Source organism: Condylostylus longicornis, unplaced genomic scaffold, assembly GCF_029603195.1.
Source record: "Condylostylus longicornis isolate FDR11 unplaced genomic scaffold, ASM2960319v2 ptg000027l, whole genome shotgun sequence".
NCBI lineage: Eukaryota > Metazoa > Arthropoda > Insecta > Diptera > Dolichopodidae > Condylostylus > Condylostylus longicornis.
The window spans coordinates 4043609-4165504 of NW_026577996.1; the positions used below are offsets into that span (position 1 = coordinate 4043609).

Genomic DNA, 121896 nt, shown 5'->3' on the forward strand with positions numbered 1-121896 from the left:
ATATACTTAAAATTTCCGATTCTACATTATATGTTAATATTATAGGATTATTTATTTTAAATAATCGAAAATAGTAATCAGTTGATTATTTATTTAAAGTTTCATGTTTTTCTAAAACAAAAAATCTAATTTAACAAAACACTTACTTTTGAAACAAAATTCTAAATATAATTTCACGTCGGTCAAATCTTATAACAATCTTAATATGTTTTATTTATATTTTTTTAATATTATTTGTTTTTAACATAATAAAATATTTTTACAATGTAGATAATTTAAATATTTTACAATGCAAAAATTGATATATCTCAATATTTATCTAAATAAAATGCAAGTAAAAATAAAATTATTACCAATTTGAAAATTTTTTCTTAATAATATTATAATGTAAACTTAAAAACATTAACATTTATATAACCATATAAAGCAAATTTTGTTTATTTAATTATGTATAATACATATAATATAAAAATATAGAATCATTTCTTCAGTATCAGATATTTTAATTTATTAATTGTTTAATAATTTGTTATAAAAATATATAACAAAAAAGGCATTGACTATTATGAACCGGTAAATGTAATGTTGGTTTTATTAAGGAATTTTGTTGAAAATATTTAAATATTTTCTTATTTCCATTATTATTACTATTATATATTTTATTGCTATAATAATTTTTTTTTTTAGTTTACTATTATTATTATTATTCGAATTTTTAAATTAAAACTTTTAATTATACATTAATTTTGTCATTCAGTTTTAAATACTCTGAATTTGAAAAATTGAAATATAAAATATCGTATAATATTTAAAGTCAATAAATAAGTATTAGAAATTAATCAATTAAATAATCTTAAATTAATTAAGAAAAAAAAATATGTAATATAAAACAAAAAGAAAAAAACTGTTATCTAACATTAAATATAAAATTTATAAAATAGTACTGAGAAACACAAAACAAATTTAATTTTGATTCTGTTTTCTTTTTCTTTTTTTTTTTTATAATTATTTAAACATAGTAATGTAAATAATGAATTAATTGTAATAAACAACAAAAAATACGCTTATAACATAAAAAAAATTAATTATTTATAAAGTAAATGAGTAAATAAATAAAAAAAAAAAAACAACTTATCAATCAGCTAATAGACAAAATAATAACTTTCATTTGTTCATTTTTCTTTTCCTCTTACTTTTTTTAAATTTCATACATATTATGTAGTTATTATGAAAGTATACATTTGTAAATTTGTAGTTAGATTTTAAAACCAAACAAAAATTAATTTTTAAGGGAAAAAAAAACATAGAACAAAAGCAAACAAAATGTAATAAATATATTATTGGAATATTCCATAATATATTCAAATGTATATTGTTGGAATAAACCATAAATAAAGTATAGATTTTTCTTTTTTCGTTACCATTTAATAGGTGCTTTTAAAATATTCTTTAATTTGTGTTTGGGTTATAATTATTGTCTTCCTCATGAAATTTCGGTGATTCTCGATAGTTGTACTTACAGTTCTAACTTAATTCTTGAAAATAATTTTTTGTATCATTAGTACTCGTACATCTACTGGAACTAATTAGTTTACTTTTTCAAATTTTTAATATTTCACATTTTTCTACGTGAAATTTAAAATATTTTGCAGTATTAGAAACACTTTAAAAATGCTTTGGAACTATAAACATGCTACGATTTTTGAGCGTGTTTCTTTTGTAGTAAAGATTTATCGAACATGCTACGATTTTTGAAGATCTTGAACATTTTTTTATTTATTTATGCTTCATATTAAGATCTAAATTGAACTGAGTTTTCGAAAATAACCTTCTTTTATGTTTCAATAGTGTACATATTAAATACATATAGCATATTTTTATAAAATATGAAAATTTTAAAAATTGCTAGAAAAAAACCTGAAATATCTGCAAAACAAATATTCAAGTTTTGATTAGCTGACTTTTATATATTTGACCATTAATCTTAAACTATTTTGATATATGAAAAATTCTTCGAATCACTGCACAGCAGTTAAAACTGGAAACAGAAAAGATAATACGACTATTACTGTTTTCCCTATTTAGATACGATAACATAGCAATTGAAATTTATTAACAAATTTGATCGTCAACTATTCTATTTCTGCTATGAATAAATTTACAATAATTAGCAATATAGAAAAAAAAATTCATTTGATAAGATAAAACAATGAATCAAGCTACATTATTTAAATTTTTATCATAACGATAGGATTTAAAAAGTAAAAAGCAATTTATAAAAAGTTCGCATATAACGAATAATATGTTTCAAAGCGCAACAATAAAGTTCTTTCCCTGAGAAATCATAAAATTTATTCCTCTACGATAAATAGTTCGAAAAACAAAACGATAAAATAAATAATTAAATATCAAAACTCACAATTATTTTTTGATTTTAAAAAATTAACCTGATGTTTCGTTAAATATTATGTAAATCTGATGAAACTCAATAGTACAACATTCGATTCTAAAAAATTTTTATCCGATCTTTAATATGGCGGTTTTATACTGCATTTGTAATTTGTTAAAAAATCTTAAAATTAATATAAAAATTTAATAAAATGAATTCAAGAAAATTTAAAAAGTACCAAAAGTAGATTTAAAATTATTAAAGCCTGGTTTAATCAAAGTGGCAACATCGGCAATGCCTTTTTTTTGACATTGTGCGAGCATTTACATTTGCAAGTTATTGATCAGAAAGTTCCAAAACGTACAAATATTTTATACTATGCAACCTGTGTAAGGTACAGTTTACACATACGACAAAATCTAAGATCGTAAAGTCTAATCAGCCTGAAATCATATCAGATTTTACATTAAAAGTTAACAACTTGCTACGAAAATTATGACCAAAATAAAAATTAGCTGATTTCTGTTTAAAAATTTAATTCGCGCCACGAATTCAATCAGTAAATTTAGCGTATATGTAACTTAAATAGCAAATATGTAAATAACATATTGAAAAATTGAAAAAAAAAACAAAACTAAATTGTTTTAATTTGAAAATTAATTGACTAAACGTCTACGTTATTATAGCCAGTAATTTATAATAAATTACTGTAAATTGAATGACAAATTATTAATACTACACAAACTTGCGTGCTAATAACTTGCTAGGCCAATTTTTTATTTGTCAATGTTTTTCGTATCTAAGTAATTTGTTTAAAATTGATATAATCGAAATGAAAATTCGTTTTGATATACAATGAGGCTGTCATCATTACATTTATTGTTGGTGTCATCCTTAAAAAAAAAGAACTGTCAAAAATAGTTGTCATTATACATTATAATTTTATAAAATCGGTGTCATTTAAAGAAAAATGAATGATACAGCTGTTTATCATTTGACAAAAAGTCGACTAGGCACTTTCAATTATTTTGCTTTTCATTTACTTTTTTGTGATACTATAAGAGAATACATGTGTCAAAATCAATACGGTTTTTCAAAAAATTATATGATGTTTTTTGAAGAGAAAAAACATGCTCTCGAGACGAAGCTTATTATTTTTTACTAAAATAATTCAGCTAAAATTTAATACGGTCTCACTATTATTTTTGAATAAAAATTGTCAAGTTGCACTAATTTCGAAAACATAACTTATCTAATTTTCTTAATTAAACATGTAGGTATATATTTTGACTTCACCGTTGAACAAAAAGTTAAATTATTTTTAACTCGAAAAATTTGATGAATTTTGCAGCAGTAAAATTAAAACTAAAATTGGTTGATAATTTTCGGAAATTAAGTGGATGTTAACTTTTATGAAACAAAGTTCTATTAATTAGATATGTAGACTAAAACTAATCAAATTTCCTATTTACTCGAATTTCACTATAACGGAATTATTATTCAGTGCAATAGAATGAAATAATTTTTTGAAATATAAGTACATATCTCCTTTTGAAAGCTTACTGTTATTTATTACCGTTAAAATCTATTAAAAGACAGAAGTTTTAGCTGTGATCTCTAAACAATCGTTCCAAAAATATGAAAATAGTATAAGTTCTCTAAAAACAACATCATAATTTAAAAGTTTTCATGAGAACTTATATAATTAAATTATAATTGTGTAAAATAATCAAATAGATAAGAAGAAAGATGTCGCTAAAATTTAATCAGATTTTGTTTTTCACATTTGTCAGTTTATTAAAAACAATCGAAATTAAATAATATTAATCGATTTCTTGCCATCTCTATCTAACAGTTGTTGATTGTTGTGGAAGGTACAGAAGTAAAGTACAATAGTAATGAAAGTAAATTTCAAAAAACTTTTTAAGACTTTTTAATTAAAAATCTTAGGATTAATTTAAAAAAGAAATTAAATTTTCTGTTCACAGTACTATAAAATTTCAATTAAAAAAAAGTTAAATTAAGTGGAGAACTCTCAATTTTACTAACCCAGAAAAAGTTTTTTTTTTTTATTTAATATACGCTTTCTATTGTAAAACAAGGTGTAGAGCATGCGAAGAAAAACCAATATTTTGGATAAAACCATGATGTGATATTGCAAAAGAATATGTAGTTATTTTCATATAAGCATCTGTGTCAGAATGATTATCTAGACGTAAAATATATCAAAGAAGCTTTGTGGTGTTAAAAAACTGCTTAATATTTTTTATTTTATTATTTTAACCGGATGATTGTGATGACACAAGTTTAATATGTAAGTCCAAAAAAAAAAAACTTTTCTGCCATTGTTTATGTTACAAAAATTTTCCATTTCATTTAAAACTTAAAAATAAAAAAACATCAATTTATCAATACAAAAAGTAAACAAAAATAAACTTTCCAAAAAAACATAATATATCAGGTAGGTAACTAGTACCTGGTTGTGGAAAATTTGTATTTATAAAAAATTTACCTATTCTGTAATTAATTATAATTACTATTTAATGTTATTATCAATAAATTTTAGGGTGGTGGGAGTTAAAATTTGAGTTGAAAAAATTTATATAAAGCCACTTACATAGTTTATTTTGATCAACTTTAGTCAGACAAATTAATCTTCATTTTCATATTCCGATTCAAATCAATTATACTTGATGATAAACAAACAAAATTTTCAATAAAATGTCAATTAGTGAATGAAAATGCATCTATTAGGAGTGATTGGTTTGTCAGACATTTTTAATTCATATGATTTTGCTAATTAAGTATAACTTTAAAGAGGGGTTTTACAGTATGTAGATTTTCTAAGCCTCATAAACAAAAGTTTATTAAGATATATATTTGTTTAACATATAAATACATAAAAGATTTGGAGATGAAAAACACAAATGTAGGAAATTGGATACCTAACATTTCATTATTGAAGGAAGATTTGTGACTGAAGACTCTCAAATTAAAAGCTATATATCTACCTAATACCTAATTAGACTTGACTAAATAAAAAAAAATATAATATTAAAATAAAATTTCATTCATGATATATAATTTATGATGAAGCAAATTGCCTAGACTAAATGTGATAAGTTAGACCCCTAAGAAGGCTGGAATGTGCCATGAAAAAATATAATAGTACAAGTTTTGCTAGGCATGTATGCAATGTATTTTTTAAAGAAGCCCATTCTTTTTTATGATGAAACATCAGTGATGCTAACGATTTTGAGATTATTCTGATGTAATCGCATAAAGAAGCAAATCAAATTGTAAATAGATATATAAAGTGTATCAAAAATAAAGGTTTCCCATTTACTTAAAATACTAAATAAAATTTATTATTTTTGGAGAAGTTGACATTTATTGTAAATTTTATCAAAATTGAATTTTTGCTTGATTAATGCTTGTTAGTTCCAAATTATAAAATTGTCTAAGAAACTTTTTAGAACGCTATAGTTGGGTCAAAACTATAGAACTATTTATATGTTGATCAGATGTTGATGACTTCAGTATCTAGATAAAGGCTTCAAAATCGCATATATTTTCTTCAAAAGCTATAATCTTTTGCGCACAAACATACATTTGTTTATACATTACACAGTTTTTACATAGTTTTTTATCTTCCTGTAATTATTTACTATTTCAGACCTATGCAAACTGAATAATATCGGAAATTTTTAAACATTTTTTGATTAATCTAGCTTAGCTTAACTTATACAGAACTTAATGGCGCGCTTGCATTTGCGCCTGAAGGAGTTAAATTAATAACAACTTGTTTTTGATTATTTATTTGTATTATATAACTTACAATTTGGTAAGCTTTCTCATTTCTCAAGATTTGCATTAAGACTGTTAATTGCTTAAATGAGTGAAGTCGATGATACTAATTATTTGAAGAGTAATTGGAACGAAATATTTCGCAAATATGTGCTATATATTTTTTTAACTTTTTGTTAAAAGTTTTATTCTGCATAGACAAATTCTGCATATTGATTCACATCATTATTTATTTTTTTTAAATCCTTATATTTTATTTAATATATAAAATGTATCACTTTCCAAATTTTATTTTAATACTATTATTTAAATTTTTCAGATTTAAATAACATAAGGATTAATTATAAATTTAAGGATGTTCGGAATTTGTAATTCATAAAATGCACTATACCATTGCCGAAACTATTAGACATTTATTAAACTAAGGAACTAGGTTTTCTCCAATTTAACTGAAGTCTATCTGCTCAATCTTTCGTGTTGTTTCATGTCTATATTATAGGTATTTAAATATAAGAAGAAAAAGAGAAACAAGTTATCTCAATAGAAAATAGTATTTAGATCGATTTTGTTTGATTTGGTACTCCATGTTACATTAATGAAGGTTGAAAATAAGGATTGAGAATAAAATAAGGCGACTTTGCGGAATAATAAGTTTATAACTTTAATTAAGAAAAGTTTAGAAAGAAAATTTCACTATGTCGCAAGGTGCTGAAGTCAACACAGGAAATAATGAGAATATTCAGAATGAAAATATTCACGGCGATTATCACTGGGCAATGGTAATGGACTCATCCCGTGTTTCAACATGCCTGATATCAATGTTGCTTATTGTTTATGGCAGTTTTCGCAGTTTAAATATTGAACAAGAATCAAGAGAAAGACAGGAAAAGAAAAAGCAAAATGATGACATGACGAACTTAATAACAGGAGAATCAGTTTTAAAGGAACAAAGTAAGAACAAAATTTTTTATGTATTTACACAATACACTCTTTATTAGGTAAAAAGTGTACCATAAATATTAATAAATGCCTATTTTGCAGGTCGTTTTGCAACTTTAGATGCAATGCATGCTCTGTGTTTGCCATTGGGTGCATCAGTGTCACTATTAATAATGTTTTTCTTCTTCGACTCAATGCAATTGCTCTTTGCTGTGTGCACGGCGAGTAAGTTTATATACAATAATTAAATATAAAATTTAATTTTATGTGCAGAATATATAAAAATTAACTATTAATTTTATTATGTTGCTACACTGCTGCAAAAAAAAAATTGAATTAAATTGAAATATTTACTCTTTTCAGTGATTGCAACTGTAGCTTTGGCATTTTTATTACTTCCAATGTGCCAATACATATTACGACCCTGTACAGACAGTAATCGATTTTCATTTGGAATTTGTGGCCGTTTTACTGCAGCTGAGTTATTTAGTTTCTCGTTGTCTGTGTTGATTGTTTGCATATGGGTTTTAACTGGTCATTGGCTGCTTATGGATGGTAAAACCTCATTTATACGAAATACAATATTTTCTTTTAAATAATAGAAAGTATTAAAAATTATATTAATATTAATTATGGAAATAACCGAATTCCGGATATAACAGAACTTTTTGCATGTAATGATGTATTATATTATTGATGCCTTATTTTCATATGCATACCGTTATCATAGTTATCCAAATATAAAATAATTATATACTTTAGTTAGAGTTACTATACCATAGATTAACATTATTACTTTTTTAGCAATGGGGATGGGTCTATGTGTTGCTTTCATTGCATTTGTGAGGCTGCCGTCATTAAAAGTTTCAACATTATTATTAACCGGTTTACTTATCTATGACGTATTTTGGGTATTTTTTTCATCATACATATTTAGTACAAATGTTATGGTAAAGGTTGCTACACGACCTGCTGATAATCCTGTTGGAATAGTAGCTAGAAAATTAAATTTGGATGGAATTGTTAGAGATACTCCCAAATTAAACTTACCTGGCAAATTAGTATTTCCCAGTATTCAAAAGAGTGGACACTTCTCAATGCTGGGTCTTGGTGATATTGTAATGCCAGGTTTGCTACTTTGTTTTGTTTTGCGTTATGATGCGTACAAGAAGTCACAAGGTATAACTTCGGAGGCTGGAGGATTGTCACCACCGAAAGGAATGGGTTCAAGATTAACGTATTTTCATTGTTCCATGTTGGGGTTGGTTAAAAAAAAAAACATCTAATTATACAAAAAAAAATATATTTTTCGTAATTTCTTTTATTTTAGATATTTCCTTGGTTTGCTTACGGCGACGGTGAGCTCAGAGGTTTTTAAAGCAGCACAACCTGCCTTATTATATTTAGTTCCATTTACGTTATTTCCATTATTGACGATGGCTTATTTGAAGGTAAGTATAATATATTTTTCTATTATACTTACGAAGTGTAGTGCTAAAACACTAAATCCTCAAGATGAATATACATATGTATATAGATATATATTTAAGGAAGAAACAAGACTAAATTTAAAACACCAAATTCATCCATTACTTACGTAAAGTCGAACATTAAAGAACTTATTGTTTTTTCTATTTTAATGTTTCTTTTAGATTTTGTGTATAATAAATTTCATTCATTTTCTGTTCAACCTATTATTAAAGTGAAAAACAAATGAAGTTTTCTATTCCATATTGTTTAAAATAGTTTCAAAAGCGCAGAGAAATTTTTATTTATAAAACGAAATTAAAACGCTGCGTTAACGCAACGTTAAGGTTATTTCAAAAATTGCCAAATTCATTTTTAAAAATTTTTAAATTCATATCGTGTATGTGGAATCTTTCACGTAAGTTATTTTGCTAAACGAAAAACATGCCATATTTTGTTAAATCCTGATTTACTTTACCTTCATGTTGATTATGAAAAAGCATAAGTTTAACAAATTGCTAATTTTAAGCGTAAATTATCAAATTATTTGTCAAATATCAAAAGATACGTTTTTGACAGTTTATTTATATAAAATTTTAATTTTTCTGTCAAAATACTTAATTTATTTGATAAAATAAAAGAACGAATGTAGTTACTATCAGACAACACGTAAGTTTTTCCAAAATCTTAATCAACTTTCGAAATTAGTATTTAGGATGCGTTGACATCTGAAAATTTTCAACTTGACGCAATCTAAAATTTTCTCATTCATTGACTTTGTGTCAATCATACAATGTGTTTTTCACAATTCCGATTATATTTAACATAATAATTGCTACAAATTATATATAAATTGCAAATTATTTTTTTTAGGGGGATCTGGGACGAATGTGGAGTGAACCATTTATAATACAGCCATTTCCAAAACAACTTGAAGTCTGAGTTTCAAAATCTTTTAAACTGCGTTTACTATATCAATTTTAATTTTGTAATATTTTTATTTATTAAATATATAACTATATTAAATATATGAAATATAAAATTTTAAATATATATTTAAATGTATTTGAATTTACTATTATGATATTACGTTAATTATAGAGTAGACAATTCAATATTGATAAGATAGCATGCCTAACCAGATAATGATGATACACAAATGAAAAATAGCGTGATGCTGTTTTACATATTTCGTTCCAATTCCGATAAAAACTATGATTTCTAAACATACTAATTGTTTTTTATGACGATTCCGTTTAAACACATAGTAAAAACGATCCACGATTCCATTCTTGACATGTATACTATAATTTCATATACATATTTTACATATATTCGCATAATAAACATATATCGTTAATATGTAATATCTATTTATTGCAGATCTTTTACCTAATTTATGCATCCGTTGTTATTAAAATAGTAGTTAAATATGAATTTTGTTTGTAGTAAATAAAATTTCTTGTTTTACAACAACATTCTCTTAAGATGGATTTCCACTTAATGTTCGAACAAAATTTCTAAACGATCAAAAATTTAGTTTTACGACACATGCAACACATAATATGCAAAATTCATATAGCTTGATTAGTCCATTAAATTTTCTTTTAGTTAAAGAAAATTTAAGTTTTGGCTGAAAATTGAAGTGAAAACTTAGGCGTATATATTATATGGCAAGTATTTCTGTCAAAACTTCTCGTTTAATAAAAAGATTTGGATATGTCAGCTTTTTGGAATTTATGCAAATCAATATTTTTTGAAACAAAGAAAATGAGATATAAAACCTTTACTAACTTAAAGTCCCGGTGTATAAAATTTTTTAGTGTTTCCCATACAAAGTTCGACATGTTGATAACTTAAGCTGAGTTGGAAAAATCAACAAAGTTTTATTTTACTTATAAACAAACAAAAATTTTATAATAAGCTTCGAGGCCAATTTTCAAGTAATTTGATCAAAAAAAAAATTAGACGTTTTTTGACAATGTCGAAATATGTGTTAAAATTAATACAACTTGTCAAAAAATTAAATAACAATTATTAGTGAAAAAAAATGCGCTCACAAAACAAACTTTTTACTAAATTAACTGAATTAAAATGTAACTCGGTCTTGTGAAGAGACGTAATTGTATATTTTACTTATTTTTGTATTTTTTTTTTGTTGTAATTTTAGAAAAATTGAAATTTGTATTGTTAAGTAGATTATTAGTACATCCTTTTTAATACATCCATCTATTTGAAATTGTTTTTTATAAAAGCTGGTTACGAATATTAAAGAATATTTTTTTAATTCCAAAAAGGACTTTGTAAACCTGGTTCGATATAAAATTAAACATTTTATAAACATTAAAAATCGTTCGTTCGCAATGGGAATGAAACGTATGTCAAACTAAGACACAAAATTCATCATGTAAACATATCCAATTAAGAGTATGTTGCCATAATGTACTACCAGTCAAAACACAATACTATAGAAGTAGCACTTTGAATGAATCGCACATTTGCTTTTTTACGCATAATCAATAAATCAAAAAACATCAAAGAAATTTCTTTTTTTCTTTGTACAATCCGAACTCTATGTCATATTGTCGTCTTCAATGAAGTGACAGTCTGGTGACAATATTGTTTTTATTAAGTCAAAAAAAAATTTTTTTTTATTCTAAAACGTTTGCATAACTTTAAGTGTTTATTGGTAATATTAATTAATGATACAATGTGAGCTTAAATTAAAACAACCTACGTCCAAAACTATCGTAACCTAATGTTTTAAGAATTTGGCAAAAACACTGTCTACTTCCTTGTTTGCAAAATGAACACAAAAAATTTTCTATTTTTAAATCTCCCTCATGACAGAGAAAGTCTAATAGATGAATATGAAATTGAAATGTAATACGGCAAAGTGAAATATATGTATATAAATTATAATATATTATAGTTATTTTAGCATGGGTATACATTAAATCTAAGTGTAAACATAAAAAAAAATAAAAAGCGACTAAAGTGTAAATGTTTCAACTTTTTGGTCATAAACTTATTTTGAAACAATGAGCATATTACTTTTTTAGAAGAAAAATTTCAAAGTTCAATTTGTGTGAAAAAATTTGTGTACTAAAAAAAATTGTAGATGCCAAATTTGTAAGTATATAATAATCTGTAAATCTTTGTTCTTCAACAACATAAATTATTAAGGTTTAATTAAATAATAGAACATGTAAAAGAAAAATGTGGAATAGAAAATATGTTTCATCGACCTAATTACATATTTTTACCTTTACAGTAGAAAAAAATTTTTTTACTTTTAAAAAACAATTTATGAATATTTGAAAAACAAAAAAAGAATTGACTTTATACTTTCGTAAATTATTTAAGAATTTTGTGGAAATTTAAAAAAAATACTTAGACTTTTTATTTGTGAAATCTATAAATTTTATAATTTTAATAATCAAAAGAAAACATTACACCAGAGTATGTATGTAAAAATAAAAAACACTACTTAATATAAAAAGTTGCACGAACTATATATACTTAAGTATGTAGGTATAACGCTTAAAAATAAAAATTTTATATAGCTACACATTTTAAATGACATGAATTAACATTTTGATGATGAAAAAATCTATTATACAAAAAGATTAATTAAGTGCTTTATTAATTAATGGTTTTTACATATTATGTACATACATACATATATGTATATATACCTACCTAACTACTAATATGTACATACATATGTATTTACATTATGGACAATTTCGTCTATGATTTTATACATACATATATTTATACATATGTATATATGTAGGTAGATACCTACAAACTTACATACCTACTATGCATGTATGGAATTAAGAAAAAAAAATTTTGCGTATTATTTTGTTAATTAATGCTAACATTAATTTTGTCATGATTCTTTATATTGAATTTTAAAACTCAAAACATTTAGGGTATTTCTTTATATAGTTATTCTCATTTGATTCATTTAAGAGAAAAATTTAAAAATAAAATAAAGATTTTGTGCATTGCATTATTGTAGAAATGAAGAGACATAAAAAATCACTTCAGCTAACTTTAGAGTTTTTAGTAGCTAAAATCAATTGATGTATGGAAGAATAGAAAAATATAAACATCCGAAGAATTTTTCGAAATTATCTGCTACACAATAGAATTGGAAATGTTTTAAATTAAATTAATATTCACATTTTTATAATTTACAAAATTGTGTTTTAAATTGAATTAACTTGAAATTTCTATTTTAAATTGTATTACCTATATTGTGTGAATAATTGGCTACTTTCTTACCCAAGTAGGTAATTGTATGACGTTGATTTCTTTTAAAAATTTAGCTATGGACATGTTCTTATATTTAATGCTTAATACTTAAAATTTTTCACATACATTTAGTGTCTTCAACAAATGTACCTACTTCAATTTTATTTAATATTATTAAATAAAATAACTATTATTTAATAATTCCCCATAATTGATAAGATTTTATTAACATGAATATTAAAGAATCATTTAAATTTTAGATGCTTAACTAGGTAATCCACCTACTTAATTTTCCCATATGTTTCCATATGTATGTCCATACTTTTAACATATGTGTAAGTAGGTGTTTAAATATGTTTGTGTAAACCTCTGAAATTTAAAATTGGTAGATATATGCACATATGTATGTATGTACCTATAATTTTTTTTTAATATTGTACTGCTTATACTATTATTACTCTAACTAAACATTATTTTTATCACTTCCACAATTAAGTGTTTTGGACATAAAATTTATATTCGTAGCTATACTTAAGTTGATCGGAACTACCCATTTAATTAAATCTAAGTATATTTATTTCATTATCATTAATTTTAATGAAGATTTGAATTGATGCTAACCTAATTTTGCAAATTGTTATTATTTGGTTTAAGCTTGGTGGAATATCTAGAAGACAAGCTATTAATTTTTAAGAATAACAATTAAATTTCATGAGTGCAAAAATCTTTGCTTTATTAAAGTTATAAATTTTTAATATGTATCGTATTTTTTTTTGTAGATATACTTAATTCTTTAATACACATTTTCTTCTTCGAAAAACTGTTTTCAATAGTTCTTCGTTTAGTCAAAGGTTGTCAATAGATTTCAAAATAAAAACTATATTTCCAAGAGAAAAAAATCAATAAGTTCTTAAAGTTTCTACTAATTAGTTACCTACATACTCCAGTTATTTAGGTAGGGACGTATACATATTTAGTTCACATTGCATTCTGCAGCACAATATGAATACTCGTATATTGAACCGCACCTGTACATAGTATATTATATGTATTTGTTTACATACAAAACTTAGCCAACGTAATAAATATATTTACAGTCGACCGAAAAAGTAAAATAATCTTGAGATGAAAATATTAAAATTAATAAAAATCTATTTTAATTCTTTAAGTCATCCTTTTATTGTAATAAAAGAAAAAATTTTAACTATGAGGAGGTCATAATTAACTCAAGCCCTGAAGACAATTGTAGTTAAATTTTTTAACAACTATTGTTTGACATTCTTGAAACTATTGTTTAATTTAGAAAAAGGATTTGCAATAGAAATTCTTTTTTGTTTATATGAATATTTTTGTATATTAATAAACATACATTCTTCAATAGCTGTGAATCTAAAATGAACTTCTGAAAACCTTGAAAATGTTATTAGACAAATAATTTTTAACTAACTAACCTTAATTTGTATTAGATGACTTGACTTTTATTTACACTAATTGATTGAGGTGTGTACAGAATAATATTGGAAAAATCATGTTCTACATTTTTTGCTTGCTCAATTTTTATATATATCTTGTAAATTGGTTAATCTTTAAAGATATATCTTTGTGTAATTATATTAATTCCCCTAATATTCTACCCTTATTAAGTATAAGAAATTAATTTACAATTAATTAATCAAAATTTTAGAGATTACAATGTTTAACTCACAAATTACTAAAATATACCTACATATGTACATATATTACTTTTTCCCAAAAATTAAATTTTTCCGTGATTGCTTTTATTTAAACATGAAGATTGAAAATAATAAAACTTACAATAATATTTATTTTTAATTTTTTTTTAGCATTTCGACGACTTGCTTTTATTTCCAAAAGTAGTAAAAAAAAACAGGCATAAGGTTAAAACAAAACAAACGTAAGTTACTCTGAATTTATAAAGCTGATTGAAGTACTCTTTTAACAATTTCTTTTTATTGTTTTAGTGTCTTAAAGGGAAAGCATTTTAAGAATCTCGAACTAACACATATTGTGTTATCTATTTATGAATATATATATACATATATATAATATATATATTTATATATGTTTATACTCAAATATTTTTAGTTATTTATAAATATAAATTTAAAAATAAAACATCACAATAAACTATAATTTATGATTAGATTTTTGAAATGTTACACAGAAAATTATTGTCTTAATATACAAAATATAGAAGAAGTTAGGAAAATCGTAAGCTAAGAAAATCATAAATTTAATACAATTCAAATATGTTGAAATCGTCATGGCAAAAGCTGCCAAACAACAAGAGGAGAATATAGTTCCAGCAGTATCTATATCTAAAATATCACCTTCAAGTCCTTCAACAGCATTAAATTTGTCTTCGTCCTTTTCAGAAGTTTATTATAGTGACAATGAAACAAGCAATACGAAAAATTACGATAATCGCGTTGTAGATCCGCAATCTCTTTCACCAACATTAAAGCATCATTTAAATTTTTGGCAAAATAAAAAAAGGCAGGGACGAAAGTCTAATATTGGTGCCAATGGTCGAGATAAAAGATTACTCAAGGTAAGTAATCATAAACTTCGTTGTACATTTTTCATTATAAATTGATCGAAAAAAATTCCTATTTCGCAATAAATTTAGGAAAAGGATGCAAATTTTAAGCTTTCTGAACTTTTAAATCAGTTTTGTTAATTTATATAAAAATAAGTTGTAAATCAGTTTTATTAAATATGTATATTTTTTTAGTTAAAATATGGCTTAAGACTAAACAAGCAAGTTTTCTTCAAATTAAATTTAAATGTAAGAAAAAATTATCAAAAACAAGTCGAGAGTTCAGAATACAGGAATTATTTTCTTTTAATTTTTCTTTAAATCATTATTTTACCTAAAAATAAATATTTAATTTTGATAAAATTCAATTTTGTTAACTATTACAATTTTTCTATTTATTGTAGATTGACTCGGCCATTGAAACTGATGAAGACATCGAATCTATAGCAAAGCAAATTTCTGATCATGCTGAAATTATATATCAAAATTGGAAAGCTCGTGGTTTAGCTCCAACGGAAATATTTGATTGTCAAATTTCAACAAACTCTTTACGTTTTTTACAAAGCAATTTCGAATATCCAATTTCAGAATATTTAATAAATTCACCGGATATGTCTAATAATAATTTAAATAAATTAGTTAGTAGTTTCATAAATGAAGATAAAGCGAGACAATTAACAAATAATAAAAAAGTTGATGCTGCAGCTGTTAACATAAATACTAACACTGGTTATAACACCGATATAACAGAAGGGAGTAATAATAAACGTAACTCTCTGAATATAACATCAGGCACCATTAGAGATACGCTTCGAAAATTTGAGTCAATTAATACAAGTTCAAATACCAAACCAAATTTTTTAACCACAAAGCAACTTTCTAGTCTAAACTCGAATATTTCTGTAACTTCCAATGAAAGTTATAAAGCGAATAATTTTCAAAAAATTTCCAAATCTTATAAAAATGTGCCAAACGAAACAGAACCTGAAACGAAGCCATGGGAAAAATCGAATGAATCTTTAATCAGTAGTGAATCATCAAAAACAATATCAGTACAACAATTATCAAATGGTTTACCAGGTCCACAATCAGTTAAGCCACGAACGCCTGTTAAACCGAAAAATTTACTAAAACATCTTAATCAAAATCAGGAATCGAATGAGGATGTAAAATCTTCGTCTTCTTCTTTATTGAGTGCAAGTGGACGAAAAACTTCCGTAATATCTTCATTTGGTAAACAACAATCGCCTAATCAAAATCTTGACAATGGCGGTAAGGTTGTTGAAAGCGTATCAAACTCTAACGCAATTACAAATACAATGAAATCATCCACAGTATTGGAAAATAAACAAACATCAACACAGCGACAAAATGAGACTGAATGCAAACTTTCTGAAAAGAAATCTATTGTTAGCACTAAACAACAAAATAATTATAGTTTACCAACATTGCCTACGTCATCACCACTTATTGATTCTATGAGCAGAGAAGAGCAATTAATTACAACACAGTCTCATAAAAATCCAACAGATTTATTAGTTGATGTTATACGAGAAGAAGAGCATTTATTAAATTCTTTAAAATGTGTTGCACCACAAAATAAAAGCGATAGCAATGTCAAGATAGATAAAAAAAACAAAGACTTAAAACACAAAGTTACTGCGCAACATCAGTATATTAAAAATATAAAAAATGAAAACATTGTGCAACCGTCGATTGCCAGTAAAGAGAAAAAAAATAATGTAATTGAAGAGAGAGGTAGTCAAACACTTTTAAATAATAATAACGTTAATAAAAGTGATCCAGTCGGAAATACATCGGGTATTGGATCTGTGTTCAATAAAAGTAAATCGCCAATAAATATTGAAACATCACAATTTTCAACTGCAACTACAAACAGGGTTGAGCAGTCTGAAAAGAATGATTCAGTTGATAACATATTATTACCTTCAATGAAATTAGTTTCATCATCGAATATCGTAAATAATAAAACGGACGTTATAACAAAATATTCTACAATTGCTAATTCAGCACCAAAACCATCTAGTACTAGACCAAAAATGCGTTCTAAAAATGACGCTGTTGTACAAAATAATGCAAATACACCGGAAATATCCAAAATAAATAAAAATTTTAATCCAGTTCAGCCGTTTTTGGCACGTGGTTCTGTTGCGGAACGTATTATGATGTTCGAAAAATGTCCAGATGTTATAATATCACCTTTTAGAAATGTAAATAAAGATACACAACTCAAGGTAACTGTTCTTTTCTTATTTTAATTCAATCCATTCACTCTAATTAAATTTTTAACAAGAAAACTTTATTTATCTTTACTTTTTATATTTTATGATTTCTACTTACGTATGCTTCAAAGATTAAAAACGTAAGTTTTAATTAATTATTATTTGGGTTGTATAGTTTAAAATTCTAAAGTCGTTTTAATCGTTCATGGAGAAATTTGTCGAAATATTGTAGTACAAAGTGTTTATAAGAACGAAATTTTTTATTCGTTAATCGAATTTATTATACATAATATTTATCGTGCATTTTATAAAATTGTAGTTTATTAAATTAAAAATTGTCAAATATATTAATTTTGATTTTATAAAATAAGGGGAAGTAGATGAAATATTTGCAATAATTCCGAATTATTAAATAGATTTTAAACGCTCTTTAATTCACGAGGATTATATAAAAAGGATTTTTACTACATTTATATATGTAATTTAAATTTATTTTTTTAAATATAATTAATATCTAATTTAGTTTGATTTAGAACTTGCAATCAATTTAATTTTCAAATTTTATTGATTAATAAATCAAAAGAAAGATAGTGTAAATTTTTTTGCTGGTGTTTGGAAAACATTTTTAATAAGTTTAAATGACATATAGATTTTACTCGGATTTGTACGGTCCAAGCTTCAGTATAGTTTAATATAATTTGCATAATTTAAATGAAGTGTTGAAAGATAATGTTTATGTAAGTACGTATATGTAGTTATTTTTTAGGGGATTTTAATTAAGCTGACCAGTTAAACTTGGTAATATAATTTAGGTTTCATTTAAAATACCAAAAATTTATTAAGCGCTTTAAAACAAAATTAATTTAAAAATTTGCAATGACATATTACGTATATTGACGTATTCAACTATCAATATTTTAGAATAGATTAGACTAATAGATGCATTATTTTTATTCAATTCAAATAAATTTAGTTTTTTCTTTTAATTTTTTTTAGAAATTCATTTTGGATTTAATCCAATAGTTTATTTATTTATTTATTTCACTTATATGTATGTAAATATTCTCGCTCATATGATAACACCTTGTCACATTTTGTTTTTTAATCGTAGGTATTCCTTGAAAAATAAAAAAAAAATATAAATAAAAAAAGATCACTTATGCACTTTGAAAGCTATAAATATGTATATAAAAATAATTAAACGTTGTAAGAACAGAATTAAAATTAGTTTTCTGATTTGTTCATTTGAAGTGATTTTCGTTTTCTTTATATTCCCCTAGCAATAATCGGTTCAGATATTGTATGTGGCATTTTTTTCCATTTTGTTTCCTATATAGCGAAATATTGATTTCAGATCTATTTTTAATTTCCACTTTCTAAAAACTTAGTTAAACAGACAAATTGTATGAGTGGAAAGAATGCATTTAATTTTATCGCATACCGCCAAAAAAAGAAAAAAATCATTTTTTTTTGTTTCCTAATTTTCCCTTAGTTTTTTAAAGTTTAAAATACGATATTTTTCATAAAAAATTACAATTAGACTTACCTCATCATTGATAATTGTTTTTTGATTATAAAAGCACTATATTAAAAAATGAATCATCAATGGTTATAGAATTAACATCGAAAATTTTTTATGTTTTTACATTGTATGTAATATGATTGAAGATTTCTTTCAGTTTTTAAATAGTTTATAACTTTTATTAGAAATTTTTAAATAATTTTCATAAAATTCACAGTAAATTTCCTTTAAAATGTTTATTATACTTACCGCATCATTGATCCATATCCATATTTTTTGCAAGATCTCAAAGTTTTATTTTAGGGGTTTCTTAAATTAATGTTGGAAAATTTTAAATTTATTATTTGAATAAAGTTAGTTAGGATTAGTGTTTTTTTTTATAAAATGTACGTTAATATATTGTATTTTTGACGGGCATCACGTATATAATGACCAAAGCACAAATTATTTCAAAAAGAAAATATCAAATTTTTTTGATAAAAAAAAAATGTCATTGTCATTAAAAGATCCTTTTGTAAAATTAAATAAAAAGTCATTACCAATAAACAAGAAAGTTTTTATAGAAAATATTAAATTTCATTTGGTAATGTTTGGGATTAATTTTAATTTTGCTGAAAAAAAAAATTTAACTAATAAATTCTACAGCATTGCGAAAAATTTATTTGAAATTAAATGGATTAAATTCTAATTTATGTTCATTTAAGTATCGTTCTTAATTTCAAAATTATAAAAAATAATGTACTAACATTCTACATACATATATTTTTTTCCTATCAATTACTATCAGATCTAATTTTTTTATAATAACGTATAATAATGTAAAATATATTTTGTATTAATTAATAGCCCAAGTTACATGCCGTACATGCTGTAATACCAAAGTCTGAACCACAAAGTCATACTACCTTACAAAGAGCTGTTAGAGCATCAAATGCTAAAAGTTGTTATATTCCAAGGTAAGTTCTATATTGTAGGCATGTATTTAAGGTTCTTTGTTTTGCACTTTATTTTAATTTTATTCTCAATGACATTGAAATGATCAGTAAATGATGAAACAATGTTAATGAAAACTATAAAATCATAATAAAATTTTTCATATGAAATGAAAGTGCTAGCTTCATAATAATAACTTCAGTGTCCCTTATATTTTTTTATATTTATATATTTTTTATATTTAATTTTAGATTTCATTATCCTCATGGGAAACCTTTGCCAAATATAGCACAGGAAACTATAATTCAACAAGTAAAAGCTGCTTTTGATGCATTTCCAAATAACCAGTGCGGAAAACAAGATTTTCACAAAATTTTAAAATTATGTAATGTGCCATTTTATTGGCGAATGCCATTTATATCTTGTTCTCAAATTATGTCAGGTTCTCTTATTGATGGTTATAGATTTGTGGACTTTTGGAAACAGTAAGTATAACTACAATGTTTTTCATTTTTAGATGTATTTTCGAACATCGTTTTATCGTATATTTCCTTTTTTTTTCTAAATTCTCTATAGAATGTCGGTCTATTGTCATGATTCAGAATCAAAATTTGTTTATATTTTATCTCGGGGTCAAAGATCGCGTCCATTTATTTTACCTGAAGATTTAACACCATTAGTGCAAGATGTAGTTGATACACATCCTGGCCTTGCTTTCTTGAAAGAGGCATCTGAATTTCATTCACGATACATTCACACAGTTATATCAAGGATATTTTATACTGTAAATCGCAGTTGGTCAAATCGAATTACTGTATCAGAATTACGAAGATCAAATTTATTACAGGTATTAAAATATAATTTTTATTAATTTAATTAATTTTTTTTTTTTATTTAAATCACGCAAAAATTTTTAATGTTTTAATTTATATTTCTTAAAATAATTGTGCAAACCCTTAAAAATAAAAGTTTACTTGTATGTTAAAGTGCTAAAACATTACGTGAAAATTTGAATAAATATGCAAAATAGTACATTTAGGTGAATTAACATAATCAGTAAAACATTCGCACACTACATAATATAAGAAAACACATTTTCGCACTTTTAAATTTAGATAACTAATGTACAAAATATTCTTTTAGATTCAACCATTAGAATCGCATTAAATATAAAAAAATCGATTTTCCATTAACATTAATAATTTTAAAATTCTATCTTAACATATTTGATCATAGACCATCAGGAATATCCTAAAATAATAAAACTGTTAATTTTTTCAAAGTGATCCAATAGTGTGTTCTAATAGAAAAGAAGTAATATTTAAATAGTGCTAGATTATGGTTTTAATATATATATAATCAAGATGCACATAAAACAATTGATCTGATTATGAATATCAATTGAAATTTAGACTATGTTAGATTTTTTCCGAATTTCTCTAACTGGTAATTGTATCTAAGTAGAGCACTTTTATTCTGCATTTTTTTTTTTGGTTTTGTAATTTTTTGGTTTTTTTCTTATTGTACTAACTAACCTTCTGTTAATACCTACATAAAAATTAAATATTGTGCATATATTTTAGGTTATACAGCTTTTAGAAAACGAGGAAGATATTAATCAAATTATGGCATTTTTTAGTTATGAACACTTCTATGTTATTTATTGCAAATTTTGGGAATTAGATCGCGATCACGATTTATTTATTGATCAAAATGATTTAGCTCAACACAATAATCATGCTCTCTCAACAAGAATTATTGAACGAATATTTTCAGGCTGTGTAACACGAGGAGAAAAAAATCGTACGTCGAGTAGTTGCGAACCAAAAATGTCCTACACAGATTTTGTTTGGTTTCTTTTATCTGAAGAAGACAAAAGTAATCCAACATCTATTGAATATTGGTTTCGATGTATGGATCTAGATGGGGATGGTGTAATTTCAATGTATGAATTAGAATATTTTTATGAAGAACAACAAGAACGTATGTTTTCACTTGGCATTGAAACGTTGCCTTTCGAAGACTGTTTATGTCAGGTATGTAAAACAAATATAATTAACAAAAAAAAAAAATTAAATTTATATGTATTACAAATTTAAAAATATATTATTAAAATTTTTGAGAATATTTTTATTGTATATTTATTAACACAACATTAAATTTTTTTTTCATATTGATGGTTTCTATTTAAATTTAAAATTTTAGTATTGTTCAAAACATTGTGGAAAGCTCCAAAAGTTTGATTGCATTTATGTACATTCAATTTTTATAATTTCATATTTTAGATGTTGGATATGATAAAACCGAAAAAAGCTGGTCAAATAACTTTAGGTGATTTAAAACGTTGTAAAATGACATCCGTGTTTTTTGATACTTTCTTCAATTTGGTTAAATATTTAGAATATGAACAAAGGGATCCATTTGCTAGTCAAAAAGAAAATGACGATGTAAGACTAATTTATATATACATAATATATAATAATTTTTTTTTATTTTTTTTAATTATCTATTAAAGATGACGGATTGGGACAGGTACGCTGCTCAAGAATATGAGTTGCTAGTTGCTGAAGAAAACGATGCTCAAGGGTAAAAATATTAATTTTATACAATAAAAAATTTTATTATAAGTAGAATATGTTTTTGATAAATGTTTTTAGCGAACCTGAAAAAATTTTAACATATAATGAATACCTAAAAAAAAAACAGAAAAAGTAAACCTGAAATTTGAGAGACACATAATTTGAAAAACAATTGTCTATTATCGGAAGCGAAAAATATAATATAAAATTTTCCCTAAAAGTTTTAAAAATGCAAATTTAGTTTTATAAGTAAGTTTAATTGTCACTGATTCTGTGTTATTTTCACTAAAAAAATAGTGAAAAATTTCATGAAGACATAATAATGAAAGTTAATAAAAAAAGCAACTTTGTATCTTTTTTGAAATGTACTCAACGCAAATCAATTCATGATTCTGAAATAATTCGACTTTACTTAACTACATTCATTTTAATTTTCATAAATATTTGGCTAATATTATGTAATATTTTTGTTATTTCAACATTATTATGGTTTTAAAATAGTACAAACGTTGTTTTTAAACACGATATTCTGTTAAAGTTTTTGATGAATCCGATAGATGCATTTTAAGGAAATTTGTTATTCAAACATAAAAAATGAAAAAAGTTTTAACAGATTTAAAAAATAATGATTTTTTACAAAGCTTGAAACAAAGTCTTTTGTATGTGAAAGGCAAAAACTTCCTTTCTTATTCATTAATTAAAATTAGTGGGCAGTAAAATATTCTTTATCTGGAAATCTGTACTAAATTTCTTTATTACTCTAAGTGTCTTATACTTGTTATTAAACTTAAAGTTCTTTAAGTTCTTAAAACTTAAATTTCATCATTCCAAAATCATCCGCAGTTGTGATATTAAATTTTTCTTGTTTTTCTTTTCTGTATGTTTATATAATTTGTTATTTTAAAAATTTCATTATTTCAATTAACAGTGAGTTTAAATTTGTGTCGAAAATCTGAATTATACATAACACAGTTTATTTATATGAATATGTATACACATATTATGTACGCATTGTGACTTGCACCATTTATATTATATGTAACCATAATTTATATGTATAAATGGTGCATAGTTAAAATGTAAACTGAATTGTTATATCATTCGTTCTTTCGATACAATATGTAGAAAATCAGTCTTTCATATTGTCAGAATATTATATGAAATTTTTATTGCAGGTCATATGAGGAGGATGATGACGACTCGGAATCAGCATTTGATATTGACGACATCAATTCGAGGCAACGATGAACAAAAACTCTTCAAATAAATAACAAATTGATATTAACTAAAAACTACATTTTAATATATCACATTTACTAGAATAAAATAAGGTAAAGTAAGGTAATTTCGTCAGTGCATTTAATTTCGTCATAGGTCGCACTTCCTTCACATATTTGTCAAATATTAGGAAACCCCATCTATTTTCAATAAACTTTAAACATTTTTGTTTTTAAATATACTTGAAGTGAGAAAATCCGTTTTTAAATTTTAAAAAATTAGAATAAATTAATTTTAAAAGATATTCTTAATTACTAATAAAAATACCGGGGCAAATTTTTGCTTTTTCTTAGTGTTTTCGTTAAGAAAAGTAGAAAGTTTCTTAAGGGTATATCTGTTGAAATATGTGTAATTTCTTACATATTTGCTTATATTTTGACAAATTAAACTTAAAAAAAAATTATTAATAAGAAAAAAAATTGAAAAAGTGAAATATTAAAAAATAAAAGTTAAGTGACGAAATTACCAACCAAATTTTTTGGAGTTGGAGATTATTTCGTCAGAATGACGAAATTGAGTGGTTTATTAAAACATTTTAAAATATGAATATTTACTTTTGAAACTTAAAATATTAAAAAAAATTGAATGCAGAACTTTTATTTACAGTGTTTCTAGCCAAAATATAAAATTTCGTCAGTTATATTTTATTCAGGTATCACTGGTACAATCTATTTTAATAGTTACGAAAAATGTAGATTGGCAAAGTTTTTCTACAAAAAATGATAAAAACACGAGAAAAACGGAAATTGAAATGTTAAATTTGACAAATATAACAGTTCTGTACAATATCTAAAAAAACTATTCAATTTAAAACTAATTTTTACTAAAATTTTATTTACAATCATATTTTGTGAGGCGGCGGAATGTAATACTTAAATAGGGTGCTGACGAAATTAAAATTTTACATAGTTTTTGAATTGTTCAAATTTTGTCATGCTTTTTTTTCAAAATTGTTACCGGATAGTTATTAATTATGATATACACAGTTTAAATTTGCATTATTTTTTATTTTAGTCCAATGAACTGTATTGAAACCTAGTTTTTTTTTGCCATGACGAAATTAGCAACTCCACATGACGAAATTAAAAACTCAAAGTTTTTGCTGACGAAATTACATGCCTTTTGGAGATATTTTAAAATTTAAAAAAATATAATAATTCACAAAGTAACTGTCTGAAAAACTTAAAAATAATTTTGTCAACATTCCAAAATAACAAAAAATGATACTTTTATAGCACACACATTAACTCTTCGAAATACATCGTTAAAAAACCGAAAAAGTCCCTTAACATGACGAAATTACCTTACTTTACCTTACTGAAATAGATTTTCATTGTCTTTATAATCTGACATAAAAATTTAATAAAATTTATAATAATATATTTAATTTAATAAAGCCAAAACAAAAAAGTATTTTTAACGAAAGGAGATTTTATTTAAATTTCGAAATCCGAAAAGCGTGCATCATTTTTCTCTTATCGATATTATAATATCAGTACTCAAAATTTAGAATTTTTTTTATGCGATATTCAGAATAATTTTTATAATACATAAAAAGAACATGTTTTCGAATTGATGTGTAATTGAATACACTAATTTAAAAAAGAAGAGCACAAAAATTTCTTTGTTTATCTTTTTTTGCCACTATTCTAAAAAAAAAGAAACATTAATTTTCATTTGACAATTCTTGGAACAAAGAAAGAGACATACCAGAAGTTTTTAGCTTCACTTTGTTTTTTTTTTTCAAGAAACGATATTTTAGGAAGTCCAGAAGAGATAGAAACAAAGATGAGTATTTTTAACTCATCTTTATTCATACGATTTATGGACTTGTTTATGAAAACTTTCTAATGTGATTGGTAAAAGCAATTTTTTTTCGCCAATTAATTCTATAATTTAAAAATACATAAATACATACATATTTAAAAATGTTATAATTTTTTTTTTTTTTAATTTTAACTAACCTGTGTAAAGATATTTCGTCTTTTTTAATAAAATTGATTCTCTTAAAAATTTTCTAAAAAAAATAATTAGTTATTTACATTGATTTATTTTTTAATACAAGTTACGTTAAGATTCGTTTTTTGAACTTTCAGTTGTTTTGGTCTTAACTGACATCTGAGTTTTTTGAAAAAATTTAATTTATGTATTTATTTCGCATACGTTAACGTATACGCTAACACTTCCTCCTTATTTCCTTTATTAGAACACTATTCTTAGGTGAATGGGCTCATTAAATTCAAAACCGTAAAAAAAACTACACATTTTGAATTCTCATTTTTCATATATGTATACATATATATATGTACATATTTTGTTATTTTTTTTTTAATTACTTTAAAAAAGACAAATGGGATGTAAAATTGCTCATTGGTTTGCTTTTTTTGTTTCCGCTCCTACATTGGCCTAGGTGTCAGTAGAACTTAAATCTCAGACATTCCTACACTGACATTTATGACACTGAAGTTGTCACTTTTCAAACATCAAATTACTGGCACGTGTTGTTTTCCTTTTTCTTTTCGTAGTAGGTTAAACAGAACCAAAGTTTTTTTTTTTTTGAAAAGAATTGCTAGCAAATATTTTATTCAAAATGAATTTGTATAATTTCAAAAAAATAATGATAGTTCCGCCGGCGAAAGATTTTATTGATGTAATGCTTTCAAAAACCCAGCGGAAAACACCAACAGTTGTACACAAGGGTTACAAAATTTCAAGAATACGTGCGTTTTATACTAGGAAAGTTAAATATACTCAACAAAATATGTATGATCGTTTGTCACAAATAATTCAAGATTTTCCAAAATTAGATGATGTGCACCCATTTTACGCCGATTTAATGAACGTACTTTATGATAAAGATCACTATAAATTGGCCTTAGGGCAACTAAACAACGCACGAAATTTAATAAATAGTGTAGCTAAAGACTATGTACGTTTATTGAAGTATGGTGATACACTTTATCGCTGCAAACAATTGAAAAAAGCTGCTCTTGGACGAATGGCAACTATAATAAAGCGTCAAGCATCTAATCTTACTTATTTGGAAGAAGTAAGGCAGCACTTATCCCGGTTACCAGTCATAGATCCTTATTCGAGGACAATGATTTTATGTGGGTTTCCAAATGTTGGAAAATCTAGCTTTATTAACCAAATTACCAGAGCGGACGTTGAGGTTCAGCCATATGCGTTTACAACAAAGAGCTTGTATATTGGACATACTGATTATAAGTATTTGAGATGGCAAGTTATTGACACACCAGGAATTCTCGATCACAGTTTAGAAAGCCGGAATGTTATAGAAATGCAAGCAATCACCGCACTTGCCCATTTAAGAGCTTGTATTCTATACTTCATCGATCCTTCAGAACAGTGTGGCTATTCCATAGAGGAACAAATATCCCTTTTCGAAAGCATTAAGCCCATTTTCGCCAATAAACCTATAATAATTGTTTTAAATAAAGTTGATATTGTAAGCATTGAAGACTTAGAACAAAAGAAAAGAGAAATGATAAAAAATTTGGAAAAAGATTCAATTTCATTGATGCAGTCTTCAGCTACTACTGGGCAAGGCATAATGGAAGTAAAAATGGAAGCTTGTGAAAAATTGCTATCATTCAGAATAGAACATAAGCTCAAACCCAAAAATTCAAATATTCTAAATCGACTTCATGTGGCGTTACCTAAGGAGAGAGATGATCGAGTTAGAACACCGTTTATTCCTGAAAATTTAATGCAAAAATTAGAATTAAATTCATCTAAAATGGAGACCAAACTGGAAAAACAAATTGAAGAGGAAATGGCTGACGATTACGTTTTGGACTTAAAGAAAAAATATACCACAATTCCTGCTGAGGAACGTTATGATGAAATTCCCGAGTTTTGGGATGGTCACAATATTGCGGACTACATTGATTCTGATATATTTGAAAAATTAGAGGAACTTGAAAGAGAAGAGGGTTTGCGAGAAGAGTCTGATTTTTATAATTCACCAATTCTTTCTCTTGATCAGACTTTAGAAGAAATTAGAGAAATGGCGAAAAAAATTAGGGTTAAACGGTTTCATTTGCGTGATGAGAAACGTCTAGCTAACAAAAGAAATAAATCAACCATTCCACGACACAAACAACCTAAAGTTCGTGAAAGAAAACTATCCAACTTTAAAAATATTATGCAAGATTTGGGTGTAGATGTTTCTAACTCAGAAAATACTAATTTTGCAAAAAGCGCAACAGATGTACGTAAAAGTTTAGTTAAACCTTCTACGAGTAGTGGTAGACAAGTAAAGCTAGACAAAGAGTCTGGAGCAGTATTACGATCAACTGGTTTGCCCATTAAGCGTGCTTTAGCAAGAAATGAACAAGGGGTCAAAAACGTCGTTATGAAGAAAAAATTGAAAATATTAGCTCAAAAAGCTGTCGCTAAAAAAGTACGAAAATTGGCTCTTAAAGGAGAAGCGGATCGTTTCATAGGCAATAAAATGCCGAAACATCTGTTTTCTGGTAAGAGAGGTGCTGGAAAAACGGACAGGCGATAGTTTAAATGAAAAATGAGTATGTTCATTATAATGTACTATTTAAATTCTAGAATATAAAAAAAATTTTGTTAAGATCAACACAAAATATAAGTATGTATATATAAAATTTGGTATAACTTAATGGGATTTTTTTTTAATTGTAAAGTAGATAAAGAAATTAGTAATGAAATGTATATACATACATATGTATGTACATATCTGTATAGGTAGGTTACCTATAAAAATGAGATACTAATTTCAAAAACATTGCAAAAGAAGTTACATAGCGACTACAATACATAAATGTACTCTTCGTACTTCGTTTAAATTTTTGCAAAGAATGCTTTTACGATTTTTTTAAGAAATTGGATACTGTAACAACGTTCAAGATTTCAACTTTAGATGGAATGAATGTCAAATTTGGATTTTAATTAACTCATAGAACATACATAGTTCAGTCGCGACAAAGAGAATTTTCTTATAAAACTTATATAATTTTCAAAAAAAAACTGTTGCTTAGTTATAATCGATTTTAAGTTGAGAAGATGGATTTAAGTTATTATATAGTCCCCTTTCTATTCAAATAAAAAAAGTTTATCGAAGTAAATAAGAGTATTGCGATTTGATTAGCAACACTATTTCGTTCATTTAGACAACAATTCAAACTCAATAAAAATTCAACCAATGAATTAGATGTACATAAGTATGTACGTTACTAAAAGGAATCTTTTGAAAAAATAATGAGTGACAAAAATTTTGATAACTTGTCTCTCTTTTATCAGACCTAGTAATAAAACCACAGTTGGCAGAAATACTTTTGTTATATCAAGAATCAAACTCTTACCGAAAACGTATTTATTGTTTTTTTAATTATTACTCTTTATTTTATATAGGTTTCACTGTTTTTTTATGTAGATCGTATTGTCAAAGGAAGAAGCTGACAACTCCAGTTTATTTATCTTATGGGATACAATAATTTTAGATTCGGCTATTCAAAACACGTATTCTGTCAAAATTTCGTGTCTATAAGTGAAATATTGACCAAGTTATCAAATAACCCGCAAGGGAGGTAAAAACATGTTCGATATATCGACAGGTGGTATCGAAGTGAAAAGGTTTCGTTGACATAGGGCTTTTTCGAATATTCATTTTTAACTTAGTTCTTAAATAAACTTTGTTCGTTTATTAAGAACTGTCACTGCAAAAAGAGTCTGATAACTGTTTACACATCAGACTGAAATTGTCTGACAGCCTATAAACTTTGCAAAATCAAATTATTTTGCTTTTAAAATAAAAATCAGCTAATTTCTGATTTGAACAGCTATTCAAAATTTTTACAACAAATTACTTGTTTCCATTTTACTTTAGAATAATTTGACTCTAAATCTGATGAGTAAAAGGTAATTTGTATATTTACCATCAGACAATGTTTGATTTCATGTTTATATACGACTTTCGTACATAAGTAAATTAATGATTGTTTTCTTTTATATTTTCAAATTTGAAACATATAATTAAACAACGTTTTGGATTTATTGAAATTTCATGTATTAATGAAAATTTTCACCATAAAAAATCATATAAATCACATCAGCTAGACTTATCTATTATACATCTATTCTCCCCTGCTTAGTCGTTGTAGTTGGGTTGAAAGTAGAACTAATGTTATTTTTTATCACAAAGGTGAAATTTTTTTAAAAAGCATTTATACAAAAGTTTTAAGGTTTTTTTTATACGTAATTTTTGTAGAACCTCAAAGATTTCGATTTCTATACTATTATTTTTTGTTTCACCGTTACTGTTTGATTTGATTGTATATTCACCTTGCGCATATAAGGTATTGTTTTATTGATTGCGTTGAAATTTAAAACAATTTATAAAAAATTTCAAACTTTTTGGTATCTTAACTTAACACAACCGTGTACAATGGAATTCCAAAAAATCAAAACATTGCGAAACTGAAAATTTTTATTCTGTAACGTGACAAACGATATCTCAAACCGTACCAGCACTGATATATTTTACATAATCGAAAGGACAGCAGCTCCTAACAGTTAATTATACATATCAACTTGCTACATAGTAGCGATTAATTGTTACTTGAGTGGAAACACTGACGCCAGAAATTATAAAACTCGAAAAACTGAAATTTTTTCATAAGGAATTAGAGGTTAATATTAAAAGCTATTATTAAAATAAAATTTTTATAGAAAATTATACTAAATTTAAAAAAAAAAAGAGTGTTTTGTAAGTTGCTAAAAGAAGAACAATGTTTAAAAGCAAAAAAGACATAGATCGGCACGTGCGAGGCCATTTAGCTAAGTTAAATGAAAATGAGGTAAAATTTTGAAATTGCATTTTTTAAAAAATGTTCATTGATCATGTTCGATAAAAACATGATATATATATGTACATAATATAATAAATATTTGCATATCAATATTTACTTTTAGTTTGTACCAAAATGCAATTTTTTTTCTTATTTCAGAAAAAATACCGAGGTTTTATAATTGCAAAACTTTATTTTAAAATAAATGAATATGCTATAGCTGCCAATTATGTGTCGGAATATCTTTCCGTTAACAAAAATAAAGCTCCGGCATATAATTTACTGGGGCAATGTTTAATGAAATTGAATAAAACTGATCAAGCTTTAGAATCTTTTCAAAAATCATTACAATTAGATCCCAAGCAACCAGACCTTCTAGTGGAAGTTTGCAAAATATTTTTGTCAAAAAACTCATTAGAAAATTCTGTGGCTGAATATTGGTGTAATTTGGCTGAATCTGAAAATGTTCAAGATATTTCAGTATTTACTCTTCGGTTGAAATTGTCGGAAAAAGAAAACTTAGGTGGGGATGTAATTGAAAATAGAATTTTATCACAAATTGTCAATAATCCAAATGATGTGGATTTGCGGATTCATTATGTCCAACAGCTTATTAAGCAAAGTAAAGTTGTTGAAGCCTTTAAGTATGTCCTGAATTTGGAAGTAGCCATGAATGATCAGTTTGTTCATTCCATGGAATGGTATAACAATATATCAATCCTGCTGCTAAAATTCAAAACTCTGGTTGATGTTTCCCATAATTGGGAGTTTTTCGTTTTACAAACAATTTCATTGGAGAAGCAGTTGTGTTTAAGTTTTAGAGGGAGTAGATCTCACATAAAAGAAAATTTAGCGGAAATTGAAAATGCTCTATTTGATTTTGATCAACATTTACATAAATTAGCTCAGGTAAAGCAATTTTTTTGTTGAAAAATAAAATAACACTTTTACTTTTCATAGGTGGTACAGGAGTTATGCAACAAAGAACTTGCAGCTAATTTTTTGAAACACTTTCAAGGACAGTTATGCCTCCACATCGCTTCATTTCTGTTTGAAATGGAAATTCACTCTGACGATAATTGGAAAGATACTTCGAAAAAGGTTTTTCCATTGCTCTTTTTTGCATATCATAATGAGCCCCTCAATCTACAACAGCAATGGATAGATAAATTAGAAGAAAATGATAAGAAGTTGGTAAATTTATTGCATAGTGAAGGAAACTTTAGGTGTTGTCAGGTACAAATTGTTTTTATTAAAACTTTAATTTAAATTTTCATTGTTATTCGAGTATTAATATTTGATTTTTTTAGGCTGGTCACACAATCTTGTCTTATGCAATTGCATTAACGTATACCGAATGTAAAACATCAGATAGAATCGAAGATGTGAGTGAAGATGCTGGGTTTGAAAATATAAGTTCAATTGATATTTTAAATGAAATAAAAGAATGCTGCTCAAAGAAAACCTGGCGTGTAAAAATTTATCGGGATATATTCAACGACAGTGAGAAAATTTTAAAAATATCAAAATCGTATTTTACAAGTTGTGACGAATTACTTGATCCAGTATTAGATTTCCCAACGGCTGTAAAGTTAGAAAACTATGAGGAAAAAGCTCAAAAATTTAAACCATATTCATTATCACATATGACATACCTGTGGCTTGATTCAGATTGCTCTAAGAAGAGTCTAAAAAATTTTTCAGAATGCAAAAACTTTTCAACAAATAACTTAAGTTGCTGTAGTGCTGAAACATTAAATACATTGGATATAGAAACTTTTTTATATGCTAGTGTAATACATGCGAAAAGGTCTATTGAGTTGAATATTAAGCGAGAAGGTGTATTTCAATTTAAAAATCAGCTACCAAATATATTACCATTTGCAAATATCCACGCTATTTTAAATACTGAAACCCAATCGAATTGGTGGAAGTTAGCTCATGATGCAGGCAAAGGTGTTGCAGATGGCAAATTAGCGGAAACACGTTCTTCTTTAAAATATGGAATTGAAGCTGTCCGGGGTATAAATGAACAAAAACTTGATTTAATTGTTATTTTAAAGTTGGCAAAAATTCTCTATGAACGGTCTGAGAAAACTCAAAAAATATCGGAAAAGAACTTCATTGAGTTAAGAGCATTCAACTTGTTCAAGTACTCCCTGCAGATTCTAAAAAAAAGAAGCAAAGGTAAGGTTTCAAGATATTTTTTTTAAACTTTCTTAAAATTAGTTTTTTTTTTCAGATTCATTGGAACCACAACAAATGCTTTTTTGTTACCCTTTAGGAAACTGTGTATCGAATAAAAAAATTCTTCATGCGTTAATTGAAGATGCTGTTCAATATGTAGTCAAATGGTATTTCAGAAAATCTGAATTTCAAAATTGCATAGAATTGTTGTCTGGCCTTAAAATACCACTTGCAAAGTATTATGTTTCAGAAGCATATAAAAATTTAGAAAAATTCGTGGAGTTAAGAAATCAAGAGGAGACACTTTCGGATTCTTATTTGGAAGATTGTTCTAATTCAGGAGACTGTCGCTTGTTAATCACAAATTCAGAAAGTAAACTAGTATCGCATAGAAATTATAATAAGAGCAAATTAGAAATTGAAAACTCAAGCGACACCAATGATCATGTAGATGTTGATAAAATTTTACCAGAAATAATCAATTCAGGTGTAACAAGCTTACATTCAAGCAAACAATATCAAAGAGAGGAAAAGCTTAATCCAAAAATATCTTCAATCGAAAATTTAGAAAATTTAATTAAAAGTATAAGTGAAACATTAAAAATAGTAAAAGATGAAGTTATTGATAACATAAGACCTACAGTTAACGAATTGAGAACGGACATCGCAGATTTAAAGGAAAAAATTAATATGATTGAAGAAAAACGAACATTGGAAAAGTCAGAAACGCTGGGTCCTGCTGATTTGAATGAATATTTGTTGGCAGCCGCTAGTTTACAAAGTGAAATTTATCCTCCTCAACAAACTCAGCCGTCATATCCAGTTCCAAATATTGAAAATATACATGAAACTCAGGCTACAAACCTACAACAACAAATTTTAAATACTTATAAGAATCCTTTATTTCATCCAAATTATATGCCAACAAACAATTTCCCACAATATTCATCCCCTTTACAACCCAAAACATGTCAAAATTCTTTTTACAGGGCTAATCAAATAAACCCAGCATGGACCTTAGGTAAGAGCTTTTGGAGAATTTCATATTTATATTGGAATGTTTCACTATTTTAATTTTTAATTTAAGCTAACCAACACCCTCAATATGATAGTTTAGGAACACATCCTTCAGGAAATCTTCACAATCCAGGTTTGGAAGTTCAAAAAATTAATGATTTTTTGAATTATTTAAATCAGAGCAGTGGGATCTATCCCCCCCAACCAAAATCGCCAAATGCTTTAAATGTTTCGACTATTCAGCAGCAGTCGCAGGCAGCTCAATGTGCTCCAGTTTTTAATTCTAATTTGTGGAGTGAAAATTTGTTCCATAATACGTCAATAGAAAAAGGACAACCAGAAGTTAGTGAAATTGGGAAAACATTTTCCACACCGTTTTTAAATACTTTAACTCCGACTACTTTAAATACTTCAATTGTCCCCTTATCACTTACTAACACATTCATATTTTCATCTCCCACAACTACAACTCCAACTTTAACAATCCCAACACCAATGCTAAGTTCTGCTTCATTAACGGCAAACATAAATGGTCCAATAAATAAAAGTATTACGTCACCTGTTAGCGAAACGGAAACTTCAAAAAGTACTATTCAGAATTCAAGTGAATATAAGGAAGATATTGAATATGATCCAAGGCCAGATTTTCAACCCATTATTCCGCTACCTGCTGAAATTACGGTCAGCACAGGTGAAGAGAATGAAGAAATACTCTTTAGCCATAAAGCGAAGCTATTTAGATTTATAGACAAAGAATGGAAAGAACGTGGATGTGGGGATATTAAAATTTTGAAGAATAACGACACCGGTAAAGGTAGGGTATTAATGCGTCGAGACATAACACATAAAATATGTGCTAACCACACAATAACCGGTGAGATAGATTTAGTTCAACCCTCATCAAAAAAAGATGAAAAATCTTATATTTGGGCCGCACATGATTACGCCGACGAGGAGCTTAAATTAGAAAAGTTTTGTGTCCGATTCAAGCAAGCTGAAACAGCACAGGAATTTTACAATACTTTCATTAAAGTGAGAGATGACGCGAAACAGAAAGAGAAGATTTCGTTATCTGATAATACAGCAGCAGCTAAAAGCTTTAACCTTGTAACTCAAACAAACACTGAAGGTAAATCGTTTGTTTAATAACTTTAGAATTTCATTTTTAAAAGTAAATCTCCTTACAGTTCCTTCGACCATAGATAAACAATCTCCATTCAAAGGCCTTAATTTAAGTAATCTGGCGACATCATCTACAAAGCCTTTCGAATTTTTGAATAAAACAGAAAATCCTATTTTTCCAAAAATTGGTTTAACAAACTCAAAGACCGGAGGGGTATTTGATAAAAGTTGCGAAGTTCAAAATGCAGATTCAAGTTTTGATCAATCTGCAACAGATCGTTTGGAAGATGATTACGTGCCCACAGCTGAATTTAAGCCGGTTATAGCTCTGCCAGATTTGGTGGACACGGAAACTGGTGAAGAGAATGAAGTTATTGTGTTTGAGCATAGGGCGAAGCTTTTGCGACATGACAAACAATCATCGGAGTGGAAGGAACGTGGCATTGGAAATATAAAAATTTTACAAGCGCGTGACAATCCCAATAAAGTTCGTTTAGTAATGCGACGCGAAAAAGTTCAAAAACTATGTTGCAATCAAAATATTCTTAAAGAAACTAAATTTATTTATCCTAAAAATGCTAAAACTAAGAATTCTTTAATATGGATTAACAAAGATTATTCAGAAAGGGAATTGAATACAGAAACGCTATCTTTAAGATTCAAAACTGAAGAAACTTGTAAACAATTTCTTGATACCATTCTTAAATTGCAACAAAATATGGAAGTTGAAAACCCTTCCGTTGAGACTGAAAAAACAGAAAATAATGCGACTGAAAGCAAAGCTAACGCTGTATGTACGCCAGATAATATGACTCAAAATAAAAGTAACGTGGCACTCACTGAAGGATTCGGCGACAAGTTCAAGCCGAAACTTGGTTCATGGTCGTGTAACAGCTGTTATGTACAAAATTCTACAGAAGTTTCATCTTGTGTTGCATGTAGCGCATCAAAGGAAGAAACAAAAGATGGAAGTTTAAGAGGATTTGGTGATAAATTCAAGCCGAAAGTTGGATCATGGTCGTGTAATACCTGTTGTGTACAAAATTCTGCAGATGTATCATCTTGCGTTGCATGTAGCACTCCAAAAGAGGAAATTAAAGATGGTACTTTAAAAGGATTTGGTGATAAATTCAAGCCGAAAGTTGGTTCATGGTCTTGTAAGAGTTGTTATGTACAAAACTCTGCAGATGTTTCATCTTGCGTAGCATGTAGCGCGCCGAAAGAAGAAATGAAGGATGGAATTTTGAAAGGAAATTTATTTGCACCATCCATCCAACCTTCAACATTTACATTTGGGTTTAATAATAATATTTTTAATGCTTCACAAAATACAACATCTAAATTTTCTTTTGGATTTGGATCAAATTTAGTTTCTACCAGTACCTCGAATCCATTTGATTTGAAATCTTCTGTGGCAAATTCGATTCCAACAACTCTAAATCTCACATCTGAAAATAAGATTGCATTAGATGATAAATTGGTTACAGTTAGAAATTCGGAAGAATTAGTACCAACAAGTACATGTGATGATACACTTTTGGGTAACAATTCTGATATAAACATTTTTAATTCAAATAATGTAGAAAAAGTTGATTCATCTTCTGAATCATGTAAAAATGATGAAAAAAGTTCCGATAAATCAGACAATTTTAACTTTGGAAAAAGTAAATTTAACTTTAATTTTGTTAAAACTAAAAGCCCTGGAAAAATGAAAGGACCTGTGAAATGTATTACGAAGATAGGAGATGATGCTGATGTTTCGGGTGAAGATGCCGAAGAAGACGATGCCGAAGAGGAAGAAAATAACGCCTATTTCACGCCATTAGTTCATTTGGAAAAAGTAACTTTAATTTAGATAAATGAAATCTTTATTGTAGCTTTAGTAATCATTTGTTTAAATATTTAGGTTGAAACGAAAACCGGGGAGGAAAATGAAGATGTTCTTTATTGTCATCGCGCAAAATTATATAGATTTGTCGACAAAGAATGGAAAGAACGCGGTTTGGGTGATGTAAAAATTTTGAAACATAAGCTGTCTAATAAACTAAGAGTAGTTATGCGTCGTGAGCAAATTCATAAAATTTGTCTTAATCACTTGCTGAACTCGGAAGTTGAATATAAAGCTAAAGATGACAAATCATGGTTGTTCGCTGTGAATGATTATAGCGAAGGCGAAATAGAATTTATGCAATGTTGTATAAGATTCAAAACTGAGGACGTTGCCAAAGAATTTATAGAAGAAATAAAAAATGCCGTATCAAAATATTCGGATTCACGAGAAAACGAAGGTAGTAAAATAATAAAAATTTCAAAAATAAAGTTTTACCGATTTTTTCGTTTTTCAATCTTAATTATATAACCTAGAAAACCCTAATGAATTAGTTACGCATCAAGGGGACCAAATAACTGATAGTTCTGATCAAAAAGAAAAATGTAAAGGTTGCCGCGGCTGCAGTCCAGATAGTTTCGTTTTCAAGGACTATAAAAATTTGGAATCTTCAGAACAAGAACGAGAGCCTCTACCTTTGCAAATGCCAACTCGCGAAATCGCTAAAGAGAAAAGCGCAGTTTTAAAGCAGAGCTCATTTGCAACACCGATATTACCGACAAAAAGTATTTTTAACGGCGAAAATTCAAAACCATTTAGTTTAAAAAGTATAGAAACTGGGAAGTCAATTTTTGAAAACGCAGGAAACATTTTTGAAAAAACATCTACAGTCTCTTCTTTTCCTTTTGATAATCCTTTCACGATGAGCTCGGTAGGAAATTTCAATTTTCTGACAGGTAAATTCAAAAATTTTCCTTTTTTTTAAATATGCGGCCAAATTGAATATCAATGCAAAGTTTTATAATATAATATAATCAAAAATCTTATTTTTCTATCAGCGTCTTCGATAAAAGAACCGTTGAGTGAAAACAATTCAAAGGAAATAATTCCACCTGATTCTAACACAAAACCCTTTAATGAAACGTCAGTTATTAAAAATTTTTCTTTTACTTCATTGTCAAATAAGGATAATAAATTGGAAGATAAGAACAATCCGATAAAAGATGATTTGAAAACCAAAACTGAAACTTTTATAAATAAAGAAAGCGGTACTTTTGTAACTAAAGAAAGCAGGAATCTTGTGGACTTCGCCAGTTTAGCAAAATCATCTGGGAGTCTTTTGGATTTCGCCAGTTTAGCTAAGTCCTCTGCAAATATTCCAGTAGAACCCAACGAAAATAAAATAAATGAATTTCAAGGTTTAACGCAGGTAACTTCGTTTGATAACTTTTTAAAACCTAAATTGAATAAGAGTGCTAATGATGAGCAAAAAGATGAATCAAACCGAACTGATGATGATAATAATTTCGATCCATATTACAAACCCATAATTGATTTACCAAAAGCGGTAGTTACTAGTACTGGGGAAGAGGAAGAAACAAAATTATTCGGAGAAAGAGCAACTCTTTTTAGATATGATAGCACTGACAAACAATGGAAGGAACGAGGTAAGTTTTTACTAAAATCATTTGTATTAAAAAAACAAAAGTTAGAAACAAAGGATAAAATACTCTTTTTTTACAAAATAATTTTTAAATTATTATAATACAATAGAAGTTTAATTTTCTTGCACGTTTTTTAAATACCCTGAGTGAAAATATAAATATTTATCTTTTGATTTCTTGTTATTAATTTGTATGCAATAAGGCGTTGGTGAAATTAAAATTTTACATCATCCAACAAAAGGGACCTACCGTATTATATTGAGAAGAGAACAAGTACATAAATTGGTTTTGAATCACACAATACCTAAGTATTTTGCTTTAAATGAAATGACCAACAGCGTGAAGTCGTTTTGTTGGAGTGCCATAAATTATGCTGATGAAAATCCACAATTAGAAAAATTGGCAATAAGGTTCAAAAATACTGATTTGGCAAAGAAATTTCAACAAAAAATTAATGAATGTTTGGCCCAATTGGAGACTCAAGATGATTAAGCGCAAAATTTGGTATTGAAATAATAAAAATTCGTTGTATTGAAAAAATGAAAGGTGTCACCAAAATGAAATACAATTAATTACTTTTATATTTTTAAAATAAACGTAAAGTGTTTAAAATGCGTAAATGCCTTTCTATTTTTTTATAAATAAATATAAAATATTTAAAGACGCAATGTGAGTAAGTAATAAAAGTAAGTTAAGTAAATGCATGTAAGTTATTTATTAAAAATTATTTGAAATCACAAGACGTACTCCTTGCATATATGTACATATGTATGTAAACAGCAATTAGAAAAAATATCATTTTTCCTGGTAATTTGAAGATTTTTTGACCCTGGTCTGTTATTTTTTTAAATAAATGGAATTTTATCAATAAAGGTATTGGTTTCAAGTTCTGCTTTGTATTTAAGTTGTGGTAATTGGCTTTTTTTTAACGCAGTTAATACATTTTTCGCATTTTCGTCCAAATTAGAATGTCTTGCGCGAATATGTTTATCACAGTCACCCCGTTGTCTAAAATTTTTCGTACAGTATAGACAACTATATGGTTTCTCTCCCGTATGAATTCTTTGATGATTCTGAGAAATTAAAAAAACCATACATACATAAACATAAAACTAAAAATATTACTCAAATTAAATATTTAATACTAAAAAAGTAAAAATTCGATAAATAAAATATTAATAAAGTAAAAACCTTCAAAGCATCGGCCCTGTAAAATCTTTTGCCACATTCTTCACAAGCATATCGTCGGTCACCACGATGAATCAAACGATGCTGATAATACACACTGCCAGTTAAAAATCTCTTTCCACATACTTGACACTGGTACGGTCTCTCTCCAGTGTGGCATTTCCTTATATGATCATTTAAATCAGGACGAATTGTAAAAGTTCTGTTACAATTCGGTTCCTGACATGCGAAAGGCTTAACACCTCGGTGAAAACGCAAATGTTGCCATAAATGTGAAGATTGTGTATACGATTTACCACATATATCACATAAGTACTGACGAAATTTTTGGCTAATAATTCCAAAGTTATTTCCTTGAAGAATATTAGCACCTTTTTTTTCAATTAGTTTTCTCAAATGCTTTTCCTCTCTATGAATTACTAATTGTTCAATTTTTTCAAAAATGAATCCACAATATTCACATCCAACCTGCAAAACCTTTAATCGATGATTTCGCCGCGGGAAAAAGTGCAGTGCTGTATATCTAAAAAAAATTCAAATACATACATATATAATATGCATGTTTGTATGAACATATAAATGTACGTATATTTAGAACAGTATTTTATTTTATTAAAACATTTAATTTAAAGTCTGGAACACTCACCTATGATCTGTCAATTGTTCTAAACTAGAAAATTTGTTTTCACAAACATTACAAGCATAGAAACGTTTTATTGTAAGGTTTTCTCGTACAAGTTCCCTGGCAAATACGCATTCGGCTTGCCAATGTAAAAAAATTTCTTTGGATGTTTGGACTTTAATTTCGCAAGAAATGCACTCAAAACCAGAGTTGGGATCATGATATGCTGAATGCAAAAGAAGATGGGAACAATCCGAAAAAATAAATTCACAGAACTCGCACTGGAGAACGTCATTCATTATAAGAACTTCAAAAAATTTTCCTTCTTTGAAAATATTATCTGCTTTTAAATGCTGAATAAAATATGTACGTAAGTAAAAGCATATATTCATTGAGTAAAATATTTACATAATATATTAAATAAGTATATTTGATTGTAAATTTACTTTTTGGTTTTCGATGTTGATTAAAACATTTACAAATTCCTCAGATAATTCATTGTGTGTGAAATCTTCTGAAAAATTCTCATATTCGTCCAATGTTTTATTTTCTTGGTGATCATTAAAAAGATGATCCGTAGCGTCTTTTGTCTTAAAGAATAATCTTCCGCATACTAGACATTTGATCATCACTCTCAATTGATTTGTTTTCGAACACATATTGGAGTTAGTTGAAGGTATTAAATCCATTGCATGTTTTTCTATATGCCTAGCTAAACCAGAAGCGTGGACAAATTTTCTTTCGCAAAGAGTACATTCGTGTTGAATTCGTGGTTTCTTTTCGATTGAATCAATTAAATCAATTTTAAGTTCATCCTTCAACAATTTTCTTATTTTTTCAATGTTTTCTCGTAGTAAACGTATGCATGGTGGATCATTTGGTAATTTTTCTTTATTTTGTCGACATAAACGCTCCCTTAATTTTTTATTTGAAGAATGAAAAAGTGATGAAGTTGGAAAAATTTCTGTATTTGAAAGATTTGAAGATATTAGAATTTTATCCCAATTATTGTCACATATGTGGTAATTAAATGAATTTTCTAAAAAAATTTGCGAACATTTCATGCATTTTATAAAATTTATATTTTTTGTAAAATCTTGTCTTAATAATTGTAAATTTCTGTTGTCATAATTTTCTTTATTTTCTTTTACAATAACGTAATCTAAAATTAAAATCAAATTACGGTTGTCTTTACCATTGCATGTTCATAAATTCTTATATTTTAAAAAAATATATAAGAGCGCATATTTACCTTTTTGGCCAGCGTCAGTAAATGGCATCCAAATTTCAAAATACCTTTGCGGTTCTTGAGTATAAAAAATGGATTTTTCATAATTAAAAATGTTTTTCATACAATTAACAGAGAAATCACAATTTTCTATAAGTTTTGGATTTTTAGGAACATCAAATTGATTAAGGAAACTAAGACTTTCTTGATTCTTAATTTCCGCTTCATGCTTAATATCTTTAAAAGTTAAATCTTTGTCTTGATTTTTTTCATCTGGAATTAAATTTGGTTCTATTTCCGTTTTTGAATCATTGGTTAAAATATTTATTCTTTTATTCTCAACTTCTTGTGATTGACTAGTATTATTTTCATTTGAATTTGGAATATTGTGGGTATTTAAATCGGAAGATTTATTAATATTATTGTTTATAATCATACAGTTAAAATCTTTTAATTGAGAAAAAACATTTTCAGTTAACCATATTTCGTCTGAATCACGAAACTCCTCAGAAGTGAAATTCATTTTAAGTTTTTTTTAACTTTTCTTAATAGCTGACAAACCGAAAATGTGCTTAATTTTTTAAAAACGAAATTTTTCTTTTCTCGGTTACCTTGGTAACCATTTAAACATTAAAGTCATTGTGAACTTAAATTTCTAGTATTTGTAATGGCGATTAACAGCTTATAAATTATGATTAAATCTTTTAATTAAAAAAAGATTGGAAATTTCATATACATACAGATATACATATGTAATAAACTAATACTTATAAGATATTAGAAACTAAATTAAACCTATTGAGGAATATTATGAAAGGAAATTATGTAGTTTTCACAATTTTGTTATATTTTATTATATCTATTATAATAAATAAGATATTTTGTTATATTTATAATTAGTAGTTCTTACATAAGCTATGTAAAAAATTACAATAACTTTATTTACAATATTGCTTTGAATTTTAATCTGCCTTCCTATAACATTATAGATAGTATGTTCTTGTAGTCTTATTGTAGGCACGCATCATTGGTTTTTTTCCGATATTATTTTGTATTTCATTAAATCACTAGAATTAAGCGATATGTTTAAGTATGTATAATTGCTTAAAATTTTTAATATTTTACTACCTAGTCCAAGCGAAAATATTTATGTATGCGATTGCTGAAAATATACATATACACACATTATATTTGATTTTTGTTATAATCTAAGATTTATATCTTACCTCTGGACAATGTGTATGCATATTTTACTTCAAATAAAGCAATCAAATTATATGACATGTATAAATTAATTATTAATTAAGTTTAATTACCGCAATATAATAATTTTTGTCTGCAAATATTTATACGTAATAAAAAATCAATTCCTTTGTAAGCTCATTTTTATGGAAAGTGTTATGATAGCCTTTCGTTCTTTTAGTTTTTCGATAACCAAATTTTTTTCTATGGTGTTTATCGAAAGACGTATTTCTTTTCATTATTCGATGTTGATTATATTCTTGAGTTGAATTTCTACAAATTTTAACTTCTAACTTATTAACAAGTCTTCTTTGTTTGTCATTTTTCCTGTTTTTTAGTTTACAATCAGACACAAAAGAATATGGCAACTTGTAAATGTAAAAATAAAATATTTGTTTCTTTCTTAAAATTTTATTGAAACATTTAATTTTCAATAATTTCTGTTTATTATTTTTAATATTCTTTAAAATTTCATTAAAAGGAGAGCAAGTTAAAAATTCAGAATAAATTTTATACAAATTAATCAAATATTTGTAATTCATTGCATTCTCATTGAAACAAATAGAGTGTTGCTCATTACATTTGAAACATATTATTGTTTTAAAATCACTTACATAATTTAAAGAATTATTTAATATAAATTTAATATTTTTCCTTAAAAATTCAATATTGTATTTTTTGTTTGTTGATTTTGATATAACAAAATTTAAAAATAACATATAAACACATATAATAAGTATTTTAAATTTGGAATTTTTTTTCATGATATTAATATAAATAAATTATTTAAAATTTAAAAAGTCTTATACATTTAATAATTAATTTTATAATTTGTGTACTTAAGAGTACTATTTTAATCGATCTACTAAAAAATTTTCACTTCGTTGATTTGTTTTTATATAAAATTTGTAATTGAAAATTAACGCTAGCCTATTTAATCTATCTGCATTTTTTTAATTTGAAATTTAACTAAATGAAAATCGAAAATTGTTTTATGGTTATGAATTCCATAGCTTAGTGCTAATAGGTAATTTCCAAAATTTTAATGTACTAATACATAAAGTACTTGATATTTTTATATCAAAATTAATTAAATTTAAAGTCGAAAAATTAACACCTTATACTTGATGCTATGACTTAAATTGTTAAAATATTAATTTCGAATAGTTGATTTTAAATTTATTATACTATTCTAAGGTATATTTGTGCTGATTCTTACATATGTCAATAACATTAATTCAAACTAAATATCATAGATTATTTTATTTTGAAATTACCTCAGGTCCAAAATGCAGTATTAATGTAGTACAATTTAAAATCTTAACTGCTATATGAGAATCAAACAAAAAATTAGAGAAAATCGAAATGGGAGTTACAGTTTTAGAAATTTTATCATTCACAATTTTTCATTATAATTAAGCAAATTTGTTCTGCATGTTTTTTTTTATTATTTGTCAAAACAAATGATAAAAGAAAATATTTTCTTTTTCTCATTTTCTTTCACTTTTCTTAAAAAAGCAAGAAACAAAATTACATTCATGATTTATTTAAAGACACCTTTAATGCTTTTTTTCATAAAACATTTATTATATTGATTTTTTAAATATTTAATAAAAAAATCAAGTTTTAAGAATATAGCAGGAAGAGTGCATAATTAAGCAGTGACACAACAGGCGTGCCATACATTGACGGTTTTTTTAAATTTGAAGTTTAAATTGAATACTAAATTCAAATGAAAAATAATAATGTTCATGTACTTTACGTATTTACATTTATGGTTCACCCAAATAAATAATATATGTATGTGTACATAATTTGTGCAGAACAATTATTGTACATTTCAAGTTTCAAAAGTCTGGAAAAATTTTACAGTAGAAATAAGTAAAAAAATTTTTTTGGTTGAATTCATTTAAATTAAAAATATAAAAAGTTAATATGTATGTATGTATGTGAATAAGTGAAGTAATGGACGCGAATTGTAAATTTAAACTAATATGTATGTAAATAAAGGAAGGAAATTAACTAACATATAAAAAATGGTTACGGAATAATCAAATCGGCAATCAAAGAATGAAAGAAGAAAGTGGTCGAAAAATTTGCAAACCGCATAAACTAATTTTTTATAACTTTCGGAAATAAATCCAAATACTTCAAATCTTTAGTATTTACAAAATACAGTGGAAATTTGTTATTGTAAATATTCAAAGAATTTTCAAAAAAAAATAACTTTATAGTTATTATTGGCTTGCATTACTTATAATTATTGGTACAATTGGTAAATTTTAACTTTATAGAAATCCAAATATGATTTGTATTCATATACACACCCGGTTACAAGCAAAACTTAAGACTACTGAATAAAAATTATGTTTGTATGAAAATCACAAAATATATTTCTTTTCACATAACATTATATTTATATTTGTATACACATACATATATACTTTTGTACATTTTTGGAAATAATTTCAAAGTATTTTTTTTTTCACTAATAATATTAAGATTTTTTTATTTTACTTAATTTAAATAAAACTCATCATAACTTAAGGTATCAAAGACCTGTGTTAAAATATTTGTTACAACATCTGCTAAAGCTGTATTAACATTTGGAGCGAGTTCTTCCCATACATCAGACCAATTTTCATTCAAAAATCTATTCATATTTTCACCTAACAATTTATCACCGTTAAATAAGTTATCCAATCGTGTCTCAATCCTTAAAATTGAAACAAAAAAAAAATTAATAAATATTTTATTTTCCAAAAAAAAAAATTAATTTAAATATTAAAGATATATGTATGTATGTATGCATAAGAATTTAATACTACACTGTCAATGTCAAATTATACCTAAAACAAAAAAAAAAAGAGAAGTAAAATTAAATATTTTACATAAAACTTACTTAGCAGGTTGTAAAAGAAGTTTTACTTTGACCTTATCCAAATATTTTTTTCCATTCTTAACATTTACTGTTGGTTTAAATTTAACTGATACTTTAACATTTAAACCAACAATATTTGCATCACCTTCACCTTGTATTGGTAATATTAATATTCTACCATTTGCAACATATTTTGCTTTTAATTCAAATCTTGGTATTAAACCATAAAATTCAAATTTACTTGTCGAAGGATCAGCTTCAAAACCAACTATTTTATCAACAATCGCTTTAGATAAACCACGAAATTCTACATCATTAAATATTAGATCTAAACCAAGAGAACTACCTTGATTTCTATCTGATATAACAAGTTTTTTAACATTATATGGTTCTAATACTGGTAAATTTAATTCTTTATTTCCATTTCCAGCATTATGTATAATTTCATTCATAGTTGATATTATACAAGAATCATCACCGATTTGACATTGTTTAATATTGGAAGCTATATAATTAAATAAAATAATAATAATAATATTAATAATAATTAATTTTGAATATTATAAAAATAATAATATTAAAATTTAATAAATAAAAATAATAATTTAAATATACTTACGAAAACCAGAAACATATTCAATACAAAATATTCCACAAAATACGGAAAGAAAAGTGACGTAATAATAAAAATCTTTCATTCTAACAATCAGAATCTTAAACCAAAAATATATGAAGTGTTTATTTTGCTTTCTGTGATATATTTCAGAGAGAAACCTATTTATATTCCAATAAATAAAACTCCAAAAAATATAGTTTTTGACTAGTTTCCGTTTTTAGTGGAAACTTATATAAATTTTTTTTTTCGAAAATTTTGAATTAAACTCATAAGATCATATAATGAAAAACGAGCACATATGTATGTGTTTCGTAACAAGAATATTATAAATGTTTTATCTTAAGTGGTTTTTATACTTCTGCTTAAAAAAATAAATAAATTATAAATTCAAAAATTCTATTTAAATTTCGATATCGTAATTTTTTATTTACTTTTAAATTGAAATTAAAGTATCAATAATATATTATGATGAAATTATAATTTTGACAAATACAATCACCATTAATCTTCACATTAATAGGTGGTTTAGGAAAAAATAATGAATTCAATCCATTAATCTCATTGCATTAAGAATATAATACTTTAGTTTCTTTAACGTTTATATGCGTCAGTGCACATAATGTTTTTATTTTGTATTTAATAAAAAATATGTAAATTTTTTTTAAACATTTGTAATCACTTAAATTTTTTGATATTTTGTTAGTTTTTGTTTTTTAGCATCTTTTACATTTACAGGATCGAAGAATATATTTTTCTGCTTTAATTAATTTTGGGATTGCTTTGATGAGTAAAACTGTCATCATTGAAGTGAACAACCAAAGTTACAGATGAGGATTTTTTGATATTAGAGAAAAAATAAATGCTTTCGAAATATGCTCAACCATTGAACGAACCTATATAATTTAATAAGTTTAATAAATTCAGAATCAAGTTGGTAAGCCGATATGAGGTGTGCTGGCCAAGATATTACAAATTTAAAAAAAAATATATATTTTCCCTAAATGAAAAGTGCAATTTCTGTTATATTTTTGCATATATATACATATGTTATAATGCCATAGTCCAAATATTCACAATTCTAGAGTAAAATTCTGGAACTAATAAAACAATATTAATGTCGAAGTCTTTCAACCTTATTTCGTTTAAAAAAAAATTATTAATTTCAAAAATTCAAAAAAAAAAAATTAAAATGACAATAAAAAACCTCTTTTTTTCGTTGCATACCTTTACATACATGTATATGGATATGTGTATGCATTCACAATTGACCAGGTAAGAATTTAATATTATAATAAAAAAAAAAGAAAAAAAAATCAATAAATATCTTAAAAATCTTGTTGTTCCGCTTTATTAATAATAATTAGCCGGTATTTTTTTTCTTAAAAATCATCTTCCATTTATATCTGTCTCCTGTGCTATAATACAACAATAACCACAAAGATCGATTATTATGTAAACTAATAAAAACCACTTGCAACTGCTATACATATATATATATATATATATCGTATGTATGTATGTAAATTCATACATACGTAAAAAATTTACTATTATTTGGTAAACTTCTAAAAAAAGTAAATTTATACAGGGTGATATACAAATATTTAACCAAAAGTTTAATTTTTTATGTAGTGCAAGTAGAATATTTAACTTTCATGTTCTTTTATAAATTAAATTTTGGAAGAGCAAAACAAAGTATTGCTTACAAAATTTTGATTATTGTCTATTGATGAAATTACAATTGTGCTTAAAAAACACATAGAAAGTTTTGCTTTACATTTTATGAATATTCATCAAAGTCTTGTCATTATAGTTGCTACAGAAAAATCTAGTTGACTTTGTTAACACACCTAGCTTGATATTAGTATTTACGCTTATTAAATTTTATCAATAAAGATTTAGCTACATAGTTGTTATTCTTACTTAACTTAAGATGAAAACTTTATATTCATTATTTTTTTTTTTCTAAACACCCCATTAATGTGCTACCAATTATCTTCATTTCTTCTCAATAAAATTTTAATTGATTTTTTTTATTAAGGAAAACGTAATGCAGTTATTTCTGTAAGATTACAAAAATATTCATTTATACCCTTATATATATTCATATAAGTAAATACATATAATATGTAAATATATGTATATACGGGATATAAAATAAAAATTCTTAAAACAAGTAAGATTGATTATTTTTAAACAAAAATAGCATTTTTATGTAAAACAAGTATTTTTATAGTTGGGACCAACAACACAATAAATGATAAAAAATTTTTTGTGTTATGCAAAATATTTTACAAAAATACTAAAATCTGTCAGCATCAACAAGTTATTAACAATAATGTTGCTATTATTTTCTATATTGAGTTCTTTTCGTCTCATAAGAAGTTCTTTAGACAACATGTTAATTTGTTGCGTTTACAATTCAGTTTACAGGTTATGTAACTGCAGGCGAGCATTATGTAATTTTACTGCGATTTTGAACTTATGTTTTATGTTGTTAGATCATAAGAATTTTTATTAATTTTTTCATATAATTTTAAGAATTTTTTTTAGAACAAAAATTTTCTGCTTATTTTAATTATGGATGTAACAAACGCAACAAATTTAAAACCTGATTTTTAAAATTCCATTAAGTAAAATATATGACTGCGACTTGTACCAACATGCCTAATAGCAATCTTAACAGTTATGATTTGCAATTCTTATAATTTGAAAAAGTCATAATCAATACCCATACATTTACAAAAACCCATAATTTTGTATTATTTTTTTTTCGAAGAAGAATATTGTAATTTGAACAATTAAATAATTTCAAACAACAGCCTCCCGCTCCTATTTGCTTATTTAATTTAGTTTGAATTCAATATTATTATAATATGTATGTATATAAAATAATGACATATCCGTGTATACCATCCAAAATTATGTAAATTCAAATTAAAAAAAAAAAAATTAAAATATTAAAATTATTAGCCAAAAAACAGAAAGAGGAATTAGTATATTAGGATTTTGGATATTCAAGTGAAAAATATGACCAAAGGCGTGTGACATCTAATTTATAATAATATATTCTTTTATGAAATTTAACAGGTATGCCAATAATTAAAATAAATATTAAAAATAACTTTAACCAAAAATTTACAATCAACACCATTTAAAATGGTTAACTATGCTGTATATGTACATTTAAAAGAGATCACACATGTAATATGCTACACGCATGATTTTTGTCCTGGTTTTTCTAATTGCAATTAAATAAGTGTTGTCGAGTAGTTTACCAAAACTAAATTCATAATTGGTTTCTCATATCAACTTTCAACTTTGATTAATTTTTTTATTTTTTTTTGTTTAGTAATTATAAGTCAAGCGATTATAATTCACTAGATTGTGGCTATAATGGGGAAATATTATTTATTGAAATTTTTGTCTTTTAAAATATGAATACAGAAGAATTGCGGGTGTTATAATATTTGATTATCTTAAAAAATTTAATATGAAAATTTTTTCTTCAACATTTCCTCATTAAAATATTTCAATAAGAAATTTTACCTATTCGAAACTAGATACATATACATACAATTAGAAAAAGAAAAAAAAAGCAAGTAATCAACGCAAAAAAATCACAAAAGAAAAAAAAATGCTAAAATCTGTGAGCATCAACAAGTCATTAATAAGTTTTATAGCTTTTTTTTTTGTCTAATTTACATAAAACAAATAAATAACAATATTTAAAAAATTAAATATAATAAATATATTTGTTTTTTTAATTAAATAAAAATAAAAATTATGACGATAATATTATTATAATTTGTAGCTTCCAACACGGAAAGCTTGTACAATAATAAGAAAAAAAAAATTGATAAAAAATTTTGTGGCGTCTAAACTTGAATAAATTTAATATTTTAACATTCATAAATTTTTTATTTTCTCTTTTAGAATAATTTCGTTAAATTGCATGTAAAACTTATGTAAGCATGTAAAAAACTTTTAAATACATAAATGTTATGTATTTAAAAGTTTTTTTACAATATTATTAGAATTTTCGAAATTAGCTTAACTCTGGAAAAGAATAAAATTTCGAACATTAAAAATTTTGAGAAAAATATGACATTTAATAATTGAGTAAAATTGTCACTGAAATAAGTAAAAAAGTATGACGAAAATAAAGAGTTTATGTAATGTTTAATAATAAATTGGAAAAAATTTAAATTTCAAGAAAATTCCAATAAACAAAAAAATTAAAAATAATTTAAAATGAATAGCGCACTTTAAAATATCAAACAAATAAAATAAGTTTTGTAAATTAATTACAATTATAATTATTCCAGATCTCCTCATATTCAAGAATGCCTGCTTGTAAAAAGAGCCGATGATAGAATGCAATCAAAATATAGATAAATTTTTTTTGATCATTCCTGAATCTTAATTTCGAGAAACATTTAAACGAGAGGTGTATTCTTATGTGATGTTCCCAGCACAGTATGTGATATTGACATTCATAAATAATTGATTAGGAATATTTATAGGTACATAGGTATATTTTTTAAATAAAGAAATATTTTATTTGCATAAATATATTCTTGGATATAAAATTATTTTGTGTCCTCAATTTATTCTTTTACCTTATTTTAATACAAAATTATCATTCTAATTTTAGAATTTTTCCAAAAAAAGGACAGTTCAATTTTCAATATCAACATAAAATAATTATGGAACCGCTAAATTTACTCAACTAAATCTATACGATTCGCTTAACTTCTAGATTGAACTTAAAAATCTTATAACTACATAATTATGTTATAAAATCTATGCTTTTATGAAAATTATTTGTGCAAAAAATTCTTAAGATTTAAAATAAATCTTAATATAACAATTATAAGATTGAAAATATCTGTAATTAAGTGAAGCTCAAACTATAGATTAAATTCTAATTGAATTTATTAAAAACTAATATTGTTTTTTAATACATTATTTAAAAGTATGATAGGCAAATTTTGTTTAATTTCCATAGAATCAACCTCTTTTTCCAGAATAAGCATTTTTTTTTCTTGGAAATAAAAAAAAAACTTTAAACTTGTTTACATCTTCTCAACCATTTATTTCTTTTTTTTTTTGTTATCACACATTACTCCCTCATCTATCATTAATTTTCTAAGATGTTAACAAAAAAGAAAAAAAAAAGAGCAAAGTTTTGACCTAAGCAATACAAAATTTAGTAAATAATTTTTATAATGATATGACGAGAATAAAATAATTTTTTTATATTAAAATATTTTTTGTTAAAATCATGAACAAGTTTTTTTTTATGAGTTATAAGACAGAATAAAAGCACAAATTTAAATTACACTAATTATTTTTTTAAGACAAACAATGGAGAATTGCTTACAACTGTAAGATAGTTTTTCAGAAAATTCCATACAACAATCCCTGTTTTCATTTAATGTAATTTTCTTTAACCACTTCATTAATTTGATGCCATTTTGCACTTTCTAGCTTCGTTCTTACAAATCTGCGCCAGGATTTCTGGGGCGACCGGGCTTCCTTGATTCGTGGAGCCTTGGAGTCTGACCGATCCAACCCCACTTTTCCTATTGCTTCATATTTGCGTGACGATAGATTCATTATCTGTTATTATTCAGAGTTCTTACTAATAGTTTTCGGCCAAAATATTCGGCATATACAGCATATAATTTTGAAGCTATAATTTCGATCTAGTGTCACTTACTTTAGCTAAAAATCTCATTATTAAAATAAAATCGTCTAACATGGGATAATCTAATTTTTTACATTTTTACATTTAAACTCCCCATACATTTTTACATTTGAACTCCCCTTTAGATACAGGTAATTAATTTATTGTGGCTTAAGCTTTAGTTTTTTGGAATTCTTTCAATAATATAATTTTTTTTAAAATAAACAAAACAAAAACGAGAAATTTTTATTTTAATCTCCATACTAACGAAAATATTTTGTAAGAAGTAGAATGTAAACTTGATGTCAAAATGTATACATTTTGGTAGAGGACCACGGCTTTTCCACATATGTTGTTATAATAACGACTACCAGAATAAATTACAAAATAAACAATTCGGTTAATTCAATGACTCAATTAATTTTATTTAATTCAATAAATTAATTATTTGAATTTGAATAAAAAATTAATTTAAAAAACTTTCCAAAACAAAACAAAAGTAACCAAAATTTCTACCTTTAATAAAATATCAATTTTTTATTGTCATTTGTACAAGTAATGGGGTTTAATGATAATCTAAACCTTTGATTAATTTTCAAAAAATATAATACCCTACAAAAAATAAATTAATTAAATGGTAACTAATGGTATTTTGATCGATTAAAGTACAAAAAGGAAAAAAAAAACTTGTTAGACTTCATCTAGTTTTCAAAACTTAATTTAGACTACTAGCACAAAAAAATAAAGGTTCTAAAATAATAATTATTCTTTTTAATTAATAAAGTATTATTAACTACTAATAATATAATTCGATGTATAGTAAAAGAGCTTATAACAATAATTTGCTAATAATAAATTTATTAACATTTTTTATAATTGCAAATACTTACATAAAAATCAACAAAATTAGTAATTTTAAGAATAATTTTTTTTATTTTGCTTAACTCGATGTCCCATTGGTAGTTCCCGACCAATACTTTTCTAAAATAATATCTTACAACATACAATTTAGAAATAATAAAAGAATGTTTTACAAATTATTTTTCAAAAGAGAAAAGATATTCTCACACCAAAGTAAATTTATTCCCTAAAAATGTTGTTCTCGTACCAAAGCTAGAGAATTCTTTTTTAATTTCAATAATTGGCTTAAAAGTAAGAACACCTACGAAAGCGTAGATCTAACGTCATCTTGTTTTGTTCAAGAGTGCAATATTAATTGCTAAGAAAATATTGTTAGACGTGCATTTCCTTAAGCACTAATTAATTTGCTCTAATTAATTTTAATTCACCTTATTTATTAAGAATATTTTGAATATACTTTTGATCAGGAAAGTAAGAAACTCATGTAATAAATCACACAAAAATTTTAGAAACAAATTTTAATTTCTTCCAATGACAAATTTGTAGACGGTATCTGTGTATTCATTCAATCTTTTTTCAAAAGTTGTGTTAAATTATTGACGATAAAATATTTAATTAATTTGCAAAAGATAACTATCAAATTATACATTGAAAATAATTATATTTTTCACCAGTATATTATTATAATTTACCAATAAAACCTACATATATTAATAAACCTCTTGGACTAAAGAATACAATTTAATAGTTTTAATGAATCGCTATTTATGTACATATTATTAAAAATTCACAAAATTTACGGAAATCTAATAAATCTTTTTAGAATGAGTTTTTCGTTTTGTTTTTCAGGTTCATTTTATATGTTTTGTATAATTATTTAGTTACGTATGCATATCTATTCTTTTATTTGAAGGCACTCAAAACTATATAATAAAATAAATTTTGCTTTGTTTCACAATTTAAATATTAATTTTGTGAAAGATCTTACCTCAAAAAAGGGTGAAAATAAATTTTGAGTTGATTTTTTTTTTATATAATTTATATTATCCTGCAGTATTAATTAATTATAATAAACATCCTTGCAAAATTATTTGTTAGTTATGTCTAAAAAATTCAGTATAACTTTATTCGCCTTACTGTCAATTATAGTAAGTGGTTTGGCGGAATTTCGTAAGTTAAAAAAAAAACATTTGAAAATCTAATGAAAATAATTCAAAATATTATTAATATATTTAGCTTCTGATGTCAAAAGATGTCAAGCAGAAGATGTGGCATGTATATCAAATACTATAACTGATTTGTTAAGAAATAATCCCAATGGAAAGGAAGATATTGGTTTGCCGAATATTAATCCATACAAAATTAAAAAAATCATTATATCTGATTCGAATAATGCGAACGCATTAAATTTGGATTTAATGTTCCTAGATGTTGAACTTCGTGGTTTACCAGAAGCAATAATCGAAAAATCAGTTGGATTTTCAAGTGATCCATCAAAAAGCAAATTCGAAATATATGGTGTAATACCGAAATTAGAATTAAAAAGTAAATATAAAGCAAATGGCCGTATATTAATACTACCGATACAAGGTGAAGGAGATCAAAATATAGTTGCAACCAATGTGAAAGCTTCAATTAAATTTAAGCCAACTATATTAAATAGAGATGGGAAAATTCTTTTTACTGAAAATAAGGTTAAAGTTCTTTTGGAACCACAGGGGTGAGAAATTATTTAGATACTTACATAATATATAAAGATTAATTTTTCATATTTCAATATTAAATATTTGAATTTTTAGGCTTCACATGCGTTTAGAAAACCTTTTTAACGGAAACAAAGAATTAGGTGAAAATATGAACACATTCCTTAACGAAAATTGGAAAGATGTTTGGACTGAATTAGCACCAAGTATACATGCAGCTATAGGAGATGTTTTAACAAGCATTCTTTCTAATGTTTTTAACAAAATTAGTTATGATGAATTTTATGCGCCTAATTAATTTAAAATAAACATTTTAGTAAAGAAATTCCAATGTGATAAGATGTTTATCATCTAAATTAAATTTTGATGTAATATACAATTTTTAATAGTTTTTTTAATACTTTCCATCAATTTGCTATACTTGTATCTTAACTTAATATTCTGATTTCTTGGTATTTTGTATTAGATTTCTAAAAATTTCTTGGTAATGTTATTTACTTGTATTTAAAAAAAATTAATCATAAAATGTTAAAAAAATGTGATTTTTAATTTTACTTTTATAATTTATCTTTTTAATATACACGCGTTAATACATACTTACAGTTTAATAGAGAAGCAGTCTAAATTTACCGACCAAAAAAAAATGCTATAAAATATTTGCGTTTGGTCTTTATGAAGTGATAAGCAACTCCCTCAAATTTCTTCAATTTTTACGAATGTTAAATATTTAATTCATTTTTAACTTTATCGTTACAAAGCAAATAAGATAACAAGTTTATTATTTTTATTTCTTAACATTTGCTTTTTCGTCATCATTTGCAACTTTTAGAAAAATTCCCAAGTTATATAGGAGTTAAAAATAATATAAAAGCAATTAATTGTTTCAAAGTAAAGGTTTTATTTTCTATAATTACATAATTAACGACAAAATTAAAATGAAAAGATTATATGGAAGCTAAATTTGGCTTACTAATTATACGTACCAATCATAAATTTTTAATTTAAAACAAATTTTTCAAATAAAATGATATACTTTTAAAAATTTAAGAATTAAATATATAAACTAAAGCAGTTGCAAAGTAAATTTATATTCTCCAATTAATAAACTTCGCTTGTATTAATGAAAATGCAAATTGCACATCCACACTATAGATATGTCTTTGAAATTAATATTCTCAAAAATTCGCAGGTCTTCTGTTAGCTTCTAATTTATATATACTTACATTTAAAACTGAAAATTGGATAAAATCTAGACTATTCTTTTAGAAAAATTAATGAAATCTAGATTTTCATACACTCTGGAGTTCGAAGATTATCCAATCAGGATTTTTTGATAGCTTTACTTTGGTCTTTCAATTATAAACACTTAGTTGCTTAAGGAATTTTTTATGTGATTTTAATATTATACTACTATTGATCTGGTGACCTTTACGTACAATCAAACAACAAAATGTAATAATCTTCAATTGCTTATTTTCCGCCAAGTTTTTCAGCTAATGAGCAGCTTAAACCAGTTCCATCTGGTTCTACATTCAATTCCACAATCTCGTTATTCTTAACAATCTTTAAAAAACAATAAATTCAGTTGAAATATTTATATCTATATCGAAATTTCTTACCATTGAAAATCTTTTTGATCTTAGTCCTCCAAGTGGAGGAAGATTAACAGTTAAATCAAGTGCTTTTACAAAAGATGCTAAAAAAAAGGCAAAATTAAGCATGTATATGAATAAAATATGAGAATCTCTTACCTGCTGGATCTGCCAATAGTCGCACTTTTCCTGCAGCATTATGCTCTTTTGCCCATGCGGACATTACAAACGGATCATTTACTGAGACACAGATAATTTCATCAACGCCATTTTCAGATTTTATTTTATCTGAATTGTTTACATAACCAGGCAAGTGAGTCTAAATAAAAAAAAAATTATGTCTTAAACTAAAAATTATAAGTGTATATACTCGTATGTATGTATGATAGTGATTTTATTGCGTTCCAGAAGTTTTCTAAATGGGTTCAAACTATGAGAAAGATAACCTACGATCGAGGTTATCTTTTCTCTTTATATATATTGAGCATATACAAAATATAGTAGGTTATAGTTGTATGGTAGAGTACAATAAGCCATGGTTTGCTGCGGTAGTCGGAGGAAAGGAATTCCTTTGTCCATATCTCTTTGGTAATCCAAAATCTACAGTCTACAGTGCTAGATAATATGAATGTACAAATTTTTGAGCATGGACAAGAGTTAAATCAAAAATAGTAATGTAATTTTAATGTATGCAATATGCTGCTAACAATAAACAATAAAACAGCAGTATTGCCTCAACCCAATTCGATAATTAAAACGTATAAACGGATACGTGTAGCAATTCAATACAATCGCAATTCCGATATCAAGTTTATCTCCATCAATTTATTAGCTGGGTTCGGCATTTAATTACTGCGATCCAGAGAATGACTAATTCATGTTTGACGAAAATGACTATGCTTTTAAATATTTGCATAGTGTTAACAATACAAATTTAAATATTGCACTACGTATTTTATAAGCAATTTAAGTAGATATGTATGTATATATTATGTCTACATACATTTGTATGTATTATATAGCAAATTACCGAATTTTCCTAAGACGAACTTTAGCCGGTTTATATACTTAATTTGAATACAATGTATTGCAAAAATATATATTTGTTTCTTCAGTCTAATACGCAAAAGTTTTTCATAAAATAATAAAAACACAAACCTTTGAACATCCTGGAGTAAATGCACCTGGTACACCAAAAATGACTATTTTCTTATTATTGCAAACATCATTAATGTTTATCTTATTTGCTGGTGAGTCTTCATAAAGTTCTCCTGCCGGAAGTTTATCTCCAACCTATAAAAGTTACAAATTTTTTAATGAAATTAAAAAGGTATTTGTTATATAACAAACCTTCACTTGAGCCATGACTGTGCTAGAAAAGTTCCGTATAGTTCTATGTGGAAATGATGACAATAGCTTAAAACAGCAATATTTTAATTGCATACCTATATTATTTAACAACTTAAATAAAGTTCAAACCCGAAAATACTAAATCGGAAAAAATTTACGTTGCATAAACTCTTCCCTTTGAGGAGGATTATGTTTACACCTTTATTTCAGGGTTGTCGCTATAATCTCAATAAAATCGATTTTGAATAAAATGTTGTTCTACTAAATCATTGAAATAAAAATATGTTTATGTCTCCGCTCTGTGTAAATTTGACAAAACAAACATGTACACATTAAGATTAACCCTACAGAATACTCAAATGAGTCTTAACAAAAATTATTGCACTTTTGTTGGATTTCTTCAAAGTTAAATGGCGATAATCAATATTTTCTAATGTACTGTTAACATGTACAACAAAATGTAAGATTAAAATTACAATAAAGTTTGATGACTGTTTACATGTCGGACTGAAATTACTTCAGACTTTACGTTGAAATTTAACAATATTCTATGAATATTATTACCAAAACAAAAATCAGCTGTTCACTGCTCAAAACATTCCCAAAACATTAATTGTCGACATTTTGCTATTCAGTATTTTTCCATCTTCTTAATACTGTATTCCCATGATATTTTAGCCAAATTTAGGAACATTGTTTTTTTTCCTGTTATCTCTGTTATTTTAACTTAAATGTTTATAAAATTTTTGCAGAGAAATTAAACTAACCTACTTTAAAAGTTTAATTTTGACGTTTTAAATTAAAACATAATCAGAATGCTGCGTTCTCGCGTTGTTTTACAATACAATATTTATATCTGGTTTTACTTTGCATAGTTGAAAAATTTTTGTGGTTGTTGAATTTTGAAGTGGATATTTGTATCTTGATTATGCTTCTTTATGATTCAAACCGAACAACAGAAAAAATTATTAGAATAAGCTGTGAAAATAATTATAATTTGCCATAAAATATAAATACTATGTTAATTAACTTGTTAAGTAACTATGTTAAGTAACTTTTAGAAAAATAAAAACTATTAAATTTATCTTCGGCAAATTTTTATTTTGTTTTTTAATAATTGAAAAGAAATTTACGATGAATCTTTAAAATTACATTTCTCTGTTTGTTGAAAAGAATTTTACGATGAATCTTCAAAAATTTTTTTTGGAATTTTTCTGAAAAGACTTATTTCAACTATTAAAATTGCTACCTTAAAAGCTGTGTCTGGTTTCAAGCTGGAAAAAAAATTCAAAAAGAGAAATTTTTGGCGTAATTTCTCGCAAAAAAAAAATGCCCATTTAAAAAAAAAATAAAACAGACGGAAAAGTTGAAAATATTTTTAAAAACTAATAAATATGTGATACACGTAAAATTTCAAAAGATTTATCAAAAAAGGACAAATATTTTTTGGTTATACAAAAACCCGAAATTTTGATTTTGAATTATGACATTGTGAAACTTAGAAAAAACCATTTGTTAATTCATTTTGTTTATTTTATTTTTAATTAAAAAAAATGTTAATCATTAATAAAAGCATTTTTTTGAAATATAAAACCTTCTGACATAACCAAGAAAAACTTGTTTTGACAGCTTTAAGATTTTGAAAAGTTTTTGAAACACTAAATTTTACTTTACAAAATTTGAAAAACACTTTAAGCATTGAGAAAATGAAACGTCATCATTTTCTCTTTTTTTTGTTCAAAAAGTATTGGTACAAAATTTTTATAAAGTTTTTCTAAGTTTTATAAAGTTTTTAAAAATTTTTTTATAGCAGACAGACCTTTATGTATGTATGTATCAAAAATAAATCTGAATATATATATATATATATATATTTATATATGTTAAATATATATATTTATATATTTATATATATATATATATATATTCAAATGTATTTTTGTATTATGTTCTATATTATGCGATTGTATTGTCAATTGTGCAGTTTGAATTCGTATAGCGTAAATCTTTTTTAAACAATTTTTATATACGATAAAGATATTATAATTTGAAATTAATCAAAAACCATTTAAATATCATCAAATGTAACGTCTCGAAAATTGTTCATTACAATTTTTTTTTTAAAATGTGCATTAAAAATGCTAACATGTTGATCTAAAAAATCATATTGTACTAATTCCAACCATTATTGTTATTTTTCAGTTAAACTCAGAGTAATAATAAGAAGTCATGGAGTTCGAAATTAAATTAAAAATATGATATGACCTTTGTTTGAAATTGTGATACCTAAATAAATATATGTACATATATGTAGGTGCATACATTGGTACCATAAAAATCACAATAGTAAAAAATCTTCAAGAAGGATAAAATTTACCACATCATATTCGACATATATTAAAAAATCAATTAATAATTTCACACATAATATTGTTATTATTTTTTTTTAAGAAATTACGAAATTTCAAAAAAAAAAAATTGCTGCGAACTTAGAACTCATTCAAAGCGAAAATATGTTGTTTAAAGCTTCTATGTTATGTAAGTAAACAATATATCTACACTTATATTGTTTACTTACATTAATTTACTTAAATCACCTGCATATATGTATAAATGTATATAATAAAGATGAAAATTAATATAATATATGTAAGTATTATTTATATTTAAAAATAAAGTGATTGTAAAAGAAGTTACCAGAAAAAAAATGTTGGAGGGAATTTTCTAACATATTTGGCGTATAAGATTCAAATGTAAATGTTAAGGAGATCCAGTAATTTTTCTCGTTTTTCTTATATGCATAAAGTAAGTACTATATGTATTTGTATGTTTGGCAGCAGATATCTTTCTCAATACACTTCTCTTCTGCAATATATGAAGAAGACTATAAAAGCGAAAAAATAATATAATAAATAGGTACATACTAGATTATGTATTAACTTTAGCTAAAGGTAAGATACTTTACACAACCAAAATTAAAAAAAGTAGGGGTAGAAATAGTTAAAAGCTTACAATAATTTGAAAGAGACACATAGAAATATAACCAAAATTAAATATTCTATGCATTAAAGTTTTGTGCATGATCTATTCAAAGAGCGCGATCTATGCTACATAATATATACTTATGTATGTACATCAAGTTAATTATATTAACGAGATTATAGAATTTTAATACACGTCTACTGGGGTATATGATGATTGTACATACATATACCACACAAAATAAAGAAAAAAAAAACCTGTTTTTTCATACCTTTTTAAAAACATTTTTATTAGTTGGATTATTTATAATAAAGAGTATTTATAAATAAACATGTTGTTATGCATATATATTATTGTAGCGTATTGTGAACATTTTAAGAAAAAAAAATTATTATGGAAGTAAATTTTTTTGAACCAAAGATAATGCGTTCCCACACCAGCACCATTACATTAACCGCTATTTCACGAAATCATCGTCATAATCAGTTAGTTTTTGTATTTTTTTTTTTTTTTTTGCTTTTTCTTCTTTTCAACTTTTTAGTATAGATGCAATAGGTTTGTATTGAATAAATTTAAAATTTTTCTACAATAGTATTCAGTAATGGAAAACCTTTGGAGCATATTTTGAAAACTTAATACTTAATTAAAGTTTTCAAATACTTACTTTTTATATTTACAAGAATTTTTTTGAAATGTAATTTCAAGATGCAAATTTAAAGATTTGAATAAAAATTACATGCTTTTTTTATCGTTGAATAAGTTTTTACCGTTATATCCTTTTGAAAATCGAATTATGACCTTTTGTGCCACAATATTTCTAACTTTAAAACTACGGTCTATATTGATATACAATTTAGCTTATAACTCCTTATTGTTATATTATGTTGCAATGGTATTACTGCAATCTTGAAGTCACTTTATAAAATATTTTCACTTTTATGTTATAATTGAAGTTTGTTTCACATACGTATATAAATATAATTTAAAATATATGTACATATTCATATTAATATTTTATTAATACTTTTAATTCCAAATACCGAATAATTTGACTGTAATAAAACTTTACATAAAATTCGTTTTATTTGTTTCATAAATTATCTAATAAGGTTTATCATTACTGGCTTAAAAGGTGTATAATTATGTATATAAATATGTACATACATAAAAATTTTGTAAGAAAATTCCTATAGAAAATTTTATGTATAAAAATATGCTTGAGAAAATATGTAGTTAAAAATGAAGAGTTAAATTTGGTATTATAGAAGAACAAAATGTATGAACCAATCCATCTAATTTTTGCAAAGTTTGTGTGTAAGTATATATATAGTTACTGCAGGTATATATAATGTATGTACATATATAAATATATTTACTTTTATTTTAAAATTTTTCAGATGTATCTATCTTTATCTGCTTGAACAATTTGTTAAGATAACTTTATTTTTTTTTGTAATTCTTATATATTATTGTGTTATTGATTCATACAATGCATTACATACATACATATTGGTACTTGTATCTTTAACGAACTTATAGTAGTATTAAAATTTTATGTAATTATATGAATCTAAATTGTATTCGGTATAAATCTTCTCTATAATAAATGAATAATAGTAGCATAGTTTAAAAACATAGTTTTTTAGAAATAATATATTCATATATACATATTTACATGTATGTATCTCTGTAATAGTTGTGTATGAGATAATGAAAAAGTTATCAGAAAAATTAGGTTTTTATTAAAAGTCCATTTTTATCAAGGTGAAATAAGCTCTCTATAACTTCTATTTTTTATCTTACTTTTGCAATAAGTATGTACACAAGTTTTCAATTTAATTTGAACTTTATTTAATCTCAACTTATTGTAGAATATTCCGAACAGGTCATAGGTTTTTAATTAATCATACTTGCATACCTATATGTGTTTATGATTAAAAACTACACAAATATTTTTTTTTTCATTTTTAAAGTTTTGGTACCTGCGTGCGTTTTAGTTTTATTTTATAAAAATGGAAATCTGATATACTTGGGCAAAAATTGTATGAAATAATTATCCAAATATGTAAATATATAAGAAGGACAAAAACACAATGCAAATTTAACGTCAACTTGATTTATTCAAAAATACAATTTTAAATATTGAGTAAAGTAGATTGTAAGTTAGTTTTACATTTATTTAAGTAAAATGTCTGATTGTATTCAAACTTAATATTTTTCAATTGGTAGTATTTTTCAGATGGCGTTTAATACCCAAAACCGTATTATCAGATAATAGTTCTTCTTAAAGAAGTTTAACTCTTCAAACTACTGTATTATCTTATATACTGTATCAAACTACTGTTTCGCTGTTGTATCTAATCAATACCGAATTGTAATACCGAATTGCTACAAGATTTAGCAATTATAGCTAAAGAGTTGAATGAACGCAGTATTGGCATATTCTAATTAACTGTTTAAACTTTATTTTTCTTCTGTATTTATTTCCGTTATATTCTTTTTTCAACACTTAATTATTTTTTGACCACTCTTGGCTTGATGCATGTATATGTATATGTATTTATATATATGTAATTCTTTATTGCTTCGTTATTTTCATATATCAAATTATTTTATTTTTATTTTATAGTTACGCTATGATTTGGATTGCTGAAATACTGTATTTATATACAATCGCAACCGGCCAACTCTTATAAGTTGAATTGTTAACATACTTACTATATTCATATTAATAAAATCTCTAGCCGCTGATACGAGTATATTGAACAAAAACGCAATTTTACATATATTAATTCGCAAAACGAAATATGGACGAACGAAAGTATAAACGATTTATTTTATTAAATAAGTTTTTTATTTGAATTTCTGAAAATTTGCTAAAAAGAAGAAAATGATAGGGAAAAAAAAACAAAAAAAAAAAAAGAAATAAAATACAAAAAAATAACAAAAGAAATAAAAGAAACACAATATAAGAAAAAAGGCCCAGGGTCTTCTCTACATTCTCCTTTAATTTTATTTTTGTTATTGTTTTTACTTCTTCTTCTTTTTTCTTCTTTCAATTAACTTGATTTGATGATCATATGAAAAAGCAGTAATTACAAAGTTTTATTGGAACATAAGCACAAAATCTGTCTTAGAGTTAAAGTCAGCAATTGAAAGTGAAAAAAAAATTACTGCAATATTTATATACGTATATATTAAAATATAGGAGCAAATAAAATTTATAATTTAATTTATATATGTACATTTTTGTTGGAAACGCGTGTTAAAAATATTTTTTTTTTATAAATTCTATAAGTAAAATTTTAAAATTCCCTTTGTTTTAGTAAAGGTGTCACAAAGTAAAACGAAACATAGAGAAAAAATATTAAAAAGAATCCTAGATATTTGAAATTATTAAAAATTATTTAATAGTTAATTTTGTTTTAAACAAAAGTTAAAATACATATGTGTTAATTGGTAGCTTGTTTGTTTTTTTTCTATCTTAAAGTCTTATAATATTAGAATAAATTTTTTATTTGTCTTAATAAATTAAGAAAGAACATACAAAATAAAAATGAGGATGGTGGATTTAAGAAATTTGTTAATTTTTGGTAAGTTTTCAATTTAGAATTAATAAAATCAAATAAAAAAAATTGATATTAAAAAAAATATTAAATTTATTTAAAATATTTATTAAATTCCTTAATTAAATAACAACAAAATTAAAATCACTCTAAGGTACCATATAATCCTTTTTACACCCCTGATTGCATTCAAATTTTTATTAAAAAAAAACAAAAGAATGGTGTTACCAATTCTAACTGACATATTCTGTTAAAAAGCAATTTCAAAAATTTTTATAAATATTTTATAGTGAAATACGATTACAATATTGACTTCGAATCACTTGGATTTTCTATATATGTATGTATATATTTATGAAATATGGGTGTGAGATCAGTCAAATTCCAAATCTTATTGTATATAATTTTTTTTTTTTCGAAATTAAATGCCAACTATAAATTCTAAGAATTTATTTATGTATATTTAAACAGTAGAAAATTAATTTTTTATTTATTTTACCACTCAATTATAATTTAATTGTACAGTTCTAATGAAATTTAGCATCAAATTTATGAATATTTTTTCGTTACATAATACTTCACATATAAATTGTATGAATTGCATAAAATTATGTTCCAATAACATTTTTTTTTTTCTAAAATAATCCAAAATTTTTAAAAAATAATTGTAACCGTGGTAATTTTTATATATATATATATTATGTACCTATATGCATATTTGCTGGATGTTTTCCTAAAATTAAACTTTTTTTTATTCTTCTTTTTATTCTTCTTCTTCATTTAAAAAACTATGTGAATTTATTTTATGAATTCATTGTACCTATATTAAATTCACATATATACATACTTACAAATATAATTTATAATGCTTATAATATATAATAATTATAAATATTTCAAAAATTTTTCTCATGATCACATCTATGTATAAAAATTTATTACATTGCATATATACAAACAAAATAAATAAAAGGATGGGGGGATTTTTCCAACATTAAAGGTGTATTTTTGAATTGTATATATATACATATATGTATATAAGTATATGGATATATCTATCGGTAATCATCTTATAAGATCACTGCTGTTATGCGCTATTACTAACGTTTAAACACATTTATTTTATTATTATAAATATATATAAGAAATAATGTTTTATGTAGGTAATACTTTTAAATAAAATAAGTACTTTAGTATGACGATGAGAATATAGGAAAAGAAGAAGAAAAAAAAAAACCATGTCTTATGATCTATACATAATACTCGTATTTTGTATTCTTATTTTATGTTTAATTGATTATAATAATAAATTGTGTAGTTTTAATGTGATTTGAAAATTAACACGAATGAAAATCATACAAAAAAAAACCACTCTTTTAGTTTTTCTTTTCAAAAGTAATAAATTTCAAAAATTTAATTTGATTCAAATTTATTTCATATTCATTTAATTATTTTCTATTATTATGGTAACATTTTTTTTTTACTTGTTACTTGTTCTTGTTTCTTACTATAGCAAATTAAATTTAATTTGTCAAATTTCCTTGAAATTTCTTACAGTATATGCATATATGTATGTATATGCGTATGAATGAATATGTATATGAAAATAATCATGTACAGTAATTGATTAACGTACAAATATATGTACATATAATTATGTATACATACGTTTGTCTACACAAAAAACTTCAATACCTTATTATAAAAATTTGTACACGTATACCTGCATGCATGCATAATATGTACTACATTGTACAACATCAGCATTACAGTTACTGATATTTTCTTGTAACGGGTGATATTATATAGAAGCATTTAATTTTTGAAATTTTAAGAAAAAATATTCAAATTTTTTTTTTGGAATTAAATTGTCAACCGTTGATATTTATTTTATAATTTTATTTAAGGGTTGATCACGATTATGTTTTAGGTAATCTATTATTTCTAATGGAACTTATCATTGGTGCTGTGGTATGGCACCGGTTCTTTAACCGAAGAGTCTCGAGTTCCAACACCGGTCAGATCACTATAAAAATTGTGTTCAATAGTATAGCTTAATATGCAATATCTATAAATTAAAAAATTAGGATACAAGTAATTTTCATATATTCATAATAGTAATTCAATATTAACAAAGAAAAATAAACAACAAATATTAATAACCTTTAATATAAAGAAAAAAAAACTACTATTCATTTAACAAATTTTTCATATATATCACAAATTTTCATAATTAAATTCATCAATAATTTAAAAATGTTCTTCGACACATGAGGAGCTTCAGGATGAAATCAAAAACTAAATTGTATCTATTTAATGTTGAATATTGTAACAAGCTGATAGATGGTCTGAAAAATAAAAAATTAAACACAAAAAAAAATGATGATGATCACCCATTACAACGATGATCAATGAATAAATTTATTAAAGAAATGTATTTGCACTCCTTATTCTTCTTTAAACAATTTTTATATATATTTGTATTTGACGGTTATGCATTTAAATGATATACTTTTGTTTATATATGCATATATGAGCTATTATGTCTTTTAATCAAATATTCATTTATTCATTTTTATTAAAATAAAATCGTTTTTCTTCATGTAAAAATCGATTCTTTTTCAATAAGAATATTAAATATGTACGGTACGAGTATGTATCCTGTTCAGTTATTGTCATTGAAGCTTCAAAAGTAACGGAACTAAGTGAATATACATATATATATATGCATATAACAGTTATTGATGCTTTATAAATTAATTCATAATTAAAATTGAAAGTGAAATAAATTGAGAAAAAAAATTATAACGTTTACATTGTTATCGATTTAGGTTGTTATCGATTTATTGGAATTTTTAATTATTTAAATATCGAATAAATGAAAAGGGAAAATGAGAAGTATTTTGTCTTTTTTTGCTTTTCGACACGTCAATCCAAAATAGAATGGATTTCATGATCATCGACGACACGTCAATAAAATTTTCATGATATTTCTTTTTTTTTTCTGTATTACTTATCATTTTTTTTGCGAGCTAAGCCAATAACTATTTTGGAAAATGGCCCATCTTCAATTATTTTAATTTGTAATTTTCTTTTATTTTTGTTTTTTCGTATTTCTTTTTTTTATTTTTTGGTAAATAAAACTAAAAAAAAAAGTGAAAACTCGTTTTCAAATGCTTTTTCAAACAAACATAAAATAACTCCAGGGCTTTATGAAATTAATTTATATTATATGTATACATCCATATACATATAGATAAATGTATAATTTAGGATTTTTATGTTAAGCATTGCATGCTTAGAAAAATATTGCAAGTTTTATTATGCACAAAATTATTTTTATTTTGCAACAATTACGTAATTTTTCATAGCATTAAATATATGTATATATATATAATATGTAATAATGGAATATTAGTTATAAAGGACGTATGTATATGAAGGACTATGTGAATTATTTTATTAAAAATATTTAACAGTTTCTTTTATTACTCACTATAATTCGCAAAAATGCAAGCCTCATGCTTTTAATTGTAGAAAAAAATATATATTGTGTATTATTTCTGTTACATATTATTATTATTGTACATCTTCGAATATATAATAGAGAACAAATAATTAAATAATATTTTGATCTGAAATTAGTTATGGTTTTCGCCTTCATGCTTAATAAAATAGCTACAGAAATTTGTACATATAAAAATGTTAGCGCATTCACTTTTGAAAGTAAAATCTCCAAAATTTTTGTAAAATTTGATTTAAAGGTCAGTTGAAGATTCTTTTGGTTAATATTTAAGATTTTCTATGGTACATAAGATAAAATTTTCACGGAAACCTATATTTGATATGGCATTACATACAATTAAAAAAATTGTATATATGAACACTTACTTTTAGTTTGTAACTTTTATATATATATATATAGATATGCTTATGCATTCCATTTTTGTTAAAGAGAAGTTGCTACTTAAATAAATAAAATAATAACAGGTTATTATTAATAACGTAATACAAATTATTGGGTTATAGGGTTAAATTCTTACATCAGGTTTATTATCAATAACCTGATACAAAATATCGGTTTGCGAAAGAACGGGTGAGTTTTTTAATATAACTAAAAATACATTCAGTTATATTTTAATTCCACATTTTGGATCAATGAACTTAGTACGTATATGTAGAATCTTTTGTTTATAATGACAATTCGGCGTAGACTTCAGCTTCGGAAAACAATATGGAATATTTGATTCGTGAAATTTATGGGAATTTGACAGAATTTATACATTGACTTTATTTTCGAGTTTACTTAATTGTGAAAATAAAATTTAGTATTTGTAAACTAAGAATTTCTTACAAGTGAAACAATTGTGAATTTGATTATATTTATTCAAAAAGTAAATGACCGCGACTAACTTATCAAATAAAAATTACATTTGCAATTTTCAATTTTATCATATTTCTTTTATTTTAAAAACTAAATCGTCATTTCGTATTATCGTCAATTGAATTTTGTGTATCATTAAGAGTAAAATTTCGGTTATCATGAGTAAATTGAGACCATAGAGTATGTAATATCTTCTTGAGCTTATTATGAGTAATATATAATTGCTGAATTGTAGGTCATAAACTCATAACATTATATTACTGTAATTTTGAATTCACTCTTTACTTTCCTTTAATTGTTATTCTATATAACGTCTTATCTCATCAGCCATTTATCAATAAAATCCTAAATGAAAATTCATGAATCCTAATATTCGAAAGAAAATTTGCCAATACGTCATAATAATTGTAAAATTTTCATGGGAATTTTATGCAAGTTGCGTATTTCACAATTTTATATAATATTAAAAAACTTTAAAATTCATCATTATGACATATAAATATATATTTATAAGCATATATGTATGTATGTGAATGTGCTACTGCTTTACAAAAAAAGTAACAGGAAATTGTTCATATAGTTAAATTTACGATTTTTTTTTTCACTTCATTTTATTTAAATTAAGTTATTCATAAACTTTCGTGATACTTTGTTTTTTTTTTTTTTGTAAATTGATGTGCAATAATTAAGGTTTTTATAGGTTTCTTAACTTGTTCGGAAAAAAATTTTTTTGTAACCTCATTTATTACGTAACTTGTTAATATGTCGTTGAATTAACTATAATTTTATGAAATTAATAAAAAAAAATTATCTCTACACTTTATTTAAAGGCCATATAATAAATTTGAAATAATATATTGTTTAATAATTACAATATGAAAGAAGTTTGATTTCTGATGGAAGAGTTACCAAATTTCCTTGAATATTTTAGCAATCAATAAATTTAAATTAATGTTTGTAACCACGTACAATAAATCTAGTTCTAACAATTGAAATTTATTATTAACTTCTTAATTAAATAAAAAAAAAACAATTACGTTAATAATTATTTTTTAATTCTTATGTTTTTTTTTTAAGTATTTAATGAATTCACTTTAACAAATCATTAAGAACAATAAACTGTAATTTAAAAAGAATAATGGAGAGTAAAGATTTCCGTAATTTTTTTATTTAAATAGTTTTTTGTTTAGTATTCGCCTAAAAGTGTGCAATTGTTATTAATTAATTATTATGAAAATAGTACATTTTTATATTATGTACCTAGAATGTATAATATGGTATAGAATGTAGTTTGAGGAATAGACAAATAAACAAATAATGATTGGTAAATAATGATTCGTAATGAAATAGTTTAAAAAAATCAATAACAATCAATAAATTATAACATATATTTAATTAGTTTGTAGAAGAAAATACATAATAACAAAAACAACCTCGTACTTAGCTAACCGTAGCCGATAAATTTTTATAATTCATGTGCATTAAAACTCAAACGGCTCGCCTACACTTAGTCCGTGCGCGACTCCAAAAAATGCATAATTTCCATTGAAAAACACATCTCTCACAGCACTAAATTTTCGATAAAGCAAAGTACATACATACATCTATTTAAGAAATGAACCTCAAACAACATATCACGGAATGCCACAATATTATGCATAAAATAATATGTATAAAAAAACATAGCCAGTTTAATTTAAAAAACCCTTTGGTTAGATAGTATTTTAAATTTTGTGCTAAAATTATTTTAAATAGCTTTATATATTATTAAAAGTAGGAAGAAAATTTAGATTATATAAAGATATACGAGTAATAAGAAAAAAGTATTTAATATTAAAAAAAAAATCCCAAGTGGTCCATTGTACTCGTAAGTGCATAATACAAAAATTATTCACACTATGACAAAATTTTAAACATATTAAAATATAAAAAAAGTCTTTCTTTATAAATTTTTCATTTTAATTTAAAAACATTTTTTCTTAATAAAATTACGAACATGCATATTATATAATGTCGTGCACAAAATTTGTTCCTCTATTTTCATTGTTTAATAAACACAATTTGTATATACATATGTGTACACGTACATATGTATATAAATTTAAGATTTTCAGAATCTATTTTTCAATTCATAAATCTATTGGAGTCATGTTAAAAAGTACAAATACAAATATGTAAACATACTAAAAATAAAACCTAAATTAAAAGCAAAGTTCAGCGTCAATTTGTCTTGCTTAATAATCAGAATATTATTGTTAAGAAAATTCAGCAAACGTTGGATCTGCATTTTAGTAAACGTTCATATATACTTATACTTAACAAAATGCATAAATATTATTAAATTTAAATTAAAAATTTATAAAAATTTTTAATTTTAGGTTTGCAAATTGGAGTTCTGCAGGCTCAAGCATTCTTTAAGCAAACGATTCCTAATTTATCAAAATTGCCACAAACGAATTTTAATTGTAAGAATAAAGTTTTGGGTAATTATTATGCAGATACTGAAACTCAATGTCAAATGTTTCACGTTTGTGTTCAAGTTTTAGGAGTTGGAGTAAGTATAATTTTTATATTTTTTGGTTTGATTGTATTTAATTGATAACAAATAGTAGTCTTCAAAATATTACATAAATTTAATTCAAATTTATTCAAATTCAATATTTTCTATGTTTTCAATTTAATTTTATTTGATCATCATGCCAAAAAACTCAAGTTAATTAATAATTTATTTAAATTTAGTAATGTTGCAAATTTTAAATAAATTTTTGAAATCTTAAACTTTTGTACTTTAAATTTATTTTTCACATTAAATTAGTTTTAAAAATGATATTTTCATTTTAAGGTGCAAGATTTTCGTTTTTTGTGCCCGAATGGAACAGCATTCGATCAAGAAGCACAAATTTGTACTGACTGGGGTGATGTAGACTGCCACCAGGCTTCATTTGGCAATGGAATCGCATTTGATATTTTCCGCTTAAACGTTCAAAAGGACATTTATTCGATTCGTCATAATCAAACACGTTTTAAAGAAGAAGAAGATCCACTTAAGTTACAAAATTTGAGTCAAGGTAGATTACATCACAAATAAACATAAAAAAACTTTTGAATTCAAAGTTCTATTTTTATAAAAAATTTCGTTTTTTTTTAGACAATACCGATGAAATTTTTAGGGGATCTCATTCCTCAAATTTTTTTACAAATAAAAATCGAGGATTAGAAGACTATAACATCCATAAAGAAGATAAGGAAAACTTTTATAATACCAAAAGCTCTAATTACAATTCTGCAAAACCCGCTAAAACTGAATTTAAATCAGTTAACAGAGAGCATCAAAGGAATCATGCCCCACAGAAACCTATCCCTAAAGAAATTCGAACACCTTCAGAATCCATTCGTAAAACCACAGGACACATAGCAAGTGATGTAATTAAAAGAGTTTCTAATACTAACAATATTGGACCTCAAAAGAACAATACGAGCTTACCAAACCCTCAAGTAAACAATTATGAGGCATATTCGAAACAAAATATAAAGGTCAACACCAGAAATAATAATTTAGATAAAATTAGAACGTTAACTAACCAGGAAATAGATTTTATTAACAGCGTTAATTTAGAAAAGACAGGTAGAAATTATCAGCCTCAAACTTCCACACAGTATTACCAAAAGGAGACTCAAGATTATCGAGCGGATTTGATTACAACCAAAAAACCAAACAGATTTTCCTCTAGTTCTCCTACTTATTTAGATTATTCCAATGATCCGACAACTCCAAAAGTAAGACCTTCTGAAAGCACAACTTTTACATTTAATCAAAAACAATTTCAAAACAGTTTGTCTAGAAATGCAAATGGTCCTACTACTAATAAAAACATAGATGTTTCATATGACAGAAGTCAATATGATAAAATTCAATCTAATAAACGCATAACAACAAAACAAAAGGCAGTTACATCTGGGAAATTAAAACCCCACATTCAATTAAATTATGATTCAACAACCTCAACAACATCCGCAGCAAAGAAATTAAGCACACAAATTATAAAATCTTCGGTTGATGATAAATTGAGAAAATCGAATATTCTATTGAATAATGCAGATAAACCAACTACTTTCAGACCAACTACATACAAGCATTTATATAATAATAACCCAACTACCATTTTAAAGAAGAAAAATGAAATAGAAATAACAAATTCTGTTCGGATGGATAACAAGGATTTTATGACATATACTAATGTGTTTTATTCTCGTCCAATCGTGCCTGAAGCTGACAGTAACCAAGAGGAAGAAATTTTTAAAGCCTCCAACTCATATAACATTGGTGCTTATAAAGTTAATAATTTTCCAATACAATCAACAAGAGTATTTCATACAACATCTTCAACGCTGTCGACTACAACTTTAGCCCCTTCTACTTCAAAAGTTAGATCCAAGTTGACAAATAGGGGATCACAGAAATCTTATGATGACATTCTTCCAGAATTCATTAAGCAAAAATCTTCAAATTATGAAAAAATTCCAGAAAATAATTATGAACCTATAACCCAAAAACAAAAACCACAACAACAAAACTCTGTTCAGCAAACACAAGTAAAGCAGTTTGCTGACTTCTCGGGAAAAAATAACAATCCCAAGCCGTTCGTTATAAACTCGACCGGAGCTCCCAAGCAACCCACATCAAATACATTCTTCTACGAGACCACGCATAAAACTACAACTGGTTTTATTCGACATGATTCGCAATCAGAAAACACAACAGAAAAGCCTAAATTCTTTTCAACTCCTGTTTTATCTCATACAACAGAAAAAGTAATTGGAATTTCTACTCTTTCTCCTTCAAAGAAACCAAAAACAGCTTCGAAGAAAAATAACTCTAATGAAGATACCAGTTATGACTATGCATACTATGACGATACTAAAGATTATGGTGCACTTGACGTGATCTCTGATTTTGAAAAAATAAAAAAGAGAAAGCAATGATAGAAATATAAATCGATTTCAAATTATTTTTATACCGTTAAAATATTCTTTTATTAAATTTTTAATAACATTTTAAAGCTTTTTTTACTAATTATACACATTTAACAATAGTCAGTGATTAGTCAGATAAGTATTAGTAAAAAAATTTTACAAGGAGGTTTGAACAACAAATAGTATATGTATTATACAAACATTATAATCAAATTTGAAAATTCATACCGACCCTAAACGAAATATGGGTGACTTTCTTACTTTTAAATTATGATTGTATCACATTTTATAGCTACCTTATTAACCGTAAACTTTGCAAAGATCATGAGCAAACTTTTTCTTTAAATTATGATCCCTTTTTGTTCAATTTTATTTCATAAAATAAATAATATTTCAAACTTTATACTTTGAAAAAATAAAAATTTATCTCTCGAAATTTACGTCAGAACTTATTTTGCACTACAGTTGGATGCTTTTACAGTATAAGTACTGAAGTTACACTGCAAAATTAAGTTAATATTCATAAGGTCAGTGTTACAACTCTTGGTACTGCTCTAAGTTTAAAATATAACTGTCCATACCAAGATCCACTTCTTCCAAACAGTTTTTTATGTACAGGAAATAAAATAAATTGAACTTATGTTAAGTGAAAAACTAAATATTTAAAATGAGAAAATGACTGAACAATGTATATGATTTTATTAAATAAGATGCTCAGTTTATTTTTAATTATCTTTATTTTAAAATTATTGAAGTATGAAGAGTTTTTACCTTTATTTTAAAAAAAAAATCCAATAATTAATACTGTCTAGAACGTCGCATTTGCACTGCCATTCTATTTGGTGGAGTTATAGATATGTCCATATAATCACCTATACAAAATTTTGCAGCAGCTAGAGTTTTCAGATCATCTGCCCCTTTGATTCCAGAACATGTCGTTCCAATGTCACGCATTCTATATGTTCGGTAATGTGGGTCAGGAAATACGACTGCAAAATCAAAATATGTTCCTTTTTTCCTTGTTTCTGGATTTACATCTCTAACAAGTGAAGTTAATTCCCGTAAAGTAGCATCTTGCCATGTGTATATTTGAAGTTCATTTGTAGGCACATTACCATGAGCATATTCTGATATTGATGAATGACGACCAGTTGAGCAAAAGACGCGTAAGAGTAACGGACATGTCTAAAAACAAAATAAGTATATATTTTATTTGTAAAACCATAAATTAAAATGAAAACATTCTAAAATAATGTACAAAGGTTATATACATATGTATGTATGCATGAATGGGTTCTTTCATGAAATTTATGTTAAAAAATAATTCTTGAGCCAATGTATATTCTTATGAACACTTCTTATAATATTTCTTATAATACTGGTTTTAGAGTCAAAATATAATACTTGTGAAAAGAATGCAAGGCGAAAAATAAACAAAACACAGGTATACTATGCAATTCTCAAATTCAGGGTAACTAATTATTTTATATTTAGCAATGCTTACCTTTTCTCGATCTACTAATTTTGATGAAGGTTGCTTTTCTTCAACTACCATTGATTCAACGTTAGCCATGAATTCCAAATTATGATTTTCCAAAAAAATATTTAAAATTTATGTCCCTAAATACTTTTAATTCAATCTTCTAAACAACTGTTGTTTGATAGGTTAGTTGAATTGGTAAAAAGCGAAAACAAAGATGGAACATGTATTTTCTGTTATATGGTTTGACGTTTCCTCCTTCCAGGGATGGTCAATGAATAATGGTTGATACAAATGTACTTCCTTGAAAACGAATTGACATTTGTTTTAATTTCTTATTTTCAATTAAAATTTTATTGTATGTATAAAAATTATTTAGTTCTTCATTCTTTTGTATATTTAATTATTTTTTTTATGATACTACTTCCTATAGGTGTTTAGTTCTTGCGGCCTCTGAATCGTATTTCATTATATTCGATTAAAATTTTGTCATTTACATTGAAACTGCAAGTTCGTAAATTATCAATTTAAATATATGTAAAGTTTTAAGGAGCTTTAAAAGATTTGTTTTTTTTTTTTCTTTCTTTTAATATTAATTTAAAAATTAAGAAAACGCTTTAAACAATATTTAAATAAAACTCAGAGATTTTTTATTTTTTCTGTCATCTTCATAGACTGCTCTTTTTTACGCGTTAATATTTGATATATGTGTAAGCTGTTCAATGAAACGCTTTTTAGCTTATGTAAATATATTTTGTTACTTTTATTATTTATTTTTTCTAAAAATTTATAACATTGTTTAGTTCTTAAAAAAATAAAATATATATTTGAGTAAAAAAGACTTATAATTATGTTATTTAAAATTCTTTAATGTATATAAATATAAATAACCTTTGTATAATTTATGAAATTCATTCATTAGTCAAATTAAATTAAATCTAACAATTGCTTTATATAAATAAATAATTCGTGATGATGATTAGACTTGGTGTCCTTGGGTAAATAAATTTACCTTCGATAAGGACTTTTGTTGTAAATGCCTCGTTGATTTTCTTCTGACATAATTGTGTACAAAGAATACACAACACACCAACTATATGTAAAGAGTGCTGCAAAGTAAAAAAAAGAAGTACAGAAGTCTTTTACTTAATTACTTAGATGTATATATACATATGTATGTATGTAAATTTATATATAACATACATAAATTATTTGTACTAAAAAAGCGGTACTTTTATAAAAATACTTAGAACTTTGACAGTTATTTCCCTTTCTTATTTCTATAAATTTTTCGAAAGGAAAAATTTAAAATATTAAAATATAAAATTTGATTAAATCTAATGCTACATCTTGACTAAATATAAATTCAAACAGAAAAAAATGTTTCCAATTATCAGACTTTTTTGTAAAAATATCAGATTTTTTTGTACATACGACAAAATTTAGGATTTAATCTGAGTCTGAAGGGTCTTATATGTAAACACTGTTGTACATTAGACTTTTGCCTGACGGAAAATAATAGAAATTACTATATTATAATTGAACTGAACGCTAAATTAAAGATAACAAAATCAAAAATAACTCCAATTTGAAAGTTTTGATGTGTAAACATATCTTAATGGCAGTTTTTATTTTTTTTCGATTTTCGAATTGATTCGATATTTTTAAGAAGTTTTAATCTTTGTTGAAGAAGTGTACGCATGTAAAATATTTTTTGACGATCATTTGAATAAATAATTGTGTGCATAGGACAATTTTATCGTGTCACATATATATATTTACGCAAATTAAAAATAATTTATTCAAACAAAAAATTAATATTTAATAAGCTTAATCAAAAAAAAAAAAAATAAAATTGATACTTGCACTAACCACAAGTTGAAAAGTGCTTTACTCTACACATATACATATGTATATATGTAAATATGAATGTACATATATAAAGTATCTACTTACCAACGGAAATTAAACCGATAACTAACCACAATATGCCTACAATGGTTAAACCATCAATAAAGTAGACTATAGCAGTATAAATAACAGAAACCAGCAAACCAACACATATCATAATACCTAATGCTACCCAAGGTACCATACAGAAATGATTTCTCTAAAAAAATAATATAATAAACGAAAGCTTCGAACAGAAAAGTTAATTTACATACCTTAAAAACTCCGACAATCATTAATGTTGATATAATGATTGTCATCACCAAATTTATGGCCAAAATTATTTTAACTACACTTGGTGGTAACCAATCCAGGACTATTGTCTTAAATTCAATGCGTGTTGTAAAAATTAAAACGATTGAAATGATTGAAAGTATAATAGCCAGAAAACCAGAAAGAATTGATCCAAATCTTAGAGATCCACACCAACAGAATGAATTTAATAATGGTTTTGCCATGATTCTATTTTAGGTAATTTAGAAAAAAAAATTCTTAATTTTAATAAACCACTATATTATTGTTAAATTTTTTTGTTAACTTGAAATTTTAATTTTTAAATGTTAATTCTGCGGGTTATATTAAAAATTAAACTATATATTTGCTTATGTTAAATTTGTTAACTTAGTTCTATTTTAAAGAAACCTTATAAAATCATGCGTACAATATGTGGAATGTGTGTAAACAATTAAAGTAGGCAGCTAGGTAGGTATACCTACATACCTACATATACATTAAATACATACACAATGTGTATAAGTACTTGCGTTTGTTAACCTGCGTAAACTTGTTTTATTCATATAGAACAAAAAGTACTAGATAATTTAAAACAAAAATCCCATTTTAGTAATTTTAATTTAAATGTTTTAAAATTATTTGTTGCAAATTTTTTTCTTCTAAAAAATCAATTTTAATTCGAAGGAAAATATTTACAAATTTGGCAATAACATGTATCACACTTATGTGCATACATATGTATGCACATATGTATATGTATACACAGTTTGCTCGAATCTTGTCATTTTTTCGCACTTACGTAATATCTTAAATGATTTTCAATCCGAAATTTTTTTTTTAAACAAAATCATTTTTAGTTTAGCTTAAATATGCACTATTAATTGTTTTATTAGAATATATACAAAATTCTTACTAACCAGTACAATTTTTTTTTGTAATATTAAATAGTCAAAATATTGATGCAATCAAATTTGATATTAAAAACTAAAAGACTAGAAAATTGTTTTGTTATGATGCTTCTAAGTAGTATTGTATACTAAAGTAAAAAATAGTCGAATATTCTAAAGAATATCTGAATATGATTTGATGTGTTGAGTATGCGTGTATTCCTTTGTGTGTATGCGTGTGTTTAAGTTTCGTTATTTCTCAGAACCCTATAATCTAAAATAATGTAAATAAAGTATTTCAAATTCTTTAATCTGAAGAATTTAAAAAAAAATAATGTTTATTTTATAAAATACGAATTAATTTTACAAAATAAAATATTTAAAAATACCAAATCAATTATTCATACCAACTTTCACACTAATGTAATTTTATATGTTTACGGAATAACCAAACCAACTAAATAAAAAACAATCGGAACAAAATGAATTGAAATCCAATGTAACATATCTACACACTATCTAACATATGTACATACATGGTGCAAGTAAAATGTCAAATTAATAAAAATCTTACGAGAGTGATCAACGATCATCTCCTAGAGATGTCAAAATAAAATTTTATCTTGTTTCCATTAAGCCTTCTCCATACTCTCCATATTCTACTGAATTTTATTATTGACACTGTCAGCACTGAACTAACTGATCGAAAATGTATTAAATTAAATATATGTATTAAAAAATAGTTAAATTTTATATTTTATTACGCATTTATTGGATTGCAGTATTATACTTTGATTCTGTAAAAACTGCAATTTAAGTTTATTAATAATGTTCAAGTTAAAAAAAAAATTATACATTTTTACAGAGTTTACATATTACATTTTATATTTTTTTTGTTGTTTTTTTCATTTTTTGTATTATTATAATTTTTTAAAAAAAGTCTCTTTAACATTGTATTATACTGCATGATTGTGTACTGAAAATGCTACATGCAGAGCTCTATATACCGCACTTTCATGTATACGAAGAGAGTTCGGCATTAAGAGATAAGTAATTTTATATACATAAATATATGTCCAAATTGTATCACTTTTAGTTTTTGTCTTGTTAATTTAATTTTGTGCTATATATAAACGAATGAAAATTCTAAATAGAAAATATGTGCTATATATAACGAATTTTCATTCGTTTATATATAGCACATATCTATAATTTGTTTTCTCTTCTTGTCAAATTACTGATAATTGAAAAATAAGAAATTTCTAATAAACTAAAACTTTGCTAAAACAATAATTTTTCTTTAAAGTATAAAATTATTTATATGGTGTAATTATGAAGAGTATATGTATATGACTTAATGTAAATCTAATGTAAGATCGAGTAAAGACTTCTAACAGCTCAATGTAAAAAAATAGAAGATACAATATTCGAAATAATCGTTAAGATTTTAGCAAAAAAAATGGAATTAAATAATATAGCCATGTCAGATGTAGATCACGTACTTATAATTAAATTACTAAATACATACATATTTTACAAAATAGAAAAAGCTTAGATCATAGAAAAAGGTTAAAAATGAAAGAGTTATAATAAATGCTTTTTGATGATTTGCTTTTTTTTTGGCAATTCTTACTCTTTCAATTATTTAGTTGTTAACTACGGTTTAAAGGTAAACAAAGTTACTTCTCCAAAAATCTTTTTTTATTATCTACATAATATATTTGAAATTATTAGTTAAAAGCTTATTAAACTGTGATATATGTATGTACATATATACGTATATGTATATTGAAATGTTGCAATATTATGTTCATCTTTTAATTTAATTTGGATCTATTACAATTAAAGAGTATCATATTAAAAAATGAAGGTTTTCCTAATAATTTACATAGTGGAGGTAAATTTATTTTTCGTTATTATTATTTTTGATTATTATTACCAAAAATTTGTTCGAAATTATATAATTTTATTAATCATTATAAAAAAAGAAATCAAAACAAAAATCTTTTTATAAAATTTCAATATTTAATCTGAAATTTTGGAAGCAAATTGTTTAATACGTATAGTGGAAATAAAAATAAAATAACCTGTTTTAAGCTTTACTTTATGATCCACCTTGTGATGTAATTTAAATAAAACATGTTTTTGACTAAATTTATGTACTTCATTATGCACGCGATGAATTTTAATTTTATTTAGATGACATACATACAGAAATGATAGCTACTACACAGCTTTCCTTATAGATGAATCAATAAAATATTGAAAATTTAAACGTGCAGTTAACAGAATTGATAACAGATAACAAAATTGATAGTTGGGTACTTAAATTTTGCTCATCACGATTAACACTATTTTAGAAATTCAATACATACTGTTAAGCTAGTATATAACCTTCTACCCAAGTTTTATATACTAATGGTTCGAAAAGTAGTTTAAAAAGTAAACAATTCGGTTATAGTTATCGTACAATTGTATTTACACAAGTTTCTACACAATATTCCTTTTTATGAAAATTTGCATACAATATTTTATATTTATATTATATATAACGGTACTCGATTTTATGCACCAAAGAGTGAAAGTTTTATGGTTATATGAATGTATTTTATACTATGTACATTATTTCATTCATAATAATTGGAAATTTATAATGTGCAAAAATATTGAACTGAAATTGATAACACAAGATAAATATTAAAATTTAAAATTAAAAGTGCACAAAAAATTACATTTTATTTTGCTTCCGGAAATAAATAAAGGAACTGGTTTGTTAAAAATAATTTTTTATTTTGTTATTGAATTGGGTTCCTTAATACTAAAAATGCGGTTCTTTCTATTACGAAACAAACCGTATGTAATAATTTTGCTGCATGTATGTACATATGTATAATGTTTAGATTGAGCGGATAATTTTGAAATTGTTCAAACAAAAGAGTTACCAAAAAAATTTCAATTCTGTGACCTGTGTGTTTATTTTCCATATGTACGCTAATAAAAAAAGAAAAGAAAAATTACGAATAAAAATTCAAATCACGGTTTCACCCCTTGTAATATAACTTGTGTTTACAATTACAATGAGATTATGTATATATGTATGTATATGTGAGTATATGTAGATTATATTTATTTGAAAATTTATAAGTTAATTATTGTGAATAGTTAGCGGTAAAGTCGGCAAAAAATGTACAATCCGATAATTTTGTTTATTTGTATAAATTTAAAACAAAAAAAAAATGTTTGAAAGAAAAAAAGTGAAAAGTACAATCGTTCTGAATTTTCAGAAATTTTTATTGTTTATTGTTTATTTTCGAAATTTCACACTATAAAAAGTATGTAATTTAAAAGGGTTTGGATAAAAAAAATCCTTCCAACTCAAAATTATCTTTAATCGAACAATTTCACTTAAGGGAACGGATTATACGAAAATTATAAAATTTTTTGAAAACTTTTTCTTAAGATTATCACAACAAAGCTGTTCGCATTAAATAAAATCCATAAAATTCTGAAACAGTAACATTAATACAAAAAATACGATTTCTATGAGTTATTAACTCCAAAATCTTAAAGTTCGATTTTTTCAAATGTGTAGGTTTTAATTATGCCAGCGTTGCAGCAAACAAGCAATATGTTAATCAGTAAAATAATTTGGCAATATAACAGACTGCCTAAGCTGTAACGATATAACAGATTAATTCAAAAACCCGTTTCATGAATTGCATTTTTATTTTGTTTTGCAGTGTTTATTTTCTATAAATATTGATTTTTTTATTAATATTAATATATTAAATGTTTTAGGTTTTTATGATCTATCACAGTTCAGGTAAAGCAAACGATAGTGAAGTAGAAAAGGAAAATGCATTTAATGTTACCGATGTAATATCTCAACCATCATTTCGTTTTCCACCATTTTCTCTTCGTAACGGAACAAATATTTATTCTAGACCGGGTGTTTTAGTATCAAGTTGGTTACCAGCATATTTTCCTCTTCCATTATTTTTACATGATCAACAAATTTTCAACAAAAGTATAGATGAAGATATTGTCAATAAAATTGAAGAAGGTGAAAGTGATGAAGATTTGAATAAGTTTAGAGAAATCGCAAATCAATCAATTTTAAAGGAACTTGTTGGAATCACGAGTCAAAATATTTTAAGCGAAAGTGTAGAACCTTCAGATCAACTGATTTCCGATAAGACTGTAGATTTACAAAAAAATTTTAATGAAACTAAATCCGTTATAGATCAACCAATATTTGATAAAACTAGAAATATTCCAAATCAAACAATTGAAGATAAATCAACGGTCATTACGAAATTACATTTAATTACAAAAAGTGGAAAATCGGTCGATATGAACCAATTTACAGCAAATGAATCACGCATTGACAAGTCAATAAAAATCACTAAATTATACTTGATTAATAAAACTGAAGCAATACATGAAGAAGAAAGGAATCCAAAATTCTAAATTGTTAACTAATCTCTAGTCTGATTTAAAGAAAATGAAAGTAAATATACAAATGAATGTAATAGTGATTTCTTTAATGTACGTGTCTATATTAAATTTATATGTATTCTGAAATATGTGGTTCAAAATAGTCAAAATGTTGACTCAAATATTTAATTTATTTGCTTGAAAAACTTGCTACTTCCGAAATTAAAATATAAATTAAGTTTACTATAAAATATTAAAAAAATATCACACTAATTAAGAATGTATGAGTAATGTCCTAGCAAAAATAAAACTCCTAAATTATATACATACATTTAAACAACGATATCCACAAAATAAAAAATGTAATTGAAAAACTTTTTTGATAAAAAAAATTTAAGTATTTCCCATAATTATGAACCTCGTATAAACATGATTTTTCCCTAGTTCCGCATTACATTGTGTGACCCATTTTTTTTTTTAAAGCTATTTACATTTTTTGAATTTCTGTATCCTTTATTAGCCATCTCATGACATTTTTCTTTACACTGATTTCAAATTTCTATACGCCTCTAATTTTTGCTCTAAATTATATACTTTCATTATTCGCATATTATTCAAGTCACATAACGAGTTAAAAATATTGTTTAGCGGTGTATATAATTATCTAATAAATTACCATTGTGCGTTAAAAATTAATTTACTATAAATAAGCAGTTCTTATTATGTAATACATATTGTTGTTATTTGCTCTCTAAAGAACCGTAGAAAATTATTTTATTTTCTTCACCCATGTTGCAAAATGCATCCCACCCAACGAAGATGACGAAAAAACAAAAAAAATGAATTTCAAATTTCATAATTTACCCTAAAAATAGTGTATGCAATCAAATAAAATAATTTTATTATAAATTTTACAAATAACTAAAAAAACATATTGATTATCTCTTTAAAATAAAAACTACTGATTTATATTGCCCACTATAGTCTTATAAATTAGCACATTTGAAGTGGTTCATATAAGTATACAAATTATATAAGTATATGTAAATTAAAACTTATGTAGTTTTGATCCCTGAAGCTGACATATTTAATTTAATGTTTTGAAAATTTTACGAGTTTCAATGTTAAAAAAACGTGTCAAAGTATTACCAACCGCTTTATGTATGTAATGTTTGTTTTTACTTTTAAGTTTTTAAATAAAATGTGCCACGTGACCGGACACACTTCAAGTTTGGTTTTTTTCAAAAACATTGTTAAAGGGAAGAGGTATACCACATCATCTGCACGTCTCTTAATTTGTCATGTTTCATTGTTCTTCATTTCAGTTTGTGTACATTTTTTCTTTTAATACTCCTGTATCTTAACTGTGTTTGATATTTTATGTCAAATAGTATATATAAAATAAATCTTACTGTGCTCTAGAGCATTTTAAAAAGTTGAGTGGATTTTTTTTTCAAATATATAAAACAAATTGAAAAGTGATGATAAATTCATTATAGATAATTACAGGAAAAATCAATTTTGTAGAATCAATTACATATTATGATCGAAATACACATTGAAATATTTAGATATCAGATAATATGTTTGGATTTAGGAAAATATAGAAGACCAAAAATGCATAATAAAATTGTATATATGTATTTTGGTACGTACCAACTTTATTCGTTTGAGAGACGTATATTCTCAACAGAGTTAAAATTCCAGCATGCAAGCAGGACTAAAGATACAGCACAACAAATTTAAACAGAAATGGAAATATTTACCTTTGAACAAACCTTAAATAGAAGCTGTTTTTCTTCTTTGTTCATGCCTGGTGCACTCTGTTTTGGGCTAGGCACTTTATTTCTATGACCGGCTTTTTCGATATGAATCATTGACCTTAAGTTTGATTTGTCACCAAGTTTTTCGGGGTCTATACACCTTCCTTTTGGGTTCCAATCTAATACCTGCCTGACTATCGTACTATTTGACCTCCGTAACGTTTGTCCCAACCATCTTCACTTTCTTTCTCTTTTAGCCACCTTTATAGATCCGTAATCGTCCATAGTTTATTGTTTGTTATTCTTCTGGGCCAGAATATTCCACATATTATTCCTGGCCATCTATTGATTTACTCCTATTCCTTAGTAATGTACGCTGTGTTCGCCAGCAATGATATACCCCGGTGCCTCTTTAATATATGCTGTGTCCACCAGACATTTTTAACCTATTTTACATAGGCATTGAATATTCTGATCTTGGTCGCCCTTGAAGGGGCGTATTATATATTGTTTTCAATTTCAGACATCTAGTTTTTTTGGTGTTTATTTTGAGATTATTTTGGGCAGCATACCCGCACATTTATGAGCTATGAATAGAACATATTAACCATCATATCATATATGTATGTATATATATTCTATATCTATTAGCTGAAAAAATAAAAATTAATTAGTCAATTGAATTTCAAATTCAAGCCTAAACTTATTTTAGGTTTACAGGGATCATTATTTACTTAGGTTAGGTTAGTTTGCACGGCCCCCCAAAAGGGTACACCTTGGCCACCAAAGCCCGTTGTGATGCCGCTTATTTATTAGATAATTTACTTAAACGCTAGATTATTTACTTAAAGATGCTCAAAATAAGAAAATACAACCATTCTCGTAATTCATTTTACAAAAAAAGTCCTTCGAACTTCGTATTTCAAAAATTCAAACATTTTCAATGTTCAAAGCCAATTATACATTTATAAATATCTCATGGAAACAACACATGACTAACCGCATTGTTGAAGGGTTGCATAAGATTGTGTAAATTTCTTTTAAAAAATTGAAGTTCTTCAAAAAGTTTTTCCTGGTTGATTTCGCTAGCAACCGAAACTCATTACGTCAATTAGTTCCTAAAATACGGTCAAAGATGTAAAATCGGCCTTATTTTAAAAGTGCTGTTTCCCAGTTCTGAACTGATACTCGTGAAAAATTTACTGGTTGATTATTTTAATAACCAAACTTGAAATTACATATAGAATTCCTTTTGAAAGTAGCTGTGTAATAAAATTACGTGCTAAATTCTAGTTTTGATTTTCTTTTATTTTAATACTTAAAAATAATGATAAATAATTCCAAACACCTAATAACGAACCGACAGCAATCCTTATTACCCATAGTTGACGGTAGTAATCCTCACAGTTGGTGTTTCCTCTGCTAACTTTACAACTTTTCTCTGCTAATCAAAGAATTCTGGCTTAATTTTTTTTTCTATATAGTACAAATGTACGGCATATATACATAGTTCACAAAATATTGTTTTTGTTTAAATTTTAAAGTTGCATCGGTGCATAAAAGGTAATTATAAATTTTAATGATTTGATTGAATTTTAAATAATTTGTTCTTATTCATTCCATAAAAACACTATATAATCACTATTATTATTATTCGGACCGAAGCTTCATTAAAAATTTAGGTATTTCCACGCTTTTCTTTAATATAAAATAAATTCCGATACTTGATATATGTACCTACAAATATTTCAAAAACTTTGTTTACTGAAAACAAAATATTTTATTCGTACACGAATTAAATTGCATTCAAAAGTATTCAAAAATTTTGTTACCGGCTGATTAATGTTATTATTCTCATTTGATAGTTTTTATTATTTTAAAGTCCAAAATCATTTTTGAAAAATCTTAAAAAAATTTTATTAATAGTTATGCACACATTAGCAGTTATTGGTTTACTATCACTACGCATGTTCTTTTTTTAATTATTTTTTTATTATATATTCATATGTACATTTACTTATAAAGGTTTTGCAATATGCGCTGTACATATGCACCCCAGAATTTTAGAAAATGAACTGTATATATTGTGTAAAAAAAAGTATACAAACATTTCAGAAAATTTTTGCAATGAATCCTTTAAACTGTCTACTATTACCACAACTAAACATATCGCACTGTCTACTACAATGATATACTCGTAAAAACCATTTTCCCAGTCGGATTTTTAAAATCTTTAGAAATTAAAAAATTTTTAAAGAGGTAAGAAATTTGAATTATATTAATGTAAATAAATATATTTATATTAATATATTCTAAATTAATTCTAAATAATTAACGCCACACATTAAAATTATTACATGATTAGAGGCAAAATAGTATCATCTAAGTTTAATTCCTATATCTGAATGGTCGTTGGTAAGTGTTATTAATAGGGAGTTGAATATTATATCAATAACTGGATAGGGTCGCAGAAATTAAATATAAATCCTATCAAATCCATATATATATGAGAATCTACAAAACACACCCACCGATAATAGTTTGTATAACATCACATGTTTTGGAACAGGTTACTGAATATAAAACTCAATACACAACATACACAATATATAATATTTTAATGATACAAAACTTAATAAAATTAAACTTAATTCGGCAATACATTGAAATTTTGTTGTTTTATACATACATAGTTTTAAAATATTTATTATAAACCCTTCAATGAAATAATTATCTAAGATATCCCATGAATTGAGAAAACTTTAAGTTGATCTTAAACGTCAAAATTCTAACAAATACTACCGCAATACTAAAAATAAGCTCATAGGGGCTGATTTCTAAATTGTCAAGAAATAAAATTTTACTAAAATTCTAAAGTCCAGGGTGACTGACTATCAACGAACAAGTATTTTGTGAAAACAAACAAAATTTCATTTTGCGATTTTATATAACTGAAAAAATCCGCTTGGGTATTTTTTATATCACATTTATGCACAATATATATGTGCATATATATGTGCATGTTTATGGACAATTTCACTGGAGTATTCGAAAATTACAATGTATTTGTATTGCTAATAATCCTTATTAAGCCAAAGAATAAACATATATGAAAACATTTCATTGTATTTGCATTCTTTAAAATAATGTAATGGGAAGAAGATTTTGTTTTATTTTGTGTGAAAACGGTAGAAAAATCACACACAGATTATATACATAAATATGTATATTTTAATTGGTACCACCTATTTGATAATTAAGATGTACATTTTTGGGATGATCCCTTTTTTCTCAAGGGATAAATGAATCCTTGAGATAATAATAATTTTTTAAACGATTTAGTTAAATAAGTTTATTTAAACAGGAAGCAATCCTTAATTTTTGGTCCTAAAAAAAAGTAAATAAAAAAAATTTTTAAATTTTGAATTAAATTAAAAATAAGAAATTTTAAAATGTCAAAAAATCAGTTACCAGACTCATCATCATCTCCTTCTTCAAGGTTAGTTTTAATAATATTTCTTTGGTACCAAAATATTTCTTTCTTTTTTCTTAGTGTCTATTAATTATTAAAGTCTATTTTAAATATTTACATCCATATGTGTATCTTAATTATAAAATTGCTAGAGAAAAATCTCAAATAAGCTCTTTCAGCTCAATAGTTGCCAATAGAATGACAACAATAATATCGTAGGTAGGGTGGCGGTATAATAGTGTCCTCTTGTTCTCTATCAGGAGATCTGTACTTAATTAGTGTGTATATACTGTGAAATTAATATAAAATTAATATTATATAAGTTAAAATATATATTTTTATTATAAATTTAATTATTGATTTAAGAAAGTATAAAATTCGATTGTTCAACCAATTGTTCTTTCACATTTGTGTTTTCTTTTGACGATTCATTAAAGTATATAATTAAATATAACAGGCTATGTTTTCCCGGCGGATTAAAGAAAATAAGTTAAAATATGGATTATAAGAACAGAACTTGTTGGCCCGAGAAAAAATAAATCTTTTAACAGAAAGTTCTTTTAAAAGAAAATTATCAACATATTTAAGCGAGAGGTGAAAAATTTTGTTTCCGTATAAACAAATGAAACTTTGTGAGATATATCCCACATCCTTAATGGTAATATACGCAGAACGCCTCCAAATACCATTTCTTGTTAGCTTATTGTGTCGAAATTACAAACATTTTCGCAAACTTAAGAAGATTTCTAAAAGTATACCGTAAAATATTGTGTACTACAAAATAAACAGTCAAATTAACCACCGTAATCTTGAAATTGTAATAGATTGAATAATGTTTTGAAGATTTTTTGTATCTTTCTCGGCCCTCCCAAGCTATCGTCTTTTAAAATTATGAAAACCTCAATTCTTGACGACAAACTTTATCAAATTTCTATAAAAGGAATGAAGTTATGGCAAATCTCAAGTTGCAAGTTTAATATGTTATTCCGTTAGCACAATGACGACTCTTTGAATTGTGAACATCCTAAACATATGCAATATGTTCCATTGTATTAATAGAATAGCTTATTTAAATAGAATACAGGACATTTTTAAAAAAAATTTTATTCTCATTTTGTTGAAAGGAAAATGTGGTTTGAAAAAGCATTGGTTTAGTGTTCTGATTTAGTACTTGATAATAATTTTAAACAGCAGTAGCTATCTAACCATTGTTCAAAATTCGTTCTTCTTTGGAAAAAAATTTTTTTGAATTCAGAAAATGGAGTTTTTTAAGTATTCTAGAATATTAAAATATTTAAAATGGCTTTAAGCTTTTTAACTGAATATATATACATATATACATAAATTCAATTTGATATACATAATCCTGGCGAATAAATATATATGTATTTCCAAAACTTCCACAAGGACCATATTTTTTGTATTCTTTAAATATTTTATGTGTGTTTATGAATTTGAAATGAAGGCTTTTCCATAGAAAAAAAAATGTATAAGGCTCCACCCATTTTTTTTAGTTGTATGTGTATATGAAGCGTATCCTTGGCTTTTACAAGTTTTTTTTTATACTATTTTAGATATTTTAAGATTTTTAAGATTTTAAAGAACAAATTAGTTACAAAACCTTACTTTAAAAATATGTAAAAATTCGATTTTCATCTCCAAGCTCCATATAAATTAATTTCAAATATGTATGTACTAAGCGTTTCCATGAGCTGAATGAATTATCTTGGTTTTGCTTTTCTTTTCATATATACATGTTAGAAGAATCTGGGACGTTTTTCCCGGAACTAAAATTTAAAGCTAGTATATACATATCAGAAAGCAATAAAGGTGCTTTCTTTGTTTCTTTCTATAATGTCGCAGTAAATATTTTATAAATCTCAATTTTGAATGTTTACTATTAATAAATTTTTATCGAGAAAACTGTTATAGTTGACCTTCTTCAAATTGTTGTAAAGGAAGAACCAAAAGGAACTAACCAAAAGGAAGTTCTAACCAAAAAATTTTCTCGTATTTCTTAAAAAAAAATTACATAGATACATAAGTATGTGCAAATGTTATTAGGAAAAATGTAAGCCGTACAAGCAGCTTTTAACAAAAATATTCTCGCCAGTTATCAATTACATTGATAATTGCTTGACTTTGCCAGTTTATTGACTCATAATTGGAGTAATTGGATTACACCCTAATACTTATATGTATAATTGTAAGAATAATAATTAATATGAGTTTAATACTCCTTACGTTAACTTATTTCACAAAAGGAATTGGTAATATACATATTTACCCTTTTTAAATTTCTCTATATGAAAATTTTTTCAAATGTCTTTATATTGATCTGAAGAATGCTACTGCAATTTCTAATTACAAGAAAATTTAAATATACCTAGTTTTTCCGACTTTCAATATAAAATAATGTAGTATATAGCGCACACACATAATTATGTAGTTAAATTTTTGAAGAAAATCAATTAATACTCTTTTGTAATACTCTTTTAATCGTTATTGAACTCTTCTTTTATTTTTAGTCATTTAAATATTCATAATCTTGAAGAAAGTTTGTTAGCTTCTGATTTCACATCTTCAGTTTATGTAGATCAGCATAATATTTACAACAACAATAAGCAGAATTATAACACACTCAATGCAAATTTGAAGCAATCTCAACAACAATATTTAATTCAGCCAGGTAGAAGAGTACATACATACATAGTTTACTTTATTTGTTTTTGAACTAATTAGAAAAATTTTTGATTTTAGAATATTTGGACTCTTCTTCAGGCCCCGTTTTACAGCAGCAATTTCAACATTGTTCTACTGTTCTTTGCGATAAGTCGCCAAAGCAACAATCAATCCCCAGAGAAAGAAAACGAATGCAAAGGTTAGCCCTTTATAATAATGTAGTATATTATAATATGTAGTATTATAATTAAAAAAAATCAAAAACTTATTTATATAAATATACATATGTATGTATGTATGTATCTAGCTGATGGGTGTAATATCGAATTCTTTAACTATCTGCAGATAACATAATTTAATAAAGTTTCTTAGATATTTAGACATATTTTTCATGAAATCAGAATTATTAACAAAAAAAAATTTATCACCTTACGAGATCATCACATTTCCATATGCATACTATCTATAAATATGAACTTACATAATTTATAATTTTTTAAAATTTTTTTGTGATTTTAAAACAACCACTATAAACTTATTTATGTTACAAACTGCATATGTGTACATATATTTTTTATATCGATCTATTAATATTTAATTCGATTTACACAATTATCTAAAAATTTAAATCAAAATCTATGATAATTTTTTTGTGTCATTAAATTTTAGTAACATAAATTCGGCTTTTGATGAACTGAGAATTCATGTTCCTACATTTCCGTATGAAAAACGTCTCAGTAAAATTGATACATTACGCCTAGCTATCGCTTACATAGCTCTGCTACGAGAAGTTCTACAAGTAGATTGCGATCCTTTAACATATGTTGAGAAATGCTTAAAAGGTGAAATAAAAGCTGACAACGCTCACTGGAATACCAGCGGTAAAACAAAAGGACCAATTAGATATAATGAATTTCTATTAGAACTAAATTTAAATATATCAGTCGCAGGTTAAGAAATAAATTTCAATGTATAAAAGTAGGGTACATAATGTATAAAATTTTCATACAATTCAATCTGTATAAAATTTTATTCGCAATTTACAAATGAAATATTTACAAATGATATATTTAGATTAAGAACAAATAGAAATTCATAATTGGTCATACAACATACAAATATTTTGCAATTATATGTATGTTGTTTTTATTTTGTTTTTTAGATTTAACAGCTCGGTTATCATGGATAAATTGGGAAAATTTGGGTGTATATCGAGGTCGCAGATCATTATTCACATCTCTTGCTTTGTCTTCTGAACCGTGGGGTGGATGTGATCCTCTTATGTAATTTTAAAAGCTGGGAAACAAAGTCAAAAATTAAAAAAAATTAATTATGTAATCACAAATGTTACCTACATATTCAATATTTAAAGGAACTTCAATATTCATCGTTTTATTAATATTAAGTTAAACATAACAATTATAATCAATCATCTTTTTAATATAATACTTAATCATTAATTAAAAACAAAGTGTAACCATTAATTATTAATTAAATAAAGAAATGAAAGAATGTTGTCGGAAGCTAAAGCTCAAAAGTTAATTTGCTTAAATTTGGATTTTTTCTTTCAGTAGTTTAATAAAAAGTTCAAATATTTATTTGAAATTTCCGACTCTGGAAAAACCCATTTTGAATTCAAAATTGTCGATTTATCGTTTGGATAAATTATTTTGTTGATAAGGGAGCTCTTTGCTTCAGAAGATAATTTCTTTAAAAGAAGCATTCAAGAATTGTCAATATTGGTACAAATTGTCAATATTGACAAATAATCTCTTATAAATTTTGATGAAAACTGAGCCCATTATAAGAAAAAAAGGTAGCAAAAATATTAAACACAATAATTTTAATTTCATTGAATAAATTGATGCTTCAGTTTAAAAATTCATTGCGTTATTTCATAAAATCATTAACTTTTTTATTACTAAAACTTGCTCAAAGTACAATAAAAGCAAAAAATTCAGTGTAGGACTAAATCATCTTTTATTTAAAAAATTGTTAATGAATTTGAGAACTTGACTAAGAATAGTAATATAATTTTCAGTTGAAATAAAGAAAAAAAGAACAATTTTGTTCAATTTATTTATCTTATAAAGGCAATTTTTATTTCCTAAAAATAAAAACATTTACGTTCATACACATATACAATGTAGTTTAAGTTTAAATAAATCGCAGTTCATATACATACATATATTATTAGTATTTATATACAAGCAAACTAGAAATTTATGATCACCGATTTTTTTTAGTCTCTATAAATATTTTTTAATTTCTTATCTATCTAAGTCTATATTTACTTCTACATCAAAATTACCACTCAGTTTAGCTGTAGCCCATGATTCAATATTTGACAAAGTGTTTTTTATTTCTAAAGCACTAGGTCTCTTTTGGGGTATACTTGAAAGCATTCGCCTTAACAAAGTATGTTCTTCAGGAAATTGATTTGAGAAATTTTTAGGAAATTGTTCTTCTCGCAATGATTTCAAAACTAAAATTCGTTCCATTTCTGTATTAAAATAATACAGCATTTCAAAAAAAATAAAACCAAGTGAATATATATCAACTTTATAATCATAAGGTTTCCCTTGGATTTGTTCTGGAGACATATATAGATAGGTGCCAACATTTTCAGTATGATTAAACAAAGTATCTGTAGGTGTAGAGTAGTTTACAATTTCTTTTGAATCAGATGACTCGACTGAATCTGGCATAAGAGTTACAAGACCAAAGTCTCCTATTTTAATTTGTCCATTTTGAGAAAAAAATATATTGCTTGGTTTTAAATCTCGATGTATTAAGCCTTTTTGATGAACATAATCAACAGCATCAACAATTTGCTCAAAAAATAAGTGAATTTGAGGTATCCGAGCTTCAGGTAAGCGATCACGTAACCAATCACGTAAACTTTGTTTTTGACACAGTTGCATTTGAATATATAAGTAAATTTTATTTCCAGAACCACATCTTGGCGTTTGTTTTTCGCCAGAATTATTGTATTCAGAGTAAGTTTCTGAAACACTTTCGATATAACTATTTCGTTTTATAGATTTGGAATTGTCTTTTGACGCAAAGTCTTTAGAATTTTGCTTCGAATATTCAAATTTAATTTCAAATGAATCATCGAAGGTAGTGGGGTTTTCAGCTTTATCATCAATTAAATAAGCTTCGGAGAAATCAGAATGTGCAGTGGAATCAACGGTGGTTAAACTTTTACTTTTAGAAATATTTCTAGATGAATCCGATGAATATATGTTTTTGTTAAAAATACTCATTTGAGAATGCATTTTTTTATGATGGAATGATTCGTCACTTCCTATTGAATCCAGTTGAAAGTTTTTAAAATTATCTTCCTCCCAATCTGCTGGTGTTTCTTCTACCCATGCCTGAAAATACCTAATATAAAGAATTATCAAAAAATGTTTTCCTTTACAAACTAAAAACTTGTGAAATAAAAATTACATACCTTACAATGTTATGATGTTCACAATTAGCTAACGTCCTAACTTCTCTTAAAACTCGATTTCTTTTTTCTGCTTTATCGGGCAATAAAATTTTTTTAACAGCGTAGTTGCAATCATCCAATTTATTTTTTGCTTCAAAAACTACTCCAAAACCTCCTTTACCAATGCAACTAATTATATCAAAATCTAATTTAAAACGCGAAACAAAATTATTTTCTGAGGTACTTCTAAGAGAATCTCTACTTTTTTCGCTTTCATTTTCAGTAATAGATCTTTGCATAGTTTGAATTTCCATTGGAACTGATACACATCTTTCGATGATCAAAATATCTCTGCCTCTATTTATTTTTGGTAAAAATAGGTTCACTATAAGAGCTGTAGCCAAGGAAATAACAATAATTTCTTTCCACCAAAACCAAAGGGAAATAATAATTATTTCAACAGGAGTGTTGTCAACATCCACAACAAAAGGAAAATCGCTTGAGTTTTCACTTAAATTCCCTTTTCCTCCATTGTTTGGATCACATCCGTTTATAAAATGAGCACTAAATAAATTATTGACAAATTTTGGTTTAAAAATAGATAAGGCAGTTGCCGAAGTGTTTCCGAAAGTGTTTTCTATCCCACAACCTTGTGAATTTTTCACAGCATATTCCTGCAAATTATTTTCTTTTTTGTTGGATATCAGTTGTATCAAATTATTAGTAATTGGCATCAATTTAAAAGATATATCGTTTTTCAATGATTTAGAGCTAACAAGCTCGTTACGCTCAAATAGAATTTGAAAATAGTTTGGTTCGAGAACATAAAGTTGTTTGTTGTAAATTCCCAAATATATGGAATGGGGAACCAAATCATTGTTTTTATCAAAAGTATTCCAAACATTTTGCGACAAATCAAATGGATCGATGCTTTCTAAATTGCCATCCATATCCGTTTTCCACATATTTGCTATAGGAAGATCGAACTAAAATAATTGAAATATAGTAAATAGTGTTAAATTTAATCTTATTATAATTACTTTATATTCCCAAAGAGAAACATTTGGCTGGTCCTTATGAAAACCGTATACTATTGTAATACCATCTATTATTTTGATTTGGATATATAAACCATGGTTTTCCGTAAATAATTTATGTTTTGAATTATGGCAATCAAAAGATTTTAATAATTCAAGTTCATGATAACCCACGCTGAAATTCCAACGTTCTAAACCATTTCTAGTTTCTATCGCACGTATAGTTTTTGTTTGACGTCTAACCACAATAACTTCGTTCCATTCAGCATCTATATAATTGTTGGAATCTCCATTCAAATTGCTTCTAATATCTTCAGTATTGTTTAAACAACCTTTTATAGAACATTCATATAAAATTTGCCCTGTTCTTGTTGATATTCCATAAGATCTTATTTCTTTTCCGCCAATTATTTCTAGATTGTCAGAAAATTTGAAAGAAGAATCTAGTAAATCATCTGCAGTAACTGATGTTTTGCTTATGTATTCGCCATCAAATTCATAAATACTTCCTCTTAAAGATGGTATCCACCGTATTAATTGGTCATTGTTAATTAATTCAAGACTATGTATACTAGAAGAAAGTAAAGGTCCTGGAGCAGTTTCTGCTACCCAATCGCGCTTTCCAGTTGATAAATCTAAAGCAGTTATCTTTCCATCCAGAGTTGATATATACAGATGTCTGCAAGAACATACGAGAAATTTGAGATTTGTTTTAGAAAAGTATGAAAATGTGGGTATAGCATGAAATAAATTTAGAAAAGAAATCATTTTTAACAGATGTGTTTTCTATTTTGATCTTGTGAAATTATTACGTAAAGAAGGCAAAGACTTTAGCTTGCTTCCACATCATATCTTTAAATTAAAATGCATATTAATTATATTATAATTTAAATCTTGTATTTATGAAAATTACGCTTAAATTAGAGAAAGACTTTTTATATTTATGAGGATCATCTTTCAAAAACTCAAATTTTTCAATAGAAAAAAAAATATCTTCGTCTCTCAAGTATGACGAATTATTAACATAAGATTGCAAATTCAAAATATTTATTACCTACCCAGTACTAAATTTGTTTGATTCTTCATTTTGGCAATGCCTTAAATTGTTTGTTACACCTAAGGAATAAGCTTTGACATATATTACTAAACTAAGAATTAAAAACAATATAATGTTTTTTTTATGATTTAAAAACTTAAAATTCATTTTCGAAAAATTCAAACTTTCCCATGTTTAAAACATTCGCAGTGTTATAGTTATTATACCTACACTATTATCACTTTGCTAGCTTACAATTTGTCATTTGATTGCAAACTCAATTTGTACGATTTTTCATTTCAATGTCATATACAATATGTCAATTTTGTTAATTTTAAATAGAAGTGGAACACAACATTGTTAAAAAAGTATCGAATCTTATTAAGTAACATAAACATTTGCTACCTTGGTAGCAAATGTTAAAAATTGGGTATATAAAAATTGCAATTATTTCGATTTTTTAATTTCTTAAAGTTAAATTACTGTGGGTATTTCTATGAAACTATTACAAAACTAAAAGTTGCATCTCCACTCGGACATTTTAGCAACTTTTTGGAAAAGTATAAACTTATTTATTTTTGACAACTTGTTGTCAAATTATAATTCAATTGTTTTTTGTTTGTTGCTACAGTTGTAATTAGACTCACATTACGATTTATAATTTTAAAACGATCAAGTTATTTTGGATCCGTTCGTTTATTCACAAAAATTACACAAAAATTGATATAGCACGTTCGTTCGTCTGCTATAGCGTCTGAAAAAATTCTGCAGTAAGCGAAAATGTTTCAGCGATTGGAGTAAAATATAAGTTTTGGAAGAAAATGGTTTGTGTCCGAAATAAAGAATAATTTAGATTTCAAATAGAGTTATTGCAATGTATTTGATTAAAAAAAAGTTCATTGTTTTCAAAAATCATGTAGATTCTTTATAAATTAATAGATTCTTTATAAATTTTTTGAGGTAATCCTTAAAAATATAAAATGTAAATGTAATATGAAAAATATTTGGCTATAGTGAAATATGAAAAGTTGTGAAAATTTGCGATTATGGAAACCGCTAATAAGTTAAACCATTTTTTATAATTTGGTGTCTAGAGAAAACACTCCTATATTTATCAAGAGTGTTTTTTTTTTTTTTCATTTATAGGTTCTAGAATGTGATACAATGGATCTAGATAAAATTTCAAAGATTGATCTCTTTTGTCGCTTTTATGTTTTTCTTGTAAAAATTACCGAAAATCAAGATCTATATTTTTCAGGTCTTGTGACAACAAAATATGTAAACAGATACATACTTATGTAAGTAACATGCATGTATGTACATATGTACATACCTACATTTATGTACTTAAGTTTTTTTGGTAATGAAGCGAAAATCGGATGAATAAAACAAAATATCTTTTGGATGAATATTAGAAAATAATTAACAAATAAATAATGGAGGATAAATTCGTTTACTACATTACATATAAAGTAAGTACATTGAATAAAGTATATTGAGTAACTGAGCATTAGTCAAAAATCATTATAATAAATTTTTCTGCTAACACAATTATCTTTATATATATTACTTAAATACCTACATTTCATATTTCTTTTTATTTTACAAAAAATTTCAAAATATACCATTTATCATAACGTAAAGCAGTAGATAGTGAAAAAAAAATCATAAAGTAATTAAAATCAAAATTCATTCATAAAAAATATTAAAACAAAAACCAAACTAAGACCACAATGACAGCTGAGTGAACAAAACTTTTTAATTAAGCAATTTCTACTAAAAAAGTATTTTATTTGATAATTTCATAAGAATTAGAGTTAACAATACAATTATGTAGGAATGTATGTATATGCACATAGTTATTTATTTGCAATATTTGCTTAATAGTGGACGGTTAGTACATATCCATTATATTAATATAACACCAATTAAATTTTTACTAAAAATGATAGTTCACGATCATTTTTAACTAAATGTGTGTATGTATGTATATAAGTAGATTTGTTCAAAAGATTCATAAAAAATTAAACAATATTACTTGTATAAAGTTGAGGTACCTATGTATGCAATGTATTTAAAATGAAGTTCTCAACTCAAAACACTATAAACATACAAAACCAAAACATAATTGCGAAGTAAATAATTATAAGTAGATATGTATGTAATAAAATACAAAGCAAATAAATATGCTCCCTACCGCTTATGAGTTTTTTTTATTTTGATTCAACAAATTAAATTTTTGGAGGTTCAAGTTTTTTTCAAAATATTGAAACTAGTTATTTCGCGATTTTCACACTTAAAGCATTTTTTATTTATAATCTTAAAGATTTTCTTTTTCTATTTTACATGTGTTACACCATATATGGCAAATTTACGATAAGTATTTGTACAATAGATAAAAAAAGTATATTAAAAATGTTCTAACATTAAATTCAAAATAAAAATCATAATAGAAGTGTACATTCGCTTTTGCTTTCATTTAGAATTTTTAATTTTATAATTTGTATACCTACTATCATAAATTAAATATTGAAAAAATTAAAATTAAATAAATTTAAAATGTGTAAAATAATAGTAGTTACTTTACTATTTTTACTTGGATGTTGCCATGGGAATGAATTGGGTAAGATAACGATTGCATTTTCCTTTGTATTTTTAATGTACATATAAGTCAAATTAAATTATTGATGAATTGTAAACGAATTGTGATTCTTACTTACGATAAACAAAAAAATGTTCACCGCTTTGAAGTTATTTTACAACAAACTTGATTTAAACTTTACTAATTAAATTCATGAACATAAATTACAGAATGTTTTTATAAACTGTTATCGTAATTATTATCATTAATAACATTTTATACGTTATGAAAGAAACATACATTCATGCATATATATAAATTAGAAATATACAAATTTGATTTTTTTGAAATATTTAAATTTAATTTTTACAGTTAATACCGTAATACGAATAATAACTTCGGTACTTTTTTCTACAAATACATTTAAAATTATTTCATCATTTAATTAAATTTTGTAATAATATTAGTTTTTTTTTTTCAAATGCAGCCAAATTACTTAACGATGTAAAATAATGTAAAATAATACGAGCTCAGGCACAAAATCATTATGCGTTTATATACACAATTGTTTTTAAAAATGGTTGTAATTGGTTTTGTAGTTAATATGTATACTTGTTCACAGGATTAGTAATCTCATAAATAATCATGGAAATTCTTAAAAAAAATATTTTGAACAAATTAAGTTTAAAGTTCCTTTTTAGAATAATAATGGACATAATATAATAATTTGAAATTCTGCACCAAATTATTATTTGTAACACGTTTATGGTCTGAATATAATGCATACTCATACAATATATAAATTTTGTTGCAGCAATAACGTTAAGGACTTTTTGAGAATTTTTTTAAAGTGTTATTGACTTGTTGCATCGCATATTTTAATATGTGTATATGTGGGTATTCAAAAATTCACGTACTTAAAATATTACGATATTATTCTTTTTTTGTTTTTACTGATTTAATATTTTTTGTTATTCTTATTTCAATTAATTCATTTCCATTTGATTGACCGACATGGAGCTTAAATTTATAGCTAAAATCATATTGTTAATTTTAAGTGATGTAATCTTTATTTTAAGTTTATAACCATATCTTTTTATTTTGTTAAATATAGGCAATGCAAACATTTCGACTGCAAACTCGTAAGTAAGTGAAGTAAAAAAAATTCTCTTCATTTTTCTGTTTTGATGTAAGCACATAAAATAAAGCGTGTATTATGTATATAAAACTAGGTCAAAAATCATTCAAGCATCATTTAAGTATTTTTCTGAGTATTTTTGTTTTTTATCTTACTTATATTTAGTAACATAAAACCAGTTTAATTGTATTTTCGGTATAAGAAGTAAATTAAATAATACCAAGCAATTTTGAGCATAAAGGTATAATGTACGGCACATACATACGTACGTCAAAATTTACGTCTGCTGTATATTATGGCTTTAAGAGTGAAAATTATGTCCACTTACAAATATATAAACTTTTTGCATCTTATCAAAGTCACGCAAAACTTAACCTATGTACACTTCCTTTATGCCTTGCCTTATGGCCAAGACCTTCAAAATAAAATTTTCCTATAGAAGGCTTGGTGTCTTTTACAATAAAAAAAGAAGCAATAAAAATAAACAATCCTTATTTTACTAAAACTTCTTTTATATTATATACACAACATATTTATGTATTTATATTAGTTCATAAAGTCCATAATTTAGGATGAAAAATAATTTTCAACTATAGGCTTGCCAGGTTTTCACTGCAAGAAATCGGGACAAAATGTATAACAAAATAAAATTAGCCAGTAATTTTTGTCAAGAACGTTAACAAACGCACTAAAATGACAGGTAAACCATAATAGTCCAAGAAAACCGTCGTCTGAGCAAATTTACTTTCAATTTACATTTTAATTCTGGTTGAATAAAAGCTGTATATGTATATGTTAATCGTGCCAGAAACTCAGGAAAAAAACGATTTCCAGTAAATCAATTTTAATATGGAATTTATTAAATGTCTTGCTGCGCATTTGGTTACTATTTGTCATTAGAATTATTCACAATTACTTGTATTATTTTTGTGTTAGTAGAAGCTGCAAAAGGTTACAATTTAACTAGGGCATAAAACTGTGTATATTATAATTACGGCAGATTATTAACTTTTTAATATGTTTCTACAACAAGAAGTTTAACAACAATTTAACAACTCGTAAATTTAAATATTTTTATTAAATACTTACTCTATGGTTGGCTGCAAAAAAAACTGCTAACCAACGTAGGGTTAATTTTTTAAAATAATTAAAGTACACGCATGTAAAAAAATTTGTTGACGCTCCTTAAATTAATACATTTTAAGGTAATTATTTTTTTGCAATTTGTATTCAAAACATTTTCACAAGTTGAGATGAAGGCCGACAATAAAATTGAATTTGTTTTCTGTTTTTTTTTTAATGTTGTAATTCGTATTATATATTTTCTTCATTTATATAAAGTCAAATGTTTTTATTAAAGAATAAACAGGTATTATTGACCTAAAGGTATCTTATACATCTTTAATTTTCACATTCTACGTTTATTTCGTTATTATTCGCGAACATAAAACGTTTTTTTTTTATGGAAAGAATTGACTCATAATCTCTTAAAAGTCTTGCAAATCTGCGCTTAATTAAATTTAACTGTATTTTTATATTTAATTGTAAATATTTTTTTTTCTCTATTTCAGCTGAATACATTAAACCCTGTAATAAATCTGATCCTTATATAAATGTGTGTATAAGAAATTCATTTAATCATTTGAAAAATTACTTACCAAATGGAATATCAGAATTAAATGTTCCTCCACTAGAACCTCTAATAATAGATGAACTAGTAATGGAAAATAATGCGGGTGCAATTAGAGTAAAAGCAAAATTTTCTAGTATAATTGCTAAGGGAGCCAGTAATTATGTGGTTAAAGAAGTTCGAAGCGATATTACGGTAAGTTTTTTTAAATTTATATTTTCTATTACTTGTTTATGTTCAAATCTCCAAATTTGTTCTGTTTTGTTCTTGTTCTAATTTTGTATTCTTCTAATAATGTGTTAATGTGTATGGTTTACCCATATATGTTATTGCACCTTTGTTATATTCGTCTGTATTTTATGAATAACTGAAACTAATTTTAAAAAATCGCCTTTTTTTTTGAGTTTAGAAATTACGATTTGATTTAAGCTTAGGACTCCCCTTGGTTGAAGTTTTTGGAAAATATGATGTTAATGGGAATGTTCTTCTTTTACCAGTTAGATCAAATGGAAATTTTTGGGCGGAATTCGGTATGTTATTGATTTTATAATATTAAAAATTGTTTTGTCAAATAATAAACTTTTTTAGGGAACGTAACGACTGTAGCTAGAGTTTATGGTGTAGAAAAGATAAAAAATGGTATAAAAGTTTTACATATAGGAAAACTGGCAATTGATTTTTCTTTAAAGCATGTTAAACTTCGAGTTGAAGATACAATTAATTCTGGAAATATTTTAGGTAATATGTATTATATATATGAAAGCTTCTTTTAAAAATTCCTTTCCTAAATATATTAAGATGAACTTATGTATTAAAAAAAATCTTTGTCTATGAATGAAAAAACTATTGCACTTTCAAAAAAAAATAAATTAATAAAGTCCGTGCATTATCCATTTATAATGACATTTAATTGGCAACACAAAAAATTTGATTTCACAATACTAAATCGGAATAATCTTAAAATGATTTCACACCTTTACAAATACAGTACATATAATATAATATATTTCTTATATGGGGAACTAATTTTAATATTTCAAAATCTTTATGTTTCAGGAGAAGCTATAAACCAATTTTTAAATGTAAATGCGCAAGAACTAGTAAAAGAAATGAAACCGGCAGCATCTAGAAGCATAGCAAAGTTATTTCAAAAAATACTTAATAATGCCTTTTCAAAAATAGGAATGGATGATTGGTTACATCAATAGAATATAAAATTGTTAAAATAATCTAACATTTTTGATTAACACTTCAGGCATTTTTTTTTTATTTGTTCAGAATTCATCATCAACATTAATTAATAAGAAATTTAAGAAAAGACTTTTTATACTATATAAAATTAATTCTATGTGTTTTTATTTAATATTATTTAAATGTGCATCACATTTATATTTTCAAATTTAGTTTGCTTGCCATCGTTAACACGGTATTAATTCTGTGTATCGTGTCTTGCTTATAAAATGTACAAAGCACATAATTATTTCCCACATGGTTTAAACGGGCTTAACTTCTTCGATGTATATAAGTTGAAAGACAGAACTTTTGTGTTTAAAACAGTTAAATTGCAATCTAAAACTAAAATTTTATTTAACAAGCAAATTTAACAAAGAATGAAGTGATTCGTATTCTTAATAATTTCTTACTCAATGAAGATTAACTTTAAATTTGGGCAAATATATGTAAAAGCTATAAGAATGAAATAATTATTTAAAAATTTTGATAAATAAATTTTATTCTTAATAGTGAATTTAATTATAATTATTTTTTTTTTGCCTTACATACATACTTTAAATAACAATATAAAAGATGTAAATTTAAAAAGTAAACGATATCACTATAAAAATAAAGGGATGTAAATTTAATAGTATGGAAGCTTTAAAATATATACATGACGACGCTAAAAAGTCTAACAAATGAAAGATAATGTTTTTCTTTTATAACAAATGTTTATGCGATATTTTGATGTGTGATAAATTGATGCCTAATTATTTTCTGAGACATTTTAAAGTCTTTCTTTGAATCTTCAATGTGTTTTTGTTTTACCAAACTTTGCATTTATGTATTGGATTCATTCTAGAACCTTGAGGACAATTAAAATCATTTGAAAATTCTTCCATATTGCTCATAGGACCGAGAACTCGGAATTCAGCTGGAGAATGAACACCAGTTATAATTCTCATTTTCATTGATTCTAAAAGGAAATAAAATAAAATTAAAAAATAAAATGAAAACTTGATTTGTAAGTAAATTATACCTTTTCTATATTTTGAGCACCAAGTTTGGGCAGCTGAAATCCAGAACATTTGTGAAGGTGTATATGGTAAACCTGGTAAACTTGGTTCTGGTTTATTTTCTGCAGCCCATTCTTTATAAGCGTAATAAGATTCTTTAATACCACCATTATCTGCTATATTTTCACCTTGCGTATTGATTCCATTCAACTAAAATATGTACGTTACATATTAAATCAATTATTTTTAATAAATGAAAACTAAATCAAATATTTTGAAATTCTTACCCGAAGTCCAGTTAAAGGTTCTGTATAATTTCCATATTGTTCAATAATACATTTTGCTCTTTTCAAATAAGCTTCTTTAGTATCACCTCTCCACCAATCTATTAAATTTCCATTGACATCAAATTGTCTACCTTGATCATCAAAACCATGAGTGATTTCATGTCCAATAACATAACCAATAGCACCATAATTCATATATTTTGGTCTATCAGCTGAGAAGAATTTGCCTTGAAGAATTCCAGCAGGAAATTCTAGAATTATAATTTTTTTTAATCAAATTTTTTAATTTTTATTATTCTTTTAATAATTACGTATGCTATTTTCGAGCGAAGCATAATAAGCATTAACAACTGCTGGTTTAGCATGTGTTATCCAATCTGTTTTATTAACATGTGATCTTAATCTACCAAATGCAAAGTTAGTACCAAATATACTCATATTTAGTATAGACTCTAAATAACGTTGAGGATCAATATCTAATTCTTTGTAATAATTTTCTATTTTTGAATCATCCATCAATTCATTTGGATAACCAATATGTGTTGTCATTTTTTCTAATTTTATTAAAGCTGATGTTCTTGTACTTTCATCCATCCAGGCGACTTCCTGAAGTATTTTTTTGAAAACTTGTCTAATACCATTTACCATTTCCATAGCTATACTTTTTGCATCTTCCTTAAAATGTTTTCTAACATATAGAGATCCAACAGCCATTGATAAACTACAATATAAAAAACATTATTGTATTTTATTAATTTTATTCTTAAAAGAATGTAACATAAATAAAATAAGTATACCTGCTAGCAGTTATATCAACGCATTCTTTCCATCTTGGTTCTTGATCTTGTTTTCCACTTACAGATGTTATAAATTTCATTTGAATTTTACGAATTTCCTCAGTTAAAAAGAACGCAGAATAACCATGTATTCTCCACATTAAATAATTAGCTATTCTTCTTTTATCAGTTTTTGCTAATAATGAACCCAAATTTTTTAAGAAATCAGGCACAGAAATGTTAATAATTTCATTTTCATCAATTTGAATACTTTTTGGGAGAAGACTATTAATATAATCTAACCAATCCATATAAGTATATTCCATTTGTAGTTGCTTAAGTGTTATTGGATTGTAAAGGTTGGTTGTGTTACGACGTTTTTCATTTGAAAGTGATATCTAAAATAAGAAAAAAATGGAAAACATAAATTTAAAAAACACAAATTAAAAATTTATTAAAGGTATAAATTAATTACACCTTTATAATTTATAGTTTTGCATTATTTTATAATTAATTTTGGTTTGGAATTCATTATAATCATATAATCATAAAATCATGTGACTTGTTCACAAATTTGTTTTCAAATGATTTATTCTACAAAGTAAAGACTAAAATTGCTAACATTAAATTAAATTTTCTCTGATTCACCCATAAATTTTCAAATTGTGTGCGATCCTCCCTCTTTAGGAAATTTTGTAAGTTATAAAAATAGTATTATTGACATTTCTAGGGATACCAAAAAATTCAAATATTTAGTCTAACTCAAAATGAATGTATTATATATGAGTTTACAATGAAAGTTGGCGTAATTTTTGATAAAGTTCAATAAGCCGAAACATCTTGAATTTTATTGCTTAGCAATTTTTAACAAATTATTTACGTAATTTTAAATAATATTTTATATGAAATTATACTTTCATTTTTTTTATGATAATTGTGTTGTACATTACATCTATGTACATACATATATGCATTTTATAGTTTTTAAATTTTTAATTGCATTTTATCACTTAATACACGGTTAGCGTGTTCTTTTTATATTGAGCGATGAATTAATATAAAGTTTTTGTTATAATCATCACATATGCATTATTTATAATTGCATGTTTTTCATTATACAATATATAATACTGAACCCACAGAATGGCATTCATATTAATTATACTAGTCAACATATTATAAAAACAAAATAATAATTACTGAATATTTAAAAATAGAAAAAAAAAAAACAAAAAATTAAAATGAAAATAATTTAGAATATTATTTTTGACGTTGAAATTAATTAAAAATTCAAATTATTCTGATTAAATCAAATGATTAGTATAAGTATATTTTTGTTAGACCAGATGTAAACTTCCTGTATGAATTTAATTTAATCGCACTTACAAAAAATTGTGGTTTAATCACATGAAATCATTATTTACAAATTTCAAAATGTTTAAAATTAAAAAAGGAAATAATCAAATAATACACATACGATATTTATACACATGTATGTAATACGTAGTTTTATTTAAAATAAACAAAAAAACTTACGTTTGCCAATGCCATTTCAAATTCTATAGATTCTTTTAATTCTTCAGTTGCCTTTTCTCTATCAGCGCCAAAAATTACTGCAATATCGATCATATATTTATAATAAGCATCAACAAGTGGATCACCGAAACCCTTGATCAAATATTCTCGACTTAAACCTAAAGATGGCTGATCCAACTGTAAAATTAAACAGAATTCACACACATACATAAAAATATATATACATATATATAAATAATAATTGATAATGTTTTATCTTATATATATAAAACTAACATCAATAATTCTTGATGTAGAATTTTTTAAATCAATTCCAACTGAAAAATCAATTATATAATCGACACTGTATCCAAGTCTTCTAAATTTTTTTGTTGTTTCTTGCCATGTCCACGAATCTGCATTCCATTTTTCACCTAAAACAACAGGCCAACCACCAATTGATTCAGCAATTTGTTGAATTGGTTTAATACCACGCTCCTCGATTAGTGCTATTTAAATTAAAAAAAAAAGACAAAGTGTTAATATAAAAAAAAAATAATTGTATTTATGTATGTATGTATTATATATATACACTTACATTTATTCATACATGACTTATATAACCAGTTAATCATTTTAAAAGGTTTAGGAGAATCTTCTGGTGCTTCTTCAGTTATTAATTCTTTTAATTGTTGCTGAAGTTCATCTCCAATTTCAGAAAATGTATTTACTGTAACTTTATCTTCAGGTATAGCAGTTTTTTTTAGGAAATTACCGCATGCGAATCTATAAAAATCATCGCATGGTTCAATTGAACTCTCCATTGAATCTAATATTTTTGATGCTGTATGAATACATTCTTTAGTTAGGCATATTTTATTTTTATCACTTTCAGATTTTTGTAAATTCGAGGTATGTTGTTCAGAAGTGGTTATAACCGCTGCTGTTGGATTACGTAATGCTTCACTGGTTGATGAGCCATCTTGTCCTAAAAACATAAAATAGAATTAAAATATTTTCCAACATATTATATAAAAACAAAGATATTCATTTATGTCTTATGACTTCTGCGTGTATTCATAAGTAAATAGTGATTTTTTTTAAATAAATTTTTAGCAATGTTGTCAAACATATGAAATTAACAATATATTGTTAATTTCTTTTATATAGATATAACAATTCAAATTTCAAATTGTACCTGGTGGATATTTCTGAGATAAATTAACAGCAACTAAACCTATTACAGAAATTACTAAAGCTATTATTGTCAATATGCTAAAAGAAGTAAGTGTTTTTTCCAATGTCGTCCGTCTCGTCCACCATCCTCGATTTCTGTAATTAAAAAGAAAATCATAATATTATTAATTGTTTTTATTATTTAATAAAATATTAATGATAAAAACTATGCATTCAGTCACATTCGTTAAATTCTCTAAATTTTAGCTTGTTAATTAAATTTTAAATAATAAATTTCTAATATAATTATTCTGAATTATACGTTACATCATTCTTATGATAGTTAATATAAATTTTAACTACTTTTATTAAATAAAAAATGAGAACAAAAACAAAAGTCATTAAAATTAAAAGTACTAATTATCTAGACAAAATTTTCAATAAAAATAAACGTTTCTATGTTTAAAATAAAGTAAAAAAAAAAATAAAATATCTCAAATGACTATATAGGGGACAATTTTACTTAATTTGAACCTCGAGCAATCGTTTATGTCTATCATACTACTTTTGCCACTCCGCAATTATCTATCGTTCTTTATACTATCAATAAAAATATTCCCATAATAGTGTAGAAACAAATAATGGTTTAATCGCAAATTTTATTAAAAAAAATGGTTCTGAATTTTAAAATATTTTGTTTTCTTTTAATTTTTTTATGTTATGTACATATAGATGTATGATAAATTTTTTAGTACGGCGAGAAATTACTTTTGCATTAAATTTCGTAATCGCTGATATTAAATTTCTTACTTTTTTTATATTTGTAAAAGTCAATAATAGCATTCCGTAATTTAATAATCTCATAGTTAACATAATACAAACGTATAACACTTTAGGTGTATAACAGGTGAGGTTTCTTCTCCTATATAAAACAATTTCCTTTTACAAACTCTCCGAATTTTATACTCCGGAGTGAATTCGAGTAATAATTATATCCTATATTAAATGAAATACAACTAAATGTCAATAAATAATTTGAATAAAAAATTTCTTGAATATCTTTTTGTTGTAATGGAATCAATATTTTGTTATTAATTTATTTGTGGTTAAAAATTTATTTTTTAACAATAATTGTATATATTATCATTGTGTATATAGTTTATAGTGATATGCAGAAAGAAATTTTTGTAATTACGACTATTTTTTTTGAGTGGGGTAAGTGAGTAATAATTTTTAATTAAGAATAGCGCCACTCAAATAAAAGTAGTTCTTTTGTGTAATTACAAAAATTATCTTCTGTATGTTACTATACTCGTAAACTGTATACACAATTATATACAGTGCATTGTAACTGTTATATTATTTCCTATCGGTTATTAGAAAAATTTGCATGAATATTTTGTTAATCAACTGTTATATACTCATAAAGGATATGAGTTTTCTAATCTTGACTTTCTATCATATTAAAGTTAATTATAAATTCTTGTATAATTAATTGATATATAAATATAACAATTATTTTCTTATACATATAATTATTTTATAATTATTTATAGACTTAAACAAAATATTTTCATGAAAAAAATAATTATTTTAAGAAATACCTTCATATACAGAACAAATTTCAAAGGTTTTAATTAAAATATTTTTTACATAAGAAATTTTACTGAGAATTGAAATTTATACTTTTATAAATACATAATTAAATATTATAAGTGTATCTACATACATATATTATTTTGTTATACAAGCATTCTAACTTTTTTTTATTTTTAACCAAAATGTTAATTAAAAATGATGAGTCGTTAAAAGTTTCGATAATATCAAATTTCTTGTGTAAATAATTGAGATAATGTGGGTCTTGTGTTGGTATCTGAATTGTGTATTGTGTGTTTATTATTTTTAGTTTTTCTTTTTTTTCTTTTAAAATATGTGTTATACAAGCTTTCGCATAAGTTTTATTTTTTTATTTTTGATAAATTTAACAGTTTGATTTCTTGAAATTATTTTTGGTTGAATTTTCTGTTACTCATTTTCGTTTAATTTCAATTATATTTTAAGATTAATATCTACATATGTATATTTGTATATAAATACAATAATCTGATTAAAAATATCTTTTTGGTAGTTTATTAACACTTACAAAAGTTCAATTACCGAATTAATTTATGGACTTAAGATAATAAAGAACACAATAAAAAAAAAACAAAACAATTTTATATACAAATATGGTATAAAAAATTGATATGATCTCAAAAAGGGTTAAAAATATTTCATTATTTATATTTTCATACTTTAATGTTGCCATAGGCTAAAAGAAATTTTTAATACCAAAATATAAAAAAAAAAATCTTTTTTAGGTCATGCCATCACTAATATTTTTTATGTTAATGAGAAGATACAGAAAGTAGAGGAGAAGAAATAAAATGGTCCAACCCTAAAAAAAATAAAAAAAAAATCATTCCAAAAGTTTCAAAAATTAAAGTTTACATCAGCTGTAAAATGCTTAATTTATTCATTTGTTTTTTTTTATTCCAAAAATAGTATGCAGTACACCCTCTATAAATAAAACTCATACAATAAAGAAAATTTTATTCAAATTTATAACGGTTTAAGGTAGAACTCCAAGAACGATCTCAATATTATTGTTCAAATCAATATGGTTCAATATTGTCCATTATTTCAATATTGAAGTTAAGTTAGTACTGTTTACTGTACATTACATTAATTCGGTATGAATGAATGAGATCTATAGGAAATATATGGGAATTTTCGATAAATTTAATTCTAAATTAGATCTTAATACAAAGCAAGTTCGATTAAATGATGGTGCTAAATCGTAATATAACGTAATATAATAATTTTTTTCGGAAGAACTTGTTTCTTCACAATGGATATTATTTTTTAAATTGCATAGCGAATTTTTTTTTGGTCAATCTAATTAGGCAATAGCTGACTCAAAAAACTCTATTTCAATTATAGTTATATAAAAATTAACTACATATACGTGCTATTAAGTAAGCATGCACAATTCAAACAGTTTTGCTAAAAAAAATTATAAAGCAAAATAAGCATATTCTTTGTTCATTTTTCGCCCTTGGCCAAATTTCTCATTGTTCTAGATTTCTTTAATTTAATTTTGTATACGTTATTTGTTTTTTTTTCTTTGTATAATATATTCAAAAATTTATGTGCAACATTAATAAAAATAAATCTAAAGTAAAAGTCAAATTTCGCATTTTTTTTTGTAACCGTTTTCACAACTTTCATAAAAAATAAATGAAGACTAAATTTAAATATGGAAAATCTGATAAATTAGAAATTTCTGTTCCAATTATTATTTATAAATTTTGGAATTAATTAAAGTGTTTTTTTTTTGCTTTTAAAACGTTTTGAATGAGTTTTCACCTTTTTTTTTTGTTTTTCGTAATAAATTTAATTAATCTTAATAAAATACGAATTTTTAATAAACAAAAAAGTTTTATTTAATGTGCAAAATATTTTGTGCATTTTAAGAAAAAAATATAAGTTAGTTTAGGTTTTTTAGGTTTTATATATATGTATGTACATACATATGTATGTATAATCTACTTAATTACAGAAAATTTAACTGAAGAAGTACATATGTACTTAAATACATATGTATGTACATATATGATAATTTTTTTTTAAAGGAAAAAAATTGTTTAGATTTAATAATGAGCGATTACTGTTATAACAAATGCTTATACATAAATTGACTTTAATTTTAAGGCGCATTTAAAGAGGAATATTTGTACATACACACATCGAAAATATCGAAAATATATTCTCCTTTTTATAAAGAATTCGCTAAAACATTATATATGTATGTATATGTATGTGCAATTGAAAGTATGTATAACTTGTTTTGTTGCGTATATCTATTTAAATGCATATGTATATATTATGTGTACTCAATATAAATTTTATGCAATTTATCTGCATAATTTGCGATATGTACATACATACATAATGTAGTTCATAAAATAAACATACATATTCACGTGTTTACATGTTCCTTATTTTTACACACTCATATACATATATGTACATATAAACATAATGACATGCATACACAAATTGTAAACAAAGCACTTATAACTGTAAAAGTTGAAAGCCTAAAATTAAAAACTTCTTTGAACGTTGAACCATTTTGAATACTTCACACAAAATATATTTATGTACATACATATGTGTATATGTATATATTTGTTTACAAAGTTACTTGAAAGAATATTTTAAGTTATAAAAACTTGCGAATTATAATTAAATGCACACAAACGTTTACAATATATGTACATTTATGTAAATCCTCATGTATACACGTATTTAAACAAGTATAGATACCATTGCATTAATATAGTAATTACGGTATACACATTATGTGTGTGTGTGCATGTTTACTTATTCTTTTCCTTTATAATTAAAATTATTTGATTTTTCTTTTTAAAAATTCGTTCGTTAACTTCATTTATATATAATACAAATTTGTGTTTGCAAGAACCTAAATATATGTACATACAACATACATACATACATACATCTGTATATATATTTCATGTTCACGTATCATTTGATTATGAACATAATCCTATACACAACCATTCATTTTTGCTTGGAATATCATGACATACATGTGTATGTATGTACACAATACCTATAAGTTGCTTCTAACTTCTTTTTTAATGAATCTTATAAGAGAAAAAATCTTAAAACTGTACATAAGTCAATACGTAAGTACTTAAAATATACTTAACTTTTAAGTTTTTTTAAGTCAAATATTATGATACCATTAACGTATCCAAATAAAAAGAGATCAGGGGTAACAATTTAAAGATGTTTGTGAAGTTTATACTTGAGAATACTTATTTGTACTTATATATATTGTTATGTAATATAATGTATGTTCTTATGTTATTATATATACATATGCATATTTTCATATAAATACATATGTATATTATGTGCTTTGTGTAAGTATTCTAGAACAAATCAACGACGAAGGTGGATTATTATATTTAATTATATTTTAAGAAAGATTAACGAATAATTAGATTTAACTGACATTTAATTGTTTTTATAAAGATATGTATGCACCTATGTATAAAATCAAAATTAGTGTACTGTGTATACGTACATATTTATATACAGTCGATAGATAAATGTTTCAAATTTTTAATGATCATTAAATCTGAATGATTACTTTTTTCTGAATTAGTATGTACTTTTGTCAGAAGTTTGCTACTATGCTTAAACTATAATATAACAAATTTTCAATTGGAAGGTGGCTGCTACAAAGTTGTACTTCCCCGCTCCCGTCTACTAAGATCCGCAAATGTACGTTCAATATACATACATACATACATATGTACATATTTATTTATTTTATACAGGTTTTATAACATAATATTTAAATTGTTGTTTTTATATCAAATAAAAATAAATCTTCCGTTTTCTTTTCCCTGTAAGAACTGGTATATGCATGTGTAATCCGATTACAGGTATTTTTCCAAAACAGCAACCAAAGTAGAAAGAAGGAAAAAAAAATTTTATTTTTTCATTTTTATTTTTTTCAGTTTTCTTTCTTAATATTTTATCAAAATATCAAAAGAAAGTGTTGAGTTTCAAGTTACGTTACATTAAAAAAAAAATAAAAAAAAAAAAAAAAAACAAATAAAAAATATTTTTTCTTTCGGTTATTCAAACAAACCAAAGTTGTTAAAAAGTTTAAAAGAAAATGTTATTGTTACTGTTATTGTTGTTATTGTTATACATATACATACTTTTTAAGCCTTAAATAACAAAAAGAAGAAAAAGAAGAAGGAAATAAAAAATAAACAATTTAAAAAGCAACAACTTTTAATCTTAAAATATGCATTGCCTAGCCAATATTGTCATGCCAGTATATTTTATATCTTTTTCCTATATAAAGCGTGTTTATTATCAATGTGCGCTTTGCTATGTGCCTTATTATTATACTCATATATTCCATATGGAAATATTATGTATTTTATAGGGATATGAAACATTTACGTACATTGTATGTACATAAATATATTATTATATGTAATATACATGTTATGTAGAGTACTAGGTATATATGTAGCTACATATTTATTTTAAATCTACTGTGAAAATTTTATATGGATTATGGACAAAAGAGATTTTTAATGTAGGTTTGTATATACAAACAAATATACATACATATATTATATGAGTACATACAAATACATTATTAGTACCAGTATATTTTTATAAATATTACAGTTAAGTCATTGTATAACTGGACGATAGACGAGTAACACAGAAAAAAAAAACAAAAACAAATTTTTAAGCGTTACTTTGTTAAATGATTGTTTTTGTTTATTTTTTCTTTTTGTTTTGAATTTTTTATATTTTTGCTGACTTGTGTATGACTTGTACTTGTTGTTCTCATGTATTTTTTTTTTTAAACTCTTCTGCTTGTTTCATTTTGTGTAAACGAAAAGCAAAAATACAAATCGCTTTATTTTTCCTCATGAGTATATATATGTACATATATATGTGTGTATGTATTTACAAACAATTTACAAACATAAATACATATGTAAGTATGTACAATGTACTTGCAATATTTGAATATTTGTTTTTTACTTTAAAGCTTTTAGAATTTTTTTTTTGTAATAAAAAAAATCAAATGTAAAAGAAGAAAGTTTTTTATTTTCGGTTTTTTTTTTTATTTTAAATTTTGTCTTTCTAGGTTGAATTTTTTTTTTCATTTTGTTTTCAACACCAATGTACATACATACATACGTACAAACTTAATTGAATTTGTGTATAACCTTTTGTATAACAGATAATTCATTCGTTAGTCGATTATTGAATTCTGTTTTCGATTTGAATTTCTTAAAAAAAAAAAAATATTTTTTCTGTTACAAAAAGTAAATTTTTTTTTTTGTATTTTCAACAAAAAAGAAATTTTTATGATAATTTTGTTTTATTTAACTTAAATTTTTTTTTGATGATGATTTTGGATTTGCATTTTTAAAGTAAAAAAAAATAAAATAAAAAGGAACGTCAGCCTAATAAAAAAAAAATTTAAGTATTTTAGGTTTTTTTTTAAATTTTGTTTATTATTAAAGTTTTTTTCTTTATTTGTACATACTGTACATAATACATGCGGTGTGTATGTATGTATACATACGTCAAAATTTATAGGCACAATATTGTACTGCATATTTCACCCGTTTACTGAAACAGTGACATAATATTAAAAAAAATGTGATTTCTGAGTTTTTTTACACAGAAATAAGCACTTAAAACAATTCTTTTTTTGTGCAGAAACCGAATTTCGCTAACTTGAAATTTGCTATAGCTCGTTAGTAAAGAATACCATTCTCAAAAATTTAAAAATTCGCTTTACTCTAATGTTCAAATTTTTAGTTTGCATCAAATGAGTGACGTATACTCATAGGCTTTCAGATTTTTAGTGTTGTGTGAATGTATCTGACATGATGTAAGTATATTTGGACATATTTTATGTATAACGTGTAAATTTTTTATAATCTTTTTAATTAAATTCTAGCCATAATATATTTGTACTAAATCAAAATGCAATTTTTTTTTAATAATTTGTATGATGTGTGTTGCCTGAAGGTAATTTAAAACTTTTAAACAAACAAAAAAATAATTTGATTTAAAATACTACATATGTATGTAGGGTAGAGGCACTAGTTTCCGAACAGTTGCAGTATCCGAACACTTCGTTGGTTTTTTATTTAAAATAAGATTTTTCCCCAAGAAATCGTTTAAACCAAAAACGCTAAAAAAAAGGTTTATCTTTTGGGCTAGTGCTTGTAAAATTTCAAATAAATTACTTTTATGCTCTTTGAATTATAAGTCAGTTTATGTTAGTGGTTTGTGAAAAGCGTTTGATTTGGCGTTTTTTTTGTAAAAACAATAGTGGAACTGTGTGTGGAAAGTAAGCCTTTTTTTGGTATATTTTAAGGTCTATTTAGTGATAAGTATATATTTTCATTGGAATTTGCTTAATTTTGTTAAAAAAATCATAAAATGTTAACAAAAGAGTAATTTTTAACTAAATATTTGCAGTTCGCATATTGGTGCCGACATTTTTTTATATTTTCAGTTTCCGAACAGTGGGTTCGGATTCTGAAGATATGAAAAAGATGCATATTTTAGTATCCGAACAACCAAATTTGTATATAATTAATTTTTTATAAACGTTATAGTAGGAACATAAATTAATTATTAATACATTAAGTAAATAAATTTAATTATCAGAATATCTGTATTTTTACTATAAACATAATATTTATAAACATAATATTTAAAATAATTAAAATATTGCATGTAGAAGTGGCAATTTTTTAAAGAAAAATTTTTTACTATTTAATATTTTATGCAAAATTTGTACATATGTGAAATTGGGCGAATTATAAAGACCTACTGAAAATAATTATTAAAAAATTTTCTTAAACAATTGCCCATACATTTAGTCTTAAATTTAAGTCTTAAATTTAAACCACCGTGTTACGAATCATAAACTTTTTAGCCTAAAAAAAAGTATTATTTTGGAATTTTTATATATATATAATCTGTTTTATTTTTGCAATTCTGTTGATACTAAACATTTTTTTTGCTGAAATTTATCAATTTCTATATCCCCTTGTTTTTGTTTAAATAAAAATCCGTAATAATAACTTAAGTATTCGAAAATCAGCTGCCAAATAAGAATTACGATCAAAAACACTACTCTGAGGTTAATTAGAGAACAATCAAACAAAATTGGTCCAAATCCATATTTAACACCTGACGAGGAAGCACAATGATGTATTAACTTATGCAAATGTGGCTTCCTTTTGAAAACATCAATCTCCTAAATACTTTGTACAGTATTCAAGACAGTAAAAGAAAAACACCTTTTAAAAATGATCTACATAATGATGATGAAAGGAAAGTTATGGATGCGTTTCTTTATGAAACGAAATCCTATATTGAAATTCAGAGAAGCTGAAAATATTACCAAAGGCGGCAGACACTGAGGAGAGCATACTGAAATGGTTTAACAGTCGAACCATTTGAAAAGTATAAACCAAGAATATAAATATTATAAACAACCCTTCAAAACTAAATGGCGATGAAACTAGCAAATTTATGACATAAAAGAAAAATAAAAGCAGAAAAAGGCTAAAGCAATTAAAAAATGAAGAGATTAAAGAATAAAAAAAACCAAAAAGTTTCTTAAAATTCGTTATTCGTTATTTTACTTTTCATGCTTGAAGTTCAATTTAAGTTCTATTCCTTTTTTGGATTTAACGGTGAAGTATTATGTGAAAAAACTGTACCTACTTGCATATTTAAAGTTTTTTCATTATAAACTTGGTTAACATATTTAAAAATAAAACCTTAATTTATTTAATTAGTCAATTTTTTAATAGAAAAGCACCTATATATCAAGAAAATTTGTATGTTCGGATACTAGAATAAAAGTGTTCGGCAACTAAATTTTGGTGTTCGGATACTAGAAAAAGTGGTACTTTTTACAAAAATTTAATTATTTATTATAAATATAATTTCAACAATTTTTTGACATATTTAATGCTATTAAGAATTCTTTCAGCTTTTAGAAACAATTTAAATATTTGCCTTATGTCTCGTAGTTAAAAAATAATATAAAGTTAAAGTTAGAAAATGTGTTAACTGTTCGGCCACTAGTGCTTTTACCCTATATACATATGTATGCAAACATAATATTAAATATATATTCAAAAATAAATAATTATAAACATTTTCATCAAATGAGAATTATTGTTAATTTAACAAAGAATATTATTAAAGTAAATTACGATCAAAATTAATCAGGTAGGAGTTTTGTTTTTTTTTGTATTATTTGATGACCTTTAACTAAACACAATACATTTATAATGTTTAGATTTCAAAGTTTTTTTTTTGTTTTCTTTCAAAGTTTTTTTTTTTAATTCAACTATGAATTTTTTATAATTTGCGTATAATTTTTATTTTTTAAGTACTTTACTTATTAAAGGCAATTATTTTCATTATTTTTTGTTATTTTTCTTCTTTTGGGTTTTAAGTAGTTTTAACACTTATTACAATATTAATAACGGAATTAAATAAGTTTTTGTTTTTTTTGAAATATATACACATACATAAGTATATGCGAAAGTAGAATAAAATGCAAAGTAGGTATAAATCTTTTATAAATATAGGGTGTACTGATTAAAATTAAATTTTATTATTCAAATATAATTTTTTCGCGTTTCGTGACTAACTACAAAACTTTAACAATATCGTACTGTTACACAATTCATTAATTATAACTTGTAAAGTAAATTGTGCATTACAATACCAGAATTACTGTGCAATTTGAAGTTGAAAGTTATAATAATATAATAGACAATTTTTAAAAGTTTGGGATGCAAAAATTTTAAGTAATTTTATTTAAGATAAATTGCGTTTAACATACAAAATTTTCGTAACAACACAAAATATGTATACGAATATGTATAAGTTTATGATTTTAAATACATATAACCAATTAACGGTGCATTTTATTTAACAAATTAACGGTGCGATAAAAGTAACTCCACTCTCAACTATCTATGGTACATGATATTTTTTTTTTTTTGAAAACCAATGCAATTAACTGTTAATAAAATTTTGTGTGTGCTGCTTTGTTATTTTGTAATTTTTTTTTTTTAATAGCGCATTTTTATTAAACAAAAAATTTAAGTGAATTGCCATTTTCAATTTGCTCTAAAAAAAATAAAATAAAAACCATATTAAAAATTTTATGTATTTTGTATTGAATATTAAAGCAGTGATTAAAAGTAAGTGACCTCAAAATATTATTGGTAAATAAAAAAACAAAATTATTATATAGATTCAAATTACTTTAAATTACGTAAAAAAAAACCAGAAACTAAATTTTATAAAAAAAATTACTAAATAAAAAACTTTAAAAATTCCAATATACACATATAACTTTACATTGTATGTGTGTATGTATAATTGAACGGATTTGACCATAATAAATAAATATTTATTTTGAGGCAGTTTATGATAACAAATTATTAAAAATAAAAACCATAAACAATTTATTATTAAAATTATTTACACGGTTATATTAAATATCCTATATATGTAAATTGAAATTCTCATACTTCAAATACTTGTGTTTATTAAAAAAATATAGAATTTATAAATAATTATAGTTATTTTTTTTAGACATGTATAAAATAACCGCAATTATTCAAAATTATATTAATATTAGTATACAATTTATTTATTTTTTTTTATATAGGTACAATATATAATATTGCAATATAAATATTTATAAAAAAATTATTTACATAACAAAAAATACACTTAGTATTTAAGTAGAATTAATTTATTTATAATAAAAATCCTTTGATTTTATAATACTTAAAAATTCTCTGAATTCGAATTTGCGGTAGTGCTGTATTGCGCGGTCTGTATTAATGGCAGAATTGAGTTCATGAATATTGTAATTTCTGAATTGTACATAGTGATACTATAGGGTACATCACTTATTGCAAATAAAATTTAAACTTAATTTTCTTACTTTTAAAAATTTTAAGAATTTATTTCCCAAAAAAACAAATATACAATTTTATAAAAATCCAACTTTTTTCTTAAATTTTATTTTTATTTTATATGTAAATGCAATATGAAAACCCTCTGAAGGTAAGAAAACAATAAACTATTCCAAAAAAAAAAAAAAATAAAGTGTAAATGTGCGAGTATCTCAATTTATTCTAAATCTAATTAAATATTTTTTTTGGGGGATTTTTTCTCGTTCATTTTATAAACATGTTTATATGTATGATATATGTATATATAAATTATTATAATAATATACCTACATTATTAATATCACTATTACAGTATGTTATTCATATCACTTGGTTTTATTTTTTTTATATACCAGTGGTACCGAAACTAAAGATTTAACTTCAAAATAAAGATTTTTTAAAATATAAAAAAAATGTTGATACAAAAATATTTAGAAACAGAGATAAGAATCTGTTGATTTTATTATATATACATATATACATATTATCAAGAGCTCGACCACAAAGGGCACCAAAAAATGTAGTATTAATTTAGGTATAATCTTGCAAAAAAGAAATGCATTTTTATAAAAATTCATTCAGTAAATGTAAGATTTTGAATTAAATTTAACATAATTAAAACTAGACAAGCAGTTCCCACAAAATACACACCAAAATCCATATAAATACGAGTAATAGATTTCTTTAGGTTTAAGTATTTTTTTTAAACATGCTACATTAAAATATGTATTTTGCAATTTTGATTAATTGAACATGCAATATATTAATATATAAGTTAAAACGAAAGCCCTATGGAGGGAGTGAAGGCTTTATCTTAAAAAAAAAATAAGATATTAGAGTTATAATCAATTTGGCAATTCTGTTATATACGTACATGTATTTATGTATATGACATGTGGTAAAAGTAGGATATCAGATTGTGTTTTATATACGGTACATATAAATTATAGTTATATAAAATAGTTTTGTATAAATATATATTTGAATAACATATATACATATATTATATGTATATATGCAAATAAATATATATACATATGTATTTATTCGTAATTATTATACCAGCATCTAGCTATCATAAGTATCTGTACTTATTAACTATATTAAATTTTATAATATTAAAAAATCTACTACATTTATGTATATTTAATGTATGTATATCCTACTATGCATGTACATATATCTGAATGGAATTAACAAAAATAAATAAGTAAAATGAATTTTTTAATTTTTTTTTTTGTTTTTTAATTTTAATCTCTTTAATTACCTAAACTATAACACATTAGGTATACTAGATTTTCTTTTTTTGTTTTCTGTTTTATTTGTTTATTTTACACATTCACACTAGATTTTATTCTCATACATACTTACATAAATATATAAATATATACATTTATTATAATTTATATAAAAGTAGTGCGAAATTTTTTCATTTGATATTTTTTTTATTTATTATAATTTGTAAAATTTTGTGTAAAATTTTTACGCATGAAAAAAATATTTATTTATAATAAACATTCAAATTACAATATCAAATTTTATTTCACATTTTTTTAAATACATATATACTTGCATACATATACATATACATATATAATTTATTTGTTATAATAAATTAATAATTAACTTACTTTATTATCGTATGCATTCCATTATTGGTCATTATTTTTACTTTATTATATTTGTTATATTAAAAAACTTGAAGATGAAAATTTATTATTGAAATTGAAAAAAAAAAAACAAAACAAAAATATAATTAATTAATATTATGATAAAGAAAAACGAAAATAAATAAATATTAATTTTTAATAAAATTTTAATTCTGTACATATATGTTATAAAAGTGTTATATTTTTTATTAAATAATTGAATTTCATATAGAAATTATGATTAAATTTATGAAATTAATATTAATTTTTACTTCTAATTGTACTTGTTTTTTTACTTTTTTTTTGTATTTGTTTTCAGGAAGTAAAATAGGAAAATATGTTGGTACATACAATTTTTTTTTTTGTTTTATTTACAATTTAATTTTATTATTTATGTAAAAATTCATACAGTATAACATTATTATTTCATAGTTTTTGTTTTTTTTTTTTTGTGTTTTCTTCTTTAATATTAAATAAATATATTTTAATACTTTAGGTATTTTGTATGATTGTTTTTATATTATTTTTAATTAACTGTTATATTTTTAATATTAATTTTTTATTAATCTCTTGTAATAAATAATATGTAGGTATATACGAATGAAACAAAACTGTAAAAAGCGGTCGTCTATCACACATTCAAATAAAAAAAAAATTATTTTAAATTTTTCTAAACAAAAATTAGAGAGAGAAAAAAAAGTATAACAGAAAACTTTTTATAATGTGAAAGGATTGATTTTAATTCTTTTATATTTTTTATTATTTTATTTATTATTTTTGCTGAATACAAAAAAAAAAATGTTTTTTTTTTCTAACCTTTCGTGATCGCCGGCACAGGTGAACTAAATTTCATTAAAATTTTTTAAACAATTTTATACAAGCGGAATTGTGTAGTTTTTTTTTCTTTTTTGTTGTTTTTTTTTTATTTTTTTTTTTTTCTTTTGTACACACATATATACATACATATATTAATATATCGTTTTCTGTTGCTTTGCTTGTATTTTTTTTCTTCTTTTTCTGTCTTTTTTTTTCAGTTTAATATTATGTAGTTTGTCTTTCTGTTTCGTGTGTTTTTATTAATAACAGGTAAACGTTTTACAATTAAAATGTTTTCCAAAAGATTGTTATGTTATAACGTGTGTGCGTTAAAAGTTACTTGTTGGTTTTTTTCATACAAAAGTTACTTTTTGAAACAAGCAATTTTTTTTCTTTTTTGCATTTAATTTTTGTAAAAAAAAAAAAAACTGAGAAAAAAATATAAAAGTTACGTTAAAATATTTATTTTTTTTTACTTTTATAGTGTATTAAGTGACAAAGAATATATGTAAGTAAGTAT

The 121896-nt window shown here is 24.8% G+C and overlaps 17 protein-coding genes across 29 annotated transcripts in view; 10 read left to right on the forward strand and 7 right to left on the reverse strand.

Moving 5' to 3' along the window:
• LOC129607395 (probable cyclin-dependent serine/threonine-protein kinase DDB_G0292550) overlaps positions 1–402 on the forward strand; it is an 8150-nt gene extending 7748 nt beyond the window's left edge. For all 4 annotated transcript variants that reach the window (XM_055518387.1, XM_055518388.1, XM_055518389.1 and 1 more), the window contains one exon: positions 1–402. This exon is cut by the window's left edge and continues 511 nt beyond it. The gene's annotated coding sequence lies outside the window, so the exon portion shown is untranslated.
• A 3861-nt stretch (positions 403–4263) lies between these two features.
• LOC129607329 (signal peptide peptidase-like 3) lies at positions 4264–9649 on the forward strand. Of its 2 annotated transcripts, XM_055518266.1 has the most exons (8): positions 4264–4703; positions 6516–6695; positions 6755–7147; positions 7238–7360; positions 7499–7690; positions 7940–8396; positions 8466–8586; positions 9476–9649. In XM_055518266.1, the coding sequence occupies exons 3-8, from the start codon at positions 6892–6894 to the stop codon at positions 9542–9544; spliced, it is 1218 nt and encodes a 405-aa protein (XP_055374241.1). In that variant the 5' UTR covers positions 4264–4703; positions 6516–6695; positions 6755–6891; the 3' UTR covers positions 9545–9649. The 2 variants fall into 2 exon arrangements, with proteins under 2 accessions (XP_055374241.1, XP_055374242.1); XM_055518267.1 differs by lacking the exon at positions 9476–9649 and adding an exon at positions 8788–9096 and having other exon boundaries at positions 6516–7147.
• A 1570-nt stretch (positions 9650–11219) lies between these two features.
• LOC129607376 (serine/threonine-protein phosphatase 2A regulatory subunit B'' subunit alpha) lies at positions 11220–25408 on the forward strand. 7 transcript variants are annotated; one of them, XM_055518340.1, is made up of 13 exons: positions 11220–11485; positions 11544–11734; positions 14713–14783; positions 14851–15440; positions 15833–17683; positions 20040–20149; positions 20378–20611; positions 20703–20973; positions 21710–22162; positions 22412–22573; positions 22642–22712; positions 23881–24032; positions 25299–25408. In XM_055518340.1, the coding sequence occupies exons 4-12, from the start codon at positions 15153–15155 to the stop codon at positions 23951–23953; spliced, it is 3513 nt and encodes a 1170-aa protein (XP_055374315.1). In that variant the 5' UTR covers positions 11220–11485; positions 11544–11734; positions 14713–14783; positions 14851–15152; the 3' UTR covers positions 23954–24032; positions 25299–25408. The 7 variants fall into 7 exon arrangements, with proteins under 7 accessions (XP_055374315.1, XP_055374314.1, XP_055374319.1 ...); XM_055518339.1 differs by having other exon boundaries at positions 11220–11734; XM_055518344.1 differs by lacking the exon at positions 11544–11734.
• A 1075-nt stretch (positions 25409–26483) lies between these two features.
• Positions 26484–28632, forward strand: LOC129607331 (nucleolar GTP-binding protein 1). Its single transcript, XM_055518270.1, has one exon. It carries the CDS (start codon positions 26574–26576, stop codon positions 28515–28517), a length of 1944 nt encoding a protein of 647 aa, XP_055374245.1. The 5' UTR covers positions 26484–26573; the 3' UTR covers positions 28518–28632.
• Positions 28633–30616: 1984 nt separating this feature from the next.
• Positions 30617–39263, forward strand: LOC129607234 (E3 SUMO-protein ligase RanBP2). The gene is made up of 11 exons (XM_055518070.1): positions 30617–30834; positions 30985–31734; positions 31786–32061; positions 32136–33012; positions 33068–34033; positions 34100–35158; positions 35217–36991; positions 37058–37439; positions 37516–37935; positions 38038–38646; positions 38846–39263. Exons 1-11 carry the CDS (start codon positions 30766–30768, stop codon positions 39133–39135), a joined length of 7473 nt encoding a protein of 2490 aa, XP_055374045.1. The 5' UTR covers positions 30617–30765; the 3' UTR covers positions 39136–39263.
• Positions 39264–39488: 225 nt separating this feature from the next.
• Positions 39489–42204, reverse strand: LOC129607496 (testis-specific zinc finger protein topi-like). The gene is made up of 6 exons (XM_055518525.1): positions 42127–42204; positions 41706–41910; positions 40900–41492; positions 40478–40806; positions 39835–40354; positions 39489–39716 (listed from the first exon to the last, which is right to left on the reverse strand). The coding sequence occupies exons 1-6, from the start codon at positions 42202–42204 to the stop codon at positions 39489–39491; spliced, it is 1953 nt and encodes a 650-aa protein (XP_055374500.1).
• Positions 42205–45305: 3101 nt separating this feature from the next.
• On the reverse strand, positions 45306–46545 carry LOC129607535 (protein takeout-like). The gene is made up of 3 exons (XM_055518567.1): positions 46424–46545; positions 45826–46309; positions 45306–45639 (listed from the first exon to the last, which is right to left on the reverse strand). The coding sequence occupies exons 1-3, from the start codon at positions 46500–46502 to the stop codon at positions 45441–45443; spliced, it is 762 nt and encodes a 253-aa protein (XP_055374542.1). The 5' UTR covers positions 46503–46545; the 3' UTR covers positions 45306–45440.
• Positions 46546–54065: 7520 nt separating this feature from the next.
• On the forward strand, positions 54066–54956 carry LOC129607497 (protein takeout-like; the record flags this gene model as incomplete). Its single annotated transcript, XM_055518526.1, has 3 exons — positions 54066–54143; positions 54210–54693; positions 54773–54956. Coding segments are annotated over exons 1-3 (738 nt in total), but the record flags the coding sequence as incomplete, so codon positions are not given.
• A 1090-nt stretch (positions 54957–56046) lies between these two features.
• On the reverse strand, positions 56047–57809 carry LOC129607222 (peroxiredoxin-5, mitochondrial). Its single transcript, XM_055518045.1, has 5 exons — positions 57619–57809; positions 57427–57561; positions 56428–56587; positions 56296–56372; positions 56047–56239 (listed from the first exon to the last, which is right to left on the reverse strand). The coding sequence occupies exons 1-5, from the start codon at positions 57709–57711 to the stop codon at positions 56147–56149; spliced, it is 558 nt and encodes a 185-aa protein (XP_055374020.1). The 5' UTR covers positions 57712–57809; the 3' UTR covers positions 56047–56146.
• A 5932-nt stretch (positions 57810–63741) lies between these two features.
• Positions 63742–73610, forward strand: LOC129607344 (putative uncharacterized protein DDB_G0282133). The gene is made up of 4 exons (XM_055518297.1): positions 63742–64193; positions 70929–71104; positions 71393–71618; positions 71699–73610. The coding sequence occupies exons 1-4, from the start codon at positions 64157–64159 to the stop codon at positions 73531–73533; spliced, it is 2274 nt and encodes a 757-aa protein (XP_055374272.1). The 5' UTR covers positions 63742–64156; the 3' UTR covers positions 73534–73610.
• Positions 73611–74223: 613 nt separating this feature from the next.
• LOC129607528 (histone deacetylase complex subunit SAP18) lies at positions 74224–75195 on the reverse strand. The gene is made up of 2 exons (XM_055518560.1): positions 75029–75195; positions 74224–74709 (listed from the first exon to the last, which is right to left on the reverse strand). Exons 1-2 carry the CDS (start codon positions 75095–75097, stop codon positions 74323–74325), a joined length of 456 nt encoding a protein of 151 aa, XP_055374535.1. The 5' UTR covers positions 75098–75195; the 3' UTR covers positions 74224–74322.
• A 548-nt stretch (positions 75196–75743) lies between these two features.
• LOC129607351 (uncharacterized) lies at positions 75744–78356 on the reverse strand. The gene is made up of 4 exons (XM_055518305.1): positions 78106–78356; positions 77170–77416; positions 76961–77114; positions 75744–76113 (listed from the first exon to the last, which is right to left on the reverse strand). The coding sequence occupies exons 2-4, from the start codon at positions 77410–77412 to the stop codon at positions 76013–76015; spliced, it is 498 nt and encodes a 165-aa protein (XP_055374280.1). The 5' UTR covers positions 77413–77416; positions 78106–78356; the 3' UTR covers positions 75744–76012.
• On the forward strand, positions 77299–83907 carry LOC129607350 (uncharacterized). Of its 2 annotated transcripts, none has more exons than XM_055518304.1 (2): positions 77299–77425; positions 81874–83907. In XM_055518304.1, exon 2 carries the CDS (start codon positions 81880–81882, stop codon positions 82543–82545), a length of 666 nt encoding a protein of 221 aa, XP_055374279.1. In that variant the 5' UTR covers positions 77299–77425; positions 81874–81879; the 3' UTR covers positions 82546–83907. The 2 variants fall into 2 exon arrangements, with proteins under 2 accessions (XP_055374279.1, XP_055374278.1); XM_055518303.1 differs by lacking the exon at positions 77299–77425 and adding an exon at positions 79853–79972.
• A 3733-nt stretch (positions 83908–87640) lies between these two features.
• On the forward strand, positions 87641–92243 carry LOC129607529 (uncharacterized). The gene is made up of 5 exons (XM_055518561.1): positions 87641–87774; positions 90276–90436; positions 90508–90628; positions 91099–91310; positions 91592–92243. The coding sequence occupies exons 1-5, from the start codon at positions 87728–87730 to the stop codon at positions 91714–91716; spliced, it is 666 nt and encodes a 221-aa protein (XP_055374536.1). The 5' UTR covers positions 87641–87727; the 3' UTR covers positions 91717–92243.
• Positions 92244–92385: 142 nt separating this feature from the next.
• Positions 92386–96184, reverse strand: LOC129607258 (eukaryotic translation initiation factor 2-alpha kinase). The gene is made up of 4 exons (XM_055518126.1): positions 95964–96184; positions 94909–95584; positions 93890–94854; positions 92386–93819 (listed from the first exon to the last, which is right to left on the reverse strand). Exons 1-4 carry the CDS (start codon positions 96107–96109, stop codon positions 92700–92702), a joined length of 2907 nt encoding a protein of 968 aa, XP_055374101.1. The 5' UTR covers positions 96110–96184; the 3' UTR covers positions 92386–92699.
• Positions 96185–98500: 2316 nt separating this feature from the next.
• On the forward strand, positions 98501–102498 carry LOC129607498 (circadian clock-controlled protein daywake-like). Its single transcript, XM_055518527.1, has 5 exons — positions 98501–98564; positions 101232–101485; positions 101700–101820; positions 101879–102028; positions 102347–102498. The coding sequence occupies exons 1-5, from the start codon at positions 98501–98503 to the stop codon at positions 102496–102498; spliced, it is 741 nt and encodes a 246-aa protein (XP_055374502.1).
• A 513-nt stretch (positions 102499–103011) lies between these two features.
• LOC129607200 (neprilysin-2) lies at positions 103012–121441 on the reverse strand. 2 transcript variants are annotated; one of them, XM_055517992.1, is made up of 11 exons: positions 121377–121441; positions 120543–120609; positions 107298–107431; positions 106698–107087; positions 106397–106608; positions 106121–106297; positions 104606–104982; positions 104120–104529; positions 103809–104059; positions 103545–103731; positions 103012–103481 (listed from the first exon to the last, which is right to left on the reverse strand). In XM_055517992.1, the coding sequence occupies exons 2-11, from the start codon at positions 120572–120574 to the stop codon at positions 103330–103332; spliced, it is 2322 nt and encodes a 773-aa protein (XP_055373967.1). In that variant the 5' UTR covers positions 120575–120609; positions 121377–121441; the 3' UTR covers positions 103012–103329. The 2 variants fall into 2 exon arrangements, with proteins under 2 accessions (XP_055373967.1, XP_055373969.1); XM_055517994.1 differs by lacking the exon at positions 121377–121441 and adding an exon at positions 120912–120984.
• Positions 121442–121896: the final 455 nt, after the last annotated feature.

What these genes read in the sequence shown, in the direction of transcription:
- LOC129607329 (XM_055518266.1), top strand. Translation starts at nt 6,892, where the DNA reads ATGTCGCAAGGTGCTGAAGTCAACACAGGAAATAATGAGAATATTCAG. An exon ending in TCATTGGCTGCTTATGGATG is followed by an intron (nt 7,691 to 7,939) that starts GTAAAACCTCAT and finishes TTACTTTTTTAG; the next exon opens with CAATGGGGATGGGTCTATGT. An exon ending in TTTCATTGTTCCATGTTGGG is followed by an intron (nt 8,397 to 8,465) that starts GTTGGTTAAAAA and finishes CTTTTATTTTAG; the next exon opens with ATATTTCCTTGGTTTGCTTA.
- LOC129607376 (XM_055518339.1), top strand. Translation starts at nt 15,153, where the DNA reads ATGGCAAAAGCTGCCAAACAACAAGAGGAGAATATAGTTCCAGCAGTA. An exon ending in GAGATAAAAGATTACTCAAG is followed by an intron (nt 15,441 to 15,832) that starts GTAAGTAATCAT and finishes TATTTATTGTAG; the next exon opens with ATTGACTCGGCCATTGAAAC. An exon ending in ATAAAGATACACAACTCAAG is followed by an intron (nt 17,684 to 20,039) that starts GTAACTGTTCTT and finishes ATTAATTAATAG; the next exon opens with CCCAAGTTACATGCCGTACA.
- LOC129607331 (XM_055518270.1), top strand. Translation starts at nt 26,574, where the DNA reads ATGAATTTGTATAATTTCAAAAAAATAATGATAGTTCCGCCGGCGAAA.
- LOC129607234 (XM_055518070.1), top strand. Translation starts at nt 30,766, where the DNA reads ATGTTTAAAAGCAAAAAAGACATAGATCGGCACGTGCGAGGCCATTTA. An exon ending in CTAAGTTAAATGAAAATGAG is followed by an intron (nt 30,835 to 30,984) that starts GTAAAATTTTGA and finishes TTCTTATTTCAG; the next exon opens with AAAAAATACCGAGGTTTTAT. An exon ending in GAAACTTTAGGTGTTGTCAG is followed by an intron (nt 32,062 to 32,135) that starts GTACAAATTGTT and finishes TGATTTTTTTAG; the next exon opens with GCTGGTCACACAATCTTGTC.
- LOC129607496 (XM_055518525.1), bottom strand. Translation starts at nt 42,204, where the DNA reads ATGAATTTCACTTCTGAGGAGTTTCGTGATTCAGACGAAATATGGTTA. An exon ending in GAACAATTGACAGATCATAG is followed by an intron (nt 40,355 to 40,477) that starts GTGAGTGTTCCA and finishes AATTTTTTTTAG; the next exon opens with ATATACAGCACTGCACTTTT. An exon ending in ACAGGGCCGATGCTTTGAAG is followed by an intron (nt 39,717 to 39,834) that starts GTTTTTACTTTA and finishes TTAATTTCTCAG; the next exon opens with AATCATCAAAGAATTCATAC.
- LOC129607535 (XM_055518567.1), bottom strand. Translation starts at nt 46,502, where the DNA reads ATGAAAGATTTTTATTATTACGTCACTTTTCTTTCCGTATTTTGTGGA. An exon ending in TGAATATGTTTCTGGTTTTC is followed by an intron (nt 46,310 to 46,423) that starts GTAAGTATATTT and finishes TTAATTATATAG; the next exon opens with CTTCCAATATTAAACAATGT. An exon ending in CTTCTTTTACAACCTGCTAA is followed by an intron (nt 45,640 to 45,825) that starts GTAAGTTTTATG and finishes TTCAATTTTAAG; the next exon opens with GATTGAGACACGATTGGATA.
- LOC129607222 (XM_055518045.1), bottom strand. Translation starts at nt 57,711, where the DNA reads ATGCAATTAAAATATTGCTGTTTTAAGCTATTGTCATCATTTCCACAT. An exon ending in CAGTCATGGCTCAAGTGAAG is followed by an intron (nt 57,562 to 57,618) that starts GTTTGTTATATA and finishes TAACTTTTATAG; the next exon opens with GTTGGAGATAAACTTCCGGC. An exon ending in GATCAAAAAGATTTTCAATG is followed by an intron (nt 56,240 to 56,295) that starts GTAAGAAATTTC and finishes TGTTTTTTAAAG; the next exon opens with ATTGTTAAGAATAACGAGAT.
- LOC129607344 (XM_055518297.1), top strand. Translation starts at nt 64,157, where the DNA reads ATGAGGATGGTGGATTTAAGAAATTTGTTAATTTTTG. An exon ending in AAGAAATTTGTTAATTTTTG is followed by an intron (nt 64,194 to 70,928) that starts GTAAGTTTTCAA and finishes TTTTAATTTTAG; the next exon opens with GTTTGCAAATTGGAGTTCTG. An exon ending in TTCAAGTTTTAGGAGTTGGA is followed by an intron (nt 71,105 to 71,392) that starts GTAAGTATAATT and finishes TTTCATTTTAAG; the next exon opens with GTGCAAGATTTTCGTTTTTT.
- LOC129607528 (XM_055518560.1), bottom strand. Translation starts at nt 75,097, where the DNA reads ATGGCTAACGTTGAATCAATGGTAGTTGAAGAAAAGCAACCTTCATCA. An exon ending in AATTAGTAGATCGAGAAAAG is followed by an intron (nt 74,710 to 75,028) that starts GTAAGCATTGCT and finishes TTTTGTTTTTAG; the next exon opens with ACATGTCCGTTACTCTTACG.
- LOC129607351 (XM_055518305.1), bottom strand. Translation starts at nt 77,412, where the DNA reads ATGGCAAAACCATTATTAAATTCATTCTGTTGGTGTGGATCTCTAAGA. An exon ending in TGATTGTCGGAGTTTTTAAG is followed by an intron (nt 77,115 to 77,169) that starts GTATGTAAATTA and finishes TTATTTTTTTAG; the next exon opens with AGAAATCATTTCTGTATGGT. An exon ending in TATCGGTTTAATTTCCGTTG is followed by an intron (nt 76,114 to 76,960) that starts GTAAGTAGATAC and finishes TTTACTTTGCAG; the next exon opens with CACTCTTTACATATAGTTGG.
- LOC129607350 (XM_055518303.1), top strand. Translation starts at nt 79,940, where the DNA reads ATGAAGGTTTTCCTAATAATTTACATAGTGGAG. An exon ending in TAATAATTTACATAGTGGAG is followed by an intron (nt 79,973 to 81,873) that starts GTAAATTTATTT and finishes TAAATGTTTTAG; the next exon opens with GTTTTTATGATCTATCACAG.
- LOC129607529 (XM_055518561.1), top strand. Translation starts at nt 87,728, where the DNA reads ATGTCAAAAAATCAGTTACCAGACTCATCATCATCTCCTTCTTCAAG. An exon ending in TCATCATCTCCTTCTTCAAG is followed by an intron (nt 87,775 to 90,275) that starts GTTAGTTTTAAT and finishes TTTTATTTTTAG; the next exon opens with TCATTTAAATATTCATAATC. An exon ending in GAAAGAAAACGAATGCAAAG is followed by an intron (nt 90,629 to 91,098) that starts GTTAGCCCTTTA and finishes ATTAAATTTTAG; the next exon opens with TAACATAAATTCGGCTTTTG.
- LOC129607258 (XM_055518126.1), bottom strand. Translation starts at nt 96,109, where the DNA reads ATGAATTTTAAGTTTTTAAATCATAAAAAAAACATTATATTGTTTTTA. An exon ending in TCAAACAAATTTAGTACTGG is followed by an intron (nt 95,585 to 95,963) that starts GTAGGTAATAAA and finishes ATGTTCTTGCAG; the next exon opens with ACATCTGTATATATCAACTC. An exon ending in GAACATCATAACATTGTAAG is followed by an intron (nt 93,820 to 93,889) that starts GTATGTAATTTT and finishes TCTTTATATTAG; the next exon opens with GTATTTTCAGGCATGGGTAG.
- LOC129607498 (XM_055518527.1), top strand. Translation starts at nt 98,501, where the DNA reads ATGTGTAAAATAATAGTAGTTACTTTACTATTTTTACTTGGATGTTGC. An exon ending in TTGCCATGGGAATGAATTGG is followed by an intron (nt 98,565 to 101,231) that starts GTAAGATAACGA and finishes TCTCTATTTCAG; the next exon opens with CTGAATACATTAAACCCTGT. An exon ending in AAGTTCGAAGCGATATTACG is followed by an intron (nt 101,486 to 101,699) that starts GTAAGTTTTTTT and finishes TTTTGAGTTTAG; the next exon opens with AAATTACGATTTGATTTAAG.
- LOC129607200 (XM_055517992.1), bottom strand. Translation starts at nt 120,574, where the DNA reads ATGACCAATAATGGAATGCATACGATAATAAA. An exon ending in GGAATGCATACGATAATAAA is followed by an intron (nt 107,432 to 120,542) that starts GTAAGTTAATTA and finishes TTTTAATTACAG; the next exon opens with AAATCGAGGATGGTGGACGA. An exon ending in CTACATCAAGAATTATTGAT is followed by an intron (nt 106,298 to 106,396) that starts GTTAGTTTTATA and finishes TTAATTTTACAG; the next exon opens with TTGGATCAGCCATCTTTAGG.